The 110,750-nt window shown below is 33.6% G+C and overlaps 2 protein-coding genes, 1 long non-coding RNA gene and 1 other non-coding gene across 17 annotated transcripts; 1 reads left to right on the top strand and 3 right to left on the bottom strand.

Annotated features, from left to right (window-relative positions):
• Positions 1–16,321: 16,321 nt before the first annotated feature.
• On the bottom strand, positions 16,322–16,428 carry LOC145330920 (U6 spliceosomal RNA). Its single transcript, XR_013883593.1, has one exon. It is a non-coding gene; the product is annotated as a U6 spliceosomal RNA (small nuclear RNA).
• Positions 16,429–21,300: 4,872 nt separating this feature from the next.
• Positions 21,301–22,728, bottom strand: LOC145329283 (uncharacterized). The gene is made up of 2 exons (XR_013882850.1): positions 22,539–22,728; positions 21,301–22,060 (listed from the first exon to the last, which is right to left on the bottom strand). It is a non-coding gene; the product is annotated as an uncharacterized LOC145329283 (long non-coding RNA).
• Positions 22,729–46,455: 23,727 nt separating this feature from the next.
• On the top strand, positions 46,456–95,153 carry LOC145330289 (sodium-dependent phosphate transport protein 1-like). Its single transcript, XM_080174929.1, has 19 exons — positions 46,456–46,489; positions 65,942–66,025; positions 76,882–76,976; positions 77,253–77,301; positions 77,993–78,055; positions 78,440–78,539; positions 80,461–80,531; positions 83,336–83,373; positions 84,063–84,126; positions 85,180–85,269; positions 86,695–86,781; positions 87,728–87,841; positions 88,484–88,524; positions 89,026–89,104; positions 90,686–90,828; positions 91,855–91,954; positions 92,570–92,624; positions 93,652–93,738; positions 94,353–95,153. Exons 2-19 carry the CDS (start codon positions 65,949–65,951, stop codon positions 94,500–94,502), a joined length of 1,503 nt encoding a protein of 500 aa, XP_080031055.1. The 5' UTR covers positions 46,456–46,489; positions 65,942–65,948; the 3' UTR covers positions 94,503–95,153.
• A 1,898-nt stretch (positions 95,154–97,051) lies between these two features.
• LOC145329282 (uncharacterized) lies at positions 97,052–110,093 on the bottom strand. 14 transcript variants are annotated; one of them, XR_013882845.1, is made up of 9 exons: positions 109,967–110,093; positions 109,413–109,524; positions 108,210–108,307; positions 107,469–107,594; positions 103,671–103,737; positions 101,578–102,916; positions 98,057–99,755; positions 97,787–97,887; positions 97,052–97,390 (listed from the first exon to the last, which is right to left on the bottom strand). XR_013882845.1 is itself a non-coding variant. In XM_080173344.1 (8 exons), exons 1-8 carry the CDS (start codon positions 110,061–110,063, stop codon positions 99,558–99,560), a joined length of 1,995 nt encoding a protein of 664 aa, XP_080029470.1. In that variant the 5' UTR covers positions 110,064–110,093; the 3' UTR covers positions 97,052–99,557. The 14 variants fall into 14 exon arrangements, 2 of the variants coding, with proteins under 2 accessions (XP_080029470.1, XP_080029468.1); XR_013882848.1 differs by having other exon boundaries at positions 97,052–97,366; XR_013882846.1 differs by having other exon boundaries at positions 97,807–97,887.
• Between the last annotated feature and the right edge of the window lie 657 nt (positions 110,094–110,750).

Here is a 110,750-nt window from a genome sequence, read left to right as displayed (position 1 = left end):
TAATTTATGCAGGGGTAAATTTTAAATAGGGGGGGGGGAGGGGTAATAATAAAGAATTATCATAATTTATGCAGGGGTAAATTTTAAATAGGGGGGGGGGAGGGGTAATAATAATGAATTATCATAATTTATGCAGAGTTAAATTATGTAAAACTCTTGTTATGTGTGTTCTGATTTAGTTCTGATCTCCTGGTAGAAAAAGGTCAGAAAAACCTATGTTTTGTGAGATTTTGCTATGTGAAGGACCAAAATGCTATGTTAAGGACATAAATGCTAAGTTTTGCAAGAATTTGCTATGTTTTGCAAGAATTTGCTATGTGAAGGACATAAATGCTATGTTTTGCAAGAATTTGCTATGTTTTGCAAGAATTTGCTATGTGAAGGACATAAATGCTATGTTTTGCAAGAATTTGCCATGTTTTGCAAGAATTTGCTATGTTTTGCAAGAATTTGCTATGTGAAGGACATAAATGCTATGTTTTGCAAGAATTTGCTATGTTTTGCAAGAATTTGCTATGTTTTGCAAGAATTTGCTATAAATTTGCTAGGTTTTGTGTGGTGAAGGGAGGCTACTTATGTCCTTCATCTTGCAAAATCTTTGTTAAGGGAGACAAGTTATGCCCTTCATCTAACAAATTCTCACATAAGGGAAGCTACTTATGTCCTTCCTAGGAAGGTGACTTCTGTCCTAATTAAGGAATGACTTTGTTTTCTTTCCATGATCCGATTTTTCTTCTCATTAATGAAGTTCTCTTAAAAATGGGGAGGAGATTTCTAATAATAATAACACCCCAAAATTTTCCAACCCCTTTCTGTTCTACTACATATTATTACTCGGAAAGTATTCCTTAAAAACTTCTAATAGTTTGTTATGCTATATTTTATTCTGTTACTAAAAAAAAGCTTTTTAAAATATCAGATTTGTCATATCAATGTTATTGGGGATAATAGATAAATCTTATCAAATTAGTTTTTAACTAAATGTTTTATTCAAATAATTTGTTGCTTTAGAAAAACGTTTCAACTATAAAATTTGTCCGTTACTTCTTAAGTCAGTTTGCTAATAATTATCAAAGCGATAGGACATATATATGTCCAAAGAAAACTGACAAACAAAGAAACTATGAAAATCAAAGAAACCTAAATTATGACATATGTGCAATAGTATAAAACAAAATATAATTTCTTATTAATTCAAATATTGAATGAATTAGATGAATTTATATTTCTTTTATGCTTTTGAATTTCGACAAATTTAGTTATTCATTTTATTTTTAAATCTTAAATAAAACATCTTCTAATAGAACTTCTCCTTATTATATTATTCTGATAATGATTTTATAATAAGTATTAGTTTATAATCTCTAGAAGATAATTTTATTTATACCATAAATAAAGAAAAAAGAAAGAAAATATTGAAATCTTAAGAAGTGTTAAAATCAAAGAGATTTTTTAGAATCAGTAATTAGTTTGTGTTTATTTTATTCTAATCGCTAATATTGATTGTTGTTATTTATATAATGGTATTATTGGTGAAGATATATAGATTAATTTTTAAAAATTAAATATTTTTAAAATTTCTTTGTGTTTTTGTTTTTTAGATAATTTTAAAGGGAAAGGGAAGTGTTAATAGTAATAAGAAAGGCTAAAATGAAAGTTTAAAAAGTAAAAATGCAAGTGTACAGGGATTTGCCAGTGAGAGAGGGGGCATTGGCGCGCACATCGATTTGCCAGGGAGTGTGAGACTTTTATGGGATGAAAACAGGGGAAAGGAGGCGTTCCCAATTTAAATTTAAGGGGTGTGTGGAAACCCCTCTACCCACCCCCATCGCACGCAATAAGGAAGGGCGGGGGGGGGGGGGTAAAACCTTAAGGGGGTGTAGTAAAGTGGAAGGTTGGTCTCCCAAATATGTTTATAAGGGGGAAGAAAACAACCCCCATTTAACCCCCTGGAGGTGGTAAGGAAAAAAAGGGGGGAAAGTAAAGGAAAAGTGGAAGAAAGGGTAAGTAGAGGAGAGGATGGAGAGAATAAAATCTGTGAGAGAATGAGAGGGGGTCATTTTTGTTTCTTAGTGGAATACATTTAATACTAAAATTTTTTATCATAACCCTAAGGATTGAAATCTGAGAATACTAGGTTTATATATGAAATAAAATTATATTCCTTTTAATAAACATACATTGGGGAACATTGGCTCCCTGCTGGTCTCTTAAATAAGCGTCTTACACTACATCGGCGTAATATTAAAAAAAATGACTAGTAAATTTCTGAAACTTGATGACTATGTCCATCTTTAAAGTAGGGTTGGGCCGGATATCCGGTGTGGCCGGATATCCGGCCGGATATCCGGCCATTTTCAATATCCGGCCGGATACCGAAAATTGAAACTATCCGGCCGGATATCCGGCTCTATAATTTTTTATACTTTACACCAAAATTCTCTGCTTTTTAAAATCTTAAATGGCTATAATTTTCTTATTATTGAAGCTAGAAGGACATTTTTTCTGAATAAGTTTAACTTTATGTAAATTTAGATTTCTAAAGAATTTTTTTTTACTACTTTAATATCTGGTAATTTGGCCGGTTATCCGGCCGGATATCCGGTAATTTGGCCGGATAACCGGATATTTGCCGGATATCCGGCGTTGACCGGATATCCGGCCGGTTACCGGATATCCGGCGTTTGAAATCAGCCGGATATCCGGTATCCGGCCAAAAAAGTTTCCGGCCCAACCCTACTTTAAAGATTATTGTTAGATTATTATACCAAATTTCTAAATTCAAATGAGTAGGGTCTTTGAGAAAAAAGGGAGGTAGGGGTCTGTATATACATCTATACTATAGATTTGTTGACAGTAGGACTTTTTTATATAAATCCTAAACGACATACAAATATATGTATATAAATTTTATATATAATAAAATATGCTTTATAACTACATCACAATAATTAAGTTTTTTTTTAAAACGCTCACTCTCTAGTCACTAGGCGGCGAAGAGAAAACTGGAATAAGACACCACTCTACTAAAAAACTACTAAATTGAGCACTAAAAAAACACACATGTATATCAACTCAGGGACTAAGGGTACATTGGACTGTTTATTACACTAGTCCTCAAAGTCTTTCAAGTACGTTTTCTTATTTGGTGGCTTAACAACATTGGGGACTTTTGATTGGTTTGTGTCTAAACGTTTCAACCACCAATTGTAATCTACAGAAGCAATAATTTTGTGTATCATCATTGGGGATGTACATCAATTTGTCTTATCCCTTTAGATCCCTGATCTCAATTATACACACTTAATAAGCAGAAATAAAGGACAAGTATTATAAACAATATTTGATTATAGCAAATTTCAATCAAGTTATATTAGATTTTCAAAAGTTTCAGAAAAGGCCAGTCAACCGCATTGAGACTGTATAGCAAAAAGACTAACTACCCAGGGATCTAAAGGGATAAGACAATAGTCGATAAATTGATGTACAACCCCAATTATTATACTCAAATTTACCCCATCTGTAAATTACAATTAGTGGTTGAAATGTTTGAACGCTCAACTCAATTAACCGACCCATCAAAATTCAAAAAAAGTTCAAAAAGTTGTTAAGCCAACGAATAAGAAAACGTTATTACAAAACTTTGGGGAGTAGTGTAATAAACAGTCCAATGTCCCCTCCCTCCCTGATTTATACAATCTTCCTTCCTAAATACATTTTTCCGTATCGCTTTGAAACCGATTACTATACGTTGGATAAGAACCGGTTCTCATCTATATGGAAAAATTATGCCTAGCATCGTATTATATTCAGTTTTCTACGAATATAAAAATGTACAATTATAAGATTAAAACCAGTTTTTTTAGCCCGTACTTTCGGCATATCGGGGCTAAAAAACTGGTTTTAATCTTATAATTGTACATTTTATATCCGCGGAAAGCTGTTTATAATACGATGCGAGAAATAACTATTATGAGAATTGTCTCTGTTCTGGGTCTTACAACGCACATAAAGTTTATAAACATATATTTGCAAGCAGATCATTCTGGTCTGAGTATGTCATTTCAGAAACTTAATACTAAAATTGTATAGCTGTTTACTGTTTTAACATATTTAAATTTATATTACATTGTCTTATCCCTGAGAACATTGGACTGTAAATTAAACCAGGGAGAAAGGAGACAATTGGCTGTAAGTTACACTAGTCCTCAAAGTTTTTAATAATGTTTTTTTATTCGTTGGGGTCTTTTTATGAATTATATTTTTTCGTTAATTTAGGCATTTTCGAATTTGCCTATCGATTTTAAACTTTGCATAATGATTCCTGTAGTAGTTTTGTTCGATTTAGAAGCGAAGCATCTCTATAATCAAGTCCTAAAAATATCAGTATGTCCTTAAACAGAATTCTGTATTTAAGAAGTTTCAGAACGTATAATTTTGTCAAAACATATGTATATATTTATATATTGTATATTCAGTTCTGACACTTTACAAGAGTTCTACAATGTTCGTCTGTCATACCGTTTCAGAGCTTCGCTTTTATGGATGTTATAATCCTTGTTATTCTTAAATTCTAGAGCCAGACAAACATAAAGAATTGCACCCTTATATAAAAAAATATGATGTATGCTTTTAAAGAAGACTGTTTTTTACTAATTGAAACTTCGATAACCACTGGATAACCACCGATATGGCTATACTTTTCAGGGAAGATTTTAAGAGAGTGTACCTACCACATTACAATACACTTTTTTCTTTTTAAACTAAAATTTAAGGAAAAAGTTACCCCCCCCCCCCCCCCCCCACCTCCCGGAATTTGTGATATAGAGCCGCTAGTATTAAATAAATATATACTTGCTATAATACTAAAAATAATCCATAGAAAAACCCGAAATCATTTAATTCTGAGTCAAACAAAGTCTACACTAGAACACATTGAAAGGCTTTTGCATTGGCGTTTATTCAAAACTTATGAAATTTTTAAAAAATATTCAATACCACTCATATATAAACGCTAAACAGCTATTTTTGGAACAAAGCGGCCTGCCGAAATTATAATTAAATCTTTATTATCCGTTACTACAGTTATAATTTATCGCATCGTTTTATAGACAGCTTTTCGCAGACATAGGCGTCCAAGGGGGGGGGGTAATCGGGCGATTACCCCCCCCCCCCAAAATTTTTTTTTCATTTTACTCCCCCCATTTAAAATTTACCCCTACCCTGGGCACCCCCAACCATTTAGGAGGGGGTATTTACCCCCCCCCCAAAATAGAAAACCTCTAACAAAAAAAATTTTGCGCGCTTCGCGCGCATTTATAATACTAAATTTTTTATAAAATTTTAATTACCCCCCCCCAAAAAATTTAACCCGGGGGTAAATTTTGGGGGGGGTAATAAATTTTACCCCTGCCAACAGATTTCAGGGGGGGTAAAATTAAATTTTTGCGCGCTTCGCGCGCATTTTTAATACTAAATTTTTGATAAAATTTAAATTACCCCCCCCAAAAATTTAACCCGGGGTAAAAATTTTTTTGGGGGGGGGGTAATAAAAATTTGCGGCGCGCTTCGCCCGCCATTTTACCCCCCCCCCCCCAAAACCGAATTACCCCCCCCCCCTTAAAAAAATTTTACCCCCCCCAAAATAAAAAGCTTGGACGCCCCTGTTCGCAGATATTAAGATCAAAAATTATAAGATTAGTACAAGTTTTATTAACCCCGAAACGCCGAAGGCCCGCTTTAACAAAACTGGTATTAATATTAAAATTTTTATTTTGATATTCGTGTAAAATTATCTGAATATTTTTTTAGTAAGATGCTGAAACTGATTCCATTCTTCAATAATTTTTCACTTTAGTTGGCAGAATTGTAGTATGGCTTCGAAACCGATTAATATACGTTGGATTAAAACCGGTTCTCAGCCATACTGAAAAATCATGAATATTATCGAATTACAAACAATTCTCCACGAATAATTAAATAAAAATTGAAGAAAAAAAATCTGTTAACCCGGGCCTTCGGCCCCTCGGGGCCATCAAATCTGGTTTTAATCTTTTTATTTTTTATTTTAATATCCGCAGAAAGCTGTTTATGATTCGATGTGTGATAAATAACCATTCTTGAAAAGCCAAATTCCTTATTTTTAGAATTTTAGTTCATTTCTTACTCTAATATATTACTTCGCTTAAAAATCAGCGTTTAGCCTAACCTTGCATCATGCACTTGCATACAGCTTTTTACAAGTCTTCTCAAATATCTAACAAATGAGTCTTACTCTCTTTCTGTTAGTCTATCGTTCCCTCTCTTTTTCTAGCTTCGCACTCTCATTTTTAGTAGCGAAGCTACTCTATAATTTGAAATGTCCGTTTGTCCGCATGTCCGTATGTCTGAAACGTTTTGGGGGAAACGTGATTTTCTCAGCTCCTATAAAAGATAGGTTCCTATGACATAAGTCCATCTAATCTGTACATTTTTTTGTCCATCTGTCTGTTGTTTGGGGTGCTAGATCGATCCTTAGATTTTCAAGTTTTCGTTATTTTATCAAAACTTTTACAAGATAGGGGGCTTGAATTTCCAGAGATTAATCAATTTTATATTCTACATATTTTCACCAAGTTTTATTAAGATTTGTCTATTAATTGGGGTGCTAGATCGATTCCTAGATTTTTAATTTTTTGTGGTTTTCTCTATTCCTATTCAGGATTTACGACTGAAATTATCAGGGATTGAAAATGCTCATATCCTATATATTTCCATCAAGTTTCATTACAATTTGTCTATTAATTGTGGTGCTAGATCGATTCCTAGATTTTTAATTTTTCGTGATTTTAAGGTTGCGTAATTTTGAAGTTTTCGTCATTTCCCTATTTCATCAAATATATTGGATGACACTGCACTATAGTTAATTTTTCCCCGATATTATTGAGCTTCGCTACTTATGGATGTTGTCATCCTTGTTTATTTTAGTTTTGATCGAAATAGCCCACCTTTTTTTTCACATGGAAACAAGATATTCCCAATTATATCATTTAAATGGTGTGGGGGGAAAGGGGGGGGGAGTGGGAGGACAATTTTTCGAGATAGCGATGTTATAATATCTAGAAAAATAGCATAAACTTAATTTATGAAGAAAGAAAAAAATATATCACTCCAAATCACAAATTCTCGTTGTCGGTCGGGAAAAACATTACCAAAGAATTTTAAAATAGTTCCATAACAAATTTTGATTGTGTTACGTATGAGTAAAATTTCCCCTCAAAGCTGTGTGGCCCGCTGAGCGGCTCTGACAGTTCCTACTGGTGCTCTGTGAGGTGTGCAATACGAATAGTTAGAGCATGAGAAAAGGCGTGGTAACACATTGCCATCCTGTGTACGTATATACTGCCAGACAAAGATCGTGCAATCAAAGGGTTGGTTGTTTGATGGGCGTTTGGCCATATAATCCGGAAAATCATGATACACCAAAAATATAAAGTAAGATATAGGGAAAAGACAATTGCCGATAAATAGGTGTACATTCCCCTTGATGATACACAAAATTAACCCTTCGGTAGATTAAAATTATTTGTTGAAACAACGAATCAAAATTCACCAACGTACTTAAAGTTGTGAAGACAACGAATAAAAAACAGTAAAATAAATCTTTGGGGACTAGTGTAATAAACCCTCTATCTCTCTGGACAAAATGGCCACAATTGCATCACAAATTCAAACGTGATGTATTTGAGGCTTAGAGTAGCATTGCATCTTCTTCTTTGGACAATTAATTAAACAAGAATGATAAAATCCATGAAAACGAAATTTAAATATCAATTCAATTAACTACAAGAGCATTAAAGTAAAACAATAGAGAAAGAAGAGGTTTAATAACTGTATGTCCCCACCCCGTGGACCATGTGTCAACTTTCAATAGGATCTTTGAATATCAGCCAATAGCGTTGGGAATATCAACACAGCCAAGTTGCTACAAAAGAGCAGAAAGCAATTTTCTTGCAGACTAAAAAGGTCCCCAACATTTGATCCCGGTAGTTGTCTGGGTTATACATCTATGTATATTTATAGATTTATTATAAGAACTATCCATGATGGTCGACGTATCGACCCTAAAAGTAGCTCCGCTACTAAACAAGGATAACATTAACCAACATCCATAAAAGCGAAGCTCTGATACGGTAAAACAAACGAACATTTTTACTTGTAGTGTGTCAGAACTGAAAAATTAGAACATAAATGTATAAATGTCGAATCACAATTTTAATTAAATTTGTTGAAAAACTGCTTAAATAAATGTTTAAGGACATACTTACGTTTTTAGGACTTTATTGTAGAGATGCTTTGCTTATAACATAGTACTTTGTTGTCCTAGGAATCAGTATTCCAAAATTCAAATCAATCGGATAATTTTATCTCATACAAATTTGTTGGCAAAAAGTTAAAAATCAACATTTTTAAAATGAACATACGGACATTCTGGTAACGATTATAGAGTTGCTATGCTTTCTATATTGTACATAACTACTACAGGAATCACAATGCAAAGTTTGAAATCGATAGGACAATTCTAACATGCTTAAATTTACAAAACAAACTATCCTTTACAGACGTAGGAACGGACGGACGGACCGATCCTAATTATAGAAAAGATTCGCTTTTAAAAAAAACACAACATTTATACCTAGTGAGATTGGCGTAATTGAACCTAATCTAGAAAAGTTCAGCTTCCCAAAACAAAGAAAAGTTTTAATTTGAAACAAAGGATATCTAAGCTTACAGGGTGCGCCACATAAATCCGGACTTTTTCTTATTTTTAAACAAATAAACATAAAATCGTCAATTTTAAAGATTGTATTAAATTTTAAAAACTGGGAAGCAAACTAGGTATATGACTATTAGAATATTCAATAAAATCGCCGCCAGCCTCAATCACCGCATCTACCCGCCCCCTGAACCGCCCCCAGACCCTGGTCACCATGTCCCTGTCCAAGCTGGCAAAGCTCTCCTTAATAGTCTTTGTGGTATGAGCGCGTCTAGTGGTTCGTGTTTTAACGGCGCTCCAGGCCCAAAAGTCAATTGAGTGGAGATAGGGGCTGCTGGGAGGCCATATCTCCTTAGGGACATGAGTAACTGCAGGATCCAAATCGACCCATCTTTCAAGCTACACTTCGACACGGCGGCTCTCATTTGGGCCACATTTAAGCTAGAACAACATTTAATACCTTTTTGGAAATGGCATGAAGATTAAGCTAGGGTTATCATCGCAACACATAGTCTAAAACGAGTTTTAGGGTTACACATGGGCCCATGTAGTCGAGAACCGAGAAATTTTCACGAATTTTCACGATTTTTTTGATGTTTTTGACATCTCAAAATCTGCCACATTCACTTTGATGGAGTAATACGGCCAAGCCATTTCAGATAGAGAGCTCAAGTCTTTTCTAGTGTTTTACTTATGTATCTAACAGTATCCCCAGCAAGTTGCATAACTCTACCTCACCTACAGATGGGCTAAGGTCACATTTAGTGGGCCTTAGTCGAGAATCCAGAGTAAACTATCAGCGCATTTCGATTCTGCCATGTTGAACATAAGCGCTTCCAGCTCGGAGAATACGTCCTCCATCTTCCAAATTTTTTTATGGGCAAAAAGGTAATTACCAAAGCTTTTTATAGTGTGGTCAAAAGTCATGATTGGTCAAGTAGTTTTGGTGCAATGGCCGTTTGAAAAAAGTCCGGATTTATGTGGCGCACCCTGTATATCTTATCTTTCTTTTTAGAGGCAAAATTTTTCTAATTAGGGGCTGTCCATCAGAGTGCATTCACGTATGGCACTTTTAAGGGAAAGAAAGTCAATTGCGCCTGATCATATTCTGCCTTATACCCCAACCGTTTAGGCCACGTTATGTAGCAAAAGTAAAGCTCTAAAATCAGAAGGAAGAAAAGTGCCATAGCTAAATAATATAAATATAAATGCATAAAAGTCTAACGAAATTGTAAGTAAATTTGTGAAAAATAACAGATCTATATATAGTATAGATGTATATACAGACAACTACCTCCATTCCTTTTTCAACGAACCTTTCGTCTGCTTCTAAATTATTTTCTGCTACTTGGCTGTGTTATTATATTGTCATCCCTATTAGTTTTGTTTGTTTTTGTGCAAGTAATCTTTAATTGGACAATTCTTTTACATGAAAGTTTTAAAATTCGATAGTTGTATTTATTATATAAGGGTTGTTCTTTTTGCCCTGACCATACTATATATCAATGGTATAATCTAGGGTTGGGCCGGATACTTTTTTGGCAAGATACCGGATATCCGGCTGATTTCTAATGCCGTATATCCGGTTCTGGCCTGATATCTGGTCAACGTTCGATATCCGGCAAATTACCGGATATCCGGCATCAAAAATCAGCCGGATATCATGTACCCGGATAGTTTTAATATCCGGTATCCGGCCGGATATTGAAAATGACCGGATATCCGGCCCAACCCTAGTATAATCCCTTGAGCCAACGAGTGGACCATAAATTACTTTTGAACCTATACCTTAAATGATCTTTTAGTAGAGCAGCAATAATAGATAATAGATAATAGAACAGTAAAATAGATTTCAGTATATCTAAATCATTTTACTTGCACAACAGTATGGCTTCGATACCAATTAATATTTGCTGGATTAGAACCGGTTCTAAGCCATGCTAAAAAAAAATTCATCTCATCGTATTATTTTCAGTTTTCTATGAATTTAAAAATGTACAATCACAATATTAAAACCATTTTTGTTAGCCCGTGGTTTTTATTTAATAATTGTACAATTTTATATCCGTGGAAAACTGTTTATAATACAATGCGATAAGTAACTATTCCAGATGAACCTAGGTACAGGGGATTTTCAGCTGCCTCTCTTAAATAGTAGCCGAGAAAATCACATTTCCCCCTAAGCATCATGGACGGACAGACAATACGAAGGATAGAGTAGCTTCGCTACTAGATAAAATGCGAGAGTTAGAGAAAGAGAGAGAGAAAGAGAGAGAGAGAGAGAGAGACAGAGAGAGAGACAGAGACAGAGAGAGACAGAGAGAGAGAAAGAGAGAGAGAGAGAAAGAGAGAGAGAGAGAGAGAGAGAGAAAGAGAGAGAAAGAGAGAGATAGAGAGAGAGAGAGAAAGAAAGAGATATATAAAGAGATATATATATATATTTATATATAGAGAGAGAGGGGGGAGAATAAGAAAAATGGACAGACAAACAACGACAGATGAACAGACAGAGAGAAACAGTCAGTAAAAGAGAGAGTGATATGACAAAATAAAGATGAAAAGAGAAAAAAGGGGAAAAAAGAGAGAGAGTGATGAGATGGGAGGGACTGAAAAGTAATTTGTTGTTGTTTAAACTGAATTGCATACAATGACATTTCAATATCCTTGTCATTACAGTTTAGACCCCTCATTGAATATCTGGTTAAATATGTTTTCAATTGATATCTTGACATTTAAGTTTACATGATAAAATCGTCCTATTACATTGAAACATAAAAAATATAATACATGTCTAATGATGAAGATCTTATTCATTGAAGGCTTCGACGAAAATTTAGATGTCAAAGGAAACTGTACTTTAACAGGGTTTTCCATATACATTCTACATGGATAAAGGGAACATTATATTGTTCTAATTCCACCATTACACTTTAGGGTTTTTAATAAGTAAATCTTTAAAAATTTATGGGTATAGTCCCTTTCTTGGCAATGCATCTTAAGGGGCGTTTCAGGATATCTTTTCAGTTGCTTTTGATAGGTTATTTTAGGTTAGGTTATGTGATTGCCCCGCAGGGTTAGAGCCCCCCACAGGGGCTAGAAATAGGAGGAAAGATACTGTAAAAATACTATGAAATGCCCCTTAAGTGTTGTCACGGAAGGGACTAGACCCAAATTTAATTACAGAATAAGTATAGAATTTCAAATGAGCTGGATGGAAATTAAAATCCATTTTTGATTAATCTGTTCATTTTTAAACAAAAACATATATGTCTAAAATTGAAATTTTGGGCGGCTATGCTGAAATTCTTGTCTACAGATTAGGTAATTATTGAGATATTTTCCATTATGCCTGAATACTGTGACAACCACCCAAGTGATTTTTAGATAAGGCCATGAGAAATATTTTTATAATGGACATGAAAATATAACAAGGATGACAACATCCATAAGTAGCGAAACTCAAAATTTATTGATAGATATCAGGAAAAAATAATCTGAGTATGTTAAAAAGATATAAATGAAATAAATCACAAAACCTTTTAAAAATGTATAATAGTTTTGAAGCATTAAGCTAAGAAGAAAATCATAAAATATAGGAATCAATCTAGCACCCCAACCAATAGCAAGTCTATAATAATCTTTATAGAAATGTGTAGAATGTTGACTTAATTAATCCCTAAAAATTCCAGCCGTTTATCTTGAACAGGGGTTGAGATAAACTTGAAAACTTGAAAAACTAGGAATCAATCTAGCACCCCAATCAATATACAAATCTTAATGAAACTTCGTAATAATAAGTAGGATGCAAATTTACTTAATCCCTGAAAATTTTAGTTGTCAGTCTTGAAAAGGAGCCGAGAAAATTACGGGAAAAAAACAATCATAAATCCCTCTCCTAATACAACCTTGCTAGAATTGATATTTCTTAGGTTAAAAACTTTCAACATCAATAAACATGTTTAGCAAATATGGCAAAATGTTGATAACTATAATTTCTTTCTAAAAGCATCAGAATAAGGCAATGTAGCATTGACGAAAAGGCAGTCATAGAAGGAGATATAGAAGCTAAGCTTTGTTCAACAAGTTATACATGATAATAAATGCAAATAATTTCTATTTATTAAGTTGAATAAAAAGAGCAATATGACATTATTTCTTTAAATAGCTTAAAGTTAGTTGAAATAATTTTAATTTCTTTTGAACAATAGAAATTGAACAAGAGTGAAATCATATTCATATAAAAGTATAGACTCCACATTTTCTCTACTTTTAAATTTATTGCTTTTATTTTACGGCTTATTTTCCTGAGTTAGATGTCTACGGCCATACCATGTAGAATGCACCAGTTCTCGTCCGATAACTGAAGTTAAGCAACATTGGGCCAAGTTAGTACTTGGATGGGTGACCGCCGTCGTAGGCTTTACTTTTTTCTATCCCTTTAAAGGAAATGAAATGTATATGTATATTTCTGGGCAAAATTTTTTTTATCTTTATTCATTAATTAATACAGTTTACAATATTATATTAATGATTAGTGTAAATTTAACTAAGTATTAAGATTTTTTTAATACTAAGACGACATTTAATTTCTTCATATCATACAATGCAGGATAACTTTGCATTCTTGCATGATAAAATAAATTTTGAAGTCATAAAACAATCCTTCCATTCTTTTTAAACTTGTTTGTAAGAAAATATCAAAAAGAATATCAGTAAATCCTATATAAACAACGAATTTTAAAAAATTATAATAAAAGGACGACATTTAATGTCTTTATACTGCACAAATTAAGATAACTTTGTTTTTAACTAATAATAATAAAAAAACTGAACTTTCACAGTTTAAAAACGAATATTCAAAATATTTCTAAATAATTAAATGAAAACATTTAAAAGAAACATAGCCCTTCTTATTTAGAAAGGAACTTCAAAAGCAACTGACGACATTTTAAAACATCATACTATATAAATCAATACTTGGTTCCAATACAAAAAAAAATTCAAATATAGATAAGAAACCACTCTTCAATAATAAATATATGAAACTAAAACTCGAAATTCATGAATTTTGATTTACCAATAATGTAAATTAGACTATAACAAAACATTTAACGTGCGTTTTTTCTACGAAAAAAGTAAATAAAATCAAATTTGTCTCATTCAAACTACAAAATTAATTTTTTGAAGTTTGTTCTCACTTTTTTGCAACGAATCAAATTCGCTTTAAAGATGTTTATTCATGCTCTCAATGTCCACGCCTTTTTAGTCTGTTTTTCTTACTTTCCAAACATAGTCAAAATAAAATAAAATGAAAAACAAAATGCCCTTACTTTTCAAGTCTAAGTTCAGCAAATCTTCTTCAGTAAACAGCCTGAGAGCAGGCACTACATTCTCCATTAGTCTCCGCATCCAGGCCCAAGCACACTGTACCTTTGAACAGTCTCTAACCAGCAGGTAAAATATGATATGAACCAGAAGAAACACAAACTCTCTCCTCTCCACAAACAGCACAGGACTATTTACATTTCTCCACACATGGTTCCAATTAATTCCATCAGACTTTTTGTATACTACTTTGGGTGGGGGAAAAGTAGAAACAAAACTCTTGTACAGTGTCTTAGCAGTCTGCCTCTCCAAATCCAGATATTCTTCACCATACACTTTCCAGGTTCCATATCTGGCAAATGCTTTGCCAGGTACAAACCCATCCAGTATCCAGTGCCACCCCTTGGATCCAGTTGCACTTAAAATCCTACAGGTTTGTTTCAACATTAGGGAGTCTGCCTTACTTCTTATCTCCATAAGTCCAAGCCCCCTTCAGATTTATCATTGCATAGTTCTATCAGGCTTAGCTTCTCTAATTTTCTTCTCCACAGAAACTTAATCATTATAGATTCAATTTGTCTAGCAGCATCAGCAGGAAACGGCAAAACAGCACATTTATACCACAATTTTGGTAGTACAAAAATGTTTAACACATCAACTCTTTGATTTAAGGTATTAAGAGATCTTCAATCAAAAGAAAACACAGCATTTCTTATTTTCTGTACAGCAACTTTCCAGTTTTCATCCAGCATTTCAGTATAACTAGGCAGTATTTCATAACCATACACTTTCATTTTTTTGACACATTTTAGCCATGGCAACGGCCACAAAACTCTTTCCTTCGAGCAGCCAAAGCTCATCACTGCTTTTTTCACTCCTTGACAGTACAGCACCAGAAAGACTTTTCAAACATTTGGTTAACTTTAACAAAGTCTTTATTATCATCAACCAGAACTTCTACATCATCAGCATATGGTTCATCAACTCAGCACTGTCACCAATTCCAATTCCTTTGCATTCAGCTTCCAAATTTACCAGCAAAGGCTCCATATAAATTGTGTACAGAGGCATTACTATGGGATCACCTTGACGGATAGAAAAGATTAAATTAATCTCTGGAGATAAACCATTCAATAAGAAACAGGTACAGATATTTGTGTGCATATCCAGGATTACATCAATGATTTTTTTGGAAAATTCATCTTCTCCAAAACTTTATAGACAAAACGAATATGACATCTATCAAATGCTTTGCTCATGTCAAAAGATAACAAAGCTCTAGGCAAATTCTTCATATTAACATATTCTATAGTGGATAGAATATTGTGAACTCCAGTTTGAATGTTTACTTTCATCCTCCATGACACCAGATAACCTGTTAGTTAACAATCTACTCTTAATACTGTAATCTGGTATAAGCATTTTAATTGGACGGACTTTTTCAACTGTAGGCACACATGCTGTCTTTGGTAATAATCTTGTTACTTCTTTTCTTATTTCATTGCTCACTTTTCCTTCTTGTTGGTACCAATTTTTTACAGCCAAATATTTATTTTTGATCAATGGAAAAACAGCCTGATAAAATTCATTACTAAGGCCATCAAGTCCAGGTGACTTATTATTTGGCAAATTCTTGATTACAAACTCTTAACTAATTCATAGAAAACGGTTGGCAAAACATTTCTTTATCAGCATCAGTCAATTTGCCAAGATTATCATTCAGCAACTCAGGTAACTTTCCTTCGTCCATCACAAAATCCTCTTTCTGTCTAACCTTCCATTAAACAGCTTTTCAAAGTAATCAAGAACTTTTTCTTGTATCTTTGCTTGATCAGTAACATTATTTCCATCAATTTTCAATCTTCTCCATAGAATAGCTGTACCTCGCCCATTTTCAATAGATGGTAATACATGTATATTTTAAAGGATCAACCAAATCCTGTAGTTCAATTTGAGGTATATTAACTTCTTGTAGACACAGTACATGTGGCTGATTCCTCTTCAACACAACAATAAGTCCAATTCTTAAATTATTATTAACTACGCAGTTAATATTTATTGTCATAATCCTGTATCCATTTGGCTGTCTCACTGTTATGAAAGCAAAGTTGTTAGAAAAACTATTCTTTGTTTGATTTCCTTGAGGCTAGTTGCATTCTCATATGATCTTTTGGCAATATTTTTGGCATTAGCAGATCTGAATTATGTCCTTTAAGCTTATCCTGTTCATCACCTATTTAAAAAAATGTTGAACCCTTCATGATTTTGTGTGTCATCCTTGCGCAGGGGCCATGTTAATCTTCTCTGTATCGTTCCAATTTTAGTATATGTACTGCCCAAGCAAGTACAGAAAATAAATTACTGTGAAACAAATATCAAGAGATTCTCAGCAGATAATAGGATCATTTAACCTTGTCCACACCGTCCCCCAATCAAGGGTTCTCTGATTGTAGAAGGGGGTGGAGTTTGATTAAACAACCCATATATGTATATCTTTAGTTGTAACTCTCAGTTCAGAGAGTTCTAGTCTTTCCAACCTACCCCACCACACTAAACTGTCAAGCTTCTTTTCAATCTATGCTACCACGCCCTGTGGTATTGGCAATACCTGAGCTAGGTAACAGAGTTTGGAAATAGCTTAAGTCTTCAAAATCATAGCTTTTTGTGACAGGTAAGGAAGGGTCCTACCTTTCCAAGACATTAAACAACTATTAAATCCTTCCAGACATTTCTGCCAAGACAACTTAATAGTTTCAGGTATAGTTGGACAAAAATGGATTCCATAAATTTTCATGGAATCAACAGTTTGGATCCATGCCAACGGCCAATCTGTCTTACCTTTCCATCCACCCAGACCCATAATTTTGCATTTATCAGACCTATTCAGAACAGTGCCAGAAAGAGCCTCAAACTTGTTAAAAGTGTTGTCAATCAAAATAAGATCATCAGGATCAGTTGACAATGCTGAAACATCATCAACATAGCCCTCCTCCTGATCAACAACACCAACCTTGATACCCTTTAAGACACTGCTTAATTTCAACAATATTTATTAAAAATATGGGCATAGCCAGGCCCTTGCCTTGTCTGACAGAAAAAAAGAATATCAATAAAATCTGAAATTGAATTTGGTAAAATAAAAGAAGTTGAAATGTCTTTATATAAACTTTTAATCCAAAAAAGAAAGTTTGGCCTAAATTTCATGTTTTCTTTTAATACTTGAATACTTGAAATTAGATCAGATACATACACCTAATAAAATATTTTCATTTCCTTTATTACATAACTGCTGTGATTTTTATTACAGTATCCAGTATACTGTTGATTCTATTTGTCAAAATTTTTTATAATAATTTATAGTCACTATTAAAAGTGTTAAAGGCCGTAATTCAGATACACTAGGTACACCTTTAACTTTAGAGACAAGCTTTATGACTCCTTGTCTATAACTTTTTATAAACTGGCCACTGTGTAATTGTTGATTATAGATGTCAACAATTTTCTGGCCTATTTTATTCCCAGTAGCAGAATAAAACTCATAGCTAATGCCATCCAAGCCTGGACTTTTGTTTTTGATACAAGAGTCAAGGGCCTGTAAAACTTGTCCAGTCACATCCTCTTCCAGGCTAGCAGCCTGGGCAGGATCCAACTTTTCTATATTATCAGTAAACTCGTCCAGGTAGCTAAAATCTGGCTGAAATGGCTGGCCTGAGTCCACAGGAGGCCCACTATGTGGACAACTACTGTGGTTCCAATTAAACAATGGGCCAAAAAAAACATGAACTGCTTGCTCTATACGTGCTGGATTTCTAGTTTCAACGCCATTAATGTTTAAAGCTTTTAAGTTGGATTGACAGTTTTTAAACACACTATTCATGTGGTAAAGACATTCTTCTTCAGCTCTTTGTTAACAGACTGAATTGTGTAGCCAAAACTATCCTGTGTTATAAGGTTTGTCAACCTTTCTCTAACTTCACTAGCTGTGTCAAACAAGCCTTCACGTGTATCCTTGTCCAGGGCACTAAACAACAATAATTTTGTGCCTTTATTAGCAGTCATATCGTTAGTTTCAAAAACTAATTTAAGGCTTCAAAATATTAAAATTGGTGCCAAATATTGCTAAATTCCCTAATTTTCATACTGGGGTTAAACGTGTGAAAGAAAGGGGTTAAATGGGAATATTATAAATATTGAAATAGCTATACATTTTCATACGGCCAGGATATCTTTGTAAATCACTAATTATCCCTTTCAAAAACTTAGCTAGACCGTTTAATTTTATTGGGCAATTTGAGTTTTTTAAAAAATATTGGATTTCTCAAATAAATTAGCATGTTCATATGATCACGGAACCTTCGCATATTACAAAAAAAATTTTCTAGCTAAAGTTTTTTTTTTGTTGAAATATACATGAAAAAATTTAAATAGATATAAAATTTGTATAATAGATAAGATTTTTAACACTGAAAGGTTTTTTTACTTAATATTTACTTAATATGCACGTCATTATAAAGTATAAACATTGTTTACTGAAGCAAAATGTTGTCCAGATTAAATAGTGATTGTCAAAGAACCACTTTATCTTGTTTGACTTGTAATTTTACAGTTCGTATTTGTAAAGTAGCGGCACTGCAGAAAAAAAATTTATCTTCAGTTAAAATTTCCCTCCTTTTTATGAGGTTCTTATGATAATACTCCACTGTAACTTAAGAAGGGGTCATCTTAAACGGGTCAACATATGGGAGAGGGAGAGGATTAAGAATAAAATGAGAGACAAAAAACAAGGATGATAACTTCCTTAAAAGCAAAATAGTAGTACAAACAAACATTAACACTTGTATTTTGTCTGTTGTTATAACTGAATAATCAGAATATAAATGTTTAAGTAAAAACAAAATTATAAGTGAATATTTGGAGTTGCTATGCTTTCTAAATTGTACAATAGAACAATACTAACATGCCTAAATTCTAAAAAATCTATCAGTTCCAGATGTACAGACGGAGCGGCCTTGTTATAGAAAAGCTTCGCTTTTAAAAATTGGTCCTTAGAAACACATTCTTACAAAGGTATATCTAACATTGTCTCACATAAAAGTTAATTTTTAAAAGCGAAGCTTTTCTATAATTAGGGTCGGTCCGTCCATACGTCCGTCCGTCACTCCGTACGTCCGTCCATAACAGATAGCTTTTTTCGTTAATTTAGGCATGTTAGAACTGTCCTATCGATTTCAAACTTTGCATAGTGATTCCTGCAGTAATTAGGTAAGATTTAGAAAGCGTAGCAACTCTATAATCAATTTTGCATCGACTCTTATACATTTAGAATCTGATTATTCAATTTTGACACTATACAAGTGTTAATGTCCGTTTGTCCTACCAGTTCAGCGCTTCGCTTTTATGGATGTTGTCATCCTTGTTGTTTCTATAAATGCTCATATTTAAACTTCCTATTGTATAGGATTATGGGGGGTGGGGTGTTTTCACAGGGTTTTTTAACCCCCCCCCCCCCTCCCATATTCAATTGAATATGATTTACTTTACAAGGCATAGGAAAAAAACAAGCCGTTCTTATTTTCTCTGCTCCCTTCCTGAACTACAAATGAATTCTTAAGAGCAACTTTTTTTATGGGGGGGGGGGAGGGAGATTAGAATATAGAATTATTTTTTTTCTTCGGCACCTCGGGGCCAAAAAAACTGGTTTTAATCTTATAATTGTACATTCTATATCCGCGGAAAGCCGTTTATAATACAATGAAAGAAATAACTATTATTGTCCATGTTTTACCTTTTACCTTTATTTTGGCAGAAAATAGTAGTAAATCATATTCAATTGGATATGGGGGGGGGGGGGGGCAACTCTGTTTAACTTTAGCCAAATAAAGGAAATCAGAGGGTTTATCAACAAGGATGACAACATCCATAAAAGCGAATCAGTAGTACAAACAAACAGTAACACTTGTAGATTGTCAGAACTGAATAATCAGAATAAAGTATAAACAGAATTATAAGTTAATATTATAAAGTTGTTCCACTTTCTTAATCTATCAGTTCTAGATGTACAGACGGACGGACGTGAAATCAACCCCAATTATAGAAAAGCTTTGTTTTTAACAGCAGTAGATATAATTAACACCCCTTCCCATAAATCTTTACAATAGGAACTTGATGTTTAAATATGAGCAGTTTTAAAAGTTAAAAGAAACAAAATTTAACTTTCACTTTTAATTAAGAAGCTTTATTGTTCATTGGTTCAGCGGTTAGTGAGATCCTTAGTTAGAGCATGACCTGGACCTTTCTAGGGAATAGGTAGAAAGCAATCAATTACAAATCTGCAAAATTAATCTTTTTTTTAAAATAGAATCTGTTTGTTTTGTATTGATTCTCTGCTTGTAAAACTTATATAATAAGCTTTTTTTTAAAGCGAAGCTTTCTATGATTAGGATCGTTCCGTCCGTTCAGAACAAATAGCTATTTTTTGTTAGCTAAAATTTAAATTGGATAGGGAAATGGGCGGAGATATGTTATATATAGAATCTGTACTTATACTTTTGTCTTTCCAACCCCTTCAGTATTCTCATGCAATAATTTTTGTATGCCTTAAAACAGCTATTTTTTTAGAAAAATAAAATATCATTTTGTATGTAATAAAATAGTAATAAAATGTTTAAAATAGTTGTACGGACATTCTGGTAACGATTATAGAGTTGTTACGCTTTCTAAATTTTAATTTTAATTTGAGCATTTATAAAAGTTATAAAAACAGAATGACAACATCCATGAAAGGGAAGCTCTGAAATAGTAGGACAAACAAACATTAACACCTGTAGAGTGTCAGAACTGAATAACATTATACATTGTTGTTCTAGGAATCTGTATTCCAAAAATCATATCATTCAGATAATTATAATGCATAAAAATTTGATGTTGAAAAACTTGAAAATCAACATGTTTGAAATGGACATACGGACATTCTGATAACGAAAAGAGCTAACTGTTACAGACGTACGGACCGACTCTTATAATAGAAAAGAAGTTGAGGTTTTGATTTGAGCAAGGGGTCGAACTTGAAACCTTACTTTTAATAAAGCAGAGCTTTTCTATGATTAGAGTCGGTATGTCCGTCAATTACGGTTAGGTATGTCTGGATCGTCTTTTTCCCTTAAACCGATTCTATGAATAACTTGTAGAGTAGCTTTACTGGGGAAAAATCCAACCCATACTTTAAATTATGTATTTATTCTAATGAAAATAAAAGACTATAAAAATATTATCAAAATTAGACAAATTTAAAACAATTTAATATAATTTTTAAGTAAAAAAACATGTATAAAGACCTATTTATTAAAATGGGGAAATAAGATTTATAAAACGAAGACCCTAAAAGGTAATGTTAGAGACAATAACCCTTTTAATAGAATGGTCATAGTACAGCTAAAAAATTATTAGCAAATATTGTCAGTATAAATTAACATTAGTAAAACAACACAAGAATCATAAAATTAGAGGTTTCGTGATAAAAAAACTAAATTAAAAGAATGAAAATTTGTAAAAATTAAAGAGGACATTGAAAAAACATTACTAGAAAAACTAATTTGAAACCAATAGTTTAATGTATTCTTGATGTAAAATAAAATAAAATGTGATCTTACTAATTTATGAAATGAATATTGTAATTTAGTTGAGATATACACACACTATTAAATGCAAAATCTTAATAATCAGGTCGCCAATTCCTAATAAAACATAAAAATCAACATAAAAATCAAAGTCATCCTTTTTGTCTCTCTTTTTTCCTAAGGCTTCAGGCCTATAAAAGTAAACCTGGAAGAGAGAAACAATCAGTCGTTATACGGAATTACTATATCACACTGACTCTTTTTAAAAAATTCTAAAATTTAAGGGAAGACTCCCTTCTCTTGCTTTGGAATTTTCTGGAGGGTCCTGGCGGCTCAAACTTAGGATTTTTCATTTAAAACACACCTAAAAAATAAAAAGTTTTGTTAGATAAAATTCATAATACTTTGTTAAATAAATTGTAGAATATCATTTTGATGTTGGTCAATTGAGATAAATTTAAGGGTAAGGCCTTCTTAGGGCCTAAAAGCTTAGGCATCCGGACGGATAGTTATCTCCAAGTTTTGTTCTGAAGAGAACTCCTATAGCGCGGTACGCGGTACCAATAAGTCGCAAGTCACTACGGGGCTAAATAGGAATAACACAGGGAGATACGGTGGTGGCTCGGCTACCAACGGTTGATTATAGCTAGCTATCTGACGGCCGATACTAACAACCGTTCCTCCCCAAGCTTCTGAAGTCCAGGAAAATTGGAGATCGTTATCTATTCGGACAATTTAACATTTTCGGATTAGAACTCTGGATAAGTTCACGTCTTAAAGGTAGTTTTACTTTGCTAATACTCTGGAAGATCGGTTCGGAGCTAGCCTAGTGATTTTCTTACCTGACAAAGGTACCTAACAAAGAACTTCACGCCTCACGGGGATACAGGCAGTAGAACGGAATATTGTAGTCATGTTCGCATGACTCTAGTAATCACAGTAGATACTTTCAGTCCAAAAGTGTTGGCAAAGTTAGTTACCTAGGAATAAAAAATTCTTAGACTAAATAACAGTATAAAGTTATCAGTAATGTCTTAGTACCAGGGCTTATAAACAAAAGACTATCTCTTAAGCGTATCTGGGTTTAGGATCGGTGTCATATAATACCACCATTCTAAAGTTAGATATACTTGCCGAACAGGGATTAATGCGTCACTGATCTGGAAAGGAGACATTGGTGAGAGATTGTAGTCCTGTGAAGTAGTGATAAAGGATTACATTTGTCCCTGGAACCCGGAGGTGACCCATGTCCTTTAAACAGTATTCTGTATTTAACAATTTTACAATAAAAAATGACGTATGATTTTGTCAAAAATAATACATTTATAAGTCCAAGCAAACGAATGAGAAAACGTGATTATAAAACGTTGGGTACCAGTATAATTTACACTTTACAGTCCATTCAATCCCTACTTGCCTTCCGGGTTTTTAAAAATGGACAAACAATGAAATAATATGAAATATATACATGGATATACTGAGAAAGAAAATTTGTAGTTAATTTAGCTTGATAACACAGAACTCGTTTATTGTTCATTAGTTTATCTAGTAGAAGGGGAGTGGGTAGATTGGGGGGTGGGGGGTATGGTTATTTTAGCCAGCTATGAGTTTCACTTTATCAGAATACATGAAAATATGATGCAGCATCCAAGTAATAATATTTCCGTTGTAGTAGCGCCTCTAAAATGGAATGGACACACACACAAATAATCTATGATTCATACCCAGGAATCTGAGGGGATTAGAAAATGGACTTTGCATTGATGTACATCACCAAAAATTATAAATAAAAATCTATACAATATAAAACATTGGTTAAAAAGATTGGGCACTACAAGTTCGGACCCTACCAATCACAATTCAATTTTTTTAACCTACGAGTAAAAAAACTTATTAATAAAACTTTGAGTACTTGTGTCATTAATTATCAAATTTCCTTAACAGTGCAGTGGTCCTTTTTTGGGATAGTATCGACTTTAAAATGGATTTATAATTACTTAGACATTACATCAGATTTTCCTGTTCTATTAAAAAGTGAACTATTCGGCGGGCTAAAATTTATATCTCCCCCATTCCTCTTCTTTACCCCTTCCCTTCCATCCCGACCAACAAATGTGAGGGGATATTGCAACCTAAATTTTTCTCTTCTTGTAGTCGATATAAACCAATAAAATTGCATGTTGACAAGGATATTGATCAGAGATCTAAATTGATAAGACAATGGCCGATAAATTGATGTACATTGCTAATATTAATACACAAATTTACCCTTTTTTTTACTACTATAGTGGTTGAAACGTTGAACACCCAACTTAATGAACAAACCAATCAAAATTCAAAACTTAATAAAAGTCCCCAAATTTGTAAAGCCAACGAATATATGATTAGTGAGATGAACAGCCCATTGTCCCCTCCCTCCCTGGATATTGATAGAGCTATATTATAAAATACTTATGTTGCATATTGCAGTTGTTTACTCAGCTGGGCCCAGGAAGGGAACTTTGATGATAAACAAAAATAACCCTCATTAGATTACAATTTAAGTTTAAAATGTCTGGACACTTAACTTTATTGTGTTTTAAATTGTCACATAATCTTTAAGCAACGATCACAGAGTTGATAAATACATTTTATACCCAAAGTTTTTAAGCTAATATAATTTACAGTCCAATGTCCCCCCCTCCGTGACTCTGCTAGTTCAATAAGCTTAGTACTCAGATTTCATACATTTTCAACCCCCCCCCCCCCCATAAAATAGGGTTAAAATCATATCGATCCAAAGAAACAATAAGTTATAAAGACATCCTGTTACTTTTTTTTTACAAGAAATACTGGTTAACTTCAAGCGTAGTTTGTAGTATATTTAGAATTGAAAACAAAACCATATGTTAAAAATAACCTCCCATTAAAAAAAATATTTACCCTCCCCCCCCCCCCAAAAAAAAAAAAATAAGCTTGGATGCCCCTGGTACATCCCCAGTAATGATAAACAAAATTACCCCATATGTAGATTAAGATTATTGGTTGAAAAGTGTGGACACTGATAGTCTTAAACCAACCAATGAAAATACAATAAAAGTACCCAAAGTTTTGCGCCAACCAATAAAATAAAGTAATTTTAAAACTTTGGGTACCAATTTAATTTACAGTCTAATACACCCTCCTCCCTGGGGACAGTAAAGAATTTCTGTTATGATCTTTATGTAAGAATGTTAAAAAATATTGAGAGGGTTTTACCTATTAGAAGCTAACCTGTAAAGTTCAGCTAGATCAAAACAGACGCACACATTCAACGGCAAAATTTGTGCTGTGTTGTTTTTTTTGTTTTTTTTTGGGTCAGTAGCTTAAAAAATATCTGAACTAGTATCCTATTATATGTATACTAGCAGCTACACCCCTAGCATCTAGAGGCTCTTTATTCGAAGGGGCAAAAAAAGAACTAAAGAATAGCTTAAAACCATCGTAAACCTTAAATATGAAAATATAACAGCATAAAACCATCACAAAAATTATGTGAAGCTTACCTAGAATAGAGAACCCAATCTGTTTAGCAGTTATTGAAATCTAAAGCTTAAGACAAAAAACTCCAACTTCTTTATATAATAGGATGTTATTTTTTTCTAAATACTTATACTCTTCTTATATTTATTTAAGTCTCGTTGTAAGTAAAAGATCCCTCCCCTCCCCCTATTATGATGTATGATATATGATGAATGATCATCGGTCAACTTTTGCTAAAAGAGATGGGGGGGGGGGGGTGGAGTTCAGTATAGGTCAAGTGAAAGTTAAATCCTAAAGGGTATTATTTTCTTCCATCCAAAGTTGTAAGTCAAATATAAATATGAAGGGGGGGGGGGGGGTGGTGAGGAATATTTTTAAGGTTTAATTATATCAACAAGGATCACAACATCCATAAAAGCGAAATGGTAGTACAATCAAACATTAACATAAGCATAAATGTATAAGTATAATCAAAATTATAAGTAAGTATTATATAGTTGCAACGCTTTCTAAATCTATACAATATCTATACATTAAATTAATGATGCACAGACCGACGCGTCAAGTCTCAAGAACCAACACAAATTATAGAAAAACCTCGCTTAGCTTAGACATACATTTATTAAACTTTAACAGTATATAGTCCTCCCCCTCCCCTTTATGATAGGAAGTTGGTCATGAATATGATGTTTACAAATGAGCAATTTTTTTATAAGTTACAATACACAAATTGTCAAAATCCATAAAAGCGAAACAAATTTAAAATGCATGATAATTTTGATAATTTCATTTAATTTAAGCATTCTTATAATTGTACATTCTATATCCTAGAAAGCGGTTTATATTAATTGTAAGTATGACTGAGTCTCTGAGAATTTGAATGTTTATTATTTTTTGGTTAGATTTATAATAAAATTTGTTCAACATGATTTTTAATATTAAATGCGCTGTTAACTCTATATTTGTTTGTCTGACTTTATATTCACCGAGCTTTGCTTTTAAGGGTGTTATCATACTTGTTTAGTTACATTCAGAGCGGAAGCAAAGCTACTCCTTTTTAAACATTTTGATTTTTTGAATTTTTAGTTACAAAGCTACTCTGTAATATGTTATTTGACAAGGATGACAACATACATAAAAGCAAAGCTCTAAAACGAACATTAACACATTTAGAGTTGCAAATAACAACTTTGGGGACTTTTTTTCTTTAATTTTGATTGGTTGGTTTATTAAGCATGAAATGCTGCCAAAATGAAAATAAAAAAACAAGCGAAATTAGCAATAAGAACTAAGATTAACTATCTTGCTACGAGATTGCGTGATGATAGAAAAAAAATCTATTCACCAAATCTTTATTATTCCAAGTCATAAAATTCTAGTGAGGCCATAAACCTTCTTCATATGATAATATTTTCCGGAATTTTTATGATTTTCTGACAATGTTTGACCGTAAAGATATGTGAACATATGTAGTATCTTACAAATACATCCCAAATCTAGCATAAGTTGACCCCTTCTATCCGTATGAAAATGTTAACAAAGGTGTGAAGTCTCAATTTCCTGTCGTTTGAATATATAGGGAAATTTGTATATTGTTAGGGTTATTTTAGTATTTTGAAAATATTGAAAACAGTAACATTTCTCTACGAAATCACCCATCGTTTAAGATTTTGAGTATGTTTTGAAAAATACTATAAACTAAAACTATCATTGTTTATTAGTTTCTGCTTGCATCTTTGCAAATCCAATTTTAAAAAATTTTATTTGTGGTTTAGCAAAGTCCTCCTACCATACATCACATGAGGTATAAATTTCCTCCTTCAGCAAACAATAACTCCAGCAGTCATTCAAATCTTGATGCTTAAGTATGTTGCTGTTAAGCTTCCAGTAGGACTGTGGCTGCTCAGGGGGCAGCTCTATTTGACCATTGAAGGTCACAGTATAAGCTTTGTGATTAGATAACATGGTATTGTACTCAACAAAGTGTAATATATTTACAGCTCTCTCTGGTATATAGGTCCTGTCAAGCCTAGAGGCTGACTGGCCTGCTTTATAATAGCTAAAAATAACTTCATTAGCATCTTTATAACCAAAAAGATTAACTAGCCTGGCAAGACTATCATACTTTTTAATTTTTCAACGTCTTTTTCTGCTAAACAGCATTTGAAATCACCAATTAAAACAGGTATTAAAGTTTGACAATATCTTGCTTGTTTATTGCCATTTCTAGATGGAGCATATATATCAATAAATGCCCAATCTTCGATCTTAACAAACAGCAGTCTGCCTGGTGACAATAGCAAAATTTCACTAACAGATAATGTTTCAAGATCTATCACTGCCACCCCAGGCAAAGTAAAATTAATCAGACTACTATAACCTTTATAGCCTGATCTTCTAACAATTAGCTGTTCTGTGTCTAAACCACACTCCTGTAGGAAAAGAAGGTCTCGTTCTTTAGATGTCAACAAATCCAATACACCACTAAAGTTTTGTGTATGGTTTGTGTTGAAGGTAGTCACTTTAAAGAACGCCATTTTAGAGCATTTAATTTTAAAAAATCATAGAACATAATTAATTATTCTTTGATATTTTTGAGACTAGAAGGAGATTTAGATTTCTCTCTTTTCTTACTCTCATCTAACTCCATGTCAGCTGAATGGTCACCACCTTGCCCAATCACTCTCTTGCGAGGACACATCATTCAAGCTGACATAATCTTGTATATCCTCAACTGCTGGAATATCAACAGGCGTCGATTACTCCACCTCTGTCTCTTTCACTGCCACTGGCCTTAACCTTTCTTTTACTGCTTGTCCTGCCAGAGCTGGTTTTACCAGCTGCAATGGCTGCCCAACTATTAATTTCAGCCTCCTCCACATTTTGGAAGCTGCTTGATTGATGGCCTAAAGCAACAGTATGCCCCTGCCCCAAACATTTAAAGCACACTCACTCAAAAAAAGCTTGATAGTTTTTTAAAAATCGAACTAATGTGTTATTATTTTAATTTATTGTGAAAAATTTGTAGTATTGTGCTGTTTATTTTATAGAAACACCCACAATATAGAAAGTTTGAAGTAAGTTTGGTACATTTAAATACCAGACTAAACAAGTTTTTTACATAAACACTTTTTTGTTAATATTTTTAGTGACTCTAACCTAAAAAGAGGTCGCTCTAGCTCTCTGGATAATATAAGTCTAAAAAAGCATTTAAAAGGCCTTTTGATTTAGCAACAATCATGTTTATGCTATAAAATGCCGATTTTTAGTATTCTTTCACTAAATGTGAACCATACATCTAATTTTAGTACAGTTATTGATCATTTTAAGTCAAAAATACCTGCGGTTTTTTTTTTCTTCAAGAGTGTCCCTTGGAGATAAATTAATTAGACATTATTGTTAGCCGTTTTGGTTACAAAGCATAGTGTTCCCTTGTTAATTTTGAGCAGCCAGGCATTGCTGTTATATACCTAGAAGCCCTGGGTCCTGTTGAGATCCTGCCTTGGAACCCAGCCGCCTGTTGTTTGTAAAGATAAATGATAATATGTCTCTTATAAACATTTTTGCTCCAAGTGGAAATGACAATAAATATGCCAGAAAAATTCTTTATAATGAAACGTTGCCACGAAATTTGCAATTGAGAAAGTTGCAACCTATTCTCATTGGTGATTTTAATTGTGTTATTTCTGAAAAAGATGTTGTTCAAAACTTCAGTGAAAAAAAGAGCACAGCTTTGGCTCTTTTAGTTAACACTTTTGGCTATACTTATTTTTATAGACATTTACAGCCACAATGACGTGAATATACGGTCTCTAGGCCTGGCTGCACAGCATCTTGGATTGATATAATCTATTAGCTGGCCAGAGCTTTGCCGGATCTACTGCAGTTCATGGTAAAATATTGCTGGTAAGCAATATTTCCCAAAATCTATGAATGTTAAAGGCTGCTAGCTGCCAAATGACAAAACGTACAGATTAAACCAGCACACCTTTTTAAGCGGCATAAGAAGGCCTACAAATAATCATGAATAGCCAAGATCCAATTATTCACAGGAAAAGCTTCACTGAAGAAAAAACGTGTAAAATAGGTCTTTTTCAAGCATTTCTCTGCACTGTGAGATAATTATGCATTATTGATTTATGGCTATTCCAGATTATTTATAGGCCTTCTTATGCCGCTTAAAATAGTATGCGGGCATGATCTGTACATTTAGCCTTTGGGCAGCTAGCAGCCTTAAAAATTCATAGATTTTTGGAAATATTGCTTACCAGCAATATTTTTCCGTGAACTGCAATAGATCCGCTTTGCCTGCTGTTGAGACTATAGTGTATTTTCCCAGCCTTTCAGACCACAGACATGGAGCTTCTATTAAAGGGCAAATATAGGTTCGATATGATATGAGCTTATATCAAAGGTGCCATTACATACTTTTAGAATATCTATGCCAAATTTAAAAATTCAAAAAAATCCTTAAGTAGATTTTGCAATTTTCTGTTTCAATTGAACATATAATAAATCAGATTGCCGACAAAATTATTTATTTAAGCCCTTTACAAGACTTTTATTTGACTATTTTGCTTAAGTTTGATTGACTATTACATTGGCACGCATCTTTAATGATAATTTAATTGTTTTTAATTTAGATTATATACTATTTAATTTAATCTTTAAAAAGCGTCAAAATAATTTGCGTAGAAGGGCGTCAGGAGTATTGACTAGGGTAAATAATACGTCTTAAAGTGTATTTTCTGTACAAAGATCATTGATTAATTCTGGATGATATAAACACCCTTAAGTACGCATTTTCAACACACACACACACGGCCACAAAAAACAGGGATTTGAAATCATTCTTCCTTTGAGAAAATTTTATCGATTAATTTTTTTTTTACTTTTTACATTATTTGATGTTTTTTAACTTTTAAATAATTTACTTTATGAAGGTAGAAGGAGGGTATATTTACCCCTGATTAATTGGTTTCCACATTATTAAGACTTTCATTTAACAAAAGCTTTTTAATTCAACCTTGCCACGAAGCCTTGTTAGATGCCAGGGTGTTTGAGTTCTTAGGGAACTACACTAAGTACATAATATTGTCTTCAGATTGACAGGTTTTAAGCTATAGACAGACTTATACAATTGGTTATGTCAATATCTTTAAGTTATTTATAATCTATGGAATGGCACGGTTTTTTTGAGCCCATATCATATTCAACCAATATTTGCCCTTTAAAGGAGGAGCTTGCCCACCTGCCCCCCAAAATACTGGGGCTTTGGAGGCCTAACACAAGTGTTTTGAGCTCGCCTGATTTTTGCCAAACTTTGTTCCTATTTGGCAGGAAAGTTTGAGGTCAGAGGCTGATTTTGCAGCGCCTCATATATGGTGGGAGAAAAAAGAAAAGCCTAGTGTCAGGGCTTTTCTTATCAGGTTAGCCTTAATGCGCAATAAATGTATTAATTACACTAAAAATTTTCTTTTTTCAGCCCTTGAAAAATATATCAACCAGCAGGATTTTGACTAAGCTAAGGCTAAGCAAGTGAGGGAGAGGCTGCGCTCCTTAATCACCCAGGAGACAATGGGCTACGTCCTACAGACCATGGACATGGTGGAGAAGGAGAAAGTGTCCCTTTTTCATCTGAGCAGAGCCATTAAAAACCACGCAGCTAACTCCCTCTCCTGACTAAAAATTGGAGGGGTTGAGGTTGAGGACACTGCAGTGATACAGGAGGAGGTCATTTTCCTCCCTCTTCAATGGCCATCACAGGTCATCTACTGTGGGAGGGAAGCCCGTTGATTCCAGTGTCCTCTTTGAGCCTTATCTTAATCATTTCACTGAAGGGCTAGTGGCTTTAGATGAAAGCCAAGCCAAGGCTCTTGAAGGTCCAGTGATATTGGATGAGCTGGCTTTGGCATTGGATTCTTGTCCTGATGGCAGGAGTCCAGGTAATGTTGGGTTGCCATATGAAATCTACAAGGCAACTCATCATTTTATTGGTGACAAATTAGTGCAGATTTTTAATAGTCAATTAAATGATTTAAGTTTAAAGGGCGAATATAGGTTCGATATGATATGAGCTTATATCAAAGGTGCCATTACATACTTTTAGAATATCTATGCCAAATTTAAAAATTCAAAAAAATCCATAAGTAGATTTTGCAATTTTCTGATTCAATTGAACATATAATAAATGAGATTGCCGACAAATCGTTTATTTTAGCCCTTTACAAGACTTTTTTTTTGACTATTTTGCTTAAGTTTGATTGACTATTACATTGGCACGCACCTTAAAAGATAATTTAAATGTTTATTATTTTAGATTAAATACTATTTTATTTCATTTTTAAAAAGCATAAAAATAATTTGCGTAGAAGGGCGTCAGGACTATTGCCTAGGGTAAATAATACGTCTTAAAGTTTATTTTCTGTACAGAGATCTTTGATTAATTCATGATGATATAAACAACCCTTAATTACGCATTTTCAACACACACACACACGGCCACAAAAAAACAGGGATTTGAAATCATTCTTCCTCCAAGAAAATTTTATTGATTATTTATTTTTTATTTTTTACATTATTTGATGTTTTTTTAACTTTTAAATATTTTACTTTATATATTTTGTATGAAGGTAGAAGGAGGGTATATTTACCCCTGATTAATTCCCGAAACCCTTTTCTCATTTATTTGTACTGCAAAATAACAACAGTATTTAGGCAAACTCTACACGCATCCTGTTGTGAATATTGGTATTTGAATATGTTAAGGAACCACTCCTCTGACGTCACAAATTAGCCCAATTGGCTAGGTTTTTAGCTATAACGGCCTTATCCAATGGAATATCTTTATTTGCTTGAGTTATTCATAATGTATATACTTGCACCTTTGATATAAGCTCATATCATATCCAACCTATATTCGCCCTTTAAGTCACAAGGAGTTACAAAACTCTTAAATAAATTAGATAAAAGGTGTCCATCAATAAAGCAAGTGCATCTTTTAACTTTATGTAATTCAGACTACAAAATTTGTCTAAAATTTTAAATGCCAGATTAAAGGAAGCCTGCAAGAAATACCACGCTTTGACTACTGAAAGACTGCCACAAGTAGACCCATTACCCCAAATTTTAAGCCTTCAGCTTCTATAACAAAATAGTTCTAGGCATTTTAAAATAACATTTTATATACAAAGAAAATTTTGAAAGAATTTCAATGCTAATGTTAGAAATCTAAGTTTCTGACAAAGATAAAGTCATAATTTTGTGTCTAGGCGACGTAATTTAATATCATTTTTTTCTTTTATAAGCATTGTAAATCTTTCAAAATTTTCATTGTACATAAAATGCTATTTTGAAATGCCTAGAACTTTTTTGTTATTGAAGCTGAAGGCTTTAAATTTCGGGTATTGGGTCTACTTGTGGCAGTCTTTAAGCAGTTAAAGTGTGGTATTTCTTGCAGGCGTCCTTTAATCTCAAGTTAAAAGATCTCAAAAATACTGATCCTAATTGGTTGCACTTTCCAGGGAAGCAATGTAAAAGCCATCAGTAGATTAAGACTATTTTCTCAAGTGCTCATGGAGGCCTCCAGGGGCGTAGCCACTAAATTATATGTTTATATCAATCACTGATTTTGTAAGCTAATATTAAACTGAAAAATATAACTTTTTAAGGAATAAAATACTTTATATACATTTGGATTTGATCCATAATAATTCGTTTCTATAAAATGATAAAACATTTATGGATATTTAAGTTTTAGAAAAATTTACAGGGTATCAATTATTCAACCCTTTACATTTATGTCATACTCTACATTCACCAAACAAATGACATATATCCAACTAGGGAGAGATTAAAGAGGTGCAGACAGCATTTGATAGGCTTCTGTCCACAATGTCCTAGGACATTGGAGACAGCTGTTTATTTAATTGCTGAATGCTCCTCTATTCTCCATATTTGGATATGTGTTAAAAATTTATTAATAAGAAATGACATAATTACATCAATTTTGGTTGATGATCAATTGTTTTTGTTTTTTGATTTAGACGTGGAGAGAAATAAGATTAAACTTTATCTTTTCATTATTTAGAAATACATTTTATTTGTGTATCTTAACAAAAAAAATTTGAAGATCTTGCTTTAAATTTTTCTTTTCAACACTTCCTATACCCTAATTTAAGGGGGCAGCCTTTTTTCTTTTACAGTCCAATATCAACTGCAATCATGGGGTTTAGAAGCAATTTTTTTCTACCCTGGGAGAGGTAGCACATACTTTATGCAATAAAAGAGCGTAGCAATGGTTTATCGATAAATGGCAAAGTATAGGCAGTGTAAAGTGGCAGCTCAATTGCTGACTAGATTTGCAAATTACCAACAACACCAACTGGTATCCAATTCTTTAAGGTCTAGTTTAATTTTCACAAATATTTACAAATTTGTTTGGCCGAGCTGGGGGCCTTTCCAAACCCAAGACCCTAGAGGGTTGTAAACAAACAAAATAGTTTGACTTTTAAATACTAATTTTATTCTACAGAAACTATTAAACCAGTTAAGATATAATGTGCTAACATAATTATAATTTTATCATCATAAGTAGACTATAATTTTTAAAGATATTTTGAGTACAAAGAAAATTTTTTTTGGAAAACCAATGACCCTGTAGCAGTGTAGGTTTACTGTAGAAAGTAAACACGAAACCTTATCTAATTTTTTATGATGACTGACAGACCAACATTTAAAGTAGATTACATACTTGATGCTTAGAACAATGGGAAAAAAATAGATTTATGCTGTATTTCCAAAAATAAAATTGAAAATCGGACCATAAACACAAAACATATGTTTAAAAATGTGAAAAATACAAAATTTCCAAAGCCTCAAAAACTGTATTTTCTGACTCAGAATTCATTATTCATAATTCAAATTCGTAATCTGAATCTGAATCTGAATCTGAATCATGATCTTGTTCACCTGACAAATATAAATCTGAACTATCCATGTCCAGGTTGAAGCCCAAATCATCTTCTACTTCATTAATCAGAGACTAAGCCACCTTTGTTCTGCAAGGCTTCTTCACCATCTTCTTGTATAGTGTCTTCATCAGCTAGTTCACTTTCAGTTATCCTTCTTTCAAGCTGCACAAGTTCCTCAAGATCTTCTTCTTAGTATGATGCATCATCAATTTCCTTGACAATCTCCGCCTGTCTTTTGAACCTGGTTTGGTGTTTTTGTATGACTTCTTCTTTCAGTTTCTTGCTTTGTTCTCTTTGAGCAGCAGTCAATCCCTGAATTGTAGTCTTCTTTCTTCTGTGTAGTACTCCAGGAATTTTACTTTGCAGCAGTTATTCCATTTTCTTGTTGGCGCTTCATGTACTTGTCTAGCTCTTGGGGGCCCAAACCTTTTATTTTATTTTTTAATGTACATCTTTGGATGGCCATTTTCTTCTAAGACCACTTTCCTGTTGATGTTTTCATTGTAACTCATAGCCGCACAGCAAATTTATGCAGTCATACCCCTTTGTCTCAAAAATGTTTTCTTGCTGGAATATTTGCATATGATGCTATTTACAGTTTCTACGAGGCCTGTGTGTTTAAAGTTAGTCGCTTTCTTCAGGAATTCCAATAGTCTTGGGTTATTCAATATAATTGTAAGTTTCTGCACACCTGCTGAATTGGGACTCAAATATTTCTTGTTGTGTGTGTCATATTCTGGTCCATGGGCACATCTGACTTTTGTGTTATTTGGAAAACTGTGTACACCACTGATATGGAAGGGGTTAAAATGCAGAATCTCAATCAACTTGTCATAATCCCCTTCTGCATGACTGAGCCAATACCATATGTAGTTTTTGATGGATTCTCTCAATTCCACCAAATCATGAACTTCTCTTACTAGCTTCATTATGATCTTTACTATGTGCCAATGTCATACTCATGTTCAACAGGCATGAAATTCTCCTTTGCAATGTCTTCAATGACTTTGAACATTGAAGAAAAATGGTCTGTGACAACTCTTGTGCATCTCAATCCAGATGAAATCAAATCTTCCAGAACAACCTTTGCTGCTATGGGCTCCAGAGCTGCACTTCCTTTTCCAGTCTTTTTCTCAATCAAGTGGAACCCAATCACAAGGTTTGTACGATTGTCAATGACTATATAGCAATGCCATAAAGCATTGAAGCCGATGGAGTCAAATCTGCCATCTCTGCACACTTCAATTGGTGATCCAATTTGCATTGAAAAGTCTCTTACAACTTTCTATGTTCCTTTATACACATCTATTATAGCTGGATACAAATATTGTTGCTCCATGCAACTGATAGATGTAGCTGATAAGACTCATAGGTTAATACCTTGTGCAAAATCAAGCAACTGTTTTGTAGGTATACCATTTAACTTGGCTTCACTGATGAATGACAAATCTGCTTTACTTACATTACCAAGCACTTTCTTATTTGACTCCCACTCATATGATTTTTTGCATTGATCACAGTAACTTGTTATCCGAATGTATAGTCCATGAATTACACTTTATATGTTGTCAGGGAGAATCCGAGCTCTGCAATTTAATACTCTACAAACTTCAAAAAGGGAGAGTAGGGATGCTTTGTTAACTATTGTTCTTTTTGTAGCTTTTTCGAGAATATCATCCAATATTTCATCGTCAAAAGATTCTTCCTGACTTGGACGCCAATTTGGATCTTCTTTCCTCTTCTTTTTAAAATTAAACATTTTGAAATCTTTTAGTGAAGTGAATCAAGCAAATATAGCTTGGTCAGATGTTAACAACTGGTCATTATTTGCCCAAGGTTTTAAGTACTGTACATTTTGATAGGTGTGTCTTTCATTAATTCAGTGTATGCCTGACCTCAGTTCACCCCTTGAAAATGACTGATGGCACTGCAATCTTTTTTGTTTCTTTTATGTTACCAATACCTATACATGTATGTATTGTATACTTTTAACCTATACTTTAATTTTCAAATAGAATGGTTCCATTCACAACATGACCAAATGTGGTTTTTCATTATTGTTGGACCTCTGACTTCTTAGATCTACATTGGCATTTTAGTAGCTAATTTATTGTTGATAAGTACAATTTGTTTTTGTTAGAATTCACCTATTATATAGATGGCCCACTTCCCTGCCAGTAGAATGTACCCAATGATCGGGCAGAGGCAGATCTATGGCTGAGACTTGAACAGGCTGGCGAGAGGTGCATGGCTTACTGGGGACACCATCCAATATTTTTTGGAATTGGTCTGTGCCCTAGTTGGGTATGTTATCCTGTCGGTGACCCCTAAAATGGTGGGTCCACGTATTACGTGCATGACAAATATCTCGAGTTTTTTCCGTCTTAATTTCTTACGACTTTTATACAGTTTTGTATTGTGGGAGGTGTAGTTACACAAATTAGTTGGGGGGAAAGTACAAAGTTTATACTGAGTTAACACTTTAAGGACAATAGGGATGAAAAGTAGAAAATGTTATTTATGAAATAAAAAAATTATATTTGAATGTTGTATATTAAATAATGTATATCATAAATTAATTTTGAAATGGTATATAGAAAAGTAAAATCTTTAAAGGTTTAAATATAGATGTAACAAACAATATGATTCAAACGGCAGATTTAAAAAACTTTCAAAATTTCAACAATTGGACATGAGGGAAGTTAAAGACTTGAAATCTGATTTCTTTTAAAGCTGAGTAATAATTATTTAACGCATCGTATTATAGACAGCTTTCCTCGGATATTAAAAATGAAAAATTATCAGATTAAAGCCCTGGAGGCCCTCCACAGTGCAGTGGTGAGGTAAAGTTTAGTAGCCCCGCTGAGTTAGGGCCCCCTGCACGGGTAAGGTTAGGTTAAACAAGGTAAGGGCTCTCCTCCACAGGGATTAGTTTAGGTAAAATTAAGTAGCTCCACAGGGTTAGGGCCTCCTCCAGAGATTGAGTTACGTTTAGTTAGGTTAGTTTAGATGAAATTGAGTAGCCCCATAGGGTCAGGGCCTCCCACAGGGTTCAGATTAGGTTAAACAAGGTTAAATTAAATTAGGTTAGGTTATATTGAGTTGTCCCGCTGAAATAGGGCCCTCCACATGGGTTGGGTTAGGTTAGGTTAGGCTATGTTAAGTTAGTTTAGGTAATGTTAAGTACCCTTGAAGGGTTAGCACATCCATAATGGTTAGGTTATGATAGATTAAGTCAGATTAGGTTAGGCTAAGCTAGGCTAGGTTATGTTAGGTAATATTGAGTAGACCCGTTATGTTAGGGGTTAGGATAGAGTTAGGTAGGGTAGGTTTAGTAAGATAATCTTGGGTAACCCTGCAGGGTTAGAGCTGCCTCCAGGAGTCAGGCTATTTTAGATTCAATTAGGTAAGGTTAGGCTAGTTTAATTAATATTAAGTATCCCAAAAGGGTTAGGGTCCCCTGCATTGGTTAGTTTAGGTTAAGTTAGGTTTATTTAGATAGGAATAGATAATATAGAGTAGCTTCGCAGGATTAGGGCTCCCTGCAGGGTTTAGGTAAGGTTAGGTAAGGTCAGATAATATTGAGTAGCCTAATGGGTTTGAAACCTCCGCAGGGGTTAGATTCACTTTGGCTCAGTAAAATTAGGTTAGGTTAGGTTTAGTTATGTTAGTTATAACAGAAACCCTCCAGGATTTGCCCCCCTTCCCAGGGGTTAGGTTAGGTTAGGTTGAGTTAGATTAGTTTAGGAAATATTAAATAATCCTGACAGGGTTAAGGCCCTCCAGAGAGGTTAGGAACGGTTAATATTATTGGATATAAATTTGTGCATATACAGTAAATTATAATAACATTATGATTTTATGAAAACATTCATAAACAACATCTATATAAATGCAAAGATCTGAAGTGGTAGGTCAAACGCACATCAACATTTGTAGAGTGTAAAACTGCTTAAATATAGGATACTGTTTAAGGACATACTTACATTTTTAGGACTTAATTATAGAGAAGCTTCGGCTAAAACAATGTACAATGTTGTCTTAGGAATCATTATTTCAATTATCGCCAACTATCGCAAAAAAAAATTTAAAATCAACATGTTTGAAATGGACATACAGAAATTCTAGTAACATTTACTTATGCTTCCTAAATCGTATTTGACTTATATAGGAATCAACATACAAAATTATTTAATTGATAAGAAAAAATATCTAAATTAACAAAAAGAGCTAACCGTCACGGCCGGACAGACAGACTGATCGATCGACCATAATTATAGAGAAGCTTCACTTTAAAAATTTCCGAATTAATTATTTTCAATTTATTTGTAATTTAGAGTGTTTGCGGTGTTCTTTGCTCAACTAGTCCCTTTGAGGAAACCATAATTTTTCCATAAAAATTTAGCCATCTTTATTATATAGCAGTTAAAATCTTTAGCTTTTTCAAATACCAATTCTTACAGACGAACACATTAAAATTTTGAGTTATAGAGTAGTTCTTCTACTAAAAAAATTATTTGGTACAACTAATTTGTCTTAACTAAAGCATTTGTTTAAAGTCAAAAATATATAACAACATTCATTTTGTATGTTTACTCACTGAGAACTATCGCCAAAATTTCAAAGAATTTAATTAAACGAAAAAATCTAAAAATTATTATTGATTAATATAATCTCGAACGGTTGTTATTAAATTATCTTTTAAAATTAAATTTCTTTTTTCTTTTAAAAAATCAATACAACAATGTACCTAATAACATTGTGTACTATTATCAATTTGAATGTAGAATAATAGAGGCGTTTCAAGGGGGGCGTACCAAAAAGTGGTTAATTCACCACCATTAATTAAACAGTTTTGAGAATAAAAATATAAAAAATATTGATTTTTTATACATGTATCATATTTTATTTCTGATTATCTTTCATTTCAACAGTAACGGGTGACTTTAGCTTAGGCGTCAATTTATTCGCAGAATATAAAATGTGTTCACTTTAAAGTAAAACGAGGATGACAACATCCATAAAATCAAAGCTCTAAAATCAGAAGGAAGGACAGTCAAACAATAAATTACGAACATTAATTTCCAAGTCTAAACAAAATTGTACATACATTTTTTGTAAAATTGCATAAATATAGGAATCAGTAAAAGGACATACTTTCATATTTAGGATTTGATTATAGAGATGCTTTGCTTATAATACTTTAACTTATTTTCCTAGGAATCATTATTCCAAAAACCAGATAAAAAGGATAAACAGCATCTTTTAATGGAGTTACTGACTTTCTGATAAATAATATAGAGTTGCTACGCTTTCTTATTCGTACAAAACTGTTCTAAATTGTGCCTAACTGTCATAGGAATCATTATGAAAAATTCAAAATTGATAGGACAATTCTAAAATGTCGATTTTAATTATTATTTCATACAAAAAATTTTGTCAAAAAAGTTACAAATCAGCATGTTTTAACCCTTAACAGTCGGGCCCCTTGCCGCACCTTAATCAGTCGGGGGGGGGGCGTTCAACGCCCCCCCTTATTATCTCAGTTCCTATTAGAGCTAGAGGGCTAAATTTTTTTGTGCAAGTCCCCTGTGTTATGATGAATTTCCGACCTTAAGTAAGTCAAAGTCAATTTTTGCTTCCTTCACCCTTTTATTTAACAACCTTTGTTTTTAGGTCCTTTTTTACTTAAAAATTTTAAACGGTTGTAATTTTTTTATTTTTGAAGCTAGAAGAAAATTTGTTTGCAGAAAATGTTTATTTTTATGTAAATTTTATATTTGAAATATCAAAACATAAATTTCAGCGACAGCAGCTATATTTGGCAGCTGCCAGCCGCCGCAGTCGGCGGTCGGCGGGAAAACGGCGGCGGATCTTTATGAAATTTTAATACATTATGTAGACATGTAAGAAAAGCTTAAGTTTAAAGTTTGAAGTCTCTAAGTCAAAAATTGCGGCCACAGGAGCCTTTTAAAGATTTCTGGAGACCTGGAGGATCAGGACCTGCAGGATCATACCTGGAACCTGAAATTGACTTGAACACCTGTATTTAATATGAGGATGTACTACTAAAGGATATTTTAGTATTTTGGTAAGATAAAATGCTTTGTTTAATTAAAAAAAATATTTTTGTTCTTTAACTGGATGACTCTGCCAGGTTTGCTGGCATCCTGTGCCCGCCAGGATGGAGATATTCAAAAAATTCCAACTCTCAGTTATGTGTCAGACCCACACTTAAAAAGTCAAGCAGTATGGGCTCTTTATCTTTCACACACAGAAAATGAGATAGAAAAAACCGGATGGGGGGGCGTTCAACGCCCCCCCCCCCCTCCGACCGTTAAGGGTTAAATGAACGTACAGACTTTCTTGGTAGAGTTGCTACACTTTCTAATTCGTATGGACGGACGTACAGGCGGGGGGACCGATCAAAATTATAGAAAGGCTTTTTTTTAAATGTTTGCAGGAACAAATTGAGCTGAAAAATGAATCTTTTATTTGTTTGCAATTTACTCTATAATTTAAAATGTCTTTTAGTCCGTCTAAAAGAGTGTTTGTTTTATAAAGAATTTCTGTATTTCCTACCCTTTTAGTATCGAAGCTACTCTATAATTCAAAATGTCCGTATTTCAGTTGGAGACAAAGTGGGGGGAACGTGATTTTCTCGGCTCCTATGACAGATAGAAGGCTGAAACTTTTTGTCAACATTCCCAACACTAACGAGCATAATAATCTTAACACATTCATAGCGGTCGGACTGCTTTTTAGCAGGTTTTAGGCTATATTTGTATTTTTCAAATTTTTCACCATAACTTTGGTGTTTATGGTCCGATTTTCAAATCTTTTTTAGTTATTGATATCTAAATTAAATCCAGCATATAATTTACTTTGGCCGTTGGTATGTCAATCATTATAGAAAATAAAATAAGGTTTTGTGTTTATTTTTTCCAGTGAATCTTTTCTTGATTTTAAAGATTACTCTTTCATTCTATTTGTATGTATTCCCATCCACGATTTTTGTGCCACGCTACTTATGGATGGTGTCATCCTTGTTAGGCCCTTTTTAAAGATTTTAAGCTGCTGTAGTTTTCTTTATTTTTGAGGGTAGAAGAGCAATTTTTCCAAAAAAAAAGTTTATTTTGTATTAGAATTCTCAAAATATAAACTTCAGTGGTGTACTTGGAAGCTGTCTGCCACTGCAGTTAGCGGTTGGTGGGAAAATAGCGGCAGATTTTTATGACATTTTAATATGTCATATTAACATGTTAGTTTAAGCTTGGAGTTTAAAAATAAAATTATCTTAGTCTAAAAGTGCTTTCATAGGAGCCATTTAAAGTTTTATGCAGGTCATACCCAAACCCTGAAAATGACTTTAAACCCTATATTTTAAATTGATATGGACTACTATAGGATCTTTTAATATATTGGTAATGTAAAAAGCTTTGTTTAAGTAAAAAAAAATATTTTTGTTCTTCACCTGCATGATCCTGCCTTGTTTGTTCGCATCCTGTAACCCCAAGGATGGAGATGTGGACTCTCACACATAAAATTAGAAAACACCTGAGGAACTCTAAAACAATGGTTTCCTAATAGTTTATTTGTTTGTTTTATCAAGGTAACGACTTACGGTCGGAAATTTTTTAACAACCAGGGAATATGCACACAACCTTCTTGCTGTAATAGAGGATGATATAAAAGGTTAAAGGAAGCGTTCAATGCCCGTCCCCCTCCTCCCCACTCAAAAAAGGAAGGGGTAAAGCTACCTACAACTGCCATTGTTTTCAAAAATGATTATATGAATGGTGTCAAGAAGTTTCAGGTGTCTATCTTGAATAGTAGCTGAGAAAATCACCTTTCCCCTACTCCATTTATGACAAAGTTAAGTATAGATGGACATTTTGGAAATAGAGTAGCTTCGCTACTAAAAAAAAGTGTCATGACATCCTAGAAGTAACTCGAATTTTACATTAGTTTCATACGAAGTTGTCTGCGATGTCATCGCTAATTTTTAAAATCAAATTGATATTTTTGTTATACAAAATTAAATTTCTTGATAATTTTAATTGCTTTTTAATACAGAATGTATATATTCTAAATATAAATTAATTTTGTTTCTACTAAGGCGTTGCAAAATTTTAAGTTCGCCAAAATTGAGATATGCCAGAGAGCCGGACCCACCATTTTAGGATTCACCATCCTGTCCCCAGCATAGTTTTCTACACCTGGAAAATCAGTGGAGGCAATTATCCAGTCCCACTGGGCAGAGATAAGTAGGATAAAGCCAGGTACACAATTTGTTAGTTTTTTTTTCTCACTCTACTAATGCTCAGCTATTCTATATCATTGGCTTTACCTGTCAAATTGCAGTCCAATTGCAACCTTCTTATTCAACCTAATAACCACTACCTCACTAAATTCCATAGTCCTGCATCCCCAAACATTAAGGAAAACATATTCTGGCAATTATTCACTGCATGATAGACTCGAAATAAAGTATTACCAAACTTTACCAATAAACTGTAAACAAATATGATAAATATACAAGCAAAATAACAAGTTAATGTTGAGATTCAATTCCTTCTCGTTCCTTCTTAAGCATAAAATGAATTTGAAAATTTTTAACATAAACTTTAATATCCTTATCAGGATGTTGATTTTATATGTCGTCTTTATGACAGGTGAAGATGTTATGAATATATTTCTTAAATTATGTATATAAAAAAATATTGTACGGTAATATCAAATTAAATTAAAAATAATTTATTTTTTTTTGTTTTTTTTTGTACCAGAATCATCCCTGCAATGAAAGAAGAAAAAAAATTGTTTTGTTATACATAGCAGACTAAATGTATTATGATAACATACAACGTCTCTCTGTGAGTTCATATTTATAATATTGATTTTTATAAATGAATTAATGAAAAAATATTTGTTTGAAATTTGACTAAATGTCATATTGTATAATTTACTTAATTCTTAACAGTCGGGCCCCTTGCCGCATCTTTATCGGTCGGGGGTGAGGGGGTGGTGTTCGACGCCCCCTCCCCTATTATCTGAGCCGCTATTAGAGCTAGAGGTCTTAAAATATCTGTGTATGTCCCCTGTTTGATAATAAATTTCCGACTATAAGTGAGTCAAAGTAAATTTTCGCTTTCTTCATCCTTTTATTTAACAACCTTTGTTTTTAGGTCCTTTTTTACTTAAATATTACTAACGGCTGCCTTTATTTTATTTTTTATTAATATTTTATTTTCTACTGAGAGCTACAATTGAATTTTCATCAGAGCATATTTAAATAAATTTGTATCTACAAATAACTTTCTTCTTTAATTATAGTTAAGTAGTTAAGTGCTGCTACTCTATAATTACAATCTTCTTTAAAAAGACTGTTAATGTTTATGATAATTCATATTAGATTTCAGCAATGTGAAGCTGCTTTGTTTGGGAGTGAGGGGGTGTTTGAGCTAATACTATTCAGAATCAAATCTTTAGTGGTGAAGCTACTCTATAATTCACTTTTTCTGTGTGTTAGTTAGTCCGTAACACTAAGGGGAAAATGTAATTTTCTTAGGTCTTATTGGAGACAGCTGAAATATTCAGTGAAGATTCTTTTGACATTTATTCTTTACAATGCCTTTTTGTCTGTCTGTTGGTCATGCTTCAAAAGACATATTACATATTCTCTCCTCTCATTTGTATTTGTTAAGAAAACTTAACATCTGCTCTCACTTTGTGCATTTGACCATTACAAGATTTTTTGTGCTTTGCTACTAATGGTTGTTGTCATAAATGTTTTATTTTGACAATGATCAAAGTATAACCCAATAAATTTTAGCATGTTAGTTTGTTCTGAAATTTTTGCTAGGGGGTACTTTCATGAATAAAAATATATCACAAATTCAGTTTGTCAAAAATATTAATAAGGAGAATGTTCATAAAAAAATAATACTAAAATTTTTGTTCTGATCCCACAATATAAGTTTCAAGTTAGTGTGAAACTGCATTTTGATACTCCGTGCATCATTTTACCCACAAACCTGTCGCATAACTCTTTTTTTAATTTGAATCCCAAAAAAGCTTGGGTGTCTTTGATTTTTATCCTTATATAACAGTAACATGATGTCTATTTATCTATTTGTCTCAAAGGATCTCACTAACTGCTAGACAGATATGGTTTTTCTTTACATTAAAGCTTTATATACATATGTCCTGGCCATGTTTATAACTATTTTGGGAAAGGGTACCTCCACAATATAAAAATTGCTCCTAACAAAAAATAACCCTCTAAAATTTTTGAAAAAATATGATCTTAAGTGTAGTTGCGACTCTCCACCCCCCCCCCCCCCTCCCTCCCCTTCCTATCCCCAAGTGTCCCTAGAGGATTTAAGGGTACGTAGCTAGTCCTTATATGGAAATAACGGGATGTATGTATATCTGTCTCTAGGAAAGGAACTCGGTATCCGCTGAACAGATGTGGTCCTTGTTTTTTTTGTAAAACTTAAATTAAAAAAATAGAGGAGATTAAATTCTAGTGCCCATAATGATTGCTGGGGGCGTAGCGTTTTTAGCATGGCAAGCATCGTTTTAGAATTAAAAAGAAAATAAATGTTTCAGTTAATAACAACCCAACAAATAATGTCTATAGCAATTTGATCAGCTGATTGGTTTTAATACTAGATGTTTTTTTAAGTAGCGCAGCTACTCTAAATCTAGGAAATAAATCTAATTTTGCTTAGAATTTACTTTTAGGTGTTATAAACATTGTAAATTGAAGATTTTATTTTGATAATTAACATTTTACAACAATACCCTCTATAAACTGTGGGGAAGTTTGATAAAATTACGTTTATTTTGCAAGCTTTTTTGAAAATACTTCATTATTTTTATAATTCTGACAAAATAGATTTTCTGTTTAAGTAAATAACATGGCCACAAAAAGGTTTAAGCAGTTATTGAAATATTTTATTACCATTCTTGCTAATTAAATAATCGTTAACTATGTTTAATTTGCATTTTTTTAAAAGACAAGAAAAATATTCTACTTAAATGCTACTTTTATGAAGTTATCTTAAACCTTTTCCAAAAGTTTGTTTTATAAAAATATTTTATTTTCCATTGATTTTATTGATTATATAGGTTAAAAATATCAAAAGTATTTTTTAAAGGCTATAGATTAATTTTGATTAATTCCGATTTTTAATTTTTTAAATTTTTTTCAAATCTGAAAGAATATGCCTGTCTTTTTAAAGAATAGATTATATAAAAAAAACTAAATTAAACATATTCAGGCTATCAAAAAGTTAAAAATATTTTTTTTTTACTATTAAATCGCTAATTTTTAAAATCATTAGATTTTAAGCTTATTTTGCATGGAAACACACTTTTTCAGTCATTTCTTCTCAACAATGGATCTTAAATGATTATTACTGAAAACTTTTATGAAAATGTTATTAACCAAAACTCCAAATAAAGGAAATAATTGCCGTTTGCGAAAATGTGTGCAAAAAGTTGCCAATATCTCGTTAGAAGGGACTTAATGGATTTTAATTTTTACTGCTTACGACTTAGTGGACTATAAACTATTAGAAAAGTATCACTTCAAGGTGGAATTTTAAGGGTCAACTTTTTTTCTTTAAAAATTCGCAGTGTATTCCCCACAAGTATCCCAACAGCAGGACATACCACTGGAGTATGGTGTAATATGTTGATCAAGAGGATGGCTTTTAATTTGACAGTATTGGGGATGCCAAGAGCTTGGAGAGTGCTAAGACAGCAATCAGCACTCTGAGCTGGATCTTTAAAAGCGTAGCCGTTGCCGTAGTCATAGTCAGAGTTACAGCCACCAACCTAATAGTGATCTTTAAATCATATTAACCACGCGTTGCCGTGGCCACAAAAAAAATACGATCTTTAAATCATATTGGCAACGCGTAGTCGTAGTTGTAGTCGTAGTCGTAGTCGTGGTTGGACACGCTAAAAGAAGCTACAAACCGTTAGTGTGGCTAAAGCGTTGCTAAAGCCACAAAGACAGCTACTTTTGATAATTTTAATGTAAAACCATTGAAAACGTAAATTATAATTGTTAAATGAATGTATAAATAATTGTACGGGCATGGAATATTTTATTTTAAAACTATCATAAAAATATTTTAATTGTGGTTTTTATAAATAATAAAATAAAAGTAAATTATAAATATATAAGTATGGGTATTGGGTAATACTAATAAAGTATGTTGCCTGTGTTACATAAAGAGACAGTTTTTAGGAAATTAATATGATAAAACGACCAAGCTAATATTGCTTGATTCACTTCTACAAGAGATATAACATGTCAACAAACAACTTTAATATAACGAAATGTTCGTTGACCATCATTAATAATGCTAACAGCAGCAGCAATGATACCAATAAGAAGAAACCATATGACCGCAAAAAAGAAGAAAATAGAAAATACCAACAAAAGACTGTGAAGACATTCAAACATGAAGAAAAGATGGAGACTGAACCTGGACCATCAACTAAATCTTGATAAAATATAAAAGTTTTTTTTTTGTTCTTTTATTAAATAAATATTTTTTTATAAAAAAAAAAAAAAAAAAAAAATATGATAAAACTATAAATATACTAAAATTAAATTAAATTCTTTTGGGGATTTATTACTGCAATATTATTGATATGGTTGGAATATGATTACATTTTTTAAATTTTAGTAATCGAATGTATTTCTTTATTTATATAATATTTATTGGACTCTCCCTTTGTCTTGTGTGTAGTGGCTGTCTGTCCAGCCGTGCTGGGCAATTGGCCGGGCATGCAATGTCGTGCTTTGCTGTGCTCCGGCACAATAAAGGCCATACCAGCCATAGTACCAACTACATTGGATCTTGCCCTTAATAATATGTAAATATTACAAACATTTAAAATGTGTTATTAAAATAATAATTTTGTATAAAATATAATTTCATTTCTTTGATGAAAATAATTTATTTTTAGGTGGGCCATAAAAGATTTTAGATATCCATAATTCTAGGATAGCCGGCATTGCACTTCTGTAAAATCATTTAAAAATCCATGTTTTATTAGCAGCACTGTGGCGACGACTACGGCTACAGCTACAGCTACGGTTACGGCAACGCCAATAGCTACACATTTAAAGATCCAGCTTTGGTCTCAAACCTGAAACAGGTGGGTTACCACCCTCAGGTAACTGTAACCCATGCACCTTTGAAGAGAGCACGACAGCCTGAGATGGATGGATGCAATTGTGGAGTCTATGTGTGGGCACTTGTAAATGACCACCCACTTGACTTTGACCCTGCCAACATTGAGAATTTGGATGGAGATCTTTGGTGTGCTGGCCCGAAACATGAGCCCCCCCCTTGAGATGGGGCCCCAACCAGTTGATTTTTTTTTGCAGGTTTCAGGGACCGGTGGCAGTGAAGGAGACAGATGTTGTAGAGGGCACTAGACTGGGACTGACAAGGCAGACTGCAGACATCAGTTGGGCAACACCTGGTGCCCCACCCATTATCTTGGTATTAGGTCAATCATTAAAATTATTTCAAAATTAATCAATATTTATTTCAATTATTCTCCCAGGTTTTTAATTGTCTAACCTTTGTCTGTCTTAAATTTATTAGTGAATATTGTTATATTAACATATGCCTACCTAATCTATACATTGTTTTTTTATTTTCTTTTTTTAGGCTAGGATGTTTTATTATTATTACGTAATTTATTGGTTTTTAATTAGTTAAGTAACATAAGATCACAAATACAAATTGTTGAAAATATAAAATTAGAAAATTATTTACAAATACTACATAAAATTTACTTTCAGTATATCATGTGATTTGTCTTCTTTGACTACTTGGATTATTTAAGCTTTTGTTTTATGTGAGTGAGGGCAATAGCGTCTATTTTTTATAAACTTGTGGATCTTATTTAATTTCTTTCTTCGACTGGACTGGCTGCTCTCAAATTAGGATGGAGTTACCTAGCAGAAGTATTTTTCTACCAAAATACCTAGCATTAAATAAAGATTTGTGAACAGGTCCATCTGATGGAAGTATCACTCATCCAAAGGTATTTGTGACATAATTTTAATTGAGGTTGGGTGTAATACATTCCACAAACTGTGCAGCACTGTGTTTGGGCGGCCTAGTTGCCTGTTGCCTCTGAAAACCTGTCACAAATACCTTGCTACAATCACACAGAGAACCCGCCTCATTTACCATAACTGGCAGGGCGGGTATAGCCACAACACCCGCACCAAATTTCTGAGAGGCAGATAAAAAGCTTTAAATGGGCAGAACTTAAAGATTGCCTGAGCCTGACCTGTCACCTACATCTCAGCTTATATATTAACAAAAAGCTGTGTGAATAAGATTAAGCTAGATGTGCTATAACCCACTGGGAAGGGGACAATCACTGGCAACACAGTTAAGTTCAGGCCTTTTAATGCCCAGGAAGAAAAAAAAAGAAAAATATGTATTCATGCCACTATATACTATGTGATAGGTGTGACAGGAGGCATACAATGGCAGAAGCTACCAGGTTTAATTTTAAAACGTGGCTGTGCTGGTACTCCAGCAGGAATTATAGTTGTTCAAAACTGCCTGACTCAACTCTGAGGGTTGGGAGGCAGCCACATGACTACCTAGACCCGAAGGTATGTGTTCATCAGCTAAGATAAGCATTTCTGGTGATGGCAAGGTTGGGGTGGTCAGGTATGATGAATTTTGGGGTTGTTGGAAAGCAGCAACTTGTACTGCTGCTGTGCTAGGTTGATACCCAGATTTTTAGGATTTTTATATTTAAATAGTTATAATTTATTTTTAATCACCCATTATCTTTATTTGGAATTAGTTCAGCCATAAAAATTATATTAAAATTATTTTAAGTGTAGTGAAGATTCTTATGTTTCTTGGTGTGTTAGATAAATTCCTAGATTTTAAAGATTTTTAGATTTAGATAGTCATAATTTTTTGTTAATCACCCATTATCTTTTTTGGTATTAGTTCAATCATAAAAATTAAATTAAAATTAATCAATATTTCAAATATTCTCCCTCTTTTAATTTTAAAAAATGCCATTTCCTTTTTTTCTCAGATCTCGTTTTTTTTTCACCATATACACTCAAATTAAAGGCCCTATTCTTTTTCTAATTCAAAGAGCTAACTCAAAAGTCTACATACATACCCTAGGAGAGGTATTTTTTTCTTCATTTTAATTCAAAAGTGATCACTAGTTGCAAACTTAAAATTAAACATGGCGAGTGTATGCATGCAGTTTAACTGGGCAGGCCCGAGCAAACACCCTAGAGTTTTGTTTGCTGCTGGTCTGGAGGATAGTCTAAATCTCCTTCCCCTGGGGGGGCCAGACTATTGCAGTCTTTTTGTTATTGGTCCTGCCACACTGTGGGCTACAATTGATTCAAGACAAAAGTAAGTGCCAAGCCCTGGGACCTATGTAGGGTGAAAATATACATAAATCCTTGATGATTCCATGTGGAGACAAAATATTTTAGCGGGGTCTTTTGGTTTTTTTTCAATTTAAAGTTCTGAAAAAAAATTGAAAAAAATATGAAAACCTTGAATAAAAAACAAACAAAATTGATTTGTAATATTTTTTTTTATTTAAAGATACAAACAACTTATATAAATACTATAAGCTTTAAAAAAATCACAATTTTCAAATTTAGACTTTCAATATAAAGATTTGTAGAAAAAACCTAACAACAAATTCTAACATATTTCTGATCAACATAGCAATAAAACGTCTTTTGCAAAATCTTTATCATCAAAAATAAATAACACTTACTAAAGACTTTTTTTCATTTAAACTTATACTTTTCACATTATTTAACTTTAAAGATTGATTTTTTTTATAAGAAAGGTTGCGTGATTTTTTTTATTTATAATTAATTGCCTAATTTTGAGATTCAGATAAAAAACTTTACTACTTTATATTAATGGATAATCTTCTAGCAGCGGCTACGCCTCTAGAGGCATATGAGGCCCTTGGGTTGGGGGGGAAGTCGAACCTCCCTTACAATTACAGTTTTTTTAATGAATAAGTCAAAAACATTTATTTTGGAGAGTTAATTCTCTTGGAATAGTGGTGGTACCCTTTCTTAAAATAGTTATAAACCTTACCAGGACATATGAAAAGCTACCATGTAAAGGAGAACCATAGTTCACAAAGACTCACAAGAACCTGTTACTTTATTATAAAGATACATATATACACAGAAACTCTACAATCAGAGTATGTCTGTTTGTTCATCCGTCTGTATAAAAACAATACAGAATATATTTATTTTGCTATAGCGGCTACGCCCTTAGAGGCCTTTAGGGGCACTTAAGAGGTGAAGAAGGGGTTGAATTCAACAACTATATTTTTATTTTAGGCTTAAAAAGAAAAAGGTTTTTTTGTGTGTTGTGGTCCTTTTTTAAGGGGCGATTTCTCTTCTCTTTCTCAAAAAAAGTTATAAACCTTCCAAGGACTAATGAGAAGCTACATAGTAAAGTAAAAAAAGAACCATATTAGTTCTTAAGCATCAGAAAGATGGACAAACAGACATCAATCTATTTTGTATCATAAATAGTGCTTTAAAGCAGGGAGAGAAATATCATCTGGAAAAAAAAAAATTTCCTATCGTTTAAAAGTTATATCCCTATATAAAAAAGATAGGATGTCCGTGTGTTTTTTTCTGTCTGTGCCTAAAGTTCTTGCTAACCGCTGGACCAATTTGGTTCTTCTTTATTGACCTATCTTTTAGACTGATAATAGGATCAACATATTAAGGAGTAGTTTAGTGTCTATTAATCCTTATATAAAAGTAACAGTTTCTGTGTCTGTCTGTTTGTGTGTGTGTGTGTGTGTGTGTGTGAGTGTGAGGGTGTCTGTCGGTAACGAAGATTTTTTGTAACCGCTTAACTGATATAGTTCTTCTTGGTTCAAGTTTTTCATGGTCCTGAGAAGTTTTGAGTTTAGAAAAAATTAGTTCCTACCCAACATTTAAAAAAAACTTTTTCTTTTACATACTAAAACTGAAAGTAGGGAAGGGGCCAACTTCCCCCCACTTATCAAGGGCCCCTAGATGCCTCTAAGGGCAAAACCGCTAGTGATAAAATAATTTTTATCTTGAATTATGATTAAATTGTTCTTTTTCCATTTAATAAAATATAATTGTAATTATCAACCTCAAAGAATATCCAGAATTAGGTAATTGGATTTAACAAGGGAAAAAGACAACATCCATAATTAGTGAAGCTCTTAAGTTTAAAAGAATACAAATAAAGAAACTAGCTAGTCCCCATAGTTTAATATAGGAATTTGTTATTCGTTGGCTTAACTACTTAGGGGACCTGTTGCGATTTTTGTTTGGTTGGATTATTAAATTAAGTGCCCAACATTTCAACCATTAACTGAAACATACAGAAGGGTTATCCATGTATCATATTTGGGAATGTAAATCAATTTAGCGGTCATTGTCTTATCCCTTTAGATCCCTGAATAGTAATTAACAATGATCAATGGTTCTTTTTTTTCCATGTAGCTTCTCATTGGTTCTTGGAAGGTTTATAACTTATTTTGGGAGGGTACCTCCACCATCCTAGGAGAAATCAACCCCTAAAAAAGGACCCCATTTCACACACAAAAAATAACTTTTTCTTTTTAAGTCTAAAATAAAAATCTAGTTGTAGAATTCAACCACTTCTTCCCTTCTCAAGTGCCCCTAAAGGCCTCTAGGGGCGTAGCCGCTAGTACCAAATAAATATATTCTCTAATGTTTTTATACAGACAGATGAACAAACAGACATACTCTGATTGTAGAGTTTTTGTGTATATGTATCTTTATAATAAAGTAACACGTTCTATGTGAGTCTTTGTGCACCAAGGGATCTCACTAACCACTGAACCAATATGGTTCTCCTTTACATGGTAGCTTCTTATATGTCCTGGTAAGGTTTATTACTATTTTGGGGAAGAGTACCATCACTATCCCAAGAGAATTAACTCTCCAAAATAAATGTTATAAACTTTTTCATTAAAAAAAAATGTAATTGTAAGGGGGGGTTCATCTTCCCCCCCAACCTAAGGGTCCCTATATGCCTCTAGAGGCGTAGACGCTGCTAGTAGAGTAGACAATGATATAAAACAGTAAGGTTTTTTATCTGAATCTCCAAATTAGGCAATTAATTATGAATAAAAAAATCACGCAACCTTTCTTTTTAAAAAAATCAATCTTTAAAGTTAATTAATGTGAAAAGTATAAGTTTAAATGAAAAAAAGTCTTTAGTAAGTGCTATTTATTTTTGATGATAAAGATTTTGCAAAAGACGTTTTATTGCTATGTTGATCAGAAATATGTTAGAATTTGTTGTTAGGTTTTTTCTACAAATCTTTATATTGAAAGTCTAAATTTGAAAATTGTGATTTTTTTAAAGCTTATAGTAAGTTGTTTGTATCTTTAAATAAAAAAAAATATTAAAAATTATTTTTTGTTTGTTTTTTATTAAAGATTTTCATATTTTTTTCAATTTTTTTTCAGAACTTTAAATTGAAAAAAAACTAAAAGACCCCGCTAAAATATTTTGTCTCCACATGGAATCATCAAGGATTTATGTATATTTTCACCCTACATAGGTCCCAGGGCTCGGCACTTACTTTTGTCTTGATTCAATTGTAGCCCACAGTGGCCAGGAAGTATGAGGATGAAACCGTACACATGCTCTCTTTATTTTGGTTTAAGTTTGTTTACTGTAAACCCCCATTTGTACTATTATGTGATTACTCTTGTAAATATAAATTCTAATGAGTATTACTTTGTTAAATTACTAGGGGCTTCGCCCCATGTGGTAATGGAAAGTCAACCCTCCAGAATAATTTTATAGTTATATTTTCAAAAAAGTTATTCTTTGCCGAATTACTCTTTGGTAAAATTAAACCCAGGTTGTGCGCCGTATATCTCGAACGGGGTGAGCATAAGCGAGTACCCTGTATGCGGCGCAAGCTCTGATAGTCCCACTGATTGGACCACATATACACAAAAATTGAAAACTCTACTCTGTAAATTTTATTTAATACCTATAATTGCAACAACTTTAAAGATGTCAATTTTTAAAAGTTACAAAAAGCCCAAAAAAAATTTTTGGTGAAATTTTTTTTTTTTTTTTGGGGGGGGGGGATTCATGGGGGCTTCGCCCCATGATGCAGTGGGGTTCCCCCAACCCAATTACTGGTTTTTGTTTACAAAAATAAAAATAAAATAAAAATTTGGAAATAGGGATTTTTTTATTTAAATGCACAAAAATTTCAATTCGTAAAAATTAAACCCAGGTTGTTCACCGTATATCTCGAACGGGGTGAGCATAAGCGAGTACCCTGTATGCGGCGCAAGCTCTGATAGTCCCACTGATTGGACCACATATACACAAAAATTGAAAACTCTACTTTTTATTTATTTAATTTGAAAACTCTACTCTGTAAATTTTATTTAATACCTATAATTGCAACAACTTTAAAGATGTCAATTTTTAAAAGTTACAAAAAGCCCAAAAAAAATTTTTGGTGAAATTTTTTTTTTTTTTTTTTTGGGGGGGGGGGATTCATGGGGGCTTCGCCCCATGATGCAGTGGGGTTCCCCCAAACCAATTACTGGTTTTTGTTTACAAAAATAAAAATAAAATAAAAATTTGGAAATAGGGATTTTTTTATTTTTAGGGGGGTTGGGGTGTCCCACCCTCCTAGAAAATAGCCTAAAACCACCAGAGGACCAGTAGGTATATTCCCAGAAGAGTACAGCCCAATTTGTTCAGCAGTTACTGAGATTTTACAAAAAATGTAAAAAAAAAATTTTGGGGGGGGTGGTTATTTTAGTTTTTTGGGGGGTTGGGGGTGTCCCACCCCCCAGGAAAATAGCTTAAAACCATCACAGGACCAGTAGATATAATCCCTGAAGAGGAGAGCCCAATCGGTTCAGCGGTTACTGAGATCTTAAGCTTCAGACTGACAGACAGACGGACAGACATCAAGCTACTTTATATAATAGGATAATGATTATAACTTTGTAAATACAAATTCTAATGATTGTAACTTATGTAAATATAAATTCTAATTATCATCAATGTGTTGATTTTTTAATATTCCTTGCACTGATTCACTCAGATTATGATTATTGGATATCTTTGCTGAGCGGGTTGAAAATTACAATGTATATTTCCATCGGACCTTTAATTTTTCTCAATATGGATGTTTTTACAAGATGCATTTTAGCTCCCATCTCATTGCAGGAAGGGGAAAAGAGATGGGGGAGAAGAGATAGGGGTGAAAAGTTGGGGGAAGGGATAGGTATTAGATGGCCCATAATCAAGTAACCCACCGCACATCCTTTAAACGATCTTTTTTTAATTTGGTATGCATCTCCTCCGGGGGCACTTTGATTTAGGGGAGGGGGAGGGAAATTATGTAAAATGTTTAAAATACCCCTCCCCCCCCCCTAGACAAAGAAAGAGATTTGCACGCCACTGTGATTGGGGATGTACATTAGTTTACTTTATTGTCTTATACCTTAATAAACAGGATATTATTTGAGGTCATACTTACATTTTACATACTTGTTTATACAGATGCTTCACTTATTACAAGGTACATTGTTGAATGGGCACCTCTATTGATGCATGCTTTAAAGTAGCCCCAGGCCCAAAACTCAATTAAATTAATATCGGGCTGCTGAGAGGCCACATTTCCTTAGAAACGTGAGTAGCCGCAGGATCCAAATTTCCACCCAACTTTCAAGCTACCCTTACACACGGAGGCACTTATTTGGACCACAGTTGAGCTAGAACGACGTTCTTTACCTGCTATGAAATTGCATGAAGTTCCAGCTAGAGTTGTCAGCGCATCCTATACTCTAAAATGAGTTTTAAAGTTTTGTGTGTCCCTGAGAAATTTTCACGATTTTTGGCGTTTTTGACATCTCAAAATTTGCCACATTTCACTTTGCTGGAGTACTACGGCCAAGTCATTTCAGATAGAGAGCTCTAGTCTTTTCTAGTGTCTAAAGCTTTTTATAGTGGGGTCAAACGTCCTGATTGGTCAAGTAGTTTTCACGCTATGGCCCTTTAAAAAATCCGGATTTATGAGCCCCACCCTGTATGTTATACAAAAAATGTAGTCAAAAAGTAAAGAAATCATCATGCTTTAAAAGGACGCACAGAATTCCTATTTTGGTAACGATTATAGAGTTGTTACGCTTCAAGAACCGTATTTAGAAATCAAATGGCCAAATTTAACATGCTAAAATTTACGGACAGACGAACGGACCGATCTGAATTGTAAATAAACTTCGCCTTTTCAAAGATTAGTATTCATATTCATTTTAAAGGTTTCGTGATTTTATTAGCGTTTTGACATATTCCACTCTCTTTTTTCTTTGTTATAATACTGAACATCTGACTAACGGTTTGTCAGTACAATGATATTTCTGCGCTTCGTTACTTATGGATGTTGTCATCCTTGTTAAATTGTTTTCAACTAAAATAATAGAAAATTATAGAAATGGAAAGATTTCATGATAACTTCCATACATCTTCCCTCCCCCATATTTAAAAAAAGAATTAAGGTTGTTTCTTACTATGCCTAGCCCTGCAAGACTACGCGGTATGCAATATAACCTAACCTTAAGTAATCATCTATAATACAAAGTAGAACGATGTCTGTCTGTTTGTGTGTTTGTTTGTGTGTTTGTCTGTTTGTTTGTAGCGAAGGATCTCGCTAACCGCTGAACCGATTGGGTTCTCCTTTACAGGGTAGCTTCTCATAGGTCCCGGGAAGGTTTATAACTATTTTCTCGGGGGGTGGGACACCCCTAACCCCCCCAAAAATGAAAAATACCCCCCCCCCCAAAAAAAAAAAAAATAATATTTTTTTTTCTTTTTAAAACTAAAATTAAAATAGTGGGGTCGACTAACCCCCCCCCCCCCCCCGAAAAAAAAATCCCCCCCCCCAATTTTTTCTTTTAAATCTAAAATACGAAAAATTGATTTGATCAAACCTCTTGGGGCAAAGCCCCTAGAGGCTAGGGGCGAAGCTGCTAGTATTATATAAAGTAGTAAGCTTTTTTTATCTGTAGCTAAGGATCTCGCTAACCGATGAAACGATTTGGTTCTCCTAAATAAATGGTTCTGATAGGTCCCAGGATGGTTTTAGGCTATTACATTTCCATAAAAAGTCTGGGAATGGTTTTAGGCTATTTTTGTGCCCTTCCTTCGAATATAGAGCGCCTAGAGGCTAGAGGCGAAGCAGCTAGTAAAGAAATAAAGGACCCAGCTTTTTTTAAAATTCATTTTAAAAAATGAGGGGGGTTGGGGTTTTTTTAGAGCTTAAGAGGGTACTTTGTGTGATAGCACTAGTAATTTTATGTAAAACCTATGAGACTTTCAGGAAATGTAAGTGTTTAACTTCATGATAATCTTATTCTATAAAGTTTTTTTTGTCTGAACCTTGAGATTTAGATAAATACTGAACCAAATGAGTTTTCCATTTTTGGAAGCTTCACATGACGGTTTTAGGGTATTATTTTTTTAGATTTTAGTCTTGGTTTCATGCTATTTTTCTAACCACCATTTGCTCTTTGAATACGGATCAGCTAGATGCTAGGGGCGCAGTTGCTAGTATGATAATGAAACATATATCTAAAGAATCTATTTTGCTAGTGCGTTTACGTGTGTATGTATGTGTTTGTATGGGTCTGTTGAATGATGTTTGCCCGCCGATAGCCACAGACTGTGTAGATGCTGCATTCAACTCAAGGGCTGTAGAGAATAAAGATAAATAAAATAACTTATTTTCTCGTATTCATTCGAATCCGGTGGATATGAACCGGTTCTCATCCATACGAAAAAACTATGTCTAGCATCGTATTATATCCAGCTTTCTACGAATATAGAAATGTACAATCATAAGATTAAAACCAGTTTTTTAGCCGGTGCCTTCGGCACCACGGGGCTAAAAAAACTAGTTTTAATCTCATAATTGTACTTTCTATATCCGCGGAAAGCCGTTTATAATACGATGCGAGAAATAACTATTCTCGTTATTCTCCCCAAATTTTTTGTTAAATATAGGTATTTTAAAGGGGGGAGAAGGGTGTTGTAAAATCCCATATTCGGCTGTAAGAAAGAATTTAAATTATGGCGCGAAGCTGCAATAATTTTTTGGTAGGTTTCTAATACATATAGGTTCAAATATTTGAAATTATTTTGTAACAAAACTTTTGGGAGAGCTACTATTATAATTTCAGTCCAATGTCCCCTCCCTCCCCGGGGTCCAATTGGGGTTTCAGGGAATGTACCCATGTTTTACAAGTTGCACATGTAGTAAAGTTATGTCTAGGAAAAAATTACGTAAAAATTAATTTTCATAAGGATTAACAAACAAGTTGTATTGTAATGTGGAAAATTTATGGATGCAGTACAGGCAAGGACATACAAGCTTTTTTTGTGAGGTTGGGCAAAATTAGGGGTTTTAAAAGTTTAAGAAAGGTTGTTGGTATTCTGATGTATTTTTTTTATATTTTGATTTGGAGTAAAATTAGGGGGTAAAACACCTCCTCCTGTCCCCTTCTGGACGTCTATGAGAGCAGCCATAAGTAAACGTTGAAGAATTGAATCTCCTTTCATTTTTTCCTGGCCCCTCCCAGCAGAGTTTTAAAAAGTGAATAACTCTCCCACAGCGAAGTCCATTGGGGGGGGGGGGGGGACGGGGTGGATGTCGTTGCCTCTATGATATAAAGACTCCCACCCCCAAAAGAACTTTGAAAAGCCAAATTTTTTTGAGAATATCCCCCCCCCCCCTAGAATCATAAAATGTTGCCCCTAAAAATTTTTTGTAATTCCTCTCAAAATTTGAATAATACCCTGCCCTAATTTTTATTATAAAAAAAACAGATGTCTTTGGACATTTTTGTTCATGTCGTAAAATGTGGCTTTTTATTATTATTGCAGTTTTTCCTGTTTTAGAGACTTTTACAATCACTGTTTCTAATTGATTTAAAACTATCCCTTCATGTAAATTTCTCGTGTTCTTATTAATAACAAGGACGTCAACATCCATAAAAGCGAAGCTCTAAAACGGTAGGACTAACGAACATTAACATTTGTAGAGTGTCAGAACTGAAAAATCAGAACATAAATGTATAAATGTCGAATCAAAATTGTAAGTGAATTTGTTGAAAAACTGCTTAAAAACAGGATAATGTTTAAGGACATACTTACGTTTTTAGGACTTGATTATAGAGATGCTTGATTATACTTTGTTATCCTTGGAATCAGTATTAAAAAAATCAGATGAACCGGATAATTCTAACATACAAAAATTTGATGTCAAAAAAGTTAAAAATCATCATGTTTAAAATGGACGTACGGACATTCTGGTAACGATTATAGAGTTGCTACGCTTTCTAAATCGTACCTAACTACTACAGAAATCACCATGCAAAGTTTGAAATCGGTAGGAAAATTCTAACATGCCTAAATTAACTAAAAAAAGCTATCCGTTCCAGACGGACGGTCGGACGGACGGTCCGACCCTAATTATAGAAAAGCTTCACTTTTTAAAAGGACAATTGATTCTATAAATATCTTACTTTTTAGTAGCGCAAGTTACTCTATAACTAGGGTTGATCCGTCCGTCCGTCAGTCTGAGTCAGTTAGATTAAGATTTCATAGATTAAAAAAAAAGATAGATATCTGTTTTTTTAGTGTAGATTCTCTTAAAGGCATGTTTAACAAATAGATAACATTTGCAGCCAGCCCGTTCCTTAACTCCATTTTACCCACTTGTATCGGTTCATCGGATAGCGAGATCCTTCGGTAAAAAAGAAAGACATACATCCTGATACTATAGGCTATGCCCCTGGATTCCCCTAGAGGTAGTTGATGTGTGGGGAAGGGTGAGACGGCCCCCTATTTAAAATTTTAGTCTATAAAGAAAAAGTAGGCATTTTTTTCTATGAGCTATTATTCTTAAAGTGGTACCCTTCCCCCAAATTATCATAAACCTTCTCAGGAGTTAAAATTTTTACAACAACAGGTAAGAAAAGGCTATTGTAAAACTTCTGGTACAATTGCAATTGACAGTTCAATATCCCCACCCTCCCTCCCTTGCTCCCTGATTATTTGAAACCATTTTCCTGAACCAATTTTCCTTCAGTATAAACTGCAAACTTTACTTTGTACTTTAGGCTTCTCTACTGCATTCCATAAATTCCCAGGGAGGAGGGGAGGGGACAATGGATTGAATATTTTAGGAGTCTCAAACCTTGGGGACCTGCTTAAAGTGTTCGTGAAGATTTTTGGGACTTTGGGGAATAGCGCGCATTTGCCGCTGAATTTGTTATAATTCTTGCAGACAAAAATCAATAAAAATAATTAATACAATTTCTAGCAGACAAAAAATTTATATGGAATAAAATATTTCCGCTGGTTCTCACAATTATTTTTTTCTCAATGAAATATCATTTCATAGATAAAAACTCTACTGTGATATTTGTGTAATAAACAATCATAAACCCTAATATTTTTAAATTTTTGTTTCTTGAATTTTGGTAGTAGTTGTAGTTCTAGGGGCGATTTTTTGTGATTGATTAAAGAATGTTTACTGCATTGTGGTGTACTGGTAACCTTATTTTCAAGTAAATGCTTTTTTTCTTAAAACTAATTTTTTTCTAAATTAGAATACCATGAACACTTTAATATTTTCTTCAAATTTTCTGTATAAATGTGGTTTTCATTGCCTTTCAGCGAAAACTCTTAAATATAATTAATTGCTTATTTTCCCCATACATTTCTTCCTGTTAATCATAATTACACACATAAACTCAGTATTAAAATATATCTGTCCTTATATAAAAGTAAAAGGGTATATGTCTGTGTGTTTGTAATGAAGGATCTCGCAAGCCGCTAAAGAGATATGGTTCTCCGTTACATTGAAGCTTCTTATATATCCCTTCCAATATCCATCCTAAAAAATCACTTAGTCTTTTTGAAACAAAAAACAATTTATGGGTCGATTAAACACTCCCCTTCCCCCCTTGCGCTATTGTTTTCTAGTCACATACAACATAGCCATTGGTTGTATGTCAACATATTGCTTCATACAAATACACAAATACAATATACAAAGTACAAATATACACATTCTTTTCAATATTTAATCAACCTACAATATGCAAACAACCAAATTAAAAATATAGTTTTGCTGTAAATTTCCCTAAAAGTGCCTAGTCAAGCACTTAAGCCCCCACCTCCTTTATTTTGAAATAGATTAGAAATAAGAGAAGGGGGGTGAAGTCAGGGGTAGCTATTCTAACAATCAATTCTACAAAAAAAATCACAAAACCTTTTAGAGGTGAAAGTACATTTTATGTAATTGAAGAGGGGTGGGTAAGAAGGGGATAAAAAGGGGAAGGGGTTTGTGGGTAAATTTTCCTGTAGAATTGTTTGTCAGAATAACATTTCCTTGTCCCTGGGTAAAGTTGTTTTTCATATGTTTGTCTTATGCATTTAACCCCCCCCCCCTCCCCCACTTGCCAAATTTTCAATTTGATTTTAAAAATAAGTATAGTATAGCTCGCCAAGCACTTTAAAACAAAGCACTATTCATAATAGAAGAATAAAGTCAACTAAGAAGGTAAACCATTTGTATTTTGAAGTGGCATTCAGATGCAAAGCTCCTTTTCCTTCCAATAGTTGCAATTTTCCTGAATATTTATACTTTCAGGCAGGAAAATAACCATGGAAATTAATCAAATACAAATTTTTAAAAAAATAAGTACCTCTAGTGCTGCGCAACCACTAGTTTTAAATTAACTGCCTAAGAAAATAGTGGAAATTTTTTGTTTTGGTTGCATTGGGGTTGGGGGTGTCCCACCCCCAAAGAAAATAGCCTAAAACCACCACAGGACCAGTAGGTATATTCCCTGAAGAGTAGAATCCAATCAGTTCAGTGGTTTCTGAGATCTTCTGGGACGGACAGACATCGAGCTTCTTTGTATTATAGATTTACTAGCGACTACGCCCCCTAGAAGCCTCTAGGGGTACTTAAGGTAGGAGGGGGGAAAGTCGACTCCATCCCATTTTATATTTGAGTTTTAAAAGGAGTAAAAAATACTTTTTGGAGTGGAGGGGGGTAAAGACACCCTCCCCAAAAATAGTTTCAAACCTTCCCAGGACCTATAAGAAGCTTCACTGTAAAGGAGAACCATATCGGTTCAGCGGTTAGCGAGATCCTTCGGGACAGACAAAAAACGCTTACTACTTTATATAATAGGATATGTATGTTCAGGTTATGGCACAGGGTTAAGCCAATGGATTATAAATTAATCTTCACCTAATTATTCAATATAATATTCCTTTCCAGAAATTCTATAAATGAGGAAAATAGGCGTTGTATATATATTTCATTGCTATTGTACCCTCCCTTCCTGGGGTTTGATAATTCAAGGATGACAACATCTATAAAAGCGAAGCTCTGAAACGGTAGGACAAACAAACATAAACACTTGTAGAGTGTCAGAACTGAATAATCAGAATATGAATGTATAAGTATAAACAAAATTGTAAGTAAATTTGTTGCAAAACTGCTTAAATACTGGATACTTTAAGGACGTGCCTACATTTTTAGAACTTGATTATAGAGATGCTTCGCTTTAAAGATTGTGCTTTGTTGAAATAGGAATCAGTATTCCACAAATCAGAACAATCGGATAATTATAACACATTAATATTTATTGTTAAAAAAAGTTAAAATTCAACATGTTTTAAGTGGACGGGCGGACTTTCTGGTAACAATTATAGAGTTGCTACGCTTTCTAAACTTACTACTACAGGATTCAGCATGCAAAGTTTGAAATCGATTCTAACATGCCTAAATTAACGAAAGAAGCTATCTGTTCCAGACGTACGGACGGACCGACCCTAAATATAAAAAAGCTTCGCTTTTAAAAACAGAGAAAGCGAGAGCTGGAGAAAATACAACGGAGAACGGACGGAGTCAATGAGAAAATGCGGGAGGAGAGAGAGAAAGGGATAAAATGTTCGGAAAAGTATCTAAAGTCTGCAATAAAAAGCGTCAAAATAGAAAATACACATACACACACACACACATACATACTGTAACTTAGTAAGGCCCCAAACACGGGTATGTCAATATGTCTTAAAGACATAAAATCAAGAAATTTTTGAAGAAAAATATTTCAACAAACGAACAATGACAAATGTAAAGTGACAACACATTTTAAAAATATCAACAAGTCTACAAAAATTTCGAAAATTTTTCCCAATATTTGTTAAATGCTTAATAAAGTTTTAATTTTAGACTTAATTATGAAGATGTTTCATTAAGCTAAGCTTCTATTATTATGATCCGTCCGTGCTTATTCAGGCATGTTAGAACTGTCTTATCGACTTTAAACGGAAGTTGATTCCTGTAAGAGTTAGGTACGATTTAGAAAGCGTAACAACTCTAAAATCGTTACCAGAATATCCGCACGTCCATTTAGAACCTGCGCAATCTCAACATTTTTTGTATGATATTTTTATCCTATTCACGTGATTTCGGAGTGATTATGTTCGTTTGTCCTACTATCTGATTCTAGAGCTTTGCTTTTATGGATTTTGTCCTATAAAACCTCTTTCTGGGTTCCACAGTTGTTTTTTCTCATAAAAATGTATTCATTCGAATCCGGTGGATAGAAACCGGTTCTCATCCATACGAAAAAAAACTATATCTAGCATCGTATTATAACCAGCTTTCTACGAATATAGAAATGTATAATCATAAGATTAAAACTAGTTTTTTAGCCCCGAGGTGCCGAAGGCACCTCGGGGCTAAAAAACTAGTTTTAATCTTATAATTGTACATTCTATATCCGCGGAAAGCGGTTTATAATACGATGAAAGAAATAACTATTCCTTTTTACTATCGTATTCGTAGTAAATCAATATAACAGATGTCCTATCAGGGATGGAGGGAACATTGAACTGTAAATTACAATAGTACCATAGACGTCCAAGCTTTTTTTTTGGGGGGGGGGTAAAATTTTTTTAAGGGGGGGTAAATCGCTTTTTTTTTGGGGGGGGGGGGTAAAATGGCGATTACCCCTACCCCCCAAACGCAAATTTTTTTTACCTCCCCCAAAATTTTTACCCCGGGGGTAAAATTTGCTTGGGGGGGGGGTAATTACTCCTCCTGAAATCTGTAGGCCGGGGTAAATTTTGTTTACCCCCCCCAAAAAAAAAAATTTACCCCCCGGGGTAAAATTTTTTTGGGGGGGTAATTTAAATTTTATTAAATATTTAGTATTAAAAATACCCCCTCCTTTATGGTTGGAAGTGCCTACGGCACCCCCAGGGTAGGGGTAAATTTTAAATGGGGGGGGGGGGGGGGTAATCGCCACTTTACCCCCCCCCCCCCAATGTCTTATAACCCCGTTTCTTATTTCGTTGCTACTTTAATTGGATTGTGATTGTGGTTGGTTTCAAACTAAGACAAAACAAACGTTTCAACCATTAATTTTAATCTCCGAAAGTTTGATTTAGTTTTATAACCTTAAATTTATTAATTTATCATCCATTGTCTTATCCCTTAAGATCCCTGTGTCTCAATAAGGGTTGAACGTTAAATACTTTGAAAAAGTCAAAGTGTTACAAAATACATTAAAATTTAATGAAATAGCAATGATATAGTTTAATGATTGTATTTTTGCTAGTGGTAAAAGTGGCAGCACACCATGTCCATTATTATACTGTATTTTATCAGTTTTTCACCAAATTTCTTACTTTTTTGTTTCGACTCTTAATACATTTATATTCCGATATACAAATGTTAATGTTAGTTTGTCCTATTGTTTCAGAGCTTCGCTTTTATGGATGTCATCATTGTTACTTTTTTGAATTTTAAATAAAATTTTGCTTATTGAAGTTACTGAATATATATATCCTTGTTTCATCATATAATTTTTAAATAGAACTTTTACGACCCTTTCAATGTTATAGTAAAAGAAAAACTAAAGTTTTTGACTGAATTTTCGCCCATTTAAAACAAGCTGATTTTCAACATTTTGACATAATTTTTTTATCATATATTTGTCATATTCATCTGATTTGTATAACAATGATTCCTTGGGACAATAATTTACTATATTTTCAGCGAAGCATCACTATAATCACGTCCTAAAAATGTCAGTATATCCTTAAAAAAAATGTTGTACTTAAGCAATTTTGCAACAAGTTCATATTCATTTATTTAATACTTTTTAATCAATATTCTGCTTATTAAGTTTTGACACTCTACAGTGTTCACGTGCTCTTGTTTCACCGTTCTTTATGGATGTTGTCATACTTGTTTAAATGTAAGGGTTTCCCCGCTCTTCTTAGGGCGAAGCCACAATCTGCATAAGGAAATCTATAATACAAAGTAGAATGATGTCTGTCTGTCCGTCCGTCTGCCTGTCTGTCTGTCTGTCCGTCTGTCCGTCCCTTAAGATCTCGGTAACCACTGAACCGATCGGATTCTACTCTTCAGGGAATATACCTACTGGTCCTGTGGTGGGTTTAAGCTATTTTCTTGATCACCTCTTGGGGCAAAGCCCCTAGAGGCTAGGGGCGAAGCCGATGGTGTAAAAATAATTTGCTGAAGGATTTTAGGTTTAATTGGCGTAAATTTGTAAGTGACCTAACCTCAGAGAGGGAGGTATCATTTGGCTGTTTATTACACTAGTCCCCAAAGTTTGATGATAACATTTTCTAATTCGTTGGCTTAAAATTTTTGAGGGCTTATATCGAATTTTGATTTGTTGGTTGACTAATAACTTCAGTGTTCAAACGTTTCAACCATTATTTGTGTATAATCATTGGGAATGTACTTCAATTTATCGGCCATTGTCTTATCCCTTTAGATCCCTGGCAAATCCACCTGTTAGGATTAGTTCCAATTTTATTTCTTCTTTGTTTATTGACCGATTAAGTCATATAAATTTCAAGCTATTTTAGTTATATTCTTGCTTCAGTTATAATTATAACATTTATAAGCGAAGCATTTCTATTATTAGGGTCGGACCGTACGTTAAGGTTTGCTTTTCTTGTTAATTAAAACAGGTTAGAATTGTTCTATCGATTTAAAACTTTTCATGATAATTTCTAAACAGTTAGGTACGACTTAGAAAGCGCAGCAACTCTATAATCGTTACCAAAAAGTCCGTACGTCTAATTAAAACAAGTTGATTTTTAATTTTTTTAAACAAATATTTGTACGTTAAAATTATCCTATTCATTTGAATTTTGAAATACTAATTCCTATTACAACAAGGTACAATGTTACAAGCGAAGCATCTCTATAATCAAGTCCTAGAAATGTCAGTATGTCCTTGAACAGTATCATGTATTAAACAAATTTACTTACAATTTTGTATAGACTTATGCATAAATATTCTGTTTATTCAGTTTTTACACTCTACAAGTATTAGTGTACAAGCGCTTATTCTTCCAATTCAATGAATGTTGTCATCCTTGTTTCAATCTCTTATTTTGTACCAATAATCCTTATAATAAATGTCTGTCTGTTTGTTTGTACCGAAGGATCTCGCTAACCGCTAAACCGATCGGGTTCTCCTTAATAGGGAAGATTTTTTAAATTGTAGTAGATCATCGTAAACTTTATAAGTAGATATTTATGTTTTATTAGTTTGAAATCATTGTTTACAGATTTTAAAAAATGGAATCTCGCTATGTGTTTACGTTGGTTGCCTTTGTTGCCAATATGTTTGCTCTTGGTGGCAGAGATTCTTGCAGGTCAGTCCTGTCATCGTAACTAGACAAAGTGTCTCAAATATCAGCCATGTGACGTCATAAAAATGAGGGTTTATCCATCTCTTTTGGGATTTTCTTTCCCATTTCTCCTCTCATCTCCCTCATGTATATGACGTCACATGTCTGATTTTTGAGACACTTTGTCTAGTTACACTTTCATCCTTATATAAAAGTGACAGGATGTCTGTCTGTGTGTACCGAATGATCTCGCTAACCGCTGAATGATTCTCCTTTACTGTGTATGTCCTGGGAAGGTTTATAACTATTTTGGGGGAGGGTACCACCACCCTTCGATGAAAAATCGCCCTTATAACCCCCCCCCCCTAACCCTCTAAAAAATATTATTCTTTCTTTGAAAACTAAAATTAAAATTGGGGGATGGTCAACTCCACTTCACTCCTAGCCTCTAGGTGCTTTGCCTCAAGAGGTATAATTACATCTGTTATTACCTGGAGATGCCCCCACTCCACCAATATTTTAAATAATTTTTAAAAAATTGGTGGGGGGGTTGGGGGTTGGGGTTATCCCCCCGTCCCCAAAAAAATAGCCTAAAACCACCACAGGACTAGTAGGTATATTACATGAAGAGTAGAATCCGATCGGTTCAGTGGTTACCGAGATCTTAAGGGACAGACGGACGGACAGACATCATTCTACTTTGTATTATAAATAAAGATTAGATTCTCTCTCTGTATGTTTGTATGAAAAGCTTCTTACAAAAACCTTTCTCGCAAGCTAGCTAGGTGTTAACGAGGAGAAATTTTTGTTATTTTCATTTGTTTTTTGGAAATACATATATTTGTACAGATAAGTTGTTATCAAAATCATGAGGCATTTTTTAATTATGACAATTTTAGATTTAACATAAAAATTTATTGAATATTTTCTTCACTTGTTAAAAGTCGCTCAAAAAAATTCTGACGTCATAAAAATGAGGGATGAGGAGAGGAGAAGTGGGAAAGAAAACCCCTAAAAAAGAGATGAATAATCCCTCATTTTTATGACGTCACATGTTGATTTTTTTATATACTTTCTCCACTCACCTTGTTTAAACTAACAAGTAAAAAGACAATCGTACAAACCAACAATAATATTATAAAGGTGCTTCGCTGCAAAAAAAATAAGATTCATAAAATTCATAAAAGCGAGACTATAAAATTAGACGCTTCTAACATGTGTCCTAGAAACACTAAATTTAAAAAATCAGATGAAGAGGATAATTGCATCATATAAAAATTGTTGTCTAAACTCAGGAATCATAATGCAAAGTTTGAAATTGATAAGACAATTCTAACATGTCTAAATTTACTTTGAGAGCTATCCTTTACGAAAGTACTATAACCGACCCTATTAATAGAAAGGCTTCGCCTTTAAAAACTTGTAATTTGAAAACAATGTTATAAAATACAAAGAATTTAAATAATTAGAATTTTCACATGTAACTTAGTATTTATGTAACTAAGAAACGATATAATTGTAAATTGTAAAAATCACATCTGGCTTGAATAACAAGTAAGACATTGTAGCTATTTTTCAATAAAAGTTACAGGATGTCTGTTTGTACAGCATGATCTCGCTAACCGCAAACCGATATAGTTCTCCTTTCTTTTTAAAACAACTCCCCCCTAGAGGCATAGACATTTAAGGTTGGAGGTAAAGAGGTATTTAACACGTGGACTCAAATTTAATCCCCTCAAAATAAAAATAAAAACTTGGTTATTCCTGTCTAGAGGCCTCTAGGGGCGTAGCGGCTTGTGTTTAATTGTTAATGGAAACAGTAATGGAATAAAAAGTTTGAAATATTCCAATTCCGTTTTCAATGTTTTAAAATGTGATTTTGTTTTTTTGGGATTTTAAAACAAGGATGGCAACATCCTTAAAGGCGAGCTCTGAAATGGGGGGACCAACAATCATTATCACTTGTATGACAACTGAATAATCAGAATGTAAATGTATAAAAGTCATGAAAAAATAAAAAAGTAAATTCGTTGAAAAACTTCTAAAATACAAGATAATGTTTAAGGACAATAATGGACATACTTACATTTTTAGATCTTGATTATAAAGATGATTTTCTTTTAACATTGTACCTTGATGTCCTTGAAATCATTATTCCAACCATCAGAATAATCGGATATTTTATCACATAAAAATTTGTTGTGAAAAAAGTAAAAAAAATCAACATGTTTAAAATAAACATACGGACATTCTGGTAATGATTACAGAGTTGTTACGCTTTCTAAATCATACCTAACTACTACAGAAATCACCATGCAAAGTTTAAATTCGATAGGACAATTCTAACATGTCTAAATTAACGGAAAAAGATATCCGTTACAGACGGATATCTTTTGTATATCTTTACTTCATAACAACTGTGTCTTTCGAATTTGTGTTTGTTTATGTTTTTATTAAAAAGTCTGATGCATGTTATCTTATGTAATCTAAATTTCTTACGATTTTTTTTAAAAAATAATAGACATAGAATATCTAGATAGTCCAACTGACCCCATTTTTTTCATCAAAATAAAAAAAGGAATTTTTGCAGACAGAACTGTTTTTTACATTTTGTTATGTACTAGATACGGGTGACGAAATTTGAGACGAATTTATTTGACGATATAATTTTTAGAAAGCTAACTTTATTAAAAGAATTTCATAACTAACTTAATATATGCTTTGTCATATGCTTCACATTATACAAAGGAAGAATTTTTTACACGAATTAATTTACCCAGGAAAAGCCCAAGAGGTTTGATCAACCTAATTTGTCGTATTTTAGATTTTAAAAGAAAATAAATGTTTTAGGTTGGGGGGGAGGGGTTAGTCGACCCCCCTTTTTAAAAAAAAAAGTAATAGAACGATAAAAATTTAAGTTAACTTAAAAAAAATGACTATATTTCTTTTCAATAAGAAATACACATATTCGTTCTACTACTATTTTTAAGCCTTAAAACTCACACCTTTACGGATTTTTAGCGCAACCTACTCCTTCCTTTATATATACGATTACTTGTTTCAATTTCTTTCAAAAGCATGCTTTTAACCTATATATTAGACTATTTACCTGCGACCATCTCGGTATGAATCTCGGTATGACACTGCGTCATAACTAAATATGTTAAAAATGGTTCATATTGCTGCTATGTCAGGTGCGCGACATAAATTGTTAGCGTAGGGGGAATGGTTTGGGCCATTAACAGATGCATCTCATCACCATGCACTGTTAGGACTTCTCAGACAAAGGTCGTGAAATCAAATGGTTTGTTGTCTGTTGGATGTTAATTAACATAATATCCTTGAGTGTTAAGAGAGTATTGCAACCCATTACAAGCGGAGGATGATCTGGATTCTCTAGATGATCACTTCAAAATCGACGTAGAATCCTGCCCTTATGAGGTACGGTATATATTGTATCATTTTATAAGCATTTTCTCCAAACTTCCAATTACTTAGTCAGACAGACTGACAAATAGTTGTCAAAGATGGCCATATTAGCATACATTCATTCAGGACAAACAGTCAATCGTAAATTGTAAAAAAAACATATTTTTAAAAGCGAAGCTTTTCTATAATTAGTGTCGGTCCGTCAATCCGTTGCAGTTAGCCCTTTTTGTTAATTTAAACAGGTTTACATTGTCCTATCAATTTCAAACTTTGCATGGTGATTTCTATAACAATTAGGTACAATTTAGAAAGCGCAGCAACTCTATAATTATACCAGAAAGTCCGTACGTCCATTTAAAACATGGTGATTTTTTATTCTTTTGACAACAAATTTTTGTATGTTAAAGTTACCCGATTCGTCGGATTTTTAATACTGATTCCTATTACAACAAAGGACAATGTTATAAGCGAAGCATCTCTATAATCCGGTCCTAAAAATTAAGTATGTCCTTTAACAGTATCATGTATTTAAGCAGTTTGCTACAAATTTACTTACAATTTTGTCCGGACTTATTACTCTGCTTATTCAGTTCTTACACTCTACAAGTATTAATGTTCGTTTGTCCTACCGTTTCAGAGCTTCGCTTTTGTGAATGTTGTCATCCTTTTTTAACAGAATGAAACCCTTTGAGGTTAACGTCCTGTCTCATAGTAACTATATAAAAATTTTTAAAATTTCAGAAATGCAGTGATAGGGAAATGGGTGGAAAATAACCTCCCCCCCCCCCCTCCTCTACAACTTTATAACTGCTATTCTGACTTTGGTAGCTTATTGTTATATTAGCGGCTACGCCCCTAGAGGCCTCTAGTCTATAGTACTCAAATATGTCTATGTTCCGTTGAATTCTCTCTTTTAAAATCGAGAAAAGTAAAAAAAAAATAGATTTTTTGTGATTTCTCTTGGGAGGGTGGTGGGCCAATAAAACAAGTTTTTATAATAAGATTTTAATTTTTTTATTTGAGGAAAATTGTCTACTTAAAATTATTTTCATTATGGCTGAGAACCGGTTTGATCAAGCGTATATTTATCGGGTTTGAAGCCATACAACTGGAAAAATACAACAAGTTTAATTGAAATAATTATATTAACTTTCAATTTTCCTCAAGAAAATCATTCTAAGAAATTTCACACGATCACATCAAAAACACATTTGTATAATTCTCTAAAATAAGACACGTGCACAGGAATTGCCGGAAATGTGTGCGAAGCGCGTCAAAAAACATGTTTGCTTTTTCTTAGGGGTGTGGGGAGGGGAATTTTTCTCTATACTTTTCATGAAAATTAACTCTCTTGATTTTTTTAACTTTTCTGTCAAAAACAATAAAACATTTCTATTTTTTATACAAAACTATCAGCTAGCCTCTAGGAGCAATTAATGTAGGAGATGAAATTGTTAAAAACCTTGCCTGAACCTGCAAGAAGCTTCATTGTTAAAGCGAACCATATCGGTTCAGCAGTTAGCGAAATCATTCGCTTCAGACAAAAAAAAACCTATTACTTTATATATGTAACTAGCGGCTTCGCCCCTAGCCTCTAGGGGCTTTTCCCCAAGAGGTTTGATCAACCTAATTTTTGGTATTTTAGATTTAAAAAGAAAAAGTAAAAAAAAAATTTTTTTTGGGTGGGTTTCATTTTTTGGGGGGTTGGGGGTGTCCCACCCCCCAAGAAAATAGCTTAAAACCATCACAGGACCAGTAGGTATATTCCCTGAAGAGTAGAGCCCAATCAGTTTAGTGGTTACTGAGATCTTAAGCTTCAGACGGACAGACAGACGGACAGACGGACAGACAGACAGACAGACATCATTCTACTTTGTATTATAGATAGGAAAAAGGTAGCATAAAAATATAAGAATTCACGCTCATAAATAGACAAATTTAATCAAAAATTTCTTTGTTGTCATGTTTCTGTAAACTCAACCAATAAGAGAATATTTTACTCAAAATCTTTATTTTTTTCTTGTTTGTTTGCGTGAAAAAGTACACTATGAATGTATGCAGGGAGGAAGGGGACATTGGGTTCTTTATTACACTAGTCCCCAAAGTTTAATAATAACGTTTTCTTATTAATTGGCTTAACTGCTTTGGGGACTTTTAATGAATTTTTTTTTTTTTGGTCGGATTGTAATCTACAGAGGGGGTAATTTCGTGCATTATCATTGGGAATATGTATCAATTACATCGGCAATAGTCTTATCCCCATAGATCCCTGAATACCTGAAACTTTTAGCTGCAGTGAAATAGTTTGTCTTGTCTCCCACGTGATTAGCCTCGGTCAAGCAGGAGCCATGTGCAAACGTGATCATGATTTCCTTCAATTTGAATTTCAATCCCATTCTCCCCCCCCCCCCCCACTGACAGTTTTACATTTGCCTTCTAGTATACTGCTTAAAATTAGATTTAAAGCTATCCGTTATGCTCTATAAGAGCACTCACATACATTCTGAAAATAACAGATCTATAGTAAAGATGTATATACAGACAACTGCCTCCCTTCATTTTTCAAAGACCTCTTTCGTCTACTTCTAAATTTTTTTTCTGCTATTTGCAAGTGATAATATAAGCGACACCATTGATTGATTTTCAATGACCCAATAGAAAGGTTGCACAAGGTGGTTGTGATGGGGAGATACAGTTATCTAACCCTTTTTCCCTCTAGTGTTTTACCCTAATCTGAAAATACACAAGCTAGCTACGCATTAAAAAGGGGGGTTATTTTAAAGGGACAGTGCAGCAATTTTTGACAAAATGTCAACGTGATTAGCAGACCTATTGCAACGTGACTAAGTTAGTATTGATGCAGTTCAAGCTGTAATAAAACTTAAGAGTGTTTCTTCTTTTCCTTTAAAGACAATAGTAGCAGGAAAAAATGCACTTAATTTTTTTGAGGTATCAATTTAAAGCTCTCCCACTCAACCCCTGAAAAACCTTAACAGTTACCTATTTAGACATACTCCTTTCATAGAATATTAATTAATGCGCACATTAGTTGTGGGAGTGTATAGGCAGCATTTATCTATATTTTTAATTGTAATTTTTTTTTTCATACTTTCTTCAATCCCAACTTTATATTTTTTTGTACTATTGAAATATTTTACACTAGTGGCTACGCCCCTAGAGGCCTCTAGTGGCATTTAAATGTTGTTTTTTTTTATTTTAAATATCTAATTTGAGAATACTTTGTTATGTTAAATTCATGCATCTACTCAGCGCGAATACGCTAGCGACACTACGCTAGCGACACTATGCAGCGAAAATATTTAATTCTTTTTTATTTTATTGTGATTTCTCTTGGGAGGGTGGTGGTACCCTCCCCCAAAATAGTTAAAAACCTTCCTGGGACATATGAAAATCTACCCTGTTAAGGAGAACCCAATCGGTTCAGCAGATAGCGAGATCCTTTGGTACAGACACACAGACACACAGATACACAGACACACATACAAACATCCTGTTACTTTATTATAAGGATAGAAAGCCTCAAATTTAACCCTTGTTTGCAGATATCTGTACTTTACATGCCCTTGTTTGTATGCAACTTTCTAAATATTTTCCTGTAAACATGCAGAAAGACTGCATAATTTGTGCTCGAACATGGAGGGATATTCAACCCCTAAAATCATGTTATGTTACTAAAATTGTGCTGAGGATTACTTTTTTATTAAAATTAAAGAAAGGAAAAAAATTACCAATGAGAGAGAAACAGATGGATTATAAAAAAATATCACTGTCTAAAAATTAAGAAGAAACAGTGTAAAGTACCTCCAAAAAAATTACATTATACAATAAAATGACAAATGATAGGCCAGTATACATTGTAGTTGACTAATGGTAAAATTTATTCTGGCCTCTGATTGGTCATATTATTGTATGGAGTCATTTTTGGGTAGCACTTTATGATGTCTCAATTTAAGATAATATTTCTATAGTTCTGAATGTAGGAATGTTTAATTACGTAAACAGTTTTTGTCTCATACATGCATCTGAATGTACACTTAACATAGTACATGAAGTTAACAAGTATGATTGCCTTAAATGGTTGTTAACACAATGCACACATCGTATAGAGTATCTATGCTTAAATATTAAATTTGTACTTTAACTTTATATTATAAAACATATTTTTCAATCAATTATAAATTATGACAATTAGAAAGTACACATACTTCTAATAATTTTCTTTCTTTGTCTAAACAAGAATCAATTTTTAAAGCACAAAGGAATGATAGAATATCTATAACTTCCCCATTGTAACATATTCAGGTAAAAATAGTTTAGCGCACTTTTTTATTATGATAAGAAGGCAATTATTTACTCATTAATCAAACAGACAATTCAAAAAGAAATAGAGCCTACAGACACAAGTACTATTTACACTATTTCCAAATGTATTTCAAAAGTACAAATGCTATGCCATTAAAATAACCCTGCCACTAAAATAAATAGTTCTATAATTATTAATGGGTTGTAATTTGTTGCTTAGTTTCTTTCATAATTTTTCCAATACAATTATTCCATGACTCGTGGCACCATTTTATTATTCTTGTAGAAAAAAGGGTCAGTCAATATTTTTAATTTTGATTAAACAAAATAAATAAATCTTTAAATGAAAATGATAAATATTATTTTCATTTCTTTTTCCAAAGCTTTGGTTGATTTTTTGCTGTTATTTTAAGAATGGGTAAATCCCTTAAAATTAATAAATTATTTTCCCCCAAAAAATCTTTCGCTTCGAAGCTCCAAACTATAAAATTTTCCTTTCTTTTATTAAGCTCCAAAATGATAATAAATAAAAGTGTTTTTTACATAATGGTCTTTTTTATTAGATAATTCTTTATTATTTAATTCATGAATAAAATTACTTTAAAATTGCACTAATCTCTATTCCCCCCACCACCTGCAAACATTAATTACAAATAAATATTTTAATAATATTCTAAATAAAAATGTATACAGTCCCTTTTTGTTCCCCGATATATTATAGACAATTAATCATGAAAAGAAGAAAAAAATACCATGAAGTCAATTACAAATATTTATAACGAACATTCTGTATATTTTTGTACTTTAAAAAAACTTTCTTATTATTTCTAAACCTGACTTTTTTCTCTTATCCAAGGTTTTTTTTAGTCTTAGTTTATCCAACGTTTTATTTAAGTCAAAATGCTTGTCATTTTTAAAACTTCATTATAAACTTAATTGAGGCTCCCATTTGTTATTGGTATAAAGGCCTCGCTTCTAGCGGACGTAAAAAGTATGTTTAATCAAGTATTTTTAGCAGCAAAGCTACTCACTGATTCAATGTCTGTCCGTTTATCCATTACTCTATAAGAGAAGTGCAAATTTCTCGGTTGCTATTTAATATAGAAAGCTAAAATTTTAATTGAGATTCCCTGTAACAATGAGACTCAAGTACTGAATTTACTTAGTCCGTCGGTCTATATTTATTTACTAGCGGCTACGCCCCTAGAGGCCTCTAGTGGTCTTTAAATGTAATTTTTGTCTATGTTGCTTTCAAGTCTATACGATACCTTGCAAAGTTGAGTTCAACTTACTTTAGGTATAAAAAAAAATTCAGCGGTTAGCGAGATCCTTCGGTACAAACATACAAACACACAGACAGACAGACATCCTGTTACTTTATTATAAAGATTGAAAAGAACTGACCTTCTTCTATAAATTGTTTGTGTTTCGTTTCATCCTTGTTGGATATAGGCCTAATAAAATGAATGTATATTTGTAATGGGTCTATTTGTTCAATGACTATCTTTTTATTTAAACACCGCCAATATCAAACATTAAAATTAATCGTGGTTTTTAAAAGCGATGCTTTTCTGTAATTAGTTTCGGTCTAAGCGTCCGTTCGTCTGGAACGGATAGCTTTTTCGTTAATTTGGGCATGTTAGAATTGTTCTATCTTTTTCAAACTTTACATGGTGATTCCTGTAGTAGTTAGGTACGATTTAAAAGTGTAGGAACTCTATAATCGTTACCAGAATGTCCGTACGTCCATTTTAAAAATGCTGTTGATTTTAAACTTTTTTAACAAAAATTTTGCATGTGATATAATAATCCGATTGATCTGATTTATTATATACTGATTCATAATACTACTACAATGAAATACAATTTTTTAAGCAAAGCATCTCTATAATCAAGTACTAAACATGTAAGTTTGTCCTTAAACATTATCCTGTATTTAAGCAGTTTCTCAACATATTTACTTACAATTTTGTTTCGACTGTTTTACATTTATATTCTGATTATTAAGTTCTAAACACTCTACAAGTGTTAATGTTCGTTTGTCCTACCGTTTGAGAGCTTTGCTTTAATGGATGTTATCATCCTTGTTAAAAATACAAAACCATTTAAACTTTTATAAACGTAACAGAATGTGTGTCTGTCTGTGTGTGTGTATAGCGAAGGATCCTGGTAACCACTGAACCAATATGGTTCTCCTTTACATTCTTCTTATAGGGATGGTATGTAAATAATTTTGGGACGGGGGATCCAACACCCTCCCATGAGAAATCGCACTGAAAAAAGTCTTTCACCCCCCACCCTTCTTTCCAAAAAAGAACATTATTATATACTCTTTTTAAAACTAAAATTGAAACTAGAAGGTTGACTTTCCTTTTACCTTAAGTGCCCCTAGAGGCCTCAACTCGGTTGTTATTAAAGATAGATAACCAGATTTTGCTTAAAAGATTCTTCTGACTCATAACTCACTTTCTCATATTCATTCCTATTAAACCTATTAATATCCGGCGGATTAGAACCGGTTACCATTCATACGAAAAAATGTTGTCCAGCATCGTATTACATCCAGTTTTCTACGAATATAAAGATATATAATCATTAGATAAAAACCATTTTTTTAGAACACAGTAATAGTGTCTGACTGATTATGACGTAACAAAAAAAAATTAGCCAATGAGAGGCCGTTATTGACCAATGGTAAAATTTATAGTGGCCTCTCATTGACTAATTTTTTTTGTTACGTCATAATCAGTCAGACACTATTACTGTGTTCATTTTTTTAGCCCGTGCCTTCAGCATCTCGGACTAAAAAAACATTTTTTAATTCTTATAATAGTACATTTTATATCCTCGGAAATCTGTTTATAATATGATGCTAGAAATAACTATTATCCGTTGATTGCACTGTTTTATTATCAAATTGATGAGCTATGCTGCTTATGGAATATTTCACCCTTGTTGATAATCATGGCTATTTTATAGTGGGACAAAGTGACGTCATAAAAATTAAAGGAGATGAGAGGAGAAGTGGGAAAGAAACCCCCCAAAAAAAGAGATTGATAATCCCTCATTTATATGACGTCACATGGCTGATTTTTTAGTAACTTTGTGCCACTACCCTATTTGTTTAGATTAGCAGTTATCTCCATGAGAAGTGAATACCTGACTTGTATCAATAAAACTTTCTATCAGAATCAGAATTTGTCAACTAACCATTCTTTAAATAGTAAGTTTAATTTTTAGTAGCGAAGCTACTCTTTATTTCACTATGTCTGTCCTTATGCCAGCCTGTACTGGCTGCGAATCAAGATAGATGATTAAACGTCCATGACAATATTGGTTAAAATAGATGGACTAAGTGTCTAAAAAATCAGCTATTTTTATGACGTCACAAGGCTGACTTTTTGAGACACTTTACCCAGCTACTTTGTTAAGTTGTAATGTTTTGAATATTGTTATTTTGAGACATCCTGTTACTTTTGAATAATGATTACTTATTAAGATTGTGGAAGCATAGAATGGTCAGAATCTGATGTTGCAAATACTTTAAGGTGAGCATAGACGTCCCTGGATGGGGGGGTGGTGAGTAACACCCATCCAAATTTTTGAAAATACAATAGGTTATCCTACTCAACAGGTCAGATTAGGTTATATTGGGTTAGGTCATTGCCCCGCATTGTTAGGCAATTGGCCCCTCAGTGTTAGAGCCCCCCGCAGGGGCTATAAATAGGAGAAAAGCTACTGTTAAAATACGATGAAATGCTCCTTAAGGGACGTTGCCTCGTAAGGGACTATACCCAAAAGATGAACTCAAACAGTTCAGAAGTTATTATAAAAACAAAATAATATAATTTTGTTTTTAAGTGTGCTATTCTAAAATTTTAAGCTACCAAAGACTTAAAATAGTTTAAATTTAAGGCGGAGGATTCATTGAAGACCATCCAATTATATAAAGTAGTAAGCTTTTTTTTGTCTGTAGCGAAGGATATCGCTAACCGCTGAATCAATATTGTTGTCCTTTACAGTAAAGCTTCTTATAGGTTTAGGGAAGGTTTTTAACTATTTTGGGAGTGAGTATCTCCATTCTCCGAATATAAAAATACCCCCCCAAAATATTATTTTACTTTTCAAAACTTAAATTGAAAATCTGCGGGTGGGGAGTGACTTTTCCCCCGCCTTAAGTTACCCTAGAGGCTTTTAGGAGCGTATGCGCTAGTTATTTTATATAGATATTATTTTTAGTGGTTACAGCATTGGTTTAATGTTGACCGGGGCAATCAGCGGTCTTGTTGCAGACTCATTCAGGTGCAACATTTTTACAGTTTTTAAAAGCGAAGCTTTTCTATAATAAGGGTTGGTCCGTCCATCACTTCGTAACGGTTAGCTATTTTCATTAATTTAGGTACGTTAGAATTGTTCTATCGATTTCAAACTTTGTATGATGATTCCTATCACAGTTAAAATCGTTACCAGAATGTCCGTACGTCTAATTTAAACATGTTGATTTTTATGTAGAGGTTTAAAGTGACTCAAAAAATCATCCATTTGACGTCATAAAAATGAGGGAGATGAGAGGAGAAGTGGGAAAGAAAACCCCTAAAAAACAAATCAATAATCCCTTCTTTGTATGACGTCACATGGCTGATTTTTTAGTCACTTTGTCCTACTACCATTTATATTTGTTTTCAGTTGTAAGAATATAATGTTGATAACAAGTTTTATTGGAAGCCTGTGCACATTCTTTCTACCATTCACTTCACATAACTTGTACCTGCTTGTGGGCGGACAGGTAGTCTTTTTATTTACAACTAGCGACTGCGTGCCTTAGAGGCCTCTAGGGGCACTTGTGGAGGGAGGAAATTGAATTCGATAACCCAATTTTTTTTATTTTAAAAAATTATTTTCTTTTTTTTGAGGGGGGGGGGGATCGACAACCCTCCTTTAACTTTTTAAAATTTAATTTTGAAAAGAAATATAACATATTTTTTATTTGGGGGGGGGCTTGTGATTTTTTTCTTTGGGTGATTTCTTTAGGGAGGGTGTCTGTACTTTACCTCCAAAAAAGATATAAACCTTCCCTGGACCTTTAAGAAGCTTCATTGTAAAGGAGAACCATATCGGTTCAGTGGTTAGTGAGATCGTTCGCTACAGACAGATATGCATAGAGACAAAGATCCTTACTGCTTTATGAAATAGGATTGTAGAGTATCTGCGCTAATATTGAAATTTGTTACTAACAAGGATGACAACATCCATAAAAGCGAAGCTCTAAAATCAGACGGTATGATAAACGAACATCAACTCTTGTAGAATGTCAAAAATTTAAAAGTAGAATCTAAATGTACAAGTCTTAACAAAGTTGTAACTAAGTACTTACATTTTTAGGACTTGATGAAAATGATACTGCAATCAAAATATTGTGCATTGTTCTTAAAAATCAGATGAAAAGAACATTTATATCATAACGAAATTATTATCAAAAAAGTAAAAAAATCTGCATGTTTTAAATGGAGCTTCAAATTTTCTGGTAACAATTGCTATACTTTCAAATCATACCTAACTCATCATGCAAAAGTTTTGCTTTTATTTGAATTTTAAAAAGAATTTATAGTAATGTAAAATTTTATGGCCTATATTGATAGATTTACTATTTTGTAAACCTATTTAAAACTATAGAATTAACAAGGATGACAACATCCATAAATGCGAAGTTTTGAAACAGTAGGACAAACGAGTACTAACACTTGTAGAGTGTCAGAATTGAATAATCAGAATATAAATGTATAAAAGTTGAAACAAAATTAAAAGTAAATTTGTTGAAAAACTGCTTAAATACAGGATATTGTTTAAGGACATACTTACATTTTTAGGTCTTGATTATAGAGATGCTTTGCTTAAAACATTGTACTTTATTGTTTTAAGGATCAGTATTCTTAAAATCAGAGCAATCGGTTAAAAGTATCACATAAAAATTTGTTGTCAAATTAAGTTAAAAATCAACATGTTTAAAATGGACGTACGGACATTCTGGTAACGCTTAAAGAGTTGCTACGATTTCCAAAATTGTACCTAACTACTACAGGAATCATCATTCAAAGTTTGGAATCGATAGGACAATTCTTACCTGTTTAAATTAACGAAAAGAGCTAAGTGTCCGTAACGTCCGGACGGACAGACCGGCCCTAATCATAGAAAAGCCTCGCTTTTAAAATGTGTTTTTATTGGCAGGATACTCAATAATTATATTCTCCATGTCAGTACTTTAACATTTTAGATCATATGCGTCCGGATAGGGGGTGTATGCCGGGGGTGTCAACACCCTCCTAAAATATGAATTTGGTTAGGACTGCCTTCTCCTTTTTCCACCCCCTCCCCCATTAAATCTCTATATATGCCTGTCTGTTTCATTTCAATAAGATTGTAATCAAAGTCAGTGCTTTACCCTTAAGTAGCCGGTTCAGCACTGAACCCCCCCCCCTTATTTTAGGAGAAGTTTTTATCCTTTGCCTATACCCCCTGCGGAGGCCCTAGCTCTGCAGGGCTACCCAATATAAACTAACCTAACCTGACATAAAGTAATAAACAAACAAATAAAAAACTAAAACCCCCTAATTTTGATTTATTTCAAACTAAGAGTGGGGGTAGGGGGTTAAATCAGTGCTCCAGAGGGTACTTTGAATGATAGCACCCTTATAATGTTAATATTTTAGATCTTAAGTGGTATGGCAGGAGGGTTTGTGTGTCCAGTATTAGCTTCTCTGCTTACTAGATGGGAGCCTGTGTAAGTATGGCAGGAGGGTTTGTGTGTCCAGTATTAGCCTCTCTGCTTACTAGATTGGAGCCTGTGTAAGTATGGCAGGAGGGTTTGTGTGTCCAGTATTAGCATCTCTGCTTACTAGATGGGAGCCTGTGTAAGTATGGCAGGAGGGTTTGTGTGTCCAGTATTAGCATCTCTGCTTACTAGATGGGAGCCTGTGTAAGTATGGCAGGAGGGTTTGTGTGTCCAGTATTAGCCTCTCTGCTTACTAGATTGGAGCCTGTGTAAGTATGGCAGGAGGGTTTGTGTGTCCAGTATTAGCCTCTCTGCTTACTAGATGGGAGCCTGTGTAAGTATGGCAGAAGGGTTTGTGTGTCCTGTATTAGCCTCTCTGCTTACTAGATGGGAGCCTGTGTAAGTATGGCAGGAGGGTTTGTGTGTCCAGTATTAGCTTCTCTGCTTACTAGATTGGAGCCTGTGTAAGTATGGCAGGAGGGTTTGTGTGTCCAGTATTAGCCTCTCTGCTTACTAGATGGGAGCCTGTGTAAGTATGGCAGGAGGGTTTGTGTGTCCAGTATTAGCCTCTCTGCTTACTAGATGGGAGCCTGTGTAAGTATGGCAGGAGGGTTTGTGTGTCCAGTATTAGCCTCTCTGCTTACTAGATGGGAGCCTGTGTAAGTATGGCAGGAGGGTTTGTGTGTCCAGTATTAGCCTCTCTGCTTACTAGATGGGAGCCTGTGTAAGTATGGCAGGAGGGTTTGTGTGTCCAGTATTAGCCTCTCTGCTTACTAGATGGGAGCCTGTGTAAGTATGGCAGGAGGGATTGTGTGTCCAGTATTAGCCTCTCTGCTTACTAGATGGGAGCCTGTGTAAGTATGGCAGGAGGGTTTGTGTGTCCAGTATTAGCCTCTCTGCTTACTAGATGGGAGCCTGTGTAAGTATGGCAGGAGGGTTTGTGTGTCCAGTATTAGCCTCTCTACTTACTAGATGGGAGCCTGTGTAAGTATGACAGGAGGGTTTGTGTGTCCAGTATTAGCCTCTCTGCTTACTAGATGGGAGCCTGTGTAAGTATGGCAGGAGGGTTTGTGTGTCCAGTATTAGCCTCTCTACTTACTAGATGGGAGCCTGTGTAAGTATGGCAGGAGGGTTTGTGTGTCCAGTATTAGCCTCTCTGCTTACTAGATGGGAGCCTGTGTAAGTATGGCAGGAGGGTTTGTGTGTCCAGTATTAGCCTCTCTGCTTACTAGATGGTAGCCTGTGTAAGTAAAACAACTTCTTTTCTCGTTATCATTTGAAACCATAAATATCCGGTGGATTAGAACCGGCTCTCATCCATACAAAAAAACTATGTCTAGCATCTTATTATTTCCAGTTTTCTACGAATATTAGATGTACATATTGCCGATGCCGAAGACACGGGCTAAAAAACTGGTTTTAATCTTATAATTGTACATTATACAGGGTGTTTTTTTTTATTGAGTTAAAAGTATTGCTTAATTTAACCCACTTGCCATTGACAGAAATTAATAATCTATATCTTAATTTCTTCATTGATGTGGGACATTTTGTATGAGAAAAAAATATTTGGCGATTTTCAACAAATTCTGCCTTAAAAACCGATTTTTCCAAAGTACCTATTTTTGGAAGATTTTTGGATCATGACTAATTTAAAGAGTGTGCAAAAATTGGTACATTTTTAAAAATCAAATTGCGCGGCTTGTGTTAATAGTGGAAAAATGTTATGCATATCGTTAGAACCGTCATAAACTCTAGTTTTTAGGTTTTTAAGAACTATTCCTGTGCTACGTATAGTTTAGGATCGCTACGTGGTAAAATGTTCCAACTTACTTCAAATTTTTAACATTTCTCACATTTTCCAATGTAGCTTCTATACTACAAATAGCATGAATATGATACATATATTTCCAAAAACTAGAGTTTATGACAATTCTAACGGTATGCATAACATTTTTCTACTATTAACACAAGCCGCGCAATTTGATTTTTAAAAATGTACCCATTTTTGCACACTCTTTAAATTAGTCATGATCCAAAAATAGGTACTTTGGAAAAACCGGTTTTTAAGGCAGAATTTGTTGAAAATCGCCAAATATTTTTTTCTCATACAAAATGTCCCACATCAATGAAGAAATTAAGATATAGATTATTAATTTCTGTCAATGGCAAGTGGGTTAAATTAAGCAATACTTTTAACTCAATAAAAAGAAACACCCTGTATATCCTCTGAAAGCTGTTCATAATACGATGCGGGAAATAACAATTGAGGATATACTAGTTGCTTCGCCCCTATCCTTCAAGGGAGAGGCCAATATAATAGCTTAAAACCGATTCAATACATCGATAAATCATTTTCTGAAATACTTATTACTTATAAATATAAATATACCAATTAATTACTTTTAGGAAAATAGTTATGTAATAGAAATTTCCATAAGCTATTAAATCTTAATTTATTCTTTTTTTATTACATGTGCACTTTAGAGTGGGAGGGGCACTTACAAATTTAGATTATAGTTTTAAAAATATGATTTTTTAGGTTAGGAGGGGGGGGGGAGGGTATTTTTTGTAGTGGCATTTGCTTTTGGGGGGTGTAGTTTCCCTCAATCCCCCCTAAAAGTTGATTAGCTGGATTTATAGGATTCTTTACTGTAAAGGAAAACGATGCCAGTTCAGCGGTTACCGAGATCCTGAGCTACACAAACATGCATAGACATCCTGTTACTTTTATATAAGGATTGCTTACTCCACATATTTTAGCGTACTTAAAAAATTCTGTGTAAAAAAAATTTATCATTTTATCTATTTAGGAGTGAAAGAGGCAAACTGTCTACAATTGTTTACTCTGGTAAGTTTTAAACTTTTTTTTTAAAGTTAAGTTTCATGGAAAAATAAGTAAAATTTTTAAAAAATGTAATTTACAGTATGGCTTTAAAACCGCTTAATATCCATTGGATAAGAACCGGTTTTATGCCTATATTCAAAAATCATGTATGACATGTATTGCAGAAAATTTTCTATGAATAAGAAAATAAAAATGACCATATTAAAAACTGGAATTAATCTTATAACGATTAATCTGCGGAAACCTGTCTATATTACGTTGAGATGAATTGCTATCCTTATAATAAAGAAAAAGGATGTTTGTTTGTTTGTTTGTCTGTCTGTAATAAAGGATCTTGCTAACCGCTGTACCGGGTTATCCTTAAGAGGGTAGCTTCTCATAGGTCCCGGGAAGGTTTATAACTATTTTGTGGGAGGGTACCACCACCCTCCCAAGAGAAATCGCACCTACAAAAAATTACTATCCCACCCTAAAAAAAAAATTATTTTTTAAAAACTAAAATAACAAATTATGTTGTGGGAGGGGTCAACCCCCCAAATTTTTTTTTACTTTTTTTAAATCTAAATTTTAAAAATTAGTTTTTGGGATTCAACTCCCCTCTCAAGTGCCAATAGGGGCATCTAGAGGCGTAGCCGCAAGTTCTAACATAATACATTAAAAACTTGTAAGCATTTTGTGTTAAAAATATGTAGGTTCTTCGGCGAGTGCAATATTGACATCACTTTTGAATGGTTTCATCAATAGATACGACTGGAGGTAAATCTCAATTTTAGTCCTTTAATAGTTTATCATAAACAGTTTTCCGCGGAAATAAAATGTACAATTATAAGATTAACACCAGTTTTTTTAGTCCTGAGATGCTGAAGGCACAGGCTAAAAAACTAGTTTTGATCTTATGATTGTACATTTTCATATTCGTAGAAAACTGGATATAATACGATGCTATACATGCTAGTTCTTGCGTATTGATGAGAACCGGTTCTAATCCACCAGATATTAATCGGTTTTGAATGAATACGAGAATAGATTTATTATTACTTGAATCTTAGGCCAGATTATAATGTACTCTAATGAAGTGAAACTTGTAGTGGGCTAAAATAACGATCTTGTATTGACTCGCCTTTGTCCGACGCTATTCAAGGACTCAATACAAAATGGGGACATTATCCCTGTCCTGTGAGCTAGCTCATGCTTCCCAGGGAGTAAGGGAGGGGACAATGGATCGAATATTCAATTTTTAAGAGTCTCAGACTTTGGGTACTGGCTTAAAGGGAATGTGCAAGAATTCAGAAGTTTCTGACTGACTTTGGGTACTAGCGCATCAATGCCCCGTTAACTAGCTGAGTTAGTTTTGAATATAACAGACAGAAAAATTTGTCCTTAGATGACTGGTTTTAACAAATATTTTTCCCAAGAAAATGTCATTAAACCATCTAAGAACCCCTTGTATTTAAGTGGCAGTTTAAAATATATGAGAACGGGTTGACGAAGTCCTAAACAAGATTTTTCTAGTGATTAATTACATAATGTTTACTACATTGTGATGTATTGGTAATTTAATTTTCAAGTAAATGATTTTTTTCTTAGAACTAATTTTGTTCTAAATTATATTACCATGATCCCTTAACAATTTTGGTCAAATTTTCTTGATAAATCTGGTTTTCATTGCTTTTCAGCGAAAACTCTTAAATTGAATTAATTGCCCATTGTCCTCTCCCTTACTCCCTACATGCTTCATCTATTCTTTTACTTAAAGTTAGAAATAATGTAACTTTAATTATGTGATTGTTATAGAAATATGAATTTTAGGTTCAGTTTCTATGGATTTGGATTGTTACAGCTGTTCTGGTTGGTTCTCTGGTACTTTCTTGTCCATGATTTTCCTTACAAAAATCCGAGGTAATAAATCATTGAACAGAATCAAACTTTAAAAATGAGGGGAAAGTTTAAAAAGGAGATTTTGAGAAGCTAGTAAAAGTAGCTGACTCAGATTATGACGTCAAAAAATTAACCAATGAGAGGCCAGTGTACACTGTAATTAAACAATGGTAAAATTTATAGTGGCCTCGCATTGGTTAATATTTTTTGACGTCATAATCTGAGTCAGCCACTTTTACTACCTTCAGATTTTGATTTTGATTTTATGGTTTCCTTACATATAACAAGGATGACAACATCCATAAGTAGCGAAGCTCAAAAATTATGAATGTATATCGGAAAAAATTTACTATAGACTCATAGAGCAGTGTCATACAATACTCGGAAATCACGAACCCCTAGAGGTCTCTAGTTTTTTTTGTATATTGGTTTTTATTTGTAGCTGGACAAAGTGTCTAAAGAATTAGCCATGTGACGTAATAAAAACGAGGGATTATTCAATATTTATCTCTTTTTTAGGGCTTTTTTCTTTTCCATTTCTCCTCTCATCTCCCTCATTTTTATGACATAATTTGAGTCAGTAAATAACCGAAAGGTCTTAATTTGGGTATGCTAGAATTGTCCTATCGATTACAAACTTTGCCAACTGTAACAAGTTAAGGAAGCTTAGCAACTACGTACGTCAAATTGAAACCTTTTTAACAACAAAGGGAGAGGTAGGTTGTGCTAAAATTCCGTAAAGGTGTGAGTTTTAAGGCTTAAAAACAGTAGTAAATCGATAATATTTACTAAATATGTAAATTGTAAATACCTCATTAAAAAGAACTAAAAACAAAAATATTAGTGAAAAATATTTAGTGAATATTATCGTTCTATTACTGTTTTTAAGCCTTAAAACTCATACTTTTACGGAATTTTAGCACAACCTACCTCCCCCTTTATATAGTTATCCTATTCATCTGATTTTTGGAATAATAATTCCTAGGATTATAATCTTTATCATTATAGGCGATAAAATTAACATAGTATTAAAAATGTCCTTTAAATTTAACAGTATCTTGTATTTCAGCAATTTACAGTGCTATGATACAAATTTATTTACAATTTTGTTTAGACTTATAAATTAATATTCTGGTTCTGACACTCAACAAGTGACTAATGTTCGTTTGTTCTACCGTCAGATTTAGAGCCTCGTTTTTCATGGATGTTGTCAACCTTGTTTTTGTTGTATTTATCCTTAACAGGGTAGCTTCTCATAGGTCACGGGAAGGTTCATAACTATTTTGGGAAAGGGTACCACCACCCTACAAAGAGAAATCACTCCTTGAAAAAATTACCCTCTAAATTTATAAAAATGGATTTTAGGATTTAACTCCCCTCCCAGGCGACCCTAGAGGCCTCTAGGAGCGTAGCCGCTAGTATCAAAATATGTTAATTTATATTTAGAATAAGTGATGCTGAAAAGATGATGTTATTTGAAGAAACACATGTACCTGACAGACAAGTTAAACTTAAAGACATTCCATTTTTCAAGTAAGCTTTCATATAGTTGTTAATAAATATTATTTGACGGTTTCCCCCAAAGTGTCTAGTCGAGCATAATAAATAATATAAATAAGGAGAGGGGTTAGTTTTTCCTATCTTTTACAATAGTCAGGTTAGGTTGGACACAGAGTAGCCCCGCGGGGTTAGAGCCACCTTGTAGGGGGGGGGGGGGAATACTAATTCCCCTAATTCTCAATTCAATTTAACAGTAAGGGGAGGTAGGTAACTGGACAACGTGTCTCTAAAATCAGCCATGTGACGTCATTAAAATGAGGGAGATGAGAGGAGAAGTGCTCAATTGGCACTTGAGGTAAATCACCAAGATTTGTTAAAGCTTGTCCTTCTGTAAGTTACTTCATTAAACATTTCTATTTGACAAACTAAAGTAGGCAAACACAAAAAATCACTGCATGAAAACGGTCAAAGTTTGATAGCAGATGTTCTATTGTCATAACAAAGAAAAGAGAATACGCAAATATGCAAAAAAAAATCACAAAACCTTTAAAGAATAAGGTTTATGTCCTTTGAAGTATAGCCGAAAGACGGACGAACAAAACAATGTATGGACTAGATGCGCAAATTTCTGCTGTCTTTCTTCAACAACAACCGAGAAAATTGCCCAAAGCGTTACAGACTGACAAAATGAATTATAGAATATCTTCGGTATTAAAATAGTTATTTCTCACATCGTATTATAAACAGCTATCCGCGGATATAGAATGTACAAATATAAGATTAAAACCAGTTTTTTTAGCCCCGAGTTGCCGAAGGCACAGGCTAAAAACTGGTTTTAATCTTATGATTGTACAGTTTTATATTCGTAGAAAGCTGGATATAATACGATGCTAGGCATAGTTTTTTCGCATGGATGAGAACCGGTTCCTACCCACCGGATTCGAATGAATACGAGAAATAATAATTTATGATATTTGAGGTTGTTATCAAATAAGGGAATCTGGGCAGTGTTGGTTGCCAATATGGGCTACCAGTGGGGCAAAACTCATATCTCATATCTACTACCCCAATATGTGGATCACATTGGGGTCAGGTGGGCATTTATATTGTTAAAAGAGAAGCTTTTCTACCATTAGGGTTGATCCGTCAGTCCATCCGTCTGTAACGGATAGCTCCTATCGTAAGGATAGGCATGTTTTAACTGTCCTATCGATATCAAACATGCTGGATCTTGTAGTAGTTAGGTACTAATTAGAAAGCGTAGCAATTCTATAAATGTTATAAGAATATTCGGACTGTTATTCTTTTTTTTTGGAGGTGTGGGGGGGGGGGGAATCCCACCTCCCACAAGAAATTAGCTTAAAGTTGCTGCAAGACTAGAAGCTACATTCTTTTTTTTAGGAAAAAGGTAACTTTCGAGAAATTACAAGATCGAAAAATTTCGTCGCTCGTATTATTGAAATAAATCGTGTTTAACTATTTATAAACATGATTCGTCTGAAAGGAATAGCTTTTAACGGGTTACGGTGCTAGATTAAGCAAGCATCTAGATCTTTTATATGTATTGTAAATTTTTTTCTCGTATTCATTGGAAACCGATTAAAAACCATTTTTTAGCCCATGCTTTCGGCATCTCGGGGCTAAAAAAACTGGTTTTAATCTTATAATTGTACATTTTATATCCGCAGAAAGCTGTTTATAATACGATGCGAGAAATAACTATTATTTATTTTAGTATTGAAAAGAATGGATTAATGAATGCTTTACCCCATGCAGGTATACTCAATATTTAGCAGGGAAGCTTCTTTGTAAACTACAATGTCTGTCTGTCTGTCTGTCAGTAGTTTTTCAGTTATTTCTATTGACAAATTTTTTCAAGTTTTGTAACAGTTTAATTTTGTTACAAGCAGTGGCGTGCATAGCAGATTACCAGTGGGGGGGAAAGGTAGGATTTTAAAATCTAAATTTTAAGGGGGGTGTTGACACCTCCACAGGGGCGTCCAAGCTTTTTTATTTGGGGGCGGGGGGGTAAAATTTTAAAAATAAAAATTTTGGGGGTGGGGGGTAATTACATTTTACCCCCCCCCCCCCCCCTTGGACGTCTATGCACCTCCATACACCCATCTATCGCACGCCACTGGTTAAAAGGTATTTTTCTATAATATATAATTGTACATTGATGTTAAAGGCTCAAAAATTAGCATTTTTTCTAATTTTAAATTAAAAATGTTTTTATTTTTAGTATCAGAACATCAGTTGATATTTTTTGATTTTTAGGAATGTTATTGACAGGCATTATGGCTTCAAGATTATTCAATTTTATCAATAGAAATTTTCTCAGTTTAACATCTTCAAGGTATACATAGTTATGTAATAGTTATTTCTCGCATCGTATTATAAACGGCTTTCCGTGGATATAGAATGTACAATTATAAGATTAAAACTAGTTTTTTTAGCTCCGAGGTGCCGAAGGCACGGGCTAAAAAAATGGTTTTAATCTTATGATTGTACATTTTTATATTCGTAGAAAGCTGTAGTATTTTTTCGTATGGATGAGAGCCGGTTCCTATCCACCTGATTCGAATGAATACGAGAAATAATTTTTAAAAGGTTCACAAAACAAATGTAAGAATTGTTTGATCAGTTTTAAACTCATCCATTAAAGTGCGAAAGTGGGTGCCTTCCCTTTTAAAATAAAAATTGAATAAGCCCCCCCTCCCCTATGGTTCAAACCCTTCTGACAGAATCATGTCTACGCCACTGAAGCCATCTTACATTCTAACATCATTCTCCCTTCTATATAACTAGCGGCTACGCCCCTAGAGGCCTCTTTAAGTGTTTTAGTGGCACTTTAAGTGTTTTTATTGTTCATGTCTCTACTATACCTATCTATGTTGCGTTAAAGTTTACGAATATTTAAATTTTTTTCGATTTTTTTGTGATTTCTATTGAGAGGGTAGTGGTATCCTCCCCCAAAATAGTTATAAACCTTCCTAGGACCTCTGAGAAGCTACCCGATCGGTTTGGCGGTTAGCGAGATCCTTCGGTACAGACAGACACAAATCCTGTTAATTTGTTTTAAAGATTGGGTATTGGTAATCTATCTTAGCATATATGATTTTATGGGATTCCACTTATCATATAAACAAGGATGACAACATCCATAAGTAACGAAACTTAAAAATTATGAATGGATATCGGGAAAAAACTACTATAGAGCAGTGTCATACAATAAACATCAAACATGATAAAATAGGTAAAACAGTAAACCTTTAAAATCTTGGAATCGATCTAGCACCCCAATTAATAGACAAATCTTAATGAAACTTGATGGAAATGTGTAGAATATGAGCATATTCAATCCCTGATAATTTCAGTCGTCAATTCTGAAAAGGAATTGAGAAAATCATAAAAACTTGAATATCTAGGAATCGATCTAGCACCCCCAAATAAAAGACAGATGGACAAAACAATGTATAGATTAGATGGGCATATGTCATAGAAATCTTCATTAAAAATTTCAGCTGTCTATCTTGTATGGGAGCCAAAAAAATCACGTTTCTCCCATAGCGTTATGGACTGACGGACAAAGTGAATTATAGAGTAGCCTCGCTACTAGAAAGTTATATATTAAATTAGGTAACCAATTATAAAAGACAGAAATTCCTAACTTTTCCATAGTTCAACATATAATTATATTATCCTTACATGTACGTCTGTACCGAAGGATCTTGCTAATGGCTGAACCAAAATGGTTCTCCTTTACAGTGTAGCTTCTCATAGGTCCTGGGAAGGTCTCACATCCCTTTCAAGAAAAATCGCCTCTAAAAGTGACCTCACTATTTAGTTCTTACTTTTTTTAATTAAAATTAGGAGAGAATGTGACTTTGCCCCCCCCCCACGACAATGCCTCTAGAGACCTTACTTTATTTTTCAGGAAGCTTGTAACCTCCATCAGCTTTATCGGGTTCGGGTCGCTGAATATGTTGTTGCCCCTGGTTGGACAGCTTCACCTGGAGGATACTGATCACCACTCAATTCTGGTCACCACACTCTCAACTCTTGGGTACTCGCTGTTAGGTAGGGATCTGCATTCTTTACTAGGGAGGGAGAGGAAATTGGACTGTAAATTACACTGGTTCCCAAAGTTTTTAAACTACATTATGCTGCTGGACTATTAGAGAAAAACACTAGAGGGAGAAAGGGTTAAATGGCTGTACCTCCCCATCGCAACCACCTTGTGCAAGGTTTCTATTGGGTCATTGAAAATCCACCAATGGTGTCGCTTATATTTTCACAGGCAAGTAGCAGAAAAAAATTTAGAAGCAGACGAAAGAGGTCTTTGAAAAATGAAGGAATGTAGTTGTCTGTATATATACATCTATACTATAGATCTGTTGCTGAACTCAAAGTGTCACAAAAAAATCAGCCTTGTGACGTCATCATAAAAATGAGGGATAATTCATCCATTTTTTTAGCGGTTTTCTTTCCCACTTCTCTCTCATTTTATGACGTCACATGGCTGGTTTTTGAGACCCTTTGTCCAGCTAGCACATTATCTTATTCGTTAGCCTAACAACTTTGGGTAATTTCATAAGATTTTGATTGGTTGGTTCCAAAATTTTCAACCAATAATTTAGAAACTGGTATTTTAATTATCCATGATTTTTTAAAAGCGAAGCTTTACTATAATCAGGGTTGGTCCGTCAGTTTGGGACGAATATCTTTTTAGGTTAATTTAGGCATGTTAAAATTGTTCTATCGACTTTGTATGGTGATTCCTGTAGTATTTTGGTACGATTTAGAAAGCGTTACCAGAATGTCGTTACAGCCATTTTAAATTATATATAATAATTTAATTTACCTGATTTTTGGAATACTAATTCCTAGAACAACAAAGTACAACATTATAAGCGAAGCATTTCCATAATCAATTCCACAAATGTAAGTATGTCCTTATTTATAATCCTGTATTTAATCAGTTTTGCAACAAATTTAATTTTAATTTTGTTTCAACTTTTATACGTTTACATTTTGATTATTAAGTTCAGTTAATGTTCGTTTGTCCTACCGTTTCAGAGTTTGTCATCCTTGTTTTTTTTTTAGGATTTTACATAGTCGGTGGTTGGACCTGCGCCATGGATGTTGCTCCAGACTTTGCTGGAACTATTATGGGAATATCCAGCTGTCTCAATTTTCTTGTCAGGTATAATTATGGCATCAAAGTTACAGGAGGGAGGGGGCAATATGCTGTAAATTACTGCTAGGGTTTTTCCGGATACCGTATATTCGATATCCGGTATTCAGCCGGATATTGACAATTGCTCGATATCCGGCATATTACCGGATATCTGGCATTAGAAATCAGCTGGTTATCCGGTATCCGGCCGGATATAGAAAGAGTCCGGATATCCGGCTAAATCTAATTTCCGGCCCATCCCTAATTACTGCACTAGTTTAATTCACTCATCCTTTCATTTATTTGTTTAAGAACACAGTAATAGTGTCTGACTGATTATGACGTAACAAAAAAAAACAATGCGAGGCCGTTATTGTTCAGTGGTAAAATTTATAGTGGCCTTTCATTGGCTATTTTTTTTGTTACGTCATAATCAGTCAGACACTATTACTGTGTTCTTTGTTTAAGAACTCTATAAAATGGGCTGTGCTGCATACTTGAAGTGCACAAACTTTTTCCACCAGCAGGGGTATTTTGTTTATCATAATTAGAGATTTGCTTCAATTTATATCCTTGGTAGTCATAGACAAAACGCTTAAGACTGACTGCAATTATGATTATTTTTTTTATAATTTTGTTTAGTGCCCTCGTACCGTACACAGTATCAGCATTTTCAAGTATACTATCACCTAATCAGGTAAGAAAATAAAGGGGGGGGGGGGAGTTTTGATACATTTGCGTAAACAGTGTGCATATAGCTTTATCTTTGGACTGAGAGGATAGGTTATTAAAGATAAAATCAGTCTAAAGATAAAGCAGATGCACTTGCACACTGTTTACGCCAATGTGTCAAAACTCCCCCCCCCCTCTATTTTGAAAATTCATACTTAGAGTACTAGTTGCATCGGCCCTAGTCTCTAGGGGTGGGTGGGGGATGACAGGAAAAACTCAACTTAAGACATTAATTAAGACAAATAACATGAAATATATGAAATTGCCCTAATATGGAGAACTCAATTTTTTAAAAGCAAAGCTTTTCTATAATTAATGTCGGTCCGTCCGTCTGTAACGAAAAGTTTTTTCGTTAATTTAGGCATGTTAGAATTGTCCTATCGATTTCAAATTTTGCATGGTGATTCCTTTAGTAGTTAGGTACGATTTAGAAAGCGTAGCAACTCTAAAATCATTACCAAAATTTTCGTACGTCCATTTTAAACATGTTGATTTTTTTTACTTTTTTAACAACAAATTTTTATGTGATCTAATCATCCGATTGATCTGATTTTTGGTATATTGATTCCTGAGACAACAAAGTATAATGTTATACACGAAGCAACTCTATAATCAAGTCCTAAATATGTAACTATGTCCATAAACATTATCCTGTATAAAGCATTTTTTTTAACAAATTTACTTACAATTTTGCTTCGACTCTTATACATTTAATTTCTGATTATTCAGTTCTGACACTATATAAGCGTTTATGTCCGTTTGTCCTACTGTTTCAGTGCTTCGCTTTTATGGATGTTGTCATCCTTATTAAATAAAAATCTTAAGCTAAGACAAAAAAAACTTACTACTTTACACTATGGGATTATTATCTATTAACTTTACTAATTCATTACATCTTAAAGAAACGCCTGTTATACATTACGTTGTGTGTATCAACCCCTCAATCTTCTAGCCGTTTTAGAGAGCTTAAGTAACAAAACAACTGTTTTCAGGTGTGGCCGTCAGTATTTATGTTAACAAGCACAATCTGTGTTATTTGTACAATGGTTTTCATCATATTTGGAACAGCTGATCTTCAGGTGAGCTTTGGACGTTTTATCAATGGATGCACGTACATACGTGGTGTTTCAAGATAAACGTTATTTTTAAAAACTTAATTATGTACACAAAAAAAACAATTACATAAAATGCTTTATATATTTAGAAAACCTGTTCTGGTACATTTTATAAATCATGATTATTTCAACAAATTATGCCTTAAAAACCGGTTTTTCCAAAGGCTTTATTTTTGAAGATTTATGGATTTAAAGTTCGAGCAAAAAATGCGCACATTTTTAAATTTAAAATTGCGCGGCTTTTGTTAATAGTAGAAAAATTTAATGCATTCCGTTAGAATCGTAATAAGCCCATTGAAAAAGCCGGTTTTTAGGGCATAATTTGTTGAAATGTGAAATAAAAAACAAAATGTTTAAAATGGACGTATAGACATTCTGGTAACGATTATAGAGCTGCTACACTTTCTAAATCGCACCTAACTACTACAGGAATCACCAAGTTTGAAATCGATAGGACAATTCTAACATGCCCAAATTAACAAAAAACTATCCGTTCTGGACTAACGTACGGACCGTCCCTAACAATAGAAAAGCTTCGCTTTTAAAATTTTTATTTTAACAAGGATGTACTTTTCCAGATATCTGTGTCGAGCAGCAGCCCAGAATCTCCCAATTTATCCGAGAAAGACTCTCTGACGGACAAGTCAGAAATCAGTGAAGATTCGCTGCAGAGCAATTATACAATTGTTAAAACAGAACTATTGACTGGTGTCAAGCATATTCAGTAAATGTAATAATCATATATACAGGCATATTCAGTAAATGAAAAAAGATAATTATTTAAACAACCAGTGATTAAAGTATACAACACCCCCTGAACTAAAAAAATATTAAATTGTCAAGTAATATTATGTATGTGAACTTTTATTAGAAAATCCTTTATCAATCGGTTCGGTAATTATTAAAATCTTAGTTTTGGATAAAAAGACACTACTTAATGTAATAGGATTGTCAGAAATCTATTATTGTTTTAATAAACATTATTTTCGGGAGCTTTTCTATAAGGTCTGTACGTCCGTCACGGTTAGCTCTTTTAAACTTTTAATGATGATTCCTGCAACAGTAAGGTACAACATAGAAAGCGTAGCAACTATATAACCATAAATTTAAACATGCTAATCTTAAAACAAATTTTTTTGTGATAAAGTTATCATTTTCATCTGATTTTTGGAACAATGGTTTCTAGGACAAGAAGGTACAATATTTTAAGTGAAGCATCTCTATAATCAAGTCCTAAATCTTCTTGTATTTACGAAATTTAGCAACTGGTTTATATCCTATTTTGTTAATAACTTTGAATTAATATTCCTATAATTAAGTTTTGACACTCATCTAGTGTTTATTTTTATTTGATTTCAGAGCTTCGCTTTTATAGATGTTAATATACATCCTTGTTTTTTTAATTGCATATAATTAATTCAATTTTAATGAAAACCTAATCATGCATTTATTAAAAATACTCGAAATAAATTATAAAACTAAACTGTTTTTTTTAAATGTTCCTAATTCATACTGTGTAATATTATTTACTAGCGGCTACGCCCCTAGAGGCCTTTAGTGGAACTTGAAATGTTTTTTTATATTCATGTCTCAACTATACCTATCTATTTTGCGATCAAGTCTCTACGATACCTCTTTATGTTGCATTGAAGTCTCTAGGCGAAATTTTTTTTCCTTCAATTTTTTGTGATTTCTCTTGGGAGGGTGGTGGTACCCTCCCCCAAAATAGTTATAAACCTTCCCGGGACCTATGAGAAGCTACCCTGTTAAGGAGAATCCTTCGGTACAGACACACATCCTGTTACTTTATTATAAGAATTATAAACAGCTTTCCGTGTATAGTGTTTTCGTATGGTTCTAATCCACCGGATATTAATCGGTTTCGAATGAATACGAAAAATTAATTTCGAGATTTTTATTTAATTTTTGTTGATCTCTCCCTCTTGTAAAATCTAATAAAAAGTACGGAGGCTATACACAAATATACTGTACTGTCAAATATAATGTATGCATAAGGGGGGGGGGGGGGGGGGTGAGTCCTATAGGCTTTGTCTTAGTAGTGGAAGGATATGTTATTAAACAAAAAAAACTTTCCTTTTGGGATGCAGTTTCCTTAAATTAAAAAAAAATTGGATATGGCCTCCAGGTTCAGTTGATGTAGGCCTCCAGATGGTCTCTGTACAGGCAAAATTAAAAAAAAAAATTTTTTTAAGAGTTAGATGTCAACATTCAAACAAAATATGCTACTTTTAATGTTCAAATATGTGAATAACATTCAAAAAGATGCATATTTTATTTTTTAAGTTAAGCTGTCCAGAGACAACCTAGAAGCCTGCAGCACCTAAACCTGGAGACCAAATTCAAATTTTTGTAAATATAAAGAAACTGCATTCTAAAATTAAGGAAATTTTTCCCCCGAATAACCTTTCCTCTCACTCTTAAGACAAAGCCTCCTTGTTTACTCAAAAGTGTCAAAACTTCCACCCCCCCCCCCCCTTAAAGGGGTAGTTTCACGAAATGCATTTGAACTTAATTTAGTGAACTGCATATTTTTTCCTGATCAATTGGTTAAACTGCTTTTATATGGCATATAATTGAAAGAATTTCAATTTTCTACCACGTAGTTTTTAAAATATCAAGACTTGAAAGTCGTCTGTGCATATATCACAAAAAGACGATTTTCAAGTCTTGATATTTTCAGAATTACGTGGTAGAAAATTTAAATTTTTTCAAATATATGCCATAGAAATATAGTTTAACCCATTAACTAGCAAAAAATATGCGGTTCACTAAATTAAGTTTAAATGCATTTCGTGAAACTACCCCTTTCAAAAAAATATGCTTGAAACTATGTTGATCATATAGGTGAATTGGCACTGCACCTAAAGGTGCACTGTATAAACCAACCTGACTTTAAAATTACACCCTTATTATCTAAATTATATCCCTCTAGTTTTCTCTATTACACCAACATATCTATAGTATAGATGACATACAAATAACTACCTCCCTCAATTTTTCAAAGACCTTTTCCGTCTGCTACTTGACTTAATATTTCCAAACCCATTGATCGATATTTAATGACCCAATTGAGAGTCGGCATAATGACATTGTGATGGGGAGATAGTTATTTAACCCTTTCTCCCTCTAGTGTTTTTCTCTAATATTACATCCCTCTCAATTTTGGTTTAAGAGCGTTCAGCGTTCGCATTGAAAATATGGAAGTTCGATTCGCCACTGCACTGCACTGGTCTAAAATCATGAAAAAAAAACTGCAGATAAAACAAATTTGTATTTAAAAAACAAAACAAGAAAAATACATTAAATTTCATTTATAAAGGCATATTATCAGGATTATCAAGGGGCAAGACAATGGACGATAAATTGATGTACATTATGCCAATTTTGATAACAAAATTACCCTTTTCTGTAGATTAAAATTATTGGTTCAAAAAAATAAAAAGTACCCAAAGTATTAGAGCAAACGAATAAAAAAAAGCGATTCTAAAACTTTGGTTACCAGTATAATTTATAGTCCAATGTCCCCTCCCTCCCTGAAAATTAAAATTTTATGAACTGTGGTACAGATACACTTTTTAATAGGTATAAAATGATTCTAGATGAATTTAGGTTAGGTATTCTTAACATTATAGGTATAACCAACAAGCAAATCAGAGATCGCAGGGGATTTGACAAACGATAAATAGATGAAAATTCCCAATAATGACAAACAAAATTATCCTATTTCTCTATTAAAACTATTGGTTGAAACGGTTGAACACACCACTTAACAAACCAATCAATCAAAATTTCTAAAATATACCTAAAATTTATACCCAACGATTAAGACAAATTTAAAACTTTGAGTACCAGTGTAATTTACAGTCCAATTTCCATTCACTCCCTGAAAAAAAGCTGAACAGTCATTTTCAATCTCTTGCGATTTTTGATTTTTCGTTTGTTTTACATTCTTGACAAGGATGAAATTATTCAATATTCATTATAGGTATACTTTTTGTAATGAAAAAGTACCAGATTAATCATCAAAGAAAACATCAAAATTTTAAATGATAGAAAGATGATAACAATTAAAGTTATGATTACATATTTCAACTAGGATTGGGCCGGATATCTGGCCATTTTTAATATCCGGCCAGATACCGAATATCCGGCTGATTTATAATGCCGGATATCCGACCAGATACCCGGCAATTTGCCTGATATCCGGCATTATAAATCGGACAGATATCCGGTATCCGGCCAAAATAGTATCCCGCCCAACCCTAATTTCAACAAAATAATGCGCTAACAATTAAATTTAATAATACGATGACAAGACATACCTATATTTGCATTATTCTATTTTTATACATTTACTTATAGTAAAATAGATATTTTTATGCTATTAGTTCGTAATTTATAACATTTTATGTTTTTATTTTTTTGTACAATTCTGATTAAACGCGAGATTTTTTAATCTTCAGTGCCAACTTTATTTTGTTAAGACTCAGGACTCAGAAATCAGAAAGGGATAAGACAATGGGCGATAAATTAATATACTTTACACCTTCTGTAAATTAAAATAATTGGTTGAAAAATTTGGAACCAATTAATTAAAATTTATATTAGTTATTTCTCGCATCGTATTATAAGACAGCATTCCGCGGATATAAAATCTTATGATTGTATATTTTAATATTCGTAGAAAACTGGATACAATACAAAAAATCTAAAAACTTCGTGAAATTCATCATATAAGAATGATTTTATCTTTAATAACCTATCCTCTCAGACCAAAGATTGGTGCCAGGTTTACACAAATGTGTCAAAACTTTTCATAAATCAAAATATAACTTGGCACATATTTGCCTAAGACCTATATCTAATGACTAAATTTTTTGATCTCAATAAAAAAGGACCTAAATGGCAAGCTTAAAATCACCAGGGTTTTGTTAAGTTCATCTGAAACCAAAAGCAGTTGGGAAATATTATAAACTTTTGATATTGCTTATTTTTTTACAAACTACCTAAAAAAACTTTAATAAAAGTTTCTTATATCTTCAATGTTAAGATAGATACAAAACTAGATGCTATATTTTTAATGTACTTTTTTTGTGTAATATTTTAAAATAGGGGATAGCAAAAAGCGTTATCTTAAGCATTTTTAAGTTCATTTTAAGTTTCAACAAAAATAAAAAAAGTAACACATGTTATGTAAGTGAAATTTTGTACATTTACATAACGAAAAACCGCAGAAATGTTTAACTAAAAAGTTAATTTAGTCAGATAATTTTAAATAAAGGGGCGGTTGGCAATAATTTTCGTTGGTTTTTAAGTTTAAAGGATGATTAATGTATCATTTAAATATAACTAAGTTTAGCATCAGATAACAAATTTTGCTTTCTCCCTTTGAAGTTCTAAAAAAAACGTCCGGGTTTTCTTATAACGTTTAATATTAAAAATATCTATCAATTTTCATGCAGTATATAGGTAGCTATAATTAATAAACTTGAATTATACAATGAATATCAATAAAACAGTTTTTAACAAAAATTAACTGTCATGATTTTGTGAATCACTGGCCAATAGTTATGTAATCATCACCATTATTATGAGTTGGGTCATTAGATCACTCTTCATGTTATTCTATATGTTCAATTAATGCCTCTCTAGGGCTTTTTTAGCTGACTTTATTTGTAACCAAACAAAAGCTCTTAACACAATGAAAATTGATGAAAGTAATTCAATGCATTAGAAAATGTCTAGTTATTTATTAAAATTTATTAAGCACCACCAGTTTTTTTAGCCTTTATTTTTTCAAACTCCTCTCTGGAGACAAATTCGGCTCCCGCGGCCTCCAGGTTTTTCTTGGCCTCCTCGTACTTTTTGGTGGCCTCATCCTGGCGCTTTTTATGCTCGGCCTCCGCCTCTTTATTCAACTCCTCAACTTTTAGCTGAACTTTTAATTCCTCCTCAGCTCTGTTAGGTGACAAAGTCATTTCTATGATATATTTAATAGATAAAGGGGGAGGTAGGTTGTGCTAAAATTCCGTAAAGGTGTGAGTTTTAAGGCTTAAAAATGGTAGTAGAACGATAATATTCACTAAATATGTGTATTCATTATTGAAAAGAACTAAAGACAAAAATATTAATGAAAAATATTTAGTGAATATTATCGTTCTACTACTGTTTTTAATAGGGATGGTTATCCGTCAAATTTTTGCACCGGATTCGGATTCTTACAGATATCCGTACTAAAAATGGCAGATTCTCCGCAGATTCCGGATTTTTAAAAGTCTTTTTTTAGAAAATTTAAAAAATTAAGTGCTACATATGTCCTATAAATAAATGTTCTTGGTGTTCTCTATAATTCACTTCCGAGAATTGAACCAGATTTCAAAAGATAATATTTAATGATGATAATCTTTGCTTTCAAAAAGGGGAATTAAAAGAAAAACTCAAGACGCTAATTTTAGCCTACCAATTAAGAATCAGAATCCACTTTTAAAAAACGGATTCCGGTTTCGGATTCCAAAATTGGCCAACAATTGGGCGGAGACCGGATTCGGATTGCCAACCCTAGTTTTTAAGCCTTAAAACTAACGGAATTTTAGTACAACCTACCTCCCTCTTTGTCCCTAAAGAATATAGAAATGAAATCATATCAAGGATGACATCATTCATAAGTAGCGAAGCACATAAAAATCATGTAATGGACAAACGGACAAAATGAGATAAAGAGTAGATGTTCAGTTGTCCTTACAAAGAAAAAAAGAAAAGAGTGTGCAAAAGTAGGTATTAAGATATATAAGTTGGAATAAATTTTAATGTTAGAGGGAGATTTTAAATCTGCATCAAATTTTAAGGATTTTTTTTATAAAATTCGTTTTTGTATAATTCTTTATCTAAAAGCGGAAATACAATTTAAGTTAATTAATTTTAACCAATAGGATAGGTGGATTTTAAACTACCTGCGCTCTAATTGGTTGAATGATGTACGACACTTAAGCTTCTCCAATCATAGCGCAGATAGTTTTCAATCCACCAATCATAGATGTCAAAATTAATTAACTTAAATTGTACTTCCGCTTTTAGATAAAGAATTATCTAACTATATTTGCATTATATGTGCTATCATGTTTTTAACTATATTATAACATTGTGTCCACAGTTCTGTCCACTGTGAGTATCTATTTATAGCCAATGAGAACGTTATTACCCCTTTTTTTAAATGACATATATCATTAACTTTTAACATGTATGTATAACTTCTCGGCGTTACTAACCCATTAGCTATTTAATATTTTGTGTTTTATTCTATAGCTATTAATTATTGCACAGTAATTTTATGTTTATGTAGAATGTTCATGATTTTTATTTTAATATGTATGATATTTTTTCCAACAGTTGAAATATTTAAAAAAAAAAAAAAAAAAAAGAATTTTATAAAAAAAAAATCTTAAAATTTGATGCAGATTTCAAATCTCCATCTAACATCAAAATTCTTTCCAACTTAAATATCTTAGTAGGCATCCTTTAAAAAATTAGGATTTTGTATTTGAAAGCATGACCAACAGACAGACAGACGGACAAAACAATGTTTAGACTAAATAAGATGTGCAAATTGGAATCTTTTCTTCAAGTTTCAACTTTATATCTTCTAAAGCAGCCGGGAAAATAAAACTTCCCCCATAGCTTTAAGTACTGACGGACTGACTGAAAAGGGAAATCAGATTGCTTCGCTACTAAAAGTAAACTAAGTAGGTTTTTTTAGAGAAAATTTTATAAAAATGACTCTTTCCTTCTCAAAGCCTCCTCTTCTAACTGTTTATTTTTTGCTGCAACTTCGGCCGCTGCTTTAATTCTGTCATCCTTGTTCTTCTCTTTAGCTTTCTCTACCGCCTCTTGAGCAGCTTTTCTAGCGGCAGCATCAGCAGCTGCTTTTTTGGCAGCTTCTTCTTCGGCGGCTTTCGTGGCGGCGGCTCCTTCGGCAGCTTTCTTAGCGGCGGCTTCTTCGGCGGCCTTCTTGGCAGCGGCTTCTTCAGCAGCCTTCTTAGCGGCGGCGGCTTCTTCTGCGGCCTTCTTAGCGGCGGCTTCTTCAGCAGCCTTCTTAGCAGCGGCTACTTCGGCGGCCTTCTTGGCGGCGGCTTCTTCAGCAGCCTTCTTAGCGGCGGCTTCTTCAGCGGCCTTCTTAGCGGCGGCTTCTTCGGCAGCCTTCTTAGCGGCGGCTTCTTCGGCAGCCTTCTTAGCAGCAGCTTCTTCAGCGGCCTTCTTAGCAGCAGCTTCTTCAGCAGCTTTTTTAGCGGCAGCCTCTTCGGCGGCCTTCTTAGCAGCAGCTTCTTCAGCAGCCTTTTTAGCAGCAGCTTCTTCAGCAGCCTTTTTAGCAGCAGCTTCTTCGGCAGCCTTCTTAGCAGCAGCTTCTTCGGCAGCCTTCTTAGCAGCAGCTTCTTCGGCAGCCTTCTTAGCAGCAGCTTCTTCGGCAGCCTTCTTAGCAGCAGCTTCTTCGGCAGCCTTCTTAGCAGCTGCTTCTTCTGCAGCCTTCTTAGCGGCGGCAGCTTCTTCGGCGGCCTTCTTGGCTGCAGCTTCTTCAGCAGCCTTTTTAGCTGCAGCTTCTTCAGCAGCCTTCTTAGCGGCAGCGGCTTCTTCGGCGGCCTTCTTGGCTGCAGCTTCTTCAGCAGCCTTCTTAGCAGCGGCTTCTTCAGCTGCCTTTTTAGCAGCAGCCTCTTCGGCAGCCTTCTTTGCAGCAGCTTCCTCGGCCGCCTTCTTAGCAGCAGCTTCCTCGGCCGCCTTCTTAGCAGCGGCTTCTTCAGCAGCCTTCTTGGCGGCAGCTTCAGCCTTTTTCTTCGCAGCTTCTTCAGCAGCCTTCTTGGCGGCAGCTTCAGCCTTTTTCTTAGCCGCAGCCTCTTCGGCAGCCTTCTTGGCAGCTGCTTCTTCGGCAGCTTTTTTTGCAGCAGCCGCATCTTCAGCAGCCTTTTTGGCAGCGTATTGGCGTGCTAGTTCTGCCTCTTTTTCCATTTGCTGGGCTTGAGCTTTCTTTTTGGCGGCCTGGATCTCAGCAAAGGTAGGTCTGTCAGATCCGTAGATGATTGTGTGAAGATTGTTGTCGCCAAATGAAACTCCCTTGCTGAACTCCTTGAATTGTCTACAGAAAAAAAGGAACACTCATTTAGTTTTCATTTCAGTAAATATCAGGGAAATTCGGCTAAAGCGAATAAAATTAGGTATAAGGGATGGAAAATCATTTTTCATCCTACAAAAACAGGCAATCTAATTCTACAAGGTGGATGGCGAATTTACCACCAAAAGAAATCAGCTAAAAAAAGTTACAGAACTGGGATTTAGCATGGCAGTTGCTTTAATGAGGTACAGTGAGAAATTGTGAAACGGCGGCGAAACGACAGCCAAGGGGGGGGGGGGGTTCTGACACATTTGCGTAAACCTGTGGTATATAGGCTTTATCTTTGGACTGGAGATTTAAGATTTTTTGGATAGGCCTCCAGGTTCCGGAGCTCCAGGCCTCCAGGTGGTCTCTGTACAGATAAAAAGAGTTAGAGGTCAGCTTATGAAACAAAATATGCATGTTTTTTCTTCAAATGTGTGAATAACATTAAAAAAGATGCATATTTTGTTTTACAAGTTGGCCTCTAACTCTTTTAAAAATTTTTTTTCATTTTGAACCTGTACAGAGACCTCATGGAGGCCTGGAGCTCCGGAACCAGGTTTACGCAAATGTGTCAGAACTCCCCCCCCCCCCTTTGCTGTACCTTTTTTTGGTTCATTTTCTTTCTGTTTTAGGCTTGGTAACCCAAAAAAGTGGCAAAACTCCCCCCTTTTGTACAGGCTAGATGGAGGGGTATCCAAATGATATTTTTTTTGTTTTCTAAACGAGTGTTGACCTGTTTAAATGGCTGAGTTGCTCAAGAATATGATTCTTTGCTTCACCCGCAAATTTCAATGCCTTCTCTAAAATATAAAATTGTCGAAAATATCATCTAAACCCCGAACAAACATATTATGCAAATCTGAATTTTCAAAATAGCAGCTTTATTATTCATTTAGGATGATGTTACAATAAATATGAAATGTAGATGCCTCTTTTGGTTACAAAATTCCACTGTTATTTTTTAATTAATCAGCACCAATAAAGCACAAGATCTCAAAAACAGCATTTGGGGGTAATACTGGTGAACAAACATATTATGCAAATCCAAAACAAAGCAACAAAAAAAAGGTTTTATGGCACTTTTCTCCTCTTTTAAAGATTGATTATGATAAAATAATATTTTTTTAAGGGATTTATGCATTAATTATTATGAAATATAGTATAAGGTAGAAATTAATGATTTTTCTAAATAAGAAATGATTGAAAAAAATAAATTTGATCCCTATCACTTTAGAGGACAGCTGCTGACCCCCAGTCTTATGGATGAACCTAAATACATGTTAAAGATAAAAATTACCCTGAAAAGTATACAAAAATGTTTTTTTATGTGTTAAAAAATTCATTTTAAAATCTTGATTTTGAGGATAATGACCTTTAAGATGCCCCTATTGGTGGTGATGGTGAGCCAAATGTTATCTAAGTACATGCCCATTACAACAACTTGTCTATTAACCTATGTACCATTTTTTGTAGTCATAGCAGCCTCCAATAGAGCATTCCGACAAGAAATATAACCATCTTCTAAAAACTACATTATTTACTTTATGAATTGAAGTAAATAAAATTGCAATTCTTTTCTTTTTTAATAATGCTGGGCTGGAGGATGCTATAACTACAAAAATTGGATCATAGTTTAATATATAAGTTGTCATCATGGATATGCACTTTGATAACATTTGGCTCACCATCACCACCAATAGGGGCATCTTAAAGGTCATCATTCTCAAAATCAAGATTTTAAAATAGATTTTTTCAACACACCAAAAAACATTTTTGTGTAATTTTCAGGGTAATTTTTATCTTTAACATGTATTTAGGTTCATCCATAAGACTGGGGGTCAGCAGCTGTCCTCTAAAGTGATAGGGATCGAATTTATTTTTTTCAATCATTTCTTATTTAGAAAAATCATTAATTTCTACCTTATACTATATTTCATAATAATTAATGCATAAATCCCTTAAAAAATCATTATTTTATCATAATCAATCTTTAAAAGAGGAGAAAAGTGCCAAAAAACCTTTTTTTTTTGCTTTGTTTTGGATTTGCATAATATGTTTGTTCACCAGTATTTCCCCCAAATGCTGTTTTTGAGATCTTGTGCTTTATTGGTGCTGATTAATTAAAAAATAACAGTGGAATTTTGTAACCAAAAGAGGCATCTAAATTTCATATTTATTGTAAAATCATTCTAAATGAATAATAAAGCTGCTATTTTGAAAATTCAGATTTGCATAATATGTTTGTTCGGGGTTTAAGAGAAAAAATAAATTCTTGTTACCTAGATTAACTATGGCTCATTTATAATCGGTACTTAGATACATTGCAAAACTGATTAGGATCGCCTTAAATATGCCAAATTAAAAAGCATAGAAAGCACAATTTAAAAAAATTGGTTTTAAACGTAAAACCTAGGTACCTAGGTATGCTTTTCAAGAATTTAAAATCATTTATAAAGCATGTCTAATAAGGTGGGTTGATATTGGAATCAGTGAATTTATAAAATTGGCCAATATAATATAGCCCTTTTTATCAGAGAAAATTGTATTTTAAATTTAAAATATGTTTTTATAAGCTTCGCAGATATAAAAACAAAAATCATTATTTTTGAAGATAGTGACGTCATGTAAGGTTTCGTGATTTTTCAAAAAAATATTAAATATATGTATTTTTTTCTGTTTAGCTACTAAACGGTTAAATCTACATAAAAAATTAACCCATTTTTGAATTAGTCAACCCTAAAAACCCCCATTTCGATATATAATACTTATTACTTCACACATAGATTTACGGAAATATTAGAAATTGCCCTATAAACTGACCATTAAGAATAAGGTAGGTTAAGATACGACAATTAGTATATAATACGTAAGGGATTCAGCACTAATAAAATGTTTCTTTAAGCTGGTTAATATAACAATAAACCCCCAACCACCCCCTCTTTCCCTTCCCTCCAAATGTAGGAATGACCTGACCAATAAATTATATAAATATTAGCAACCTTGATTGACAAAAAACTTTCCCTTCTGATAAAATCCACGTATTCTATATCCATTAATTGTTTTCAGCGAAGCTACTCTATAATTTACTTTGTATGTCTGTCAGTCAGTCTGCCAAAAACTTCAAGTGCTATTATCGTATTTTAATGCAGAGTTTACCAAATAATATTTATCCACAGAAAGGTAATTTTGTTTTTCAAATTATTGTTCATTGTCAAATCCCTTAAGAAGATAGCTGGTATAATGGAACTTGTTCCTTATTTTAATGGTTGTTATGATTTTTTTAATGGTTTTTATGATTATTAATTCATTACAGGTACCGAAAGTTTTATAACCTCGTTGGTTCTGAAACTTTGGGTAACTCGTAATTTATTAAATTTTGATTAGTTTGTTTATAATCATTGGAATGTATAACTTTTTATTGTCCATTGTCATATCCCTTAAGATCCCTTTTATTGTAGCTTTAAATATTTTTTCTCTTTAATAATTATGACAGGGATGGAGGGGACATTGGAATATTATTTATGCTGGTCCCCAATATTTCATAAAATAATATCATTTGTTGGCTTTACAAATCTACAATGTTTAACTTTTCCACCAATGATTTTAACTTACATTGGGCAATTTAAATTAATTAATCATCCATTGTCTTATCCCTTAACATCCCTTATGTTAAACTCTTGGTAAACTAATTATTTTAATAACCTATGTCTCTCAGGGATAAAAGGAGATTAAGACTATGGATGATAAATTGATATACATTATACATTCCCAATGATGATAAACGAAATTATTGGCTAAAAAGTTTGAACACTACTATTTTGGAAACAATGAATCAAAATTTAATAAAAATACTCAAAATAATTCTTAAGCTGAATCTATCATGATACACAATTGCATCCATGAAAATAAGTGGAATAGAATATTTATCAGTTCCCACTTCCCTAAAAATCATAGTAAGGGGGGATGGAGGGGTGTTAAAACTTGATGCAAGACAAAAATAAAAGGAAAAAACATGACTTTATAATTATAATTAAATAAAATACAGCCATCTTTTAAAAAATGAAAATATTATGATATTTGATTTTAAAAAATGTGTTGTATCTTTTTAGATATCCTTTCCGGCTAGTTTATTTTCAGGTTATCGTTTTTGTGGTTAAATTTACATGCATTTTGATAGGTTTACCATTATTGTGGCTTAAAAAATAAGAAAGTTAGGATTTTGAGCTTCTACACCAAAACAGCGAATTTTGGATTAGCTGCGCGAAAATTGTTATTTGAGTTAAAATGATTTTTTAAGTTTCAGGGCCTATGAAATACACATTTACAGCTTGGCCAACTTGAAAAAATGTGAAAATCAAAAAAAAGGGTGAAATCAACCCGCCTTAATGTCTAAATGGCGTAAAACAAAAAACTTTAATTGCATAAATATTTTCAATGAAATGTCTATAGAAACCATAATAACTACCTAACTACCTAATCAAATAATTCTTATAAAAAATAAATTAATAATTGCCGGTTTTTTTATACTTGCCTGTGTAAGGTGCTGCTTCTTTCTGTAGCATAGCCACAGTTGGACTGACTGCTTGCCATCCCTTGTTCAGCGTAGGACTAGCTGCCTCCCAGCCCTTGTTCAATGTGGGGCTAACTGCCGCCCATCCTACACAAAGATTGCTTTGTTATCCTTATATAAAAGTAACAGGATGTCTATGTGTCTGTTTGTACCGCAGGATCTCGATAACCAAAGAATAGCGAAGCTTTAAATTTTTCCTGGAAAGGTTTATAACTATTTTGGAGGAGGGATCGATCACATACACAAGAGAAATTACCCCTAAAATAAAAGGGAGTAGCTGCTTGTCCTTTGTTAAAATGAGTGAGGATTTTGTCTGTAGCTTAAGCTTTCCAAAACTACTGAACCAATTGAGTTCTTTATTTAATGAAAGCTTAACATAAAGGCCCCGGTAAAAATTTGAACACTGCTAGTTTAAACCATACAATCAACATCTAATAAAAGTACCTAGCCAAAGCTTTTGATCTTTAAAACCTTAAATTGCACTACCTTTGTCTGAGAAGTCTTAACTGTGCATGGTAATGAGTTGCGCCTTTTTTAGGCTAAGACATTCCCCATACTCTAACTATTGATGTCGCGCACCTGACATAGCAGTTGGAACCATGTTTAACGGTGTTGGGCCGAGAATCGAACCTTTCACCTCCCCGACGACGAGCGAGTGCGCTACGTGTTGAGCCACGGTCGCGGGTAGAGTATGTACGTTACCTGCTGTTGCAAGCCTATTCACTTCTAGCACCACCGTGTCCTTGGCCTCAAACACCTCAGGGGGCACCCGCGCCAATACCTGCTTCATGTCACCCTCCCTGAACATAAATATTCCTCCATGAAAAATTCATCCGCCATTTTGATAAATTTGGTAATTTTATTTCACAAGTACATTCTACTATGTTTGTAATGACCAGGGATAAGATAATAGACATTAAATTGATGTACAGTCCTAAATTTGACAAACAATATTTCCATTTCAATTCTGAAAGGTCTGGACGATGCTAGTTTGAACCAACCAATCAAGATCTAGTCGAAGCACAAGTTTTTAGGTCAACAAATAAAAGAGAAAGTATATCAAGATTAGGGTTGGGCCGGATATCCGGTCTGACCGGGTATCCGGCCGGATATCTGGTCATTTTCAATATCCGGCCGGATACCGGATATTAAAACTACCCGGTTACATGATATCCGGCTGATTTTTGACGCCGGATATCAGGCCGGATATCGAACGTTGGCCAGATATCCAACCGGTACAGGATATCCAGGTTTAGCAATCAGCCGGATATCCGGTATCCGGCCAAAAAAGTATCCCGCCCAAACCTAATCAAGATTAACAATGTTCCCTCCATCCCTGAGATGTCTCCAAGGTAGTATTTGAAAATAGAAATTAGGGTTACGCCGGATACCGGATATCCGGCTGATTTCTAATGAAGGATATTCGGTTCCATCCGGATAGATGGCCAACGTTCAATATCCGGCAAATAGCCAACCCTAATAGAAATTTAACACATTAGGATTTAAAGAAGGATCTATTACTATTGCAATGACCTATCTCTGCATCAAGGTTGTTAACCCATAACCCAAATCAAAAAAACTAATCCGTTTTTTTGTGGGTTTTAAGTAGGTTATAAAAACACGGCTTTTTTGGGTTTCATTCTATGTGAAGTTAGTAGTAAATTTAGTAAATTATAACAGATTCCTAAAATTGTTTTTATATTCAGTAGAATATTTTCTATCTAATGGAAATAGAAGTTGGAAATTGGAAGTTTTAAAGAAAAGAAATATTCAAAAATAGATAAATAGATTCATTTATTTAGGTATTTAACACTAAAAAAACCACGTACCCGGGTTGGGTCAAACTTTGATTAAAAAACCCGGGTTTTTAACAACCCTGCCCTGCATCCCTGACAGTTACTGCACCTGTAACCAGAGAGGAAGACGACTGAGGTGACGGTGAAGGCGGAGAGAATGATAAAGAACATGGTCTTCACACAAATACCAGGACCCTTGTCTGTGAGGCTGTTACTCTTTCCTACAATATAATTAGAGACATCCTATTTTGTAAAGTAGTAAGCTCTTTTTTTGTCTGTAGCGAAGGATCTTCTAACCGCTGAACCGATATGGTTCTCCTTTCGAATGAAGCATCTAAAGGGTAGTTAAAAGGGGGGTGGTTTAGCTTTTAGGCTGTTTATATTTTTTTAAAGTCATTATATGGTTTTAAGCTATTTTTCTGTCCTTTAATATCCCTAGATACTAGGGACGCATCCGCTAGTAATGTCCATAAGGGGAAGGCGGATGGGAGTCTTTTCATTATTTGACATCAATAGTAACAAATAAGGGTTGTGTTAAGAAAAAGGTCATGTAATTAAAGATCTGTCGCACTTTAGCCGGAAAATAAAATATATAACATCAACGTTTTTCGGACGGGCGGTTAAAAAAGGACACCTATTTATATAACAGTAAATAGTTGAAACCTGATGTGACAATTCCGTTTTGATGTTCTCCATCCCCCTTCTTTCCCTTGCCCTTGGGGCCAGACCCTCCCTTCTTCTTCCTGACTTCTCCGGACATTTTGATGGTCTGAAATCATTAAGAAATCCTTATAATAAATGTCTTTTTGTTTGTCTGTACCGAAGGATTTTAGGTTAGGATAGGTTAAGTAAGGTTAAATGATTGCCCCGCAGGTTTAGAGCCCAACAGAGGCTAGAAATAGGAGAAAATCAACTATGAATAAACAACGAAACCCACATCTTCGTTTTCTATTTTAACAATTCATTTTGGCATTTGCCGATTTTTTCAACAATTCATCGATGTGGAACCGGCAATTTTTAATTAAAATGGCCATTTTGTATTTAAAATATATATGTACATATATTTCAAATTTCAAAAAGGGAAATAATATTAATCTAAACACTATATAATTAATGCTGTCACTATGTAGCATGTGCCTTTAATAATTAAAACAATTGTTAAGAATTAAAATAATATACTTAAATGATTATTTATTAACCTGTTTACAAATATGTTATCTTACTGTAAAGTTCCAACTCGTATAAAATAAATAGCGGTATGCGCGCACACAAAACAGACAAGGGTAAATATTCCCGCATTTTTAATCCGATAAATTTAAAAATACATTGAAATTATGGATAATTACAATACTCCACAAAAGCCAAATCCATAAAAAAAACTTAAAATGCAAGAATATTTTTGAGTTTGGTTAAAAAAACACGCATTGAATGCCTATTGGCTGCATTT

Source organism: Acartia tonsa, chromosome 10 (genome assembly GCF_053477335.1).
Source record: "Acartia tonsa isolate MP-2025a chromosome 10, ASM5347733v1, whole genome shotgun sequence".
In the NCBI taxonomy this organism is placed as follows: Eukaryota; Metazoa; Arthropoda; class Copepoda; order Calanoida; family Acartiidae; genus Acartia; species Acartia tonsa.
The sequence above is the reverse complement of the archived record's forward strand: the minus strand, read 5'-3'. Positions and strand labels throughout refer to the sequence as shown.

Excerpts from the sequence above, each read along its gene's own strand:
- LOC145330289 (XM_080174929.1), top strand. The coding sequence starts at position 65,949 with ATGGAATCTCGCTATGTGTTTACGTTGGTTGCCTTTGTTGCCAATATG. Across the intron at positions 86,782-87,727 it reads AAAGACATTCCATTTTTCAA|GTTGTTATCAAATAAGGGAA; the intron begins GTAAGCTTTCAT and ends ATGATATTTGAG. Across the intron at positions 87,842-88,483 it reads GTGGATCACATTGGGGTCAG|TATTGAAAAGAATGGATTAA; the intron begins GTGGGCATTTAT and ends TATTTATTTTAG.
- LOC145329282 (XM_080173342.1), bottom strand. The coding sequence starts at position 110,063 with ATGTCCGGAGAAGTCAGGAAGAAGAAGGGAGGGTCTGGCCCCAAGGGC. Across the intron at positions 107,595-108,209 it reads GAATAGGCTTGCAACAGCAG|GATGGGCGGCAGTTAGCCCC; the intron begins GTAACGTACATA and ends ATCTTTGTGTAG. Across the intron at positions 99,756-101,577 it reads TAGAAGAGGAGGCTTTGAGA|AGAGCTGAGGAGGAATTAAA; the intron begins AGGAAAGAGTCA and ends TTGTCACCTAAC.